The sequence below is a fragment of the Lytechinus pictus genome, chromosome 2 (genome assembly GCF_037042905.1).
Source record: "Lytechinus pictus isolate F3 Inbred chromosome 2, Lp3.0, whole genome shotgun sequence".
In the NCBI taxonomy this organism is placed as follows: Eukaryota; Metazoa; Echinodermata; class Echinoidea; order Temnopleuroida; family Toxopneustidae; genus Lytechinus; species Lytechinus pictus.
The window spans coordinates 48,122,551-48,266,729 of record NC_087246.1 but is presented as its reverse complement, the minus strand read 5'-3'; the positions used below and the strand labels follow the sequence as shown (position 1 = coordinate 48,266,729).

Sequence of the window (144,179 nt, the reverse complement as noted above, 5' to 3'; positions counted from 1 at the left end):
AAAATCGCTCGCGCTTCGCGCTTGCAAATTTTATATACGGCTTATGAGATTAGTTCATTTTTATGTTGTTTTATAAGAATAAAGCTAAGAAGTGACTGATCGGGGGAAAATATAGATGAAGATAATTTCGGGCCCCACCCCAGTCTGCCCTTGTGACATAGTATATACACACACACACAGAAAAAAAAAATTGCCCCCCCCCCCTGAAAAAGCAAGGACCCCCCCAGTGCCCCCCAAGAAAAAAATCCTAGCTACGCCACTGCTATTATGCCTTACCAAGGGGCACTAATGCACCAATTAGGAATCAAATCCGGGTCACCGGAATCAGAAACCCCCGCTTTACCGACTGAGCTATCGCGCCACTTTTGAGACATTTTTTTTCCAAGTCTTCACCTCACCCTATTTTATTCACTCTTCTGTCTCCTCTTATTTTTCCTCATTAACCCTCCTTTCTTTCCTCTTCTTTTCCCTTTTCTTTCGTTCCCCTTCCTTTTTTATGCGGGGGGGGGGGGGAGCCGGGCCTTTCCCTGGATCCGCCTATGCCCTGTCGGCGGATGGTAAAGGGTTATTTTTTGCGCTCGCGAGCTGATCTGAACCACAAATCAGGAGTAGTACTGCAACAAGTCGGCAATGAGACATAGAGTCACCGTAGACATGGTAGAGGTCTATTGTGCCAGTAGACCTTATGGTTATAAGATGAAATGAATATGCCTTTTGGACGAAATGATGATTGGAGGAGATGGTGATTGGACCCATGGCAACGAGACCAAATGATTGTTAGCCGAAATGGGTTTAGACAAAGTGATAGTGAATCAACTGAAGTTAGACCAAATGGAACATGGACGAAATGAGAGTAGACCAAGTGGTTATTAGACCAATTTGCTATTAGACCAAAAGAGTTAATAGAAGTAATGATATTGGACAAAGTGGATATTGGACCAATTGAAAAAAATACAATTAGACTAAATGATAATAAACAAAACGGCTATTAGACCAACTGGCTATTAGACGAGATGGTAATAAGACGAAATGGTTATTGGACTATGTTGATAGTTCAATAATTAATGGTAGACGAAATGATATCAGACCATGCGATAGTGGGGGAAAAGGTTATCTGTAACTCGAGTCCTGAAGGAAATACCGCTGTGACATTATGCGTTGCGACATGTGACGTTATGCGTTAGAAATTTGCTGCGACATTATACGTTGCGACACGTTATGCGTTAGAAAAACTACGACATTATGCGTTGACTGCGACATTATGCGTTGGTGCTACATTATCGGTTGTAACATGGCAGAGTTCACGTAACGTAATTGAGTTTTACAATGTGGCAAGGTTCCAGCATTGTCCAATGCTTGAACAAAATTATAACTATATAAACAACGTCTTAACGAAATATTATTTCGTACCCGATTACTGGAGTGGGTTATTAGGAATTAGGGATTATACCAGAATTCTGGATCTCACAGGCACAGTGGAAATGGTATTGTGTCCCTCTCACCTGAGGAGGACCCGTTTTAGGTGTTGCCAAGTGCACTTTCTCGTATAAGTGCCAATTAAATTTTACAAAAAAATACCCCCTCTCGAACGTGTTCTGTGCCCCTTTCATCTGATAAGGACCCGTTTTATGTGTTAGCAAGTGCCATTTCTCGTATCAGTGCCCCTATTTACCCAAGAAAAGTGTCCCCACATGGGCGGAAATCCGGGGGGGGGGGGGGACACAATATCATAAGTACCCCCTACTATTTGTGGTCTTTTATGATAAAAGAATACATCATTCGAAATCGAAACAACACTTTTATGATCTTATCCTTGAAATTCGAAATATATCGATTTATTTACATTTTGGGTGATAAAATCCTGGATCCCCCTGGTCCCCCTACCTTTGAGGAGAGATTTCCGCCCATGCCCCACGAACGTGTTCTGTGCCCCCTTTCACCTGATAAGGGCCTGTTTTATGTGTTAACGAGTGCCCCTTTGAAACAAGAAAACAATATTCTTATTTTATACTTAATATGAAGGAGGAAAAATGACAGAATAATCCTACGTGCTTTAAATTTCATGAGTCATGTGGGTGGGATAGATAAGCAGTGGCATACAGAAGGGGAAACTCTCCCCCCCCCCCAAAAAAAAGGTCACAACCAAGGGGAAAAAAGAAAAGGAAAGAGAGAAGGGTGAAATATATTACTTTCTGAATATTATGTCAAAATCTATCACAAAATTTGATTTTCGTTATAAAAATGTCCAAATTTTTGCTCACTCGCTTGCAGCTATTACGTGATAAGACATATTTAGCCCCTCAAAAATTTTGGCTTATTACACCACTGTAGATAAATCATTTTTTTCTTTTTTTTTAAGATAGTGCCCTTTTCGAAAGAAAAGGTGCCCAATTTTTCCTTTGCCCCACTTTCAACTTCGCTCCGCCGCCCCTGCTTGCAGACTAGGGGAGGGTTAGGGGGGTTGGCCTCCTCAATATTTTTCGCGATAAAGCCACAACGTGAAGGTTGACCTGAGTAGTATTATGATTTTTCTTCTTTCAAGTCTCGCACAAATTTTGAGGTGCGAGGTCCTGAAATTACGTAACAACTAATCGCACGCCAGTCCCCTAATTGCTGTGAAAAACAAAACAGTACACAAAAAAAGTGATTTCCAGATGTTGCAGGTTCGAGACTTGGTCACGTTAAAGGTCGGTCCATATACGTAAATAGTTATCATTATCTGATTCATAAACTTCTGCAAAAACTCAAATACACCTCTACACATACACACACACACATCCTCTCACTCACACACACAACCTCATACACTCACCGACACACGTCGATTGTCGTTGCAATCGAGTCGTCAACGGCCCTGATCGGGGGGGGGGGGGGCTTTAGCACCCACCGTTTTTTCAGCTTCCAAAATACCTGTCTACTGAACAGTCTATATATACCAGCACCATGAATTAAACTAAAAATGTATTGTGTATTATAGACAGCCATTTTACTTCTACGAGAAGAATTTAAATTGCCCAAATTAAAACATAATTTTAGTGAATATAGAAAAATAAAAGAAGCATGATGCTGAAAATTTCATCGAAATCAGATTTTAAATAAGAGTGACATTTTTAAAAATTTCGCTTATTGTTTTTATTTATTTTTATTGTTTACAAAACAGTTACGTGCACAACACATGTGAGAGTCGATGGTGCCACATATAATTATTTTCTTTTGTATTTTATGTATGTTATTACATAACACTTCAATTTCTGCAGATTTGGCGATGAGGAAGCTCTACAGTGCGTCCCAGAAAAAACGAAACCGAGATTTAGCGATGATCATCATCATCATATGGAAAAGTAGTCGCATTTGCTCCCGAGCAGCGACCGAACGCGCGTACGTGTACAGAAGCTATGGCACTCTAGATACGAAATTATGTTGTAATGGGGCCGAAATGTGAATTGACTCAAAAGTAAAATTCCTACGAAGCTCGGTTGAGTGGAAATCTATTTTCTACACCTTTTTTTATGATAATACCAAATTTTAAAGAAATTAGAGATTCAGGCTCCACGGAATTGCTGTTTATAAAACACATGTTTGAGCTTCTCCCACACCAGATTTGCGTATTATTACACGTAAATTTCCCTGTTTGCACACGCTGTGTCGAGGTGGGACGGTCTGTCAAAGACTGTATCTCATGAACCAAACATCGTACGAAAGCCGGTTTCCCGCCAATCTGTGCAGAATATATTTCTCTACAATACATGTAAGAATGATGCTGATTGGTTAAAAATTGTCTACGGAAATAAAGAAAAACTAAGACCCCTTCATTTGTTCACCCAATCAGCCGTCAGTGCGATCTCTGCCCTCATTAGCATACCGGGTCATGCCGACGTATCAAGACGTCTGAGTTTCATCATGGTGGATTTTACATGTAGCGCGGCCTGACATTCTCGGAAAATCAGACAACATTTGAGGTTTAATTCGGGTATTTAGCTAAATTGGATTTTGATCTAGTGACATAAGACTGCAAAGAGTCTGAAACTTTCATTTATATGTACATGTATTGTTAAGAACAGAACGAGGAGAATTGTGCTTTTTTCTACAATGTCGGCTCAGGATCGCCCATTCTCATAACTGTACAAAGAGAGGTTGGATAGCACCATTTGTGTCTACGGGGGGATTCCAGCTTGACAGGACGTTCACATAACAATATGCAGAAACAACATAAACAACTTTTGTATTTACATGTAGATCTGCCCACTATAAAAAAAAACGAAAGAAAATGCCATAAACATCAAGCCTACAGTGTTCTGTATGCATGTAGATTTTACGATAATTTACCCATTTTCCATAATGGACGCGTCCGTATCGTAGTTTCGTAAGCTGGCGTGCGCATTGGACCGGAGAGCTCATGAATAATTCATGAAGCGGGCGGCGTACGTCGGTGACCCGCGGAACCCGGTCATTTTGAGCAAATGCGAATTTCCACCCCAAACTTTTCCATATATCATAAATAAAATAGACAAATGGCCTACCAATGTAAAGCTTGGAATCTCCTCTTTCATCTGGTATTACTTAGATTATTCCTCATTCACGCATGATTGAGCAAAAACAATTCGAAGAAAGGATGCCAAAAACTCATTTGGCGGGGGGTATCTGAATTTCAAAAAGAAAATCACATGACTAAAAAGTTCGATATCTTTTCTTTTCTTTGATACCTAAATCACAGAAAATGGTCAAGTAGTAAAAAGTTATGATCCCTCGAAACAATGCTTGTATTTCCATAATTTCATTAAATAAACGTGTTTTCACCGGTTTCCCACTGAAGCTATCGCACGGTAACAAAAGACTTAATGCATGGCTGATCGTCAACAAAACGGAGTGTCGAGTGAGTTTGAACGCTAGCCTGTAAAACCTCTTCATTTTATGAAATTATTGAAATTCAAGCCTTATTTCAAATAACGAGAACTTTGTTATTTCTTGACCATTTTCTGTAATTGAGGTATCAAATTAAAGAGTAGATATTGAACTTTTTAAAAATGTGGTTTTCTTTTTAAAACCCAGATACGGCCCGCCAAGTGACTTTTTGGTATCCCCTTTTCAAATTGTTTTTGCTCACTCATGCGTGAATGAGAAATAATCTAAGTAATATCAGATGAATGAAGAGATTCTAAGCTTTAAAATGGTAGGTCATTTGTCTATTGTATTTGCGATTAAGTTATGATAAATCATCGATAAATCTCGGTTTCGTTTTTTGTGGGACGCACTGTATATTGATTGCAGTAGGTTACAAAAATGGCCATTTAAAATTTTCAGGGATAAACCAATTACATTATAATGAAAATAACATTTTTTTATATTTAAAATAACAAAAACTGAGTGGGTATTTTTACCGGTCAACTTGCCTATCGACAAGGATGTACAAATAGGCCTATGTTGATTTTGTCAAATTTAGGTAAATTGTAAAATGTCATAGCTGCTGTCTTAATTCAAATTCCATTTTGATTATATACTTTTTCATACGCCCGTCCTATTTCTATCCACATTTTCCCCGATCCCCGAGGTCATGTGAAACAAAGTTGATTCCTCCCTGAACATGTGATATTACGATCGTTTTAACATTTATGGTCCTGTAAAATTGGTCCTTAGGCCTATCTGTCAAATCTGTAAAAAAAGAAATATTGTATAATTTAAAAAAAAGGTGAAATAGCTGTTGGCATAATGGTTGAAAAAATATTTCTATCCACATTTTCCCCGACCCCAATGTCATGTGAAACAAAGTTGATTCTTCCCTGAACATGTGATATTACGATCGTTTTAACATTTATCGTCCTGTAAAATTGGTCTTTATCTGTCAAATATGTTTTAAAAAAAATTTGTGATATTCCCACCTGAAAACTGGACATTCTAAGCAGTTTTTGTAACCAGGAACAAAATGAGTACCTTATAATAAACAATAATTAGTGTGAGCGCGAAACGTGAGCCCCTAATTTTCTAACCTAAAATGTAGGCCTATGTTTTACTTAAAATATTTCATTTTGAAAAGGGGCACATTTAATTTTCAAAAAAAATCCCAACGCCCTGCCCCCTTTTTCGTCGCGACCGCTAAGCTTAAGCCCCATGGATCCGCCTTTGCACGACAAAACATGGGAGGGCAGTCCTACCGTACAATGTAATATCCATAGAGATGTATACTAATTACGTTATTGGTATATATCTCTATGGTAATATCTCACCAAATTGCCCTTTCGAGATTTCTTGTTCTACAATATATTTCTTTTAAACTTACGGTGTTCTGTAACTTCTGTTCCTACTGATTTTTCATTCACAGTACGTCAGATTAACATTTACTAAATGATAAATCGAAACAAATTCGGAAATCCATACCTATTTTTTACTCTGAAACTGTTTAAGATTTATCCCGATGTAAACTTCTGGAGATGAAGAAAAAAGCAAGCAACAACTTCTTGTCTACTTGAGATAAAAACTCATGAAACATCGCTTTTGTGGTACAGGAAATGTGATACTCTACGGCGCATGCGCATTTCAATTCATTCCGCTGTATCGGTTGTAAAGGCGGTGAAAATGGCTGAGGATTATATCTACGAAGTAAGTCGAAAAACTTATTGATTATCCTCATTTTGATCTTGACTGTACTTGAAACAGTAATTATTTCGTAGATTTATATATTGATGACATTGTACATAGGTTCGATTGGCATGAATCTGTCAGGATAATGAGCAATCACGATGTTATTTGAGGTCATATTTATCGGTTTCTATTCAGAGTGTGCGGCGAGTGTGTGTTATATGAACGGAGCGGTGTGTGTAAAGCACCGGACAATGTCCCCATTGGAGTGTGTTGTCAATGGACGTATTCGGTCACAACGCTCCAGAAGGAGAATAGCAGAGGCTTATGAGCGTAGTCTGCCGAATAATGCAACGTGATAGAGTTGTAAAAATATAAAACCACATGTATGATCGCAAAGTAAATAAATCGTATTTATATCTGTTTCACTGGTAGAACATGTTCAAATTATAAAAAAATCTTGGCATTAGAAAATGAGGTGATGTTTGATTCCCAGGCCAGTGGCAGTGAAACTTGAAACTTGAAATTTGTTTAATTATTTTATAGACACCCTATTGTCATGAAAATAAAATCTGTCAGGTGTGTCAAGTCAGTTTTAAGTTGCGTTCACAAATCAATACACTTCATTCATTCGTTCATTTAATTGATCGTGTTCATTACAGTTTTGCCGGACTAGTTTGATTTGAAGCATTGGAGAAAAGACTAAACCTTTTCAATATTTTATTTGTCTTGTCAATTGGCACAAACTTTAGTGAGAAGAGGAAAGTAATTGTATTTGTAAACTTTTGCTTAGCCCTACATCTACCTGTATTTCTTTGAGTTTGAGAAATATTGAACAAGTACTTCCAGATAAGTTTCAAATACATACAATTTGGCTATTTTCATGTGAATTTTGAAAAAAAATCCATGAAAAAGTGTTAACAAAGGAAAGAAGTGTCAAGCTAATAAGTTCACATTTTTATAGGTCTAAAATGATTTATCATCGGATTCTTGCTCTTCACTTCCAAAACATTAATCTCTCTGGCTTGGTTATAGATGATTGTATTTGTTTTGTACCATTTATAGGCCTACAGTATCTGCTTTGGTGTTTTTTTATTCTGTATAAAAAAATTACTTCGGAGTAAGAATAATTTAAAGGAGAATGAAACCTTTGGAACAAGATAACTTGTGTGAAAACAAAAAAATCTAAGAAACAGATAAACGAAAGTTTGAGAAAAATCGGACAAATAATGAGAAAGTTACATGAGCATTTGAATATTGTGATCACTAATGCTATGGAGATCCTCAAATTGGCAATGCGACAAAGATGTGTGATGTCACTTGTGAACAACTCTCCCCATTACTTTAGTATATATTTCACTTAAATTACCTCTTACATGTATATCACATCTATCAGTAGATCATGTGTTCTTTCTATAGGAGGGCATGTAATACAGATTTTTTAAGAATACATCATGGATAAAGAGTTTGTATCACCATAAGAAAAAGCAGAAAGAGACATTTAAAGGGTATTTTATAGTCCATCAAAGCGAAAGTTGTTCACATGTGACATCACACATCCTTGTCGCATTGCCAATGGGAGGATCTCCATAGCATTAGTGATTGCAATATTCAAATGCTCATAACTTTCTCATTATTTGTCCGATTTTTGATCATTTTTCTCAAACTTTCTTTGTTCTTATTCTTTGATTTTTCTGTTACGACACAAGCCTACTTATTCCAAAGGTTTCATTCCCCTTTAAGAGCACTATAATAGAAGATCATAGTATGTGTAGCAAAGAAACATTTCTTTATAATCATTTCCCTTCTGCCATGGTACAAAGTAGTAGTGCACTATCATCATCATGACAGAGATATTAGGACAATGAGGGCCATAGATCAACTTTGGACTTGTTGAAGAAAGTTTATTTTGATAGAGAGTGAATCAATAATCAATATGCAAGTCTTGAAACTTTCATCCTTGATGTCAGAGTTTAAAATTATAAAATGACCAGTAAGAACATACACCATGTCATAATCCTGTATTTCTGTGTGCGTACATGTAGGAGTGATATTTGGTTTACAAACTATTTAAACTAATTAACCATGCATTTTAAAAGTGTTTTTGTGTGACTCTGCAAATAAATGTGTCTTTTCTAACACAATGTATGAATTGTTTGCACAGTTGAGGTTTATTTGCATCTTAACAGGGAATGCATGTTCTTGCATACATGTACATGTAGGCCTACAGGTAATGCATATTATTAAAGTTGTCAATGCTGGCCTTTAATTATAGTACCTGTTGAAAATCATGCTATTCGTATTGCAATATACACGTACATGTACAAATCAGTTAAAGTTTTAAGTTTTTATTATGTAAATTTCAGTTCAGGTAACAACTGCAGTAGACTGCGTTCATGTAAAGAGAAAAACTGTCATATGATTCTGGAATATAGTTAGTAATTGCCAAGTAATACACATTATTATAGTGTTTTAGCAATGCAGCAAAAACGCATATTTTTTGCAGGGGTGGATCTAGCCTTCGCCAATAGGGGGGTCCCATATTTTTTTAAGCTCCACATGTACATTTTCCCTGATCAGCTGCTCGAAGTTGATTTATGTTTGTTTCTTTGAAGGGGTCCTAATAGTCACTTCTTAGCTTTATTCTTATAAATCAACAAAAATATATAATAATCTCATAAGTCATAGGCCTACAGTGCGAGCCCGAAGTGCATTTTTTTTTTCATGTATTTTGTCCTAAAATTTGAACATTCTGGGCAATGTTTGTGATTCCGAACAAGATGGGTATACAATAAAATAATAACTGCGAGCGCGAAGTGCGAACAGAAATTTTTATTCGAGATTTTGATCTGATCAAAAAAGGATTTGTTAACGACTGCTTGCAGTTAGCCATAATGCGAGCGCGAGCTGAAAATTCTGACATATCTACCTGAAGAATGGATTGGAAATTCTAAGCATTTTTTTAATTGTGAAATGGATAAGTATATATAACTAAACAATTGATGCGAGCGCAAAGCACGATCGGAAAAATTTGAGATTTAGACCTAAAATGGGACACTCTATTCATGTTTTATAAATCAGGAAAATGATGAGTAATTGGAAAGCTTCCTACATTAATAATGCGAGTGCAAAGCGCAAGGAGAAAATTTTTGATGTTGAGATCTGAAACTGGATCATGATTTAAATAGAGAACAAGCTTCGTATAATCTGAATAAACATGTGCGCACGTGTTTCAGGTTTCAAATTAGAATCTGGGCATTTTTAATACCTTTTTTATCATGAAAATCAACAATGCAAGCGCTCAGCGCGATATTTGATATTCCGATCTAGAAAAGGGTCAATTTAAGCTCTGTATATGTAGAAAAATTGTGAGGTGGATATGGATCGCAGTTAATAAAGAGATGATATGTTTTATTATTAGGGTGCATTTATGTGCCACTTTTTTACCCTAGAATCATGATCTGAATCATTCTATTCAAATCATGATTCTGTAGAATCGCGATTGCGTTGAAGCCCTTTAGTCAAAAGTGAAAATAAACGTCTTTCAAATCACAAACATGGAAAAAGGGGCGTTTGGAAAGACGTTTCTGTAGAATCACGAACAAAGAAGGTCGTATAAACGCAATCGTGATTTGAATCATGATTCTATGATGTCACTGTCGGGCTACTTTCGGCTTGACTTCAAATTTTTCTGTTTGCTGAAAATTCACATTTTACATCTTAACATGTCCATGAATGAAATGCCCATCTACATGTACATGTATTTTACTGTCCATATTTAAAAACAAAAACTATTTTGATATAGTAGGAAACTATCAAGAAAATTTATTTATTCCTTTGTTGATGATTTCTGGAAATTTCAGTTTATGTTACTGCAAGCATCAATTATTTTTCTACGGAAGTGATTTTTGTCAAAGGCCCCCAAGTCATCTCTGGGGCGGTATTCTGAAAACCGTGTTAGCACAAAAACGGTGTTAGCTAACACGATTGGTATTCTGAAAATCATGTTCGCATGAAGAACACGTGGTCCAAGTGGTAACACTGCGCATGATCATGAAATACGCAGTGCGCAACGCGCAACCCCCATACGCGGTGTTAGGAGGGAAGATACACGAAATTTGGTATTCTGAAAACGGTGTTATCTAAAACTTTGTTCAAAGATAACACAAACATTTAACACTGCATTAAGGAGAGGTTAAGTTGGGGATGACGATGGCTGCACCTTTTCTAGCAGACGCAAAATTAAAAAAGAACATATACAGGCATATAACTATCATCTGGCAGAACCTACTGTCATTTTCTTTAATTTTTCCAGCTTTATTTTCCATCTATATTTCCCTGTACTAACAATGATTAAACAACAATTTCTTTCAAACGTCCTGTGAAAATACACTTCAAATGCATCTTTCATTTGGATTAATTAAAATGCTATGAGTTATTTATTTGGTTACTTTGTGCCGTGATATAAAAAAAGACAAAAGGAGAGGAAGAAAATAAAAAATGTATAAAAAAAAAAGCACAAACAGAAATTAAAAAGAATGGAATTATAGCGACTGGGTAACTCTTCTATAATATTCACAATTTTTTACCCCTTTTCAATGGTTATAGTTTCAATTGCTCTACGCATCAAATAAAATAAAACTACAATTTTGCAGGGTGCTACATATAAACGCTTGCTCGGTCGGGCAAGTAAATTTTTTAATAGTTGGAATATACTTGCCCAAAAAAAATCCTTGAAAAAAGTTTTACCTCTTCAAAAGAAAGTTTTGCGATTTTATAAACCATTCACCTTTTTCTCCCTTTTGACATGAACTGATCTACCTTGTTTTTGCATTTCTTTTTCCAAAGTGATTTTATCTTGCCTGCCATGACCAAAATTAGGGTCAATATCATATATCGACCCTAATTTTGGTCATTCTACTGTGAGAATTTTGCTTTTTGTTTATTTTTTCTTCAAGTGATGTTCGTGCTTTTCAAAATTTGCACTGTATATTTATCTTTTCAAGTTATAAATTATAAATTATGCTTGCCCCCATATTTTAGGGTCGTTCGTCCCCTGCCTGCTCCACAATGAATCGAGGCCTCTATCTCTCTTATAATTTCGTACCCATGCTGTCTGAAATAATACATTCTTAATTGCCACAATCACCCTCCCCACGTTTCTTTCTAGCTCTTACTTTTATTTAGCTGTATGCGCTTTCAATATGATATCACAATGCAGGCTTCGTGTCACCGTGCGCGCACTCCCCTTTTCCCTGAACATTTTACGCAATTTTTTTTCTTTAACAAAGCATTTGATTGGATTAAATAGATGCAGAGTGGGAGGAGCTGAAGATAACACGAAATGAGATAACACGGTTTTCAGAACACCGATTTGGGGGTATGTTAGCCTAGGGTCGTGTTGAATCATAGAGATAACACGATATTTAACACCCAAGTTAACACGATTTTCAGAATACCGCCCCTGAAGTTTAACAGCTTAGGGCGACATGCATGTCTCAAATAGTCTTTGTTCTTATTTCTGTTCATGTACATGTAGATCAGTGATCCTTTAATAGCTTAATGCATGGGATCGACATAACTAAACCTGATAAAGGTCATTACTCCGTTACTCAATTTCAACAATTTTAACATTGACTCACTCAGTTTTCATACTTCTTGACAAGTACAGTACGTACTACTTAGTACGTACATGTACATGTACTTTTCCGCATGCGCACATCAGGCGAAAAACATTAACCGCATTTACCCAAGGGATAGAACAACTTTACTGTATAAAGTTTACTCTTGATATTAATTACCTATAAACTCTTTGACTCAAGTTCTGAAGAATCAAGTTATTTTGGGTGACAGATGATTCAAGAACCAAACTGTGTTCAAAATCAAGTTTCAAAATCTAAGTGTCAAATGTTTTATACATTTTAATTTTTTTAATTTCTTGTGATTCATCTGATTCATGTTCATTTCAGTCTGTACTGCGAGACAGTAAATATTATGAAATTAATCTATCTATCTATCGATCTATAAACTGCATCATGAATCATGATTGAAAACTCAATTACAAAACACATAACACGATCAGCGGTGCACTGTTTAGTGTTGAAAATATAAAGCTGTTTATCATCTGTCAATTTCCCGCTTTCATTAGCGCAACTTACTGCGCAGGTTGACCCATAACAAGAAAGGTAAATGGTCTGCTTGTGCAGGCTTCCACTGTGAGAACAAATTTAAAGATGTTTCAAAATTCAATCATGTTGAATGTCGCATTCTCGGTGCTAAAGGGCTTAATATCTGAGGTGATCGCATTTACAGACTCATCGCTTTCAACGTTTAAATTTTCCTCTGAATCGTAATTCAGTGAAAGATATTTTCTTTTATGACTGGGAATGGAGGACATTGAACACACCCTTTGTTTCTCATTATATTTTTGTTTTGTAATCACGTTTTCAATCACGATTCATTTAAATTTTGAAACCGACATTGAATACACCCCATGTCTGCACTGATGTCAAGAACACTGTCCATGCCACCATCATAAGCTTTTCAGCATGCTCAAAGCCAATATGAGGAGCACCAACTGCCTCAGGTGTGATCAAAGTAATAAATGGACTTATAAACATTTAGACATTCTGCAAACCCTTCTGCCTGGTTTTTACCGGGCTCACAGATGTTTTGTGAAGGTTCTGTAGCCTAGGACGCGTTAAAAGTATGCCAAACATAAAAAAATGAAATGGAAAAGTTAGAAATAGAAGTCAGAAATAGATATCCCCCCCCCCCAAAAAAAAAAAAAAAAATTCCCAATTGATTGTGGGCCTGGCAAACACTGAGCAGCTCCAGGTTGACGTTGCTCTATCCCTTAAATGTTGAACGCCAAACAGGGTAGCAGCAACTCCCATCTTTTAATGTCTTTTGGTCTGACGCAGCTGGGATTTGAACTCCTGACCTCCCAGTTGTGAGATGTATGCTCTACCAATTGAGCCAACACACCGGTCTTGGCTCAGTTGAAACTTGTGTGAAGCTTTTCAAATTATTTTGCTGTCCTTCGCAAGTAGTTTGGAAAAAAAAACACCTGTGAATGTAATGCGAATCGAATTGACAAAAATATTTGATGGATTTGAAGAAATATATGTAGGACCATGAATGTTTTGCCCCACCCACAATTATAAAAGTAGTCAATTAATGATCATGTCATCATGCATCACTTTGCCTATTAAAGCGGTGGGTATTTGGCATATTCCAAGTTTACGCTTGAGCATACATGATACACACTAGTTGCACAGATCTGACTTGCAAGGTCTATCCACATACATATGTAGTTGAGATTTCACAAGAGATTCCTAAAGCTCCTTGAACACCTTCAAGGATGCAACACGGATCATCACAATTCTCAGTCCTGGGTGATCTGGGGTGCTAAATTTATATTTTTTCACATTGCCGGAGTGAATACGGATTTAACTGGGTATTTACATGGAAATGTACGGAAAAGGGCGGTATCTACAAGAATAGACAAGGTAGCACTAGGGATCTACATGTACATGTACTTGATAAGCTACCGGGATTCAACATGGATGTTACTGGGTCCTTACACTGACCTTCATGGTGGCTTACGTTCTCCACAGGGATATCTCTAGAGCATTGGCCAAGATTGTAGTTTCTTTCGTTTTTGCAACGAACCTCTAATGCGTACGCATACATGGCCATGAACCCGGACTGTTTTTTTTCATGTACTCAAACAATAGACAAATTTAAACCCCAGATATAGCCAGGACCTCCCGGCTCTTACATGGAGCCTCCCGGATGCATTCGGTACTCGGTAGCTATAAGGATACAAAGTGGCTACAAAGATAAACATGGATGATTATCTGTCCGTGTACTCCGAGATGAAAAATTGAACATGTTCAATTTTTCGCCTGGACATGCTGGTACATCAAGGAAGGCTCCAGATGAGTAGCCGATATTAACCCGGATGACCCAAATTGATAATCGGGGATGATCTGTGTTGCATCCGTTAATGTGTAAAAGGGGCTTTTATTCATCAGTAAATCCAGGCATTCAAAATTTCTCCTAGGAAATGATAATTTTTTTGGGGGGTGGGGGGGGGGGTACATAGAATTATCGGCACTCGCTGTAAAAAAGCAATTTTTAGCTCATCTGGCCCTTCGGGCCAGATGAGCTTATGCCGTGTGGCGTCCGTCGTCCGTCCACAATTTCAAAATGCTTCTTCGTCATTTCTGTTTGCTTTATATGATAGCACCAGGTGGGGGATTCATAACTTCTACAGAGAATTTTGAAACTCATTAGATATGCTAATTTACGTGCATATTTCAAAATTCACAAAAACGCTTCCATCTGGTAGAGCTTCATGAGGTTCACCAAAAATTTGTATGCTATTTTATGCAAAATTAATTTATGCATATTTGTCAAAATTCACATAAAATGCTGCTTTTCAATTCGATTTTTTATTCCATTTCCATTCAAAACATAATAAAAAGTAATATAAAGTAATACAAATCAAATACAATTTTACAGACAGGCATTCTTACTTCGTAAAACAAAAAACAGTATAATATTGAGCATAAATGGAAATGAGGGGGTCCACTTAAAAGCAAAGCTTGTAAAGTGTGTATCCCCCTTGGAAGTGAAGAAAATATAATCGACTTATTCATATATATGCGTTTATAAACAGGAAATAAAAAGAAGTAACAAAAAGGTCAAAATCATATTGATGTAAACATTATTACAGAACAAGTGCAAAGCTATTCACACAAAAGAGGTCTTCGCTGTGAAGGATATGTTGCGCAATAGACAGAAGAAAAAGCAGAAAGAGAGAGGCAATGACAAGACATAGAAGACAAGACAAAACAAGAGACAGGACAGTACAAGACAAGATAACATAATAAGTAAAAAAAAAATTTAAAGGAGGAAAAGTCAGAATGGGGAAGGGCTGACCACAAACCAGCTTGATCTAGTGAAATAAAAGATAATATAACTGGACAATATAAGATGAAAAGATAAAACAATAAAAATGAAAAATGTAAGGATGATAATCAAGATAATGAAGTGTTAGTTCCGTTTCAAAGAATTATAGGAATGAAGCAGGATAACTTTGAGTTTACGTTTGAATGAATTCAAAGTGACACTGTCTTTAACATTATTAGATAGGGAGTTCCAGAATATAGGACCGTTGAATAGGAATGTATTTTTTGCCAGTAAAGTTCTGTAAAGTGGTGTATGAAGTTCGTCAGAGTGTCTCGTGGGGTAGTTATGATAAAATTGATTTATAGGGAACATGGCATCAAAAATATGGGGAAGTGCATTATTAATAATTATTTATTAATAACTATACATGAAGTGCCCTAACTAGTAAATACAGGTCTTTGACTTTCAACAGTTTACTTTCTAGAAAAAGTGGGTCCGTATGAGAACGGAAAGCTGTACTATAAATAATACAAAGTGCTTTCTTTTGCAAAAGGAACAATTTATCTAATAAATATTGATGGGTATTACCCCAAATAAGAATCCCGTAGTTTGAATAAGGCAAAATTAAGGATGAGTAAAGCATGATTAATGATGTGGAGGGAATGCAAAATTTTAGCCTATTGATAATACCTATATTTCGTGAAATTATTTTGGATATATTTTCAATATGATTTTTCCAAGAAAGTTTACTGCCAACTGTTATTCCAAGAAATTTGGTGTACATTACCATTTCTAATGGGGTATTATCAAACATAATGTTCATCAGTAACTTGTCTATGGAATTACTAAATAACATGTATTTTGTTTTGTTAAAGGACAAGTCCACCCCAACAAAAAGCTGATTTGAATAGAAAGAGAAAAATCAAACATGAATAACGCTGAAAACTTCATCAAAATCGGATGTAAAATAATAAAGTTATGACATTTTAAAGTTTCGCTTATTTTTAACAAAATAGTTATATGAACGAGCCAGTTACATCCAAATGAGAGAGTTTATGATGTCACTCACTCACTATTTCTTTTGTTTTTTATTGTTTGAATTATACAATATAACAATTTTCATGAATTTGACAATTAGGACCCCCTTGCTTGAACCACAAAATGTTAAAATAATGGAATTCCATGTGTTCAGGGAGGAATTAAACTTTGTTTCATATGACAGTGACGAGAAAATCAAAATATTTCATATTTCATATAATAAAATACAAAAGAAATAGTGAGTGGGTGATGTCATCGGTTCCCTCATTTGCATACCAAACAGGGTGTGCATATAACTGTTTTGTGAAATTAAGCGAAAATTTAAAATGTCATAACTTTCTTATTTTACATCCGATTTTGATGAAATTTTCAGTGTTATGCTTGTTTGATTTTTCTCTTTCTATTCAAATAAGCTTTTGTTGGGGTGGACTTGTCCTTTAAGGTTCAAAGATAATCGATTGGCTCTTATCCATTCAGTAACATTAATAAGTTCAGAATTGATAACATCAACTAACGTTTGTGGATTCCGATGAGAAAAAAATAAGGTAGAGTCATCTGCAAACAAGATAAGGGACAAGATTTTGGAAGATCTACAGAAATCATTTACCGGTATATAAATTGTGAAAAGAAGCAGGCCCAATAAGCTGCCCTGAGGGACACCACAGTTAACATACAGTGTATTTCAAATTGGAGTTGTGATCTTTAACAAACATGTATTGTTGTCTGTTGAATAAGTAGCTCCTGAACCACTCCAAGGCTTCTTTAATTGTTGACCGATTTTGATTTCAATTTTTTTCTCCATCTGGCAGTGCTTCATGAGTTTCACCAAACTTCTACACAGAATTTTGAAATTTTGACTAGAAATTTTTTTTATGCTAATGCATTCAAATTTAATTTGTGTATTTTTCGAAATTCACATAAAATGCTTCTTTATTTGTTGACCGATATTTATTTTTTTCTTCCATCTGGTAGAGCTTCATGAGGTTCACCAAACTTCTACACAGAATTTTGAAATTTTGAGTAGAAAGTTATTGATGCTAATTTATTCAAAATTTATTCATAAATCACAAAAATGCATTTTCTCCTTCATTTGTTGATCAATTTCAATTTTTTTTGCTTTATATGATAGCTCTAGGTGGGGATACAAAATTTCTACACAAAATTGAAACTCATTAAATATGCTAATTTATGCATATTTTTCAAAACTCACAAAAAATGCTACTCATTTTAATATTTGTTGACCGATTTTGATTTTTTTTTATCCATCTGAGAACTACATGAGGTTCACCAAGGTTCTACACAGAATTTTTTTACTCGAAAATTATTCATGTTTATTTGTACAAAATTTATTCATAAATCACAAAAAAATGCTTCTCTGACATTTCTTCATCAATGTCAATTCTTTTTACTCAATTTGTGTCACCAATATAATTCACTACAGTGTCAACTTGACTGAAATTAAAAATTGTGTTAAATTTCTTTGCAAGATGCTGAATGAGCTCCATATCATTGATGTGCTAGTTTATTCTTGTCCTCTAACTTGCTTGTAATAACAGTAGGCAGTTTTTATTTCAAATTCTTACATTGTATTCTAAAATCTTAATAATGGTAAACAAAGTTAAAGCCAATTGATCACAACAATGAAAATGAATCAAGAAAACCCCAGTACATCTTTGTGGTGCACATTTTTATGATCTCCTCTTCGATCCATAACCATAGGCACAGGAAAATAATTTATTGTAGACTGCATACATTACCCAGCCCAGCCTGTGTCTATTTATATTTACTTTGCTATGATCTACTGCATATGTGATATTGATGATATTAAAACTATTTTGGTTAAAAACAGGAAATTGATTGAAATCGGTGAACTTCATTTGACCCCTGAACTTTTATGTTGGGAATATGACAAATTGTTTAATCCTACCACACCTACAATGTAGCCTGATGAAAGGTTTTAACAAATCATGGAAATGCTTGAGTGTACATGTATAAAGATATGTAACACTGACTGATGTGGGATTATCTTCATTTTTGTTTATGGTACATTGGCAATTTTATCGATAGTTCCTTGTTATCCACCATAAACTATTACCATAATATTCTCATTTTTTTAAATTGTAATTTTTTTTTTACGAATTCTGTGAATTGACAGGATAATCATACAGTATGATACATATGTACATGTATGTAAAGGTAATCCTAGCTATGATTTTATTAATCACCTTATGAAAGCTAGTTCAAAATTCACTGTAATGTGATGGTTGTGTTTCATAGTTATTGAGATTGGAAAGGAAAGGGTTTGTTATATTGCCCAGTTGGCTCCAAGATTGCACACAGTAACAAATATTGTCATTGTAATACTAATATGCAAACAAGGGTGCTTTACTTGCCTTGCAGCTTAAAGCCTTAATAAATGATTATGCTCTTGCTACAAAAGCCCCTTTGTTTTTCCCTTAATTCAATCAATGTCATGTCACACAAAGTCACAAGTTGAAAGGGTAAAACATTACAAAACATAAAATAATGGTTTTTAGATTTTTGATGTTGTATATAAGGAAAAAATTAGGAGAAACAGAAGGGTGAATTTTGAAAGAAATCAGACAAGGAATGAAACAGTTAAAGACTACATTGTAAGTGTATTTCAAATTAAGAGTAGAGTGAGACAAGTGGCAAGGACAACACTCCCCTTCAAATAAAAAAAAACATGTTTAGCTAAATGAAAAAATTGATGTTTTGGCACAAAACATGAAAATAGTACATTTAAGCAAATATTAGCTTCATAAACTGTCTTGTTGGGATCTTTTGTAAATTACATGTAGCGTATTTTATGTACTGTACAGTACATGTAGTTTTTACGGATCTTTACACGCTTCATTTTTATATTTGGTGTAGAGAATTCCTTCTTGGGAGAAGATTCTTGATAAATGAAATTGATTTTCAATGCAAATTACTGTGCCCAAGCTTCTAAATTTTAAATCAATAGGTCTATGGTGACATCATGACATGTTGCTAAGCATTTCTTTTTACATAGATCTTGATAAGAATACAATCCACTTCGATATTGATAATGCAAAGCATTGAAATAGGCCTCCATATCACTGAGCTCTCTTTCATATCTTGATTAACTGTGGTTTGTCGGTATCATGTTTACTGATGCTTGTTTATCTACTGCAGAATAGTAATTAGTATAGTGAATGAGACAATGAGTTCTTCAGTCACATTGTAGTTTATCATCGGTAGAATAATCATATTATATTGGATGGCTCAGAAGGGAACACCAGAAATATTCCAAGAGTTCGGGAAAATAATGAGAGGAATATTTCTGGTATTTCATGAAATAAAGCCATCCAATATAATTATTATCATCTATCCCACCCCCCCCCCCAAAAAAAAGAGGGATGACGACATCAAGCGTAATTGTGCTCTTTGCTGCGCATCGCATTGCCTTCATTGTTGTACGCGTTGTATATTTCACACATTCGCGCATGCGCACTAAACTATTGAATATGCTCTCATATTTAATAGCAAATTTTGTACAGGAGCCTATGGGATATTCGTCGAATTTCAGTCCTTTTCAGGGATACGCTCTATACTGCACGGGCAATTGATGCAGACCAAAATGCGTGTTTTTAATGTATCGCTAGAACACTATATAGATGATAATACAGGATATTCATACATGTACGCACAATATTTCCTCATGTATAAGTTCTATATAAATACAGGCAATAATTTTACTTCTTAAATTTGATTATTAGCATTTTTGTCTCACCTGCATAGCAGAGTGAGACTATAGGCGCCGCTTTTCCGACGGCGACGGCGGCGGCGGCGGCGTCAACACCAAATCTTAACCTGAGGTTAAGTTTTTGAAATGACAGCATAACTTAGAAAGTATATGGACCTAGTTCATGAAACTTGGCCATAAGGTTAATCAAGTATTACTGAACATCCTGCCTGAGTTTCATGTCACATGACCAAGGTCAAAGGTCATTTAGGGTCAATGAACTTAGACCATGTTGGGGGAATCAACATCAAAATCTTAACCTAAGGTTAAGTTTTTGAAATGTCATCATAACTTAGAAAATATATGGACCTAGTTCATGAAACTTATACATAAGGTTAATCAAGTATCACTGAACATCCTGCATGAGTTTCACATCACATGACCAAGGTCAAAGGTCATTTAGGGTCAATGAACTTGAAAATGAAAGTTTATGGATCTGATTCATGAAACTTGGACATAATAGTAATCAAGTATTACTGAACATCCTGTGCAAGTTTCAGGTCACATGATCAAGGTCAAAGGTCATTTAGGGTCAATGAACTTTGGCCAAATTGGGGTATTTGTTGAATTGCAGCCATAAATTTGAAAGTGTGTTGGTCTAGTTCATAAAACTTGGACATAATAGTAATCAAGTATCACTGAACATCCTGTGCGAGTTTCAGGTCACATGATCAAGGTCAAAGGTCATGTAAGGTCAAAGAATTTTGGCCACGTTGGGGGTATTTGTTGAATTGCCATCATATCTCTATAAGTGTATTGGTCTAGTTCATAAAACGTGGAAATAAGAGTAACCAAGTATCACTGAACATCTTGTGCGAGTTATAGTAGTTTTCAAAATCAGCACTGCTGCTATATTGAATCGCGTGATGCAGGTGAGACGGCCAGAGGCATTCCACTTGTTAGTTGTATTAAAGATAAAAGCTTTCAACAAATATATATTCTGTACAGACCTATAATTATATAAACAAAATTTCCTATGTGTAGCAGTCATTATAAAAAAAAATGGAGGAACTTGCGATGGATACCAGGGAAATTATTCCCTGAATGGAAAAGCTTGGCTCTATAACACAAATTGGTTGGTGATGGTGCCAGACTGCCGGTGCACTGTGTTGCTCAATGACTTGCATCTCGCAAAGAATATTCATATACATTAGTAGCAGCTATTGCTAGCACAATGGTACTAGTACATCAGTTTGTGCAATTGCAGCAAAGCATGCTGTCACTCGACCAATCTGTGTCAATCGGCAAGTTTACATCCCTACCTGGGAAACCTCAAACCTGTCTGGCTGTCTTTTATTTCATGTATCATTTTGTTACTGTATATAATAATTTCATTTAATAGTGCATTTTTCAAACAGCACTAAGCAAAAAAAAAAAAAAAGTTTGTTATGCAATACTAAGAATCCTCAGTATTTTGTTACATTATCGTTGTAATTTATCTGGAAAAAGTCCACATGAAGACCTTTATTCTGTTAATGTTAAACCTTGGCCCTGTGGGGCACAGTCAAAATGTATAATTAATTGTGATTTCATTACTTGCAATCTTTCATGACTGTTTATAATAGACTAATTATGAATTATAGGCCTACATTTGATTGTATTTTTGTGTATCAGTGCCTAGAATATTCTAAAAACATGAAAGCACCCTCAAGTGGTAAAAACGTACTTGAAATATTCTAGGGATTGACCACTGAATGTCCTCTTGGCCTATTGTCATTGTCTTATATTTTTGCAACATTGCCTTATGGTTCAGTTACCATTGTTTCAGTATCCTTTATTTTTCCAGTAACAATTTATGTCATTTCTGTGTTAAAGGTGGAACGAATACTGGCACGGCGCCGGACACGCAAGGGTAAGTTGGAATACATGGTACGATGGAAGAACTTTGGAAGCGAAGAGGACACCTGGGAGCCCCTGGAGAACCTCGGAGACTGCATGGAACTGGTGGAGGAGTTCAACCAGAAGACAATGAAAGATGGAAAGTTTGAGAGACTCGCGTCTCTGGATCACCTACATGTACACAAGAAACAGCCTCAAGCAGGCAAAAAGAGACCCAGTGATAATGGAGGGAAAGACAAGGGTGGACAAGGGAAGGAGCATGTTAGCAATGGAAGTGACAATAATAAAGAGCATGCGAAGGCTCAAGCAGATCAGAAACCTGTGAGTGGCATTAGCAGGACTAACAGCAGCACCACCGTAGGAAAAACAGCGGATGGGTCGGCCAAAGCCCAGAAAAGAAAAAGAGAGTCGGACGTCGGTAGTAAGCAAACTAACGGACCTGTAGCACTTCCGTCCACTCACGTTATTAAGTCTGAAGGACAGTCTCCAGAGAAGCGTGTGAAGAGGGCGCACTCAGTAACAGGTGTCGGACCTCAGAGTACTTATTCGCCTAGTGCGAGTAGCAACGGAATTGGTTCACCACTACAACGGAGAAGAATAAATAGCACAATTCCTGATGAGGGTATGACTTTACTAATTAGTATAATTTGTTGTTTTAGTTAATAACTCCAATCCTTATTCCCTATTCTGTTGAATCCATGTACCCTGGCTCTGTGAAGATAATTTTTTTTATAAATTATGTTGTGTTTATCTGAAATGAAAATATTGCATAGCCACGGGTATAATCTTGAATTCAGAATTCTGGAAGTTACAAAAAAGAAAAAAGACTAAATTCTGTTGAACTGTGAATCAGAGATGTATAGTTATTTTATGAATAATATAAGCATTATCTGATAGTATGAAAAACAGGTTTGTATCTCACTCTATTTGAAGTGAAGTTTATTCAATTTGCCACAAACTACAAATTGGTCTGCTTTATCAGGATTACATCACAACACAAGGGGTTCACCAAACCTTCATCGCACAATGTCAGCAAGTGCAAGTGCCTACCCCAAGCTGATAATCTCTCCGACCAAACTGACCATGGTAACGCGGAGAGGCGGTAGTCCTGCTACTCTAGCCAACTCCTTAACGGCCTCCAGTGGGGGCACGGAAGAGGATGGGGAAGTCCAAGGGAGGCGAACGGCCAGCATTGTGGCTAGGCGGAGACTTTCACATTCGACCCCTGAAGATCCCATTGATAGGTAGGTCTTTCATGCCGGAAGTGCTGAGAAATTCTCGATCTGCAGGATGGGAGTTGGGTGTTGGAAACTTTAACATATTACAACCACCTCATTCCCCCTAGGGTTTAGCAAGGTATAGCAGAACTACTTTTTTTTCATGCTTCAAACTATTGTCTTACCTAATAAATTTAAACAAGTTATGAAATCTGCTTGTAGAGTTCTTAAAATTGCTGTTTTGTCCAGATTTAAAACCTATCTAGACACACATTAGTTATTGTGTAAGTCTCCAGTTGTCTATTCTCTCTAAGCAACTATAACAAATTCATAACAAAATACAGCTTAGATGTCACCGCATCTTTGCAGTTTGCAGTGTAGATCACAAGAAGAAATATTGAAGTGGGCATGATTCATCTAAACCTTCATTGATACTCACTTTTAATGTCAGTGTTCCTCATAATATTTAGTGGGTCTTTAGACAGAATGAACCACTCCAAACACGTGAATGCTCAGCCCAACAAAGCCAATGCCTTCACTGACACCAAACCTAAAAGCCAACTATCATGTCATAATAGTTATGAAATCTACCTAAGATATGAACTTGTTTTGTGCTTTAATTGTCTGATTTCATTGCAGATCCTTTATTTAAGGCAAGAATATTTTTTTTGCACTAGTTGAATAGTTTTAACTGTTAACAATTTCCTACATATTTAATAAACACTGTTTGTACATTCTTGTGGAAGCCTTCTTGAGCAATACCTAGAATAATTCTCTGCTAACATGTGCCATCAGAAATAATCTGAATTTCTTCCTTTATTTATTTTTTTGACAGTCGGAGAATTAGTGCAAGACAGAGTGAGAGCCTATACAGGTACAAGGAGATAGTTGTGAAGAAGTGCCAAGGGTACACACAAGTAAGGCTCTTCACCACGACACCAACAAGAAATGCTCTTAATCTAAAGGTGAGCTTTGACGTGGAGGGCATTTTAACTGTTTACAGAATTTACAAAGGAACGATTTGTTGATCAGATTTAAAAGAATTTTTGCGTATGTGATACTCCTTGATATTTAATACTCTGCATTTATACCCGTTCTTTCATGTAGTGTTGTAACCCGAACCCATTGAGGTGCGAGTTAACCTGTCGGTTATTCCCCGATCGTGGTTTGCCGGCCGGGCTGAGTTCATTCACCAACCCGCAGACTGTAGTATGAAAAAAAAAGAAGTTACGACACATACAAAATCATTCGAAACACAAACAAAAAATTTCGTGGTACAATGTCACCCCCAGAACTCCGGAAAAAAAGTGGATTAAATTGGCGATTTTAGAAGTGAATTCGCTCCATCTTAGTTGGAATATATTTTCCTGATGTGAGCCTGTATAGTGTGGGGATATCACTCACGTTATGGTGACCACATTTGATTGAGTGAGTGCACATGGTAGACCAAGATTATGTGAGTCAAACCCGCCGGGTTAGCAGGTCCCGCCGGCAAATCATAGGATTATACGGGTCAGGGTTTTCACTTTTGGGCTACAGCACTACTTTCATGGCTACTTTACTTTTGTTTGGTAAAGCATTGTTTGTTGTATGAATAAAGATTTGGATTGTAATTGTTAGGAGTCGGGTATCTACATTCAATTACCCTTAGGAGGTGCAATGACTCGTCAGTTGAGCAGTGGTCATGTCATCCAGTGACCCTGGTTTGAAATCACATTGATGTGCTTGTGCCGTTTGGGAAGGTATTTATCCTCATTCCCTAAGGGGGTTTCACCAAGAGATAAGTGGGTTGCGCTTAAATGGCAATACGCACTCGGTATAAACACGTAACCTTATTGATGACTACACAGAAGTCTGTGTCCTCTGAGTCTGAGCGGGATTTGACCAATGCGATGATGTGTTTAATGCCGCATTCTACTTATTTATTTATTTATTTAAGTCATACTTACATCCTTGTGAACCCCCCCCCCCTATCCTGTCCCTCAAAGATGACCATGAATTGCTGGTCCATGGGTTGCTTACTAACAACAGGAAATACTCTTATAGAACATTATTCAGAATTACACGTAAAAGATTAAAGTCAAATACATGTAAATAATAACGAACCCTTAAAAAGAGGAATGTTGGCAAGTTCAAAATAAAATTAATCTACTACAAGTGCTATTTACTTTGTGCTCTAAGGATAGCTCTATACTTGTAGCTCTTATCCAAACCTATACAATTGGCAATTTGATATCATTCTATTTCATAATTCCTACAGGCTTTACAGGAATTGACAGCTGTCTTTGAGTTGAGCAAGAAAGACGATTCCAAGGTGATCTTCTTGAGTGGGTCTGGTAGTGTATTCTGCAGTGGGTTAGATCTCAGGTGTATTCAGACTTCCTTTGTGGAGGAGAGGAAAAGAGCGTCCAAAAATCTTGCAGATGCAGTCAGGTAACAATCAAGTTCTATCTCTTACCAAAATACACTAATATACACCCTTGGGGAAAGTGGAAGGAAAAACTAAGGAAAAACTGAGGAAAGATAGCATGTGCATCCAGCTCACCCCAAAAAAGTACAAGTTTGTCCTATCACCTGAAATCATGACATTATTTGTTTTATATTTCACATCTGAAACCATTTAACTATATAGGAAGAAATCAATTTTAAGATTAAAATCAAAGTTTTTCTATTTGAAAAATACACTTGCATTAAAGCTTGTTACTGCTCGTGTGTATAAACTATATAGACTGCATATGCTTATCTAGGCCTTCTCCACCAAGGTAATTATAATGTCACAAAGGAATTTTTTCCTTGCTGCATATGAATCAGTTCACATTTCACCTCCAAGGCACAGGTGATGCCAAACAAAATCAATTTGCACCACATTAAATTTCAGATGAATTCTTTCATAGACGAAGATCCGTCTTTCATTTATGATTTTATCCTTCCCAAATGTGCAACATATTAGATTTTGGTAATGTTTTTTGACAAGTCTTTAATATAAAATTATCAAACCTAGATTAGTTCTTCATACCAGCAGGAATAAATACATGGAGGCTGGGGGCAAATTCGCCCCCCAAATGCCCTACAGAACCTGGATGGATTTTTCATAAAGCTGTTCGTAGGTTAAGAGCGACTTTAAGAATGACTGGTGATCTTTCCTTGTGAAAAATGATATTTACCATTAAATGTTCATTGGTAATTATTCAGCGCGTAAGGAAGGATCACCAGTCATTCGTAAGATCACTCTTAACTTACGAACAGCCCCCTGGAAAACTGATAAAGAGCAAAATTGGGCTGGTGAGCATAAAAAGTAGCCCCGGAAAAAATAGTGGAGACACAATGTTTGATGATATCCTTACTTGAATCCTACAGGTCATTTGTAGATAGCCTTATCAACTGTCCAAAGCTAGTAGTCGTAGCCATCAATGGTCCTGCCATTGGCCTAGGAGCAGCCATTCTACCTCTATGTGACATCGCGTACGCCAGCGACAAAGCCTACTTCCACTTGCCATACAGTATTCTAAGCCAGACCCCAGAGGGATGTGCGTCTCACACCTACCCTCAAGTCTTGGGGTTAGCGCTGGTGAGTACAAGATTCTTAAGTCTTCCCTGTGATCTGCTTCTGAAATTACACATTTATGGGAACGAGTGTTGTAACAAGTATTGATTTTGGCTTGGGTTAAGTATTTGGGGTTTAAGGACGTTCCACAGTTAAAACGAAGTCCATGTCATTTTCACAAAATTTTGCAGAGAGTTACTTTGGTATCTATGCATTATGAAAATGCAAAAAATAATATAGGTTCATGTGCTTATTTTTTTTCTACGGGTCTTCAAAGTCGCCGCATTTGAATGACATGCAATCTTGCGCAATCAAGAGAATCATGCCTCTCTTAGACCTCACGAATTCACCAAATGAGTTTAAATCATCTTTACTAAGTGGATACCGCATCAAACTTCATCAATTTTTCAAGAAATATAACAAAGTGTATACTAAAGTAAGAGAAAGTCTTTTAATTGGTAAAACTATATCAATTTGGAGTCAGCAGCGCCCTCATTTGGCAAGAATGGTGCAAAAACTCGAAAAAAAAACAATCTTCAAAGACGTGAATCTACTCAAAAATTAAAAAGTATTTTGTAAGCTGCACTTTTTTCAAAATCCATGTCATTTTCATCAAATTCAGCAAAATTGTAGAGGAATGCATATCGAAGGTTTAGGGACGTTTATAATATGGGGTCCATGTGCTCATTTTTTAACTATGAGTGTCCAAAGTGATGCAAGTTGGCTTGAAACAGCCCAAAATGCGCCGAAAACAAGCAAAAGTCTGTTAATACCATCTAAAATGGGAATGGTTCCGTAGTTTTGCCCCCAAACATTCAAAATCCATGTCTTTTTCATCATACTCTCTAGATTTGTAGAGGAATATATTCTAAAGGCATTAAAATATTAAAAGTATGGGGTCCATGTGCTCGTTTTTAAAGTATCAGTGTCCAAATTGTTGCGAGTTGGCTTGAAAATATTGAAATCCACCTAAAATGCGCCGAAAAGGTGCAAAAGTCTAATATACCGTCTAAAATGCGAATGGTTCCGTAGTTTTGCGCCCTAACATTCAAAATGCATGTCATTTTCATCATACTCTCTAGAATTGTAGAGGAATATATTCTGAAGGCAACAAAATATTGAAAATGTGGGGTCCATGTGCTCGTTTTTGAACTATCAGTGTCCAAAGTGATGCGAGTCAGCAGCGCCCTCATTTGGCAAGAATGGTGCAAAAACTCGAAAAAAACCAATCTTCAAAGACGTGAATCTACTCAAAAATTAAAAAGTATTTTGTAAGCTGCACTTTTTTCAAAATCCATGTCATTTTCATCAAATTCAGCAAAATTGTAGAGGAATGCATATCGAAGGTTTAGGGACGTTTATAATATGGGGTCCATGTGCTCGTTTTTTAACTATGAGTGTCCAAAGTGATGCAAGTTGGCTTGAAACAGCCCAAAATGCGCCGAAAACAAGCAAAAGTCTGTTAATACCGTCTAAAATGCGAATGGTTCCGTAGTTTTGCGCCCTAACATTCAAAATCCATGTCATTTTCATCATACTCTCTACAATTGTAGAGGAATATATTCTGAAGGCAACAAAATATTGAAAATGTGGGGTCCATGTGCTTGTTTTTGAACTATCAGTGTCCAAAGTGATGCGAGCTGGCATGAAAATCGTCAAAAAATGCGCCCAAAACGTGCAAAAGTCTAATAGTACCGTCTAAAATGTTGAAAATACGAATGGTTAGTTCTGCTCCCAAACATTCAAACTCCATGTCATTTTCATCTTACTCTCTCGATTTGTAGAGTATTTTATTTTGAAGACGTTAACATATTAAAAACATGGGGGGTCCATGTGCTCGTTTTTAAATTATCAGTGTCTAAATGGTTGAGAGTTGGCTTGAAACAGCCCAAAATGCGCCGAAAACAAGCAAAGGTCTTATAATACTGCCCGAAATGTCTAAAAATACGAATGATTCCTTAGTTCTGCTCCCAAACACTCAAAATCCATGTCATTTTCATCATACTCTCTAGATTTGTAAAAGAATATATTCTGGAGAAGTCAAGATATTTAAACTATGGGGTCCATGTGCTCGTTATCAAATTATCAGTGTCTAAAGTGTTGCGAGTTGGCTTGAAACAGCCCAAAATGCGCCGAAAACACGTTTGATAATACCGTCCAAAATGTCTAAAATGCGAATGGTTCCGTAGTTCGATCTGCTCCCAAACATTCAAAATCCATGTCATTTTCAACATACTCTCTAGATTTGTAGAGGAATATATTTTGAAGTAGTCAAGACATTCAAACTATGGGGTCCATGTGCTCGTTTTCAAATTATCAGTGTCCAAAATGTTGCAAGTTGACTTGAAACAGCCCAAAATGCGCCGAAAACAAGCAAAAGTCTGTTAATACTGTCTAAAATGCGAATGGTTCTGCGAATGGTCTTGCTCCTTAACATTGAAAATCCATGTCATTTTCATCATACTTTGCACATAGATACTTTAGCACCTGAATATTCCAAATATGCAAAATTTAACATGGGTCTATGTGCTTGATTTTTTGCTATAGAGCTTCAAAGTTCACCCAGATGGATGTTCTTAAGAATTGCGCATCCAAAAGAATTTGGCATTTTTAGAACTCACGAGATCACAACAATGAGTTTAAAGCTCTATTACTTAGTCAAAATCCATGAGCAATATGATTAATAATTGTATCCGTAAGATGGATAATTTATTTATATTGCTGTCAATTGCTTGCTCATTTAAGTCTAACAACACTCTCAGTTCTTAGAATTTGCAGGAAAGATACTCATACTCAAAAATGTGAAATTTTAATAACAAACTTGAGAAGTAAAATAAATTCTGCACTTTATTCAAAACCCATGTCATTTTCACCAAACTTTGCAAAGTTGTAGAGGAAGGTATACCTAAGAGGTGCAAACATTAAAAAATATGGGTTCATGTGCTTGTTTTCAAACTATCAGCACTCTTATTAGAGCAAATTTGCTTCTTAAAACACCGAAAACGCGCCAAAAGCTTTGTATCTATGTGAGGAAAAATTCCAAACCACTTTTCCATTATTTTATTCAAACTCGGGGTCATATTCATCATACTTTGCAGCATTACAGAGAAACTATTTTGAGGTATAAAAAAATGGTCCATGGAATAAATCCACTTTATTTGCTTCATAAAAAAACACATCGGATCTGCAGTTTGTGCAGATAAGGAGAAAAATCGGCTCACACTACCTACAGCTGATTAATCACCAATTCATCCATCGTGACGTCAGCGCGCAGAGTGTAACATATGCGCAGATCATGATGCGCACAAACATAACTGTGGAACGTCCTTAAGTAGAGCATAGTCTCTTGAGTCTGGGCAGGAATTTCACTTGGAAATAGTTTTTGTCTCACCTGCATAGCAGAGTGAGTCTATAGGCGCCACTTTTCCGACGGCGGCGTCAACATCAAATCTTAACCAAAGGTTAAGTTTTTGAAATGACAGCATAACTTAAAAAGTATATGGACCTAGTTCATGAAACTTGGCCATAAGGGTAATCAAGAATCACTGAACGTCCTGTGCAAGTTTCGGGTCACATGACCAAGGTCAAAGGTCATTTAAGGTCAATGAACTTTGGCCAAGTTGGGGTTATTTGTTGAATTACCATGATAACTTTGAAAGTTTATGGATCTGATTCATAACACTTGAACTTTAGAGTAATAAAGTATCACTGAACATCCTGTGTGGGTTTCAGGTCACATGGCCAAGGTCAAAGGTCATTTAAGGTCAATGAACTTTGGCCAAGTTGGGGATATTTGTTGAATTACCATCATAACTTTAAAAGTTTATAGATCTGATTCATAAAAATTGGACATAAGAGTAATCAAGAATCACTGAACGTCCTGTGCAAGTTTCAGGTCACATGACCAAGGTCAAAGGTCATTAAGGTCAATGAACTTTGGCCATGTTGTAGGTAATTATTAAATTGCTGTCATAACTTTCAAAGTTTATGGATATAGTTTATGAATTGTGGACATAGTGGTAACCAAGTATCACTGACAAGTCTTATGTCACATGATCAAGGTCAAATTTTATTTAGGGTCAATGAATGTAGTATTGTATCATTATATGAATGGTGTTTTTTTGTGAATAACTATGTTAGAGTAGATTTCAAAGTAAGCACTGCTGCTATATTGAATCGCGTAATGACTGCCAGAGGCGCTCCACTTGTTTATTCTTAGCATGAGTCTCTGGATGAGACTCTGGTTGTTGACTTGTGATGTTACAACCATTTATGGACCTGCTAGGTCGTATCGTCAGATCTTTGCAAGCATTGGTATTGATTGGCTGTCACGTTGACCAACAATTTTAAAATTGCAATAATTTTAAGTCCTTTCTTAAAAGGGCCTGAGATATTGGATTTTTTAGCCAATCCATGTAGGTTAGTGAGTCAATAAGCAAATCAATTTTTTATGATTTTTTGTGAAAGCATGATCAATACAAGGGCTATTGAAAGTAGGAATATGTCTTAATGCTTCATCTGTATATTTAACCCTAAAAAGACTGGGGGGGGGCTGATTCAGCCCCCCCCTCGACATTTTTCGCGATAAATCTGTAATGCGAAAAGCTGGCGCCGCGCTGTTCCATGACTTTTTTCTTTCAAGTCTTGCGCAACTTTTGAGACCAAATTTGCGACCCCCGGGTACGTGGTTCCGAAATTACGCAACATTTCGTAAGTACATGTCGACCCAAAATTGCTAAAAAACGTGAATTTGTGTACAAATCCAATGCAAATTGTGTTTTCAGCCAAAATTCATAAATGTATCATTATTTTCAATTTTACTAATCAAACTAAATTATGGTCAGAATAAAGTCACGGATGATTTTCATTGAAAAAACAATAAAAAACAAAAAGTAAAAAAACAAAGAAATACATAAAAAAAATTTAAAACAATAAAATACATAAGAAAAGAATTGTGATGTTGAATTTTTTTCATGTACATTTGATTAGAATCCTACAAAGAGTCTATGAATAAAAAAAATAGCAGTTTAGAGGCCTTATTTAGTTAATTAGAGCAAATCTTTGATTTTACGCATAAATTAGCATAATTAATGAATTTTGAAATTTTTCGGAAAATTTGATCCTACAGTCTTGGAGATTATGCCGTGGGTAATGCACGTGCCAATTTTCGTCGCGATCGCGCGGTCGACGGCCGAGATCATAGGGGGGGCTGAATCAGCCCCCCCCCCCCCAGTCTTCTTAGGCATCAAAATAGCCCAGTCTATTTAGGGTTAATGGAAGAGAAGATATGTATATTCATGACCAACTTCCAATTTTATTTCTCTATTTCCTTGTGTCTAGGCTGGTGAGATGTTGTACGCTGGTCGCAAGCTAACAGCTCTGGAGGCCTGTGCCTGTGGCCTTGTATCGCATACCTTCTGGCCTACAAGTTTCATGCAGGAAGTAGTACCAAGGGTACAGAGGATAGCTTCACAATCGGGCAAGGTACTAAGCCTTTTTGTCTCTGTCTCTATCTGTATGGTTAAGTAAGAAAAAAAAAATCCTCTTCTGACCCATCCATGAGGCATGCAGTCGAGGCAAGCCTCGAGGCTGAATTTGCTGGCCTTGGCCTCGACCTCGGAGGTGAATCACGTGTACAAAGTCTGTGGGAGACAGTTTAATCCATCAGCCTCTTGACTTGGAAATCCTGACCTGAACTACCACCCTGTCATCCATGCTAACATTTTGAAGCGAGAAACATTGCTTGTTGAATAATTGTTTATTGTGCTTCAGATTGTATTGATATTTCTACCGGATGGGTTTTAATGTTCGAGGGTGGCAGGTTGTTTCAATCCCCTTGTCACAGTAGATTGCAAAGAAAGATTATCCTTTACCCTATTTCAGATCTAAAGATATAACTAGTAAAATCCGCTATAAAGTCATGAAATAGGATGTCTACTAGTCTATTATCTTGTACAGCGTAGAGATCTTTTGATCCCTTTCTTAAGATGAAGGAATTTCTGACCTGAGCCAGAGACAGACACACTTCCCCTTATGTCACATATAGTCCTCCAAATTTTTGAGGTGATTTGAAGCGAAATGGAACAGCAATTGCTGCTAAGCAAACAAATGGAAGCATCCTGATATAGTGGTTCAGACCCATGCCATTAAATCAAGGGATCATGGTTGCAAACCTTAGCTTTGATTTTAATTTGCTGTAGCAAGAAATTAATCCACTTTGTGCTGCACTCAACTCGGACGTAGGTTCATGAGTACCTCATAGGAAGCAATTTCTTTGAAATGTTTGTTTGTCGTTGTAGTAATGACAGTAAGTGCTTTGATCGCCTGCTATCAGCTGAAGATATGAATTCACTTTAAAGATGGTTTTTGGAAAGGGAATATTTTGTCACCTAGCTGGCAGTAAGGCATTACAGTTTACACGTACATCAATTCACATTCATGTTGGTCAGGCAGAAGGGCATTAAAGGTCAAGTCCACCTCATAAAAATGTTGATTTGAATCAAAAGAGAAAAATCAGACAAGCATAGTGCTGAAAATTTCATCAAAATCAGATGTAAAATAAGAAAGTTATGACATTTTGAAGTTTTGCTTATTTTTCACAAAATGTGCACAATTTAGTCACATGCAAATGAGAGAATCGATGATGTCCCTCACTCACTATTTCTTTTGTTTTTTATTGTTTGAATTATACAATATGTCAATTTTTACAGATTTGACAATAAGGACCAACTTGACTGAACCATATAGTGTTAAACAATGGTAATTCCACATGTTCAGTGAGAAATAAAACTTTGTTTCACAGGACAATTAGGAAAAAATAAGAATATTTCATATTTCTTATAATAAAATACAAAAGAAATAGTGAGTGAGTGATGTCATCAGTTCCCTCATTTGTATCCCAACTGGGATGTGCATATATCTATTATGTGAAATTAAGCAAAACTTTAAAATGTCATAACTTTCTTATTTTACATCCGATTTTGATGAGATTTTCAGTGTTGTGCTCGTTGGATTTTTCTCTTTTTATTGAAATAAGCTTTTTGTTGTGGTGGACTTGTCCTTTAAGTTTTAGCTAATGACCTTATGTCAGCGAAAAAGGAATTGAAAATCACTACACATGCATAACCTTCCACCCTTCTACCAGTCAGGTGATAATTGATTTCTAAAAGTCAGTAATACAACAAAATGATCAAGTTATCTCCTGTATTTTACCACTTTAAAGCTTGGATTTGATTTCCTGATTCATTTTATGATAAGTCTATAAAAATATGCAATGTTTCCTTCTTTATTTTTTCTCATTTTCATTACACTAAATTGAGGAGTCAAATGTTTTCACCTTTTCTGCTTTTTACAGGCTTTACTTCAATCCAAACTGCTAATGCGGGGCCAAATGCGGGCAAAGCTTGAGTATGTCAATGAGAGCGAATGTGCGGCACTGGAAGAGAGGTGGCGCTCTCCAGAATGCCACAGACAAATCAAACTCTTTGCAGAGAATTACTCGGACATGTGACTGTGAGAAATTACTGTGCCACCTCTCAAGAGGAAGAATAAACAATGGGCTGATGGTGACAACCAAGGATCATCCTAGCCAATGCGTGGAGTGTAAGGTGATTTCAACAAGAGGCAAATCTGTGTGTTGCTTGACTTGGAGGCTTCAGTTGATCCACTGTGATGTCAAAGGATTAGATGCTTAGAGGATGTCGGTAGCAGTGATGGGTGCTTAACAATGACACAAAATCATGGATGCTGTCACGTTTAGCTGCGATCCAGCTGAAAATGCAAATTTGAAAGTGATTCAGACGCTGACCTAGGTGGAAAGCCGTGTCAGACCTTCAGATGGTGACGATGGTCGATCCCAATTGTAACCATGGTTTGATTGACCTGTGTCTGTAAAAACCAAACCCACATACGCATTGATAACGATACAGTTTTCCATCATTTTATTGTATCGCCAGAGAGCTTCAAATGCGAAGACACATTCCTGTATGTTATGTACAGTAGCCAATGGATCGTATCAGGCCTTTTCACCTGTCTGTTCTGTTCAAATCCTCCCAATCCTGGAAGCGTGGACTGGCGTTTCAGCCAGGACTCGTGCACTCTTGTTTAGCTTGAATGTCTACATGTGGTAGCTCAATGAATGGACATGTCATGAAAATGTAATAATATTTATTTGAAGAGGTCTTGTGAATTGATGCTAAATGTATTTATTCACCTGACATAAGAATGAGAAACTGATTGCACCAAATACTTAGTTCTAAAAAATGCAGGGATGAGGTTGAGGCCTCGTCGACCTTAGCTTTGGCCTCGGGCCAAGTCACCTCACGACTTTGGCCTGGACTCCATCCCTGATGAAATTATTAGAAGCAGAAAAACTGTTGATGAAATGATGAAATGAATTGCCATTTATAGGGGATTGTTTTAATTTTGTTTTTTATTGCTGTGGAAAATCCAGAAAGGGTATTATGAGCGAAAGAAAAAAACCTTGAGAGAGAGAGAGAGCGAGGGGGGGGGGGGGTTAGAGAGAGAAAGAAGGGGGAGGGAGAAAGTTGACAAGTTTTTACTAACTGATATACTATTGTAAAGGTCTACAAAGCCCCACCGATGGTATTAGTGAAGGAAAAAAAACATGACAAATTTGCCACTGACCTACATGCAGCTTAGACGATGTGTATATTCACTTAAGGGCTTAATCAATACAATGTTCCTTCTCTGTCAATTTCACACTATCTGCACAGCATGCAAAAGTTTTTAAAAGTCCTTTATGTTGCTATTGGGTGTAACTCTTTCCTTAAGTACTCAGATCATCAAAAACAATTTGCTGGTCAAGGTATGTTAATGTTATCTAAGCTTTGAACTGTTATAAGAGATAATTCTGCACTTTATATAAGCCATACTCAGGGTATTTTCATTTCTTAAAGGTCTTTATTTTTGTGAAATTGCCATTCGCTATACATTTTTCTGTGAATCACTCTCAAAATGGGAAACAATATTCAGTGTTTCTCGTAGGATTGTGCAGTTAATTTTTTTTTTGAAAAATCATAATAAAACTCAGGGGTGTGAGAGTTCAGATTTTTATCTGATTTCAGATTTTTTTTTCAGCTTATTTTTGGCCTTCCTCTGTATAAAAAGTATGGGAGCTCTTTCTATTTCAGATTTTTTCAACACTCTTCAGCTTTTTTCAGATTTTTTTTTGTGACCACTCACACCCCTGAAAACTAGAACTCAGAATGGTAAAAATATCATATTCTTTCCATCCAATGCAGAATGGATGGGATTTCTGAAGCATGATTTGGGGGCTTGAATAGACCAAAAATATCATGATAGAAGTTTTGTGCCCAATATCTACAATAACAGATTAAAAAAAAAACAAGTGTAGATAATAGATACCCGTCAATGTATTTTAAGTAAATAGATTCAAGGGAGATTAAGTGAGACTAATATACATGGAGTTATGTTTATAAGTGATGGTGTTGTTTTGGTTATTTGCAAATCTGTTACAGTAATTCCCACATTGTCCTTGTCTGTGCCATGGAAATGTTTGAACAATGTAGTATTACCTACATGCACGAGACCAGGGGCACATTCCACATAGAGTTGCAATCAAAGGCAACTCCCAAAATCAAACGCAACCCAGGGGGGGGGGGGCACTTACATTACCATGCGCGACCAAAAAAACACGTAAAAAGGATGTCCTTTTACATACATAACGTAATAAGGGTGTCAAAAACACTAAAAGAATGAAAAAAGGGTATCTATTTCACTAGGAAAGCTACGTGCTTAGGGTCAAATTTGCAAGGGTATAAAAAAGACTGAAATGTTTAATAAAGGATGTACTTTTTGCCCTTCTACGTGTTTATATCGTCTATTATTATTTTATCGTTTTGTTTCCAATACTTGTTAAGGGTAGGGTTTCACACACCAAAACTTGTTAGGGGTGCATTTTCAGAATTTGGAAAATACTTGTTTAGGGTGCTTTTCGAGACCCATGGTCACGCATGGTATCCACTCTTCAATGGAAGTGCCCCCCCCCCCCCCCCCCCCGGGAACGCAACTTGATTCTCAGTCAATTAGAAATGCACATTTTTTTACTTGCGTTTGATTCTCCGAGTTGCAGTCAAACGCAACTCTTTCTGCAACAGCCCCCTGGTGTTTTAAAATGTATTTAATAAATCATTCCCAACCGATGAAAGTTTTCTGTATTGCCCCTGGTGGGTGTTCATAAAGTTGTTCATAAATTTACACCATGACTTACGCATGATTCGGACATTTTCCTTGTTGGTAAGTCAGCTATGTAGGGATGTATCATTTCACACAAGAAAGGGACCCCAGTCATGCTTAAAAGTCATACCAAACTTAAAAACAGCCTTATGAAACACCTACTGTTCAATTAGATTAATTAAATACATAGGGGTCTTTATTTTCTTAATTCTTTTTCATTTCTTAGATGGTGAAAGTGAGAGATAGCTAGATTGAAAAGAAAAATTCAAATTTGTTCATGAGCAGTACAGCATCACCATCATGAATTCATGTTAATCAGAATTGATAATCTAGTGTTGATCTTTCGGCTTTCAATGTCTATGGATTGAGATTCTGTTTCAGCATTTGAAAAATTTGAATTCACTTGGTTTTCGTCTTAATTCTGGTGTGATGTTAATTTTGATTATCCAATCATTTTTAAAGTTAGAACTTTGATTTTGCAATTTGATTTTTTTAATGAATGGAATAACTAATAACAAGAAGAAGAATATTTTTAAATGGTTTGATATAAACTTCATAAAGTGTACTTCCCTTTGCCTAGACTCTTTCATATTTGCTTCAGTTTGCTATTTTCATTTTTTTAAACATTTTTTTTGGGGGGAAGGAGAATTTATGTAAAGAACAAAAAATTGATATGAATTTGGTCAATGAAAGACATATTTTTACAGAATTAATTTCAATAAATGTTCATGATTATATTACTACCCTTCCAAATGGAACGCAGTGAAATCATGGGGATAAATTCAGGAAGTGTTCAGCCAGATAGGCAAAAATGAAATTTAACAAGAATTGCCATCGATGAAAAGTAGTTTGGATGTTCCGTTGTAGGAATCTCGATATTGATAATAGTTATAAAACAATTTCTAAGAGCTTGATAGGTATACTTCTCTTTCAGTACATTGAAATATGTTTTTAAATCAGACACATTGATGATGTAGAACTACTTCTCAAAATGCATTTAATAGGATACAATTATAGCAATTATACAATTATGGAGCGTTGTGGCCCAGTGGATTAGTCTTCTGACTTTGAAACAGAGGGTCGTGGGTTCGAATCCCAGCCATGACATAATTTCCTTCTGCAAGAAATTTATCTACATTGTGCTGCACTCAACCCAGGTGAGGTGAATGGGTACCCTGCAGGAAGAAATTCCTTGAATGCTTGAGCGCCTAGGCAGCCCAGCTAAAGCTGGGGTAATAATAATAGCAGGGCCCGCATATACAATTATAGCCCTAATAAGTGATATTAACACTAAACTGCATAATAATTACAGTGCTTTAAGTATTGTGGATCTTTTTTAAAAAGAGGAATTTGGATTGAATATTGCATGTACAAAGATAAAGTTATTTTATTTATTACTGGGTATGAATGCTTTGTCAGAAATTTTGTTTGTGTTATTATAGGGCATTTGTTTTTTGTTTTTTTATTTTAGAGTGGTTGTTCGCACACAATTTATCAACCACACAGGATAAGTGTTGAGCTTCAGTGAATGAGGGAAAATACAGAGAGAGAGAGAAAGATAGAAAGGAGAGAGGGGGAGAGAGAGACGGAAAGAATAGGTGAGAGAGAGAGAAAGAAAGAGAGAAGTGTTGGGGGTGATTGAGAATAAATGTGAGCAAATGGAAGTGAAGTTTTACATTTCGTTTAAATTTCTTTTCTTTTTTTGTATTTTAAGATTGGAACTCTGATTTTTCCATCCAGAGTCCAGTCATTCCTTTTGAATTTACATGTAATATTGTAAATGTACATAGCAGGAAAATATCTTTTCTGCACCTTATGCATTTAAATTGAAGCACATACATTAAATTGCAAAGAAAAAAAATAATGAAAATAAAATGTGAAAACTACTACAGTTTGTAAAATATATTATTATTTCGCTGATGTGTGTACACTGTTTAAGTCAATATTGGTTGTGGATATTTGGGTTGTAATTGAAAATTCAGTGAGCTTGTGACACTAAAGAGGCCAGGAGGTATGAATAAGTACGAGATAAAAGGAAAATATATGCCACAAACTAGCACAATTGAACTTGTGTGAGGGAAGGGGATAAATGTACCGAGTGTAAGAGAGGAAGAAGGGGATGTATTAAAGAGAGCTACATTAACAAAAAAGCCTCCTTAAAGGGGTACTCCAGGCTGAAAATATTTGCATCTAAATAAATACAGTAAATTTCACCGAGCAAAATGCTGAAAATTTAATCAAAATCTGATGACAAATAACCAAGGTATTGAATTTTATCAATATTTTGTGAAAAAGGTTTTTTGCATGTCGTGAATATTCATTAGGTAGGTTGGTGAAGTCACCCCCACTTTCCTTTTTATTATGTTATTACATGAAATCAGAATTATTTCACTTTTCATTAAAATTGGGAATGATTATTATCCCTTATGATAAAATATGTTGCAGCAATGAATATCTAATGCATTAAATCATAGGTCAATCCAACTTTTTTAGTTCGGGGGGGGGGGGGGGATACAAAACTGTTTGACCAAAATAATGCAAATCTTTAAAATGTCATAACTTTGTTATTCCTCACAGTGTCCGATTTTGATCAAATTTTCAGTATTTTGTTTGTCTGATATTTCTTTATCTGTTCAAATCATATTATTTTCAGCCTGGAGCACCCCTTAAGGCCACCGCACACCTTACGACTGTTCGCGATCCAATTTTGGAACAAATCGCATTTTGCTCATTTTCTGCAAATGTGAATGGAACATATCATTTTATTTGAGGTTAAAATTAATTGAAAGAATACTAATATAACCATTTTGAAAGATTGCAAGCTTTTATTTTGGAGTAAAGGCCAAATTAGTTTCAAATTGTAGCCAATCGTACGACTGCTATGACGTCATTACGACTAGATATTAAATTCACTTTTATTCTAAGAAGGATGATAGCATAGTCACAGATTTGAACATAGGTATTCGTACAATGATTTAGAACATTACACAGTAAGATATTCCAAGTTTCAACATTAGCAATAAATTCTACTGAAATTGGGTCGCAGACCAATCGTAAGGTGTGCAGTTGCCATTAAATGTGCAGGATTTGTTTTACATATATGATAGAGATGATAGTAAAAAAAAAGATGAGGGAGAGAGAAGGGAGGGGGTGATAGAGAAAGAGAGGGTTATCAAATGAAAGAAATAAATTTACAATTTATTTTGTAAGAGATACATTAGAGAATTCATAATAAAAGTATGATATAAAAATGAAGAAAATAAAAAACATGCTTGTCTAACATCTAGATCCTGTTGCATAAACATTTGTACTGGAGAAAAAGGAAAAAAAATTGTTATTTTTTCCCCCATATTTTGTCCTGTTATGAAGGTCAATGGCGATTGCACCATTTGGTTTTCATTTAACTGAGGTCTTTTATGGAATTTTTTTTCAGTACCAAAATTGGAATAGATTTCAGATAATCTGTGTTCTTGTTTGGTTAACCTGCTTTCCAGTTAAAGACTAAAATCAGTACCACCATATGACTGAAATCATAGAATTATTTTGTTTTTGTGAGATGCCAAATTTTATCTTTTTACAAGGGCATGTTTAGTTTTTACCACAGAACAGTTACTTCAAATAATTATTGTATTTGTTACTTTTTGGCAAACTGGTATTTTCATGCTTCTTCTTGGCAAGTGGGATTCGATCGTGAGTTTTTGCAGCCACTTCGCAGACGTTTTCTGGAAGATTGAGAATCTATTGAAAATGCTCGTCAAATCACAATGATCAGATTAGAGGTCATTGTCGAAAGTTGGGCCTGGACAGCGCATCGTCGTAAGACCGGACGAAATATTGCAAATGTGTCATTTGTCCAGCCGGGAAGACACTGTCGATTTGATTCACTGATTTTTGACAAAGGCTGCTTTGTCACGGAGGGCATTTGACAATAGATTCTCAATGTTCCAGAAAGCATCTGCAAAGTGGCTGCGAACACCCCTATTGATACTATTAAAGGGCTATAGGCTGCCTAACTAAAAAAAGTTTTGTATTGAGATAAATCATAATTAAGTGAAATAGATCCATTATTTATATGAAATTTCAATAAATTTTAATCTCAAATTTAGTTTGAAAGATTTGACGAAGAAGCTCTCCAATGAGAGAAATACATGTAAGTCACAATACTAACATATTCCATTTCATACAATGAATTACAGAAGAAATACTAAAATACTATACCATCCGCTCCTTTATTTTTCGTATCTCCAGTTGGGCATCTTCCTAATTTGGTGAAACTAAGCAAAGATTTCTCATTTTATATCTGATTTGGATATAGTTCTCATTGTGCTATGCTTGGATGTCTCATTTTTTTACAAATATTCCTATTTGATATCAAAATGCTGTTTCTCATTTTAGATCTGATTTTGATGAAACTCTCAGTGTTATGTTTATTCAATTTTTCTGCTATTGATTTCAAATAACTCCAGGCTGAAAATAATATATTGGACAGATAAAGAAAAATCAGACAAACAAAACAGTGAGAATTTGATCAAAATCCGACAAAGAATAACAAACAAAGTGAAGGCGTTTTTAATATTTGCATTATTCCAGCTAACCAGCTCTATGTCTGTCTTCATGAATATTCAATGACCAAACTGACGTTACATTCCCACTTGTTCTTCTGTATTTATTACATTAAATCATGTTTATTCAAATTTTGTCATCCAAGAACTTGAAGAAAAAATTATTGACAACTGATTTAATACATGAGATATTCATTGCTGCAACTTATTTTATTATAAAGAAAAGGTAACATTGACACATGTATGAAAAAATTAAATAATTAAGATTTTATGTAATAACATTAGACAAGGGAAAGTGGGGATGTGACATCATCAGCGCCCCTAATGAATATTCATGATGTGTATATAACTGTTTTCACAAAATATTGCTAAACTTTAAAATTCAATGACTTTATTTGCTATCAGATTTTGTTGAAATTTTAAGCATTTTGCTCAGTGAATTTTACTATGTTTTGATATAATTATTTTCAGCCCGAAGAACCCCTTTAAGTTGCAATGGAGATGTGGGGGGGGGGGGGGGGGGGTAAACTTGACATTTACTAGTAAGTACTCAATTGCATAAAGTATTTAATGTATTCCTCTTCAAATCAAACCAAAATATGACTTGGCAATTCTGAAAAAAATATCAATCTAACATGAAACCATGTGCAATAATCGATAAGTATCTTTTATTGCACTGTTTGTCTGGTTTTCCTCCTCTTTCCTTTAGAGGCCTCCATCAACTTCAAGCTCTAAGCTTAAGATGGAGGTCTCCCACATTTCAAAACGTATTTAGTGATGTATGTATATAAATATTTTTTTTGTGCTATGTTTTAATTTAAAAAAAAAAGAGAAATTTATCAGGTATAATTATATTTCAGTTAGAATGTTAGGATGTATGTTTGCATACGCTATTCATTATGTCATTTGCTTATTGTTATGTTATGCTGAGAGAAAAAATGATTACACTTGTATATACTTTTGTTATTGGAATGTGGAAATAAATAAATAAAAAAAGGAAATAAATAAATTTAAAAAAAATCAAATGAAGTAACTTAAAATCAAATAACGAATTGCACCATCAGTAACGAAAGAAAAGTACACAGGCAGACGACCGTTTGCTATTCAATAAGTTTATTTTGAAGAATACTCCAAATAATTCTGCAAGATATTATTCATCTTTCCCCTACATATCTAGCAACAACAGACTCAATCAACAGTCCAGCAAACAGTTACATTTTTTAGAAAAAATAAATATCCAATATTACAGATATTTGGAAACAAAATCAACTTTGTTTTCATTTACATCACACATGCATTTCAATTCATGCAGTTCATATATTGCATAATATTCTATGTATTTGATAGAATTAAATGCAAATAACATCACTTTATATACAATATTTTATTTATGTCTCTGGTCTTGTGTCCATTTTGATTCATGCATATTCATCAAACTGAAATGGTCCATCACTAAACTTATAAGTTAAAGGTCAAGTCCACCCCGGAAAAGTGTTTATTTGAATAAATAGGGAAAAATCAATCTAGCAGAACACTAAAAATTTCATCAAAATCGGATGTAAAATAAGAAAGTTATGGCATTTTAAAGTTTGGCTTATTTTTTCACAAAACAGTGATATGCACAACTCAGTGACATGCATAATGAGAGAGTCGATGATGTCCCTCACTCACTATTTCTTTTTTTTTTAATTGTTTGAATTATACAATATTTCATTTTTTTACAGATTTGACAATGAGGACCAACTTGACTGAACCAAATAGGATTAAACAATCCTAATTCCACATGTTCAGGAGGAATTAATTGTTGTTTCACTTGACAATGAGGAGAAAATTAGAATATTTCATATTTCATATAATAGAATACAAAAAAAATAGTGAGTGGATGACGTCATCAGTCTCCTCATTTGCATACTGACCAGGATGTGCATATAACTGTTTTGTGAAATTAAGCGAAACTTTAAAATGTCATAACTTTCTTATTTTACATCCGATTTTGATGAAATTTTCAGTGTTATGCTTGTTGGATTTTTCTCTTTTATTCAAATCAACTTTTTGTTGGGGTGGACTTGTCCTTTAAGATGAATACAATGTCTTAAATAAAACACAATTACTATTCACACTTCCCAGGCCTTTGCAAACCAATACATGGACTTGAATAACTGATTGAAAAATAGATCGCTTAAAGAAAAATGTGTTCCAGAAAACAGGAACTAAGTTCCTGTTTTGATGAGTATTGAAATACAATAAATAAAATTGGTCATGCATACACCCAAATAAAAGTATACCAGCAATCTGATTATTATCAACTACTAGCCATATGCTCAACTATGTAATTCTTGGAAACCTATGGCATCTACGTGCCCTATATCATGCAGGCAAATGAGGGATATGGACAAATAACAAATTTTGTCCAAGCTTTGACCTTCCATAAAGGAGAGAAGGAAATGCTTCTGAATGCCCACCTCAAATTCCACGATGAGTCAGCCGAACTGAGATGTCCGAAAATGTAGATCATTCATACGCTTACAAATATATATATCATATACATTGTATTTCTTGATTAAAATCCTGATAAACTTGATTTTTATACAGAATTTCAAGGAGATTAAAAACAAAGATAAAATGAAGTTATAAGTTTGAGGTTCATTCAAGCACGAGGCATGCACGCAAGATCTGACTGAACTCGACCCCATCTGAAAAATGTCTTCAAGGAATTCTTGGATCTTGTACCTGGTTGGATACAACAACTTCGAAAGGTGGAGGAACCTTTTGCTCTTTAAAATCACAAATTTCTGAATTTCTTTAAATCAAAGCCCCAATTGGCTTATCGGTTATTTACAGAGTACTCAGTCTAGTTTCTTATTGTAGGTTTTGAGATTCGTGCATGGTCATATACACTTTATGCAGGTTTATTAATACTGTATTGAAAAACATAACTTTCTTTGTTTCAGATTTGTCACAAGACAACTAGTATATATGTAAACTACAATGAAACCTGTCTGACCTACAAAGGGGAACAAATGAAAATGCAGGACTTATTACTCTTTGCAGCACTTATTACAGACACTTTCATGTACTTTGTGCTCATTAAGGTTGATTTTAGAGGTAACTATAGGATAGGCAGGTGCATCAACAACAAAAAATGCATGGGGCTAGGGGCAAATTTGCCCCCCAAACACCCCCAAGAGCCCAAGACACTAAAAGAGAGCCCCTGGAAATCCAATGTAAACTGAAATACAAACTGCAAGTTTGGACGTCAAGCTCTAAAAGTAGCGCCAGAAACAACACATATTTTCCCCCCTGGGTAGATGGCTGCTTAAACAGGTTTGACTGTATTTCTATTTTCACTTGATCTCGAAGAACCCACGCTTTGGTTTAAAATCACTTGCTCATATGCTTTAAACTCACGACCGAATAATTCATGAAACAGTGAATTTCTATGTGATCAGGTTTCTTAATCTAAAGTCATCTGTTATCCATGTTGGTACATGGCTTGCGTACAGTGGATAATCTAGCCATTAAATGAAAGCATAACATACATATATCACACTGGATTTTTATTTCTTATTTAGATAACCATGCATATGGGGGTTGGGAAACACAATTAGCTAATGGCTAATAATCATAATGGCTAATAAAATATGAATCAGAAAATCACTTTAAGTGACTCATAATGTTTATAGAGCGAGATGTCTTAAAACATATTGCACAGGGATGAAGAAAAAAGGAAATAATATACACATGTGTAGTACGACAAAATAAAATAACATAATACATGTACCTGAATAATCATGAATAACATGCTATGATACTATTTAATAGTATTGTATCAAAACCAAGAATCCAACTTCTATGAACAAATTAAAAGTAAAATACTATTTCTTTGAACATATGGATAAATTGAATGACTATTTTCATGAACAAATCAATAACAAATATGGTAACCGCCCGCATGGAATCAGTGACATTGCAATTATGATTACCGGTAAGACAAAAATTTGGGTTTTTTTCTAAATTAAAGGATCTATCTGATATATAATGAAAAATCGAGTTGTGCCAGATTAAGGTAAAAATCAACATAAGTTTACAATTGAGAGGGGGAATTGGGAAATTATCAACATTTTCAATATCTGCATATTAACAAAGAATAGAGACAGGAGTATATCATAATATAAATATATAAATTATATACTGTACATTCTCCATTTTCCATTCATATTTCTGATTTTCACACGACATAATGCTCTGAAAGTTCTTGACCTTTAAAATAACAGGCTTCTTCTCAAAACCTAGTAGTTTGCCCATATACGACAATGTAGACATTGGTTATATATGAATTTGCTTTAGTTTACACAGCTGTGCTGAGTGTTGAATTATTGATCACACTTTTTAATATTATTTTACCACAAATGTTCTCACCTGTCAATTTGCTTTTCATTGGCTGCAAGACCTATACTGGTAAATTTGTGCTAAGCCAAGGCAAATGGATGCGAGACCTATATTGGTAAATTTGTACTAAGCCAAGTCTAGTTCAAAATACAGTTCAAAACTCATGCATCATTACACCACTTATTACCAACGTCTCGGGCACCTTTAATACCAAGAATAAGAGCGGCATCATTCATGCGTGGGCCTTTCCAATGCCAAGTCTGACAGTCATGCATCATGTAGACTAAACAATGGAAAATGCAGAAAATTCAGTGTGTAAGACAGAGATCCAGAGCCTTTATAGCAGAATTTGTGCTAAATGATGTGCAACTCTTGACTTTTGGATAAGGTGCCCTTTTCTACGCATTTAGAGTTAGACATACCATTAACTTTATAGCTCATTTGGTACAACTGTGCAAAAAATACATGTTATATCTAAATGTAGTAACGAGAGGGGGGGGGGGATATTTTGTGCTAAGGGGCCACTAGTTTTCATACGTTGCCTGAATATTTTTATTTATCATTAGAAGTTTTTGGACACACATTATTATTATGTAGTAATAAACTGGAATTTGGGTGGTGGTGATGGTGAATTTCTTCTAAATTATTTTTTAACCGATCGCTAAGAAAACATGAATGTTTCTAAACAAGCAACCAGAAGACCAAAGGCTTGAGGTCATCTCCAAAGGACTTGGTAATGAGGATAAATGTCTTCCAAAGGGCATGAGTGCATCAAATGAAAAGATTAAACCCGGGTAATTGGAATCTAAAACCCACCGCTCTAACTTGGCTATCACGCCACCTCCTTTGGGGATTTATGAAAAGTTAAGACAGACTTTAACACCCCCTGAACTGATGATATAACCGAAAATGATAATAAAACTAAATATATTTGAATAGCACTCAAGATCTCAAACTCCATCATCAGCATTCCAAAAAGCCATAAATCTGTCGTTTCAGATATAATTTAGCTATTCTACTTCCCATCCATAAATCTGTAAACAAACAAATTATTGATAATACAGTGTACATACTCTTTGATCTAATTAGTAATCTGTTATCTTATCAATTAAATTATGTGACTATTTTGTCAGCGATGCAATAATGTGTAACCGTACAACAGTAGGCCAGCCATAAATTGTTCTCTCCACCAAGTATTTATTCCACACATTCTGTAAAATATATATTTTTTAATTTATTTGTGCAAAGTAAAAAGAATTTAGAAACAAAATGAACTAGCTTGCAAATTTTAAATTTCACAGGGGTAGTTCATCCCTATGTAAAGTTTGTTTTTAATTAAGTGGGAAAATCTATCTCATGAAAATAAGTTTTATTTTAGCCACAAGCCCTGAAGGCGCCTTTTCCCCCTTATACTCAAGCCATCTCTTGAGCAAAATAATTTTGCAGGACACACCTGCCAAATTGTTTTTCTCAACTCAATTCGGAAACGGGAAATCATTTTTTTTGTTTGTGTGTGTATGTTTCATATGAAGCTTACTTCAGATGAATGCAATGTATTGTACTAATAACTGATAGTATTATGCAACATTTGTTGACTGCATACTGATAGGTCTACACATAACCCGTGTGTACATGTACACTGAAATTACAGTGAGCATTGACATAGCTGATAACACACATACATGTACAGCACATTGGAATCTGGAAATGTACAAGAGCAAACAGTGGATCCTTTTTCATAATGAAATTTGATTTGCAGCAATTCTACAGCCTATACAAGACAGTAATCGGTGTAAATGCACCTTTTTGCATGAAGCCGGGGGGGGGGGGGGGAGGGTACAACCTCTTCAGCGCTGTTTTCACAGGGTTCACAAAATTTTGTGGAGGTGTTGCAAGGAAACGATTAATTGTAAAGAAAATTGCAAAGTCAAACATTTGTAAATGTAATTCATGCAACAAAGTGCCCAAAGTATGCTTACGGTAAATCTTCGGAAGTGTCAACAATTCGCTTTTTATTCGGAAGATATTTTTTTAAGAAGTTGAAATTACTCCTGAAAAAAAAAGTGCCATCAAGTTACCCCTGCGAACAATTGGAAAAACTTCTGAACATTTAAGCGCACATTTTGCACACTTTTGTGGCATAAAATATTAATGTACTACAGGATTTTGCCATTTTTATACATTCGCGTTCTTGCAAATGAAAAGCCCAATGAAGATAGCGCTTTGGGCTTTGGAACAACTCTGCATCAAAAACAATCTTACCCTGTCTTTGAATAAAGAAATGGAGATTAAATCCTTTGTGGTTATTTTTCACCATACTAACAAATTTCCAAGATATCAGGGGACCCCTTACTCCAGTTTGGACACACAGATTGAATTTAAGACTACATGTAAGTTACGATAACAACAATTACGAGCAAAATATGAATGCATTTGAACATCATGCATCTTAATACTGATTGCAATAACCAAGCTTAAAAAAAGAAATTACATTGTATTGAACAGTGAGTTGGTGATCTTGATTTATTAAGCACAAGATCTACTTTAAAAGAAGATGAATATTGGACATTATCTAGACTCAGAGTCTAAAATAGCTTCTTAAACAGCATAGAAATATGCCTGGCTGAACAAGTAATCACTGCACACCACAGGTCAATAAACCATCTGTGATGCTTGATAATGACAGCATTCCCTAACATTATACATTGCTAATGATTTCATTATCACACATGTCTATTTACATAAATCATCTCTCTTCGGGAAGATAAAAATATATCTTATACAAGTTTCTGGCAAATAAATAGATCACAATATAAGCAGCTTCAAAACTATTAGCTTCCTCAAATAATCATCCTTTCTCTATCAAAAGGAAAACACATCTCAGGCCAGGGAAAGGATTCCCTGCACATTATATGGAAATGTAAGGAATTTTATATTAAAAGCAGGTACAAAACAATTGATTTTTTTTTAAATAATTTAATACAAAGTACATGTACATCTACAGGTACATGTATGGTCAAAAAATAGAATTCTAAACCAAAAACATTATAAGTTTGATTGATTCCAATCAAAATAATGCAGCTTTACAAATGTTTGACTGGGGGGGAGGGGGGGATTCAAAAAGATTTAAGTGTGACAGAAAGTCAAGCTTAGTGCGGATGCCCACATGATGTGTAACACCGTAATATCTTATTAATACACAGCAGCACGTCCTATCATAATTTGACCAATGCGATGCCTTTTAAACCGCATGCAAATAGGAGGTTAAGCACAACTCTAAGTCACTCTTAAATCTCTGTGAAACACCCCTGAGGTCATGATTGAATGAAAGATCAAATCATAAAGTAAGATGAAAATATGACACAAACTGAATGTGGTTACCAAGCCATGAGCACTGCAATCGATTTGACAGTTGAGTTTACAAGAATGCAACATACTGTACCTAGCGTGCATAATTGCTATTACATTGCGCAACAAAGTCACCACAAATGGCTAGGATCGACCACGGCTGAAACTGGGCCATCACAGAAGTGCCAAAAGAAGGCTGAAAACTTACCATATTTGGGGGTTATTGCTTGGGAAACATGACTACAGTTACTATGATAACGAACATAGTTTTAGCATCCCATACATTTTGAAGGTTAAACAACGTACAGGACCCTTACTCAGAGTTACATAAGAGGGCTACAGACCCAGTCAACATCTTTTGAAAATAGTTGACACATGAAAATTTACAGCTAGAACATAAGAAAAGGTCAAGTGAACCCATGGTCATTGTTTTGGTTTGGTCACTCTATTGTTCTGGCTCTGAAAGTAAACTCAAGTGTAAACTATTATCAAATGTTACATGTAGCCAGACAGCTACTGTAAATGTATGTTTTCCATCCTGCTTAGTACCCAGTTGATTGCACAATGTTTCAAAATCACCCATACATGAGGAAAATAGAATGTAACTATGCCATGTCATAACCATGGACCTACAACTAACCAAATTATTAGACAAACGCCTAAAAACATGAATATCTTTGGGGATGAGCACTATCGGGCCCTGTTGCAATATACTTACAAACGCGGCTTAGCCATCTACATGTACAGTTATTTGCATGGAAATAATGATTTTGATTGGCTATTGAGTATTATTAATAAACCATGAAAGTTATAGCATACTGAAGAAAGATACAATTTATGGTAAAACTAGTGTACAGTAACAGGGTCCTGAAGCAAGCAAGTCCATGCTACCCAAGCCTGAAGTGTGTTTGACCTTTGACCTCTTAGCAATGAGTTCACATTACATTGGTTCAAATCTTAGGAAGCGTTGGAGCTTTGCAGGAAGGGGTAGTCTAGCCACCTGGTTCTCCTTGATGCACGTTCGTATTCTCATCCGACAGCACTCCTGGAGAGTGGGAACTGGTGGAGAAAAACAAAATAATGACAACAGCAAATACATTAATTTATACTTTACCAATTATCAATCAATACTTCACCAACTGCATATGTTTACAAATGCAGGGAGTAATTTTGCTTAACAAATTAGAGTTGCATTTTGGTAATAACTCATAGAAGAAAAGCTCTCAACTGAGTTATTTACAGTCCTACGAAAATATCTGCCAAGCCAAAGACATCTTGGAGCACATTACAATGCGATATCAGGAAAATTGTTCCCTGAAATATAATAAACATCAAGTAAAAGGTTTATTCCAGGTCATTATGTCATATCAAAATAATGTTCCTTGATTGAATATTAATAATATAACTTACATGTAGCAACAGTGATTTTCAGATTAAAAAGAGATTTTTTTTTTTTTTTTGGTGAAAACCTGTAATTCTGTTTCAAACTTGATCAAAAATCAAAAACCATTTTTGTTATAGCAGATGTACACTCAGGTAATTTTTTTCTAAGGAAAAGTAAAGAAACAAATCAGATTTTCTTTTTTTTTTGCTTGTAAAATTTTATATGGACGAAAAGACCTTTAATTTTGGCTGAAAACCTATTTTATTATTTTTTTGCTTGTCAAATTTCCCTCAGGAAAATGTGCCCCCCTTTGGAAATCCTGGATCCGCCCCTGCAAATGACCTTTGAGTATAGATCCTGAAGTTCATTATTAAAAGGTTAAACACGACTAAAACCCGCTTTTTTTCAATTACCTGGCAGCTATCAGTTCAAGTGTTTTACAAGCTCTTGTGGCAAAGACAGAATTAAATGTTAGTTTTTTATACTTTGTGCTTTAATACAGGTATGTATCATCATCATCATTAACCTTTATTGAAGTCCTCTTTACCATTATTCATGTATCTCCCTTTAAAATACAAGGGGTTTCTGTATGATCATCATAAGTGTGATTTACCAAACACAGAAAGAATAATAGTAAATGGATCTAGATACATGCACAATGCTGGTCTGAGTTTTTCAGAATCAATGTGACCATAGATCATGAGCCAAAAATACAAAACAGATCTTGGCATGTACAGTATTAAGTAACATATGAAATTACATTTTAAGATGAAATTATATTATCTTAAAATCTCTTTGAAACTGGATGTAAATCTATCAGGACACTGACCAAACATGCAGAAATTATCAGGTCAAGAACAAAGTTATATGAACTTACAACTGTCTAGTTTCTACGTTAAAAAAAAATGTCATAAAAAATGGACAGTGCATGTATAGATGGGTGCATTTAGTGAGACCAACTGACTGCATCTTTCAAGACTTTAATCCACCACATTTATCTTTAAATTTCTGAGACAATGTGCTGTACCCTACACTATGTCTATAAATTGATAAAGAACTTGTCCAAAAATTGAAAATCCTGTCTGCAAACTAGAATTCTGTACACACATTTTCCTTCATTTTAGTACAAGTCAAGACCTTTGACAGGATTTGGCATTCATAAAATCACTTGTATAATTTTTAGAAAAAAAAGGAATTTCTGAATCAGACTATTTGTTATTCATAAATAAAAATTTCCAACTAAATTCCATCATATTTAGATTAGAATGAGAAATTATGGATAAAATAACAGTGAAACAGCAAAAAAAGTCATCATATTGTATCATAAAATGTAGAATTTGAAGCCATAGAGGGGAGAATGTACATAGGCCTATGTATTAAAAATAATATTCAAATAAGACAGAAAAAAGGGAATACACCTGTAACATAACAAATGATGAACATGTATGTAGAAATGATTGCATTGTAAGAACAGCAAATGCAATTAGGCCTAAATGTAATTAATGATTTTGGTGTAAAAATTTCAAAAGACAACAGTACATACATGTAGATGCACGATTGCACTTATTTTCAATTCAATATCTACATGTACTACAATGCCTTGTACACATCGCAGATGGAGATTATAATTGAAAGTCAAGGTGAATAAACTTACCATAATTCAGCTGAACTATTCTGACTTGTTTAGTAGTTCCATAGACATCCACTATGGCATAAAATGGGTTTTCCAAATCTGCATTGTCCATTGGAGATGAGCCCTGATCTTCCCCATTAATGATAAGATGCATGTTTGCCCTTTGCTCACTGGGTGAAATTGTCTGTATCTCATACGTAATGCCGATTCTACTACCTATCGATGTAGCCAAGAACTGCTTGCCATTCTTGTACAGAGACTGACCAGGGGTTTCCAGGTCTATGTGACAGAAGTCTTTGACCAGGAGAGATTGGGGCAGGATCTTGTTACCGACTTGAAGGGCATTCCCGAAGTTCTGGATGAAAGAGCTCGCTTCCATCTGCTCTTCGTCATCATCCTGTATTGTGCGCGGCACTTTATTGTGATGCTTCGTGATTGCAAAGATCCATGATTTGCCCATGCTGGTCAGATCCGGCATGGAGTACTGAGGAATACGAATTACATCTCCTATCGCTTCAGCCGGCCCGATGGCATCTCCAGGAGCGAGTGCTGCCATTCTGGAAGGGCTATGCTGGGTCAGTCCACACCTGAGATGTCCACTCCATCCAGATTCTTGTTCATCAACCTCTACCATGAATATCTCTCCAGGTTGGATGGAGTCCTCGCTGAAAGTGATTGCGTTAGCAAAGCTGGAGGTACGCTTGGCAACCTCACCATCCTCGCTGCGCCGCACATTGACCCCATGGTTTTCATGAAATCTGTAAAGTGGCATTGCATCTGTTGACTTCGAACAATGATCAGCAGCTCACCTAAAATGAGATTGAGAAAAGGTATTTCACATTAAAGTGCAATCCAATATTTCATAAATTTGATCCAATCAAACCAGGGACATGAGACCTACAAGTATGGTTGAAATAGCATTTTGTAGGGCAGGTTCAAACCACATCAAAGCTATTTTTGTTTGTCTAGATCATATTATATTTGAATGTACATGTAACAAATTGTCAATCAGCACCTAACTTGCTTTCCTTTTATAATATTAAAATAAATTCCTATTTCTCCTTATGCAGTATATCTGGGAATGTCAGTGGTGATAAGGCAAGACTACTTGTAGTTATTTAAGATTTCTTTGTTCGCTTTATTGATATCTATATTTTGTACGGTAGTTGTTTATATGCATAAAATATTTATATCCAAAGGAACTGTTGCTGCGGTAGCGCCACAAGCGTCTGTGGATGGTGTGTGCACTCAGTAAGATATCTATCCTCCTGATGCAGTCTTTCAGTCTCAGATGTTCCAACCCCCATTTCGCTGCTCCTACCGTATACATGGCATCCCCTCCCCCAACAAACCCCTTTTCCTGCCTTTGGGATATTAGAGTTTTGATTGATCTTTTTAGGCCTGTGTGACAGCACCTTTTTGCAAATAAATTCAAGACTTTATTCTACACACATGCAGAGCTCCACATCTACAGTCAACAAACAACATTGAACGTTGTGGCCAAGTGGATCGAACTTTAAAACAGAGGGTGGCGAGTTTAAATCCCAGCCATGAGCCATGCCATAATTATCCAGCAAGAAACCGATCCACAATGTGCTGCATTCAACCCAGGTGAGGTAAATGGGTACCGACAGGAAGTAATTCCTCAATGTCAATGAGCACCGGAATCAGTAGCCAAGTTTAGCCCGGGTAATTCAGTGGACTTTGTGAAGATGCGATTCAAATTGGTATTTAAAAATTAAATTTTAAAATGTTTGTTTCAACTTTTGTTTGTAAAAATGTGAATGTCATTTTTTTCGTAATGAAATAAAACTGAACATTTGGTCTTTCTGATCCTACCAAAGATTACTGGGTGCTAATGCAGTTTCGCATCGGCTGACTTCGAGAAAATTTCCCCACCAGTTAATTGCAAATGTCATAGCAAGTCTCTCAATCACATTTCAAGGTCAATATGCCTACCGCTTTCCTGAATATCGTGATCAAGAACGGCTGTTTTCCTGCTTCGATCTTGACTTCATCGTTCAAATTCTCAGTCAGACATCACTTTGTTTGGATTCGCGGTAATTTTGATATGGACTGAAGTTAGCGACCAAAAGAATGCAAACATTTTTTTTGGTGAACAAATGGGTGAGCTACTGCAGGCAGATCTTTTGGTCACTAACGCAGAGCCAAGCATTGCCAAGCGAAGCGATGTCTAAATGAGAAGTCGACAATGACCTCGAAATCTAACTGAAATACAGCCATTCCCGATCGCAATATTCGGAACAGTTGTGGGCTTATTGACCTTGAAATGTGATTGAGAGACTTGCTATGACATTTGTGAACAATTAAGCCTACTGGTGGGGAAATTCTCTTGAAGTCTTCTGGTACGAAACTGCATTAGCGCCGCTTTCTGACTAAAATAAATATGACATTTTTTCTCCAACTAGAGGGACCTTTTCTTAGACTTGCCCCAACATTTATTTTAGGAATCAGTTTCAGGATATTTGTTTTTGAACTGTGCTGTGCTAGCACAACTTCACAAGACCTCGCCTAAATTTTGTCTCAGTCAGATGGTATGACTCTAATTTAGGAGCTGGATGTGCCATGTCTGCATCTGGACCAAAAAACAGTCTACATGTATTTCGGTCAGGGATATGCTCCGCCGAGACTTCGTCTGGCTCTGTGGCATCCCCTCCATCAAAAGACCAAAGTCTCCCATAGGACTCGTAGTGCCGGTGCTTTGCACGACCAATGGAGAAAAGGATGAGCTACTGCACCCTCCATGATTACTGCTTAATTCCCCCTTTTGGGGAAACAGAGTGCAATAATGTAAAGTTGTTAATGAAGAATGTAATCAGCTTACAGTACCAGCTGCGTGAAATATGTGATTTAATATCCAAAATTTTTATTCCAAAGAGCCGGTGTTGCTTCCAATGATTGTTTGCAGTCATATTTCTATTGCAGCTTAAGCATACGAATGCGCCAGCCAATAACGTTTATGTGCCTTTAGTCTAGGTAGTTGAGCGTTTATTTGCGAAGCACCGGCACTACAAGTCCTATGGGCAATGATGGGAGACTTCCATTGTCTGAAAATGTCAAAAAATGTCAGAAAATTGTCAGAAATGTTTAAAAAACTCTTGGGAAACAGCAGATTTTTCAGTCTAGACTGGATCAACATTTATAGTTTTTATACCCAGTTTTTGTGTCCAGACAGCTAGGTTGTGTGTCCGGACAATTGGTTTTAAAGGACAAGTCCACCCCAACAAAAAGTTGATTTTAACAAAAAGAGAAAAATCCATCAAGTCTAACACTAAAAGTTTCATCAAAATCGGATGTAAAATGAGAAATAATGACATTTAAAAGTTTCGCTTAATTTCACAGAATAGTAATATGCACATCCTGGTTGGTATGCAAATGAGGGGACTGATGACATCACTCACTATTTCTTTTGTATTTTATTATATGAAATATTCTGATTTTCTCCTCATTGTCCTGTGAAACAAAGTTTTATTCCTCCCTGAACATGTGGTATTACCATTGTCATAACATTTTATATTATAGACGGTTCAGTTAAGTTGGTCCTAAATGTCAAATTGGTAAACAATTGAAATATTGTAAAATCCAAACATTAAAAAACAAAAGAAATAGTGAGTGATGGACGTCATCGACTCCCCATTTACATGTCACTTAGTTGTGCACTTAACTGTTTGTGAAAAATAAGTGAAATTTTAAAATGTCATTTTATAACTTACTTATTTTACATCAGATTTTGATCAAATTTTCAGCATTATGCTTGTTTCATTTTTCTCTAATTATACATATCAACATTTTTCTGGGGTGGACTAGGTCTAGACCTTTAAACAGCCATTTGGAAAAATTAACAAGCAAAGTCTCATCAATTTTTATTACAACTAGCACATCAATGATGTGGAGCTCATCCGGCATCTCGCAACGAAATTTAACACAAGTTTAATTTCAGCCCAGTTGACACTGTAGTGAATTATATTGGTGACATAAATTGAGGATATAGAATTGAAATTGATGAAGAAATGACATAGAAGCATTTTTTGTGATCTACAAATAAATTTCATATAAATTAAGTATAAATAATTTTCTAGTCAAAATTTCTAAACTCTGTGTAGAACCTTGGTGAACCTCATGTAGCTCTCAGCTGGAACCAAAATAATCAAAATCAATCAACAAATAAATAAGTATATTTTGTAAGTTTTGAAAATATATTAATACATTTGCATACATGTATGTATTTAATGAGTTTCAAAATTCTGTGTTGAAATTTTGTATCACCACCTCCAGCTATCATATAAGCAAACAAAATTGAAATTGATTGACAAATGAACAAGAATTTTTTTGTGTGTGATTTATGAATAAACTTTGCTTAAATTAGCATAAATAATTTTCTAGACAAAATTTCAAAATTTTGTGTATAAGTTTGGTGAACCTCATGCAGCTCTACCAGATGGAAGAAACAAAAAAATCGGTTAACAAATAAAGAAGAACAGGCATTTTCTGTGATTTATGAATAAATTTTGTATAAATTAGCATAAATAATTTTCTACTGAAAATTTCAAAATTCTGTGTAGAAGTTTGGTGAACCTCATGAAATTCTACCAGAAGGAAGAAAAAAAATCAAAATCGGTCAACAATTAAAGAAGAAGCATTTTATGTGAATTTTTAAAAATACGCATAAATTAGCATTTTTAATGAGTTTCAAAATTCTGTGTAGAAGTTTAGAATCCCCCACCTAATGCTATCATATAAAGCAAACAGAATTGAAATCAGACTTGAAATGACGAAGAAGCATTTTGAAATTCAGGCAACAAATAAAGAGGCATTTTCTGTGATTTATGAATTTCGCATAAATTAGAATAAATTATTTTCTACTCCAAATTTCAAAATTCTGTGAGGAAATTTGGTGAACTCATGAAGCTCTACCAGATGGAAGAAAAAAAATCAAAATCGGTCAACAAATAAAGAAAAAGAAGCATTTTATGTGAATTTTTAAAATTATACATAAATTCATTTCGCATAAATTAGCATAAAAATTGTTCTACAGTGCGTCCCAAAAAAAACTATACTCTTTTGAAATGGCTGCCAAATAAAAAATATAGCATTTTGGGGAAAAATACTTACATATATGGAAAGCCAAGGAAGTCAACTTTCAAATGACACCAAAAAGTTGGAAAACTGTTCATGCTTGAGCGAGCACTGCCCAATGAAACAAAGGGTATGAAAATTAGGGTGGGCTGGAATTAGCCTTCCAATTTATGTCAGTTTTTAAGAGGCAAATCCTTTCGAACTTGCAAAGTTAAGGGCGTTGTGATAAATTAATGATCAACCGTGACCAGTTTTGGTTGCTTATGCAAATTTTATAAATTATTAAATTGAACTTTAATGCATGAGTGAACACAAATTACACCTTTGGGGCAGCATTTCAACTTTATCATTTGGATCTCTTTTTGGGCAGCATTTAAACTTTATCATGTGGATTTCAGCAGTGTGTTCATGGGAGTCGGGAGAATAGGGGGTGAGATAGGACTTAAGTGGGAGAAGTAGGTTGATGGAATAAGGGTCAACAGAACATTCAGCCCCCTCCCTATTTCCCGCCCTCCCCTCCTGTTGAGAAACTGATGGCTATTGTCATGTACGCGTGAAGTCCAGATCGGAATGTTGATTTAATGATTAATTCTGAATTGGGGCATCAACTTTTTCCTATCAATCATTTCATCAACAATTTATCAGTAAATCAACTCATTCAATGTGCAATGTGATCAATCAAACATTCAGTGTTTTTTTCAATAAATTATTTCATTAATCATCATAATCATTAAATTTCTTGGTAATAATTCAATAAAAAAGTGACCATCAGCCACCGGTCGCTTGGCAGCTAAGTTTTGAATAGGCTACACATCCAGGAAGTGAGACAGAGAGGGGGGCTGAGAAATGGAGGTGCAGAGGGGAAGGTACATAATTATGACTTTTAATTTGTAATAGGACAAAAAGAAGAGGAATGCCCTTTTAACAAAGTCTTAGCATATATCGCCCTCTTGCTTGTAACAGGTACCATCACATTACTCTGACTTTCACGAACACACTTCTGAGGTCCTCAAGATGAATATGCTACACTAAAATTTCAATTCCTGTTCACTCATGCATTAAATTTCAATTTAGTAACTCATGAAATTTGCCTAAGAAACCAAAACTTATCTCACTCATTAATTTAGCTTAGCAAGTTCCAAAGGACTAACCACTCAAAAAAACTGTAAGGCTAATTCCTGCCCAGCCTAGCCGAGCTTAGTGTCTGAGGAGAGAAGCGGGGGGGGGGGGGGGGTTGAGATGGAGGGAGGGGTTGCTAAATGTTCTGTTGACCTTTATCCCATCAACGTACTTCACCTACCTAAGTCATATTACCCCCTCTTCTCCTGACTTTCATAAACACATTGTTGAGATCCACATGATAAAGACAAAATGCTGCACTAAAATTGCAATTCACGATCACTCATGCATTAAAGTTCAATGTAATAAATTCAATTTAATAACGCATTAAATTTTCACAAACAACAAACTGATCACAACTGATCTTTAATTCACTAAATAACCCTCAACTTTGCAAGTACCAAACAAAAAACCTGAAAGAAATTGGAAGGCTAATTCCGGCCCACCCTAATTTTCATACCCTTTGTTTCAGTGGGCAGTGCTCGCTCAAGCATGAATAGTTTTCCAACATTTTGGTGTCACTTGAAAGTTGACTTTATTGGCTTTCCATATCTATCAGTTATTCCCCCCAAAGTGCTATTTTTTTTATTTGGCAGCCATTTAAAAAGTGTATAGTTTTTTTTAGGACGCACTGTAGTCTAAATTTCAAAATTCTGTGTAGAAGTCTGGTGAACCTCATGAAGCTCTACCAGATGGAAGCAAAAAATTCAAAATTGGTCAACAAAAAAAGAAGCATTTTTTGTGAATTTTGAAAAATGCGCATAAATTAGCATATTTAATGAGTTTCCAAATTCTGTGTAAAATTTTTGAATCCCCCACCTAGTGCTATCATATAAAGCAAACAGAATTGAAATCGGACTTGAAATGGCGAAGAAGCATTTTGAAATTGTGGACGAACGACAGACGACGGATGCCACGCCACGGCATAAGCTCATCTGGCCCTTCGGGCCGGATGAGCTAAAAAGTTAGGCAATATTATAGGGAACAAAACTGAAGAATTATATTGTAAATAAAATTTATGACTTTCAACCAGTAAATGAATTGCATAAATTTACAATGTAATACTTTATCATTCATTTTGTCTCCAACAATACCACAAGGGTATAAACACACACTAAGCATACTGCTGTATGAAAAAAATCACAGGCAGACCAAGCGGGATTTGAACCCACAACCTACTTTTACACAGCAGTAGCGTGTGTTCATACCCTTGTGATGGGGTGTTCAAACTTCGCGGACAATTAATAATATTCATTATGCTAAAATTCGTTAAAAAATTATTCAGATTTTAATCAAAATCAAATTCAAATAATGGTTATCATCAAACTGATGGCAAGATTGTAAACTATAAAATCATTGATGAAAATGTGAAGTAGCGTCCGTAACGTTGGCGAAGAACAATAAGAAACAAGATGGTGGCGTAAACATCGAGCAAGTTTACCCCGTCTTTTCATAATATTTTTCTCATTTTTTTTCATGAATTCTTGTTTAAAGATGATATCGATAGCGTAGAAATGTCAGAAATGAAGTTGTATCCCAGGCATTTACACGATTTAGGGCTAGATCTTTTAATAAGGAAAGTAGAAATCTCGGAGCGAAAGTTTCAGGTTTTTTGGCGGTACACGCACATGAATGGGACGGAATCCCTGGCTCCGTGGAGAGTAAGCATACGTAAGTAAATGATTTTTACTCTCTAGGTCTAGGAGCCTCCTGGCTAACCATATGACCCCCTCCCATCGCAATGAATGAACCAAAGCGAAACTTACATTATATTTATATTAATTCTACTCAGAGATTATTTTAGTCCAACTGACTCAGAGAAAGATGAAATATCAATCTACGCACACTGGCCTCATAAGTCATATTTTGGCTTACCAAACATCAAAGCCCAGGATAAAAAAACCGCCACACAGGTTAGCAGATGCAGATGATTTATCTGGGCACTTTTCTGAGTCGAGATAACACTGCACTTGTTGTAGTTGTAATTGTGAGTTGTGTCGTGAGTTGTTCACACTCACAGCTGTCTGACTCTGCTCTGCCTCTGGCCTCTGGCTCTGCCTCTGATTTTTAGTGAACTTGAATTTGAACAAAGTTTGAATTGAAGTCTGTTTTGGCAGTCCAGTGAAGATTAACACAATTCCAATCAAACCCACAGGCCAACAACCTATCCAGACATATGAAAAATTAACTTAAAATCTTGCAGTAAACAATTCCAGCCCAGCAGCATTTGTTTTCACGCACCGCTTGCGCTGTACCTACGTAGGCTCGATCTCTATATCTGTGGATCCGCGCCGGGGTACCGGGTACGGTCGGTCCGGTAGTCGGTCGTGGCACTTCAGGGGGGTTTGCCCGTGAGACGATCTGTGTCGTATGCGGTGGTGCGAGCGCTCAGCTACGTATACGGTACCGGTCATGAGAGAGAGCTCAAGCCATAGAAATGTGTGGATAAAATAACTCGTCCCTTCCAAATTCGACACTCATTCAGGCTTCTCGGCTGATGATCTGAGCGGGCGGTCGAAGTACAGAGAACTTTCCTGCTGTTTTATATGGCATTGGTACAATAAAAATGCTGTTCACTTATTCTCTGCGTGGAAACATTCTCGTCAGATCTGAGTCGATACAAAGTTAGGCATCGATATTAAAAATTCAGACGGAATTACAAATAAATGAAAAGATCATTTGATTATGACAATAATATACATATACCAATTTATGTAATTAGGAATTAAATCTATTTGATCATTAGTTTTGAGCCAGTGGGCAACAGATATGGATGTAACATTCATGATTTAAGATTGACCAGAAAATGTAAAAAAAAAAAAAAGCGTACTACTGATACAACGCATGATAGATTAATTTGAAAGACAGATAGACCTACATACTCAATTTTCCAAAGTTTTTGTAAAATAGATGAAGTGAAATGAGTCACATAAGAATCTAATTTTTAACCAGGCGTGGCTCTAGACTAAAAGTGAGTTTTTTTTTTTTTTTTTTTTTTTGGGGGGGTGGCTTGATAAATTTTCGACCGTTGGTTTATTCAATACCGTATGGCATATCGTGTACTCTATGGGGAGACTACTGACAAGCAGCTAACCGCCGCTGCCCCTAAGAAAAAATGTTTATAATTTAATGCGAGGAGCGTAGCGACTGAGCGAAAAAAAAATGCTTGAGAATGTTTTCCATAACTAATTTATTCACATGTATTAAAGTTATCCCCCACTAATCGGGGCCTATGTATTGAATATTGTATCATAATTAATTTGTATTGTTAAGTGGAAATTAAAAAAAATGAATTGAATTGTCATAAAGAATATCTTATAGAAAAAAAAATCAGAGAGTTTTTGACAAAAATATAGAGTTAAAACATTAAGGCATTACTAGTCCTTATCTTTGTGGAGGGTGAAGAAGGGAAGCTAATTTGAAAAAAAAAAGCAAAGGCACTGTATTGCAGGGGACCATTGACTTGATATACTCACACTAGAAGAGCATTAATGTATTTTGCCTTTAGATGTTTTTCGAGAAATATTTCAAATTTGAATAGTAAAAGCTTTAGTTTTAGAGCTCTCGACGACATTGATGCATTAATAGAATACTGCATTAATCAATACATATATTATAAGCATATAGGGCTTATATACATTATTTTCCCCTTTTTTAAACAGACCTGTTCTGTTAAGTTGTAGAAAAATTCCTGTTTTATGAATTTACAGAAATATTCTGTTATTGCTTTCTGCAAAATCTCGTTTTTTCTGTAAAATCAGGTTTTTTAACAGTGTAGGCAGCACCCCTGGAATTCTGGTAGGTGTGGCAAAATTAATGTAACCAAAATGACCAACATTTTTTAATGAAACTTTTTGTTTGCTTTTCTAATTTCTCGGGACTAAAATATATCGAAAACTTGCATACAGTGTACCGGACATGTAAAAACATAGCAGACGACGTTTGCAGACCTCGCGATCATCGTGACTAGTGGTACAGAATGTTCCATTTGCGGCTTTATGGGGGAAATAGCATTACAGAGGGATAAATAAAATGTATACACAAATAATGTTTTAGCGTTGATTCGCAATATTTTGTGTCAATTTCATGAATTATCGTTGTTTGAACATTTAAAACATCATTATAAAGTGAAAGGAATAAGCAAAACTTAATTTTCAGACTTACATATGCAGTGGTAAGCTAGGATGCGCGATGCATGCACCCCTCGTATACATAATGGACCCGTCACAATATTCAGAGACATATCCAACTTTCAGAGAATAAAATTGATTTTTGTTGGCAAAAATAAAGGTATCTGATATATTTATATTTATAGTTCGGACTGACAATGTATATATATTTATATATTCCTAATAAAATGTTCAGCACTGCAATGGAAAGAGCTGGAAAACCGCTGTGACTCGAACAACACACCGACGTACACAAAAGCTCTGTCCAGCCCTGAATGCACGTCGAGTGTAGGTTTGCTCTTCGGACATCACTATCACAAAGAAAATCTCCTCTGATTTGATGATGAAAGTGTCCTATTTCCTTATTAATTAATCCCCATGATTCTTTCATGAGTATTTGCCTTACAATGTGCCCTTTATTATAATCTAAACGAAAATTCTTGATACTATCACCCACCGATGTGACAACGGATGTAATCCACCCGGGTACTATAAAAATGTCCCCCAAACCCATTATCCCAATACATATTCCTGACTTTGGATGGTTTTGAGTGATTTTAATGTAATAAAGTGCCATAATTCCCACCAATCGAATGTAAATAGAAGTTGTTAATATTCATTTCAGGGGGACAGAAATTCTATCTGAATCAATGCTTGTCCTTGATACACATTTGTTTGTGAAAAAAGGGTAGGCCTATGATGCAAGGGAATTCTGCGTGTTATAAGGGTGCGCGCGTGCAGCGAGGACCTTCTGTCCGCTAGTTTTCCATATGCGGCGACGTCGGACATCTATATTTTGTAGTTAAACAGTTTTTTTTTGCTTTTCAAATTTACATCAGCCCCCCAGTAAAAAAAAAATCGTTTATTCGACCCTGAAAAGAAATGGTGAGTAGGTGACGTCATCGGTTCCCTTATTGGCATATAGGGTCTACTATGTTGTGAAATCAATAATCAAAAGTTTAGAATGTCATTAGGCTCACTATTTTATTTTAAATCCGATTTCGATGAAATTTTCAATGATGTTTCTATTAAGTTTTATTTTTCTCTCTATCAATTAATAGATAAATCAACCTGTTTAAAAGTACCGGATAAAAAACCATATAATATTATACCTATATTGGCTACATTATATGCCTACTAATTATAGCTAATTTATTTTTTTACTTAAAGTTACAAACAAGCACATTCGAAAACAAGATACAGCCCATGCAAAGTGTATGTTACAGCCCCCCTTATAGGAGCTTGATCAAATTGATTCATGACATGCAAGGAATAATCCTCGACATAATTGGTGCATTATCAACATGACACAACAATATAATGGAGCAATGGTAGCTGAGCTGAGTTTGTGCTAGGCGAGCCTCCTGAATGAGCCACCGTGATAAAATAGAAAATTGGCAATAGCCACTGATTAATAGAAATGGATCATTAAAATCACTGATATTCAGATAAAAAAATGAAATAGATACATATAAAAAACTTATTTTGTACTTCTCATAAATATTTAATTTGAAATCATCGAATTAAATACAAATTTGAATAATGTGTTGTTCGATTATCATTGTTTATGCTGAATCGTATTATTGCCAATTTTGTCAAGTCGTCGATCGTCGATGGTATCTGCTTTGGAGCAGAAACTGCTGTAAAGAAATATTGCGGGAAATCAACAAAATGTTTAAGGCGAAGAGTATTTCTGCAGAACACAAGGATTTGATACATGATGTTGCATTTGACTTTTATGGTCAACGAATGGCCACATGTTCCAGTGATCAGAGTGTACAGGTAAAGTCTCTTAACAAAATGCTAATTTAAAATTTAGGATCGGTCCCACATATTGGAATCCGCGTGAGAAGATAATCATTGTCATTGTTGAGCAGCGGAGCTGAGCCTGAGTTGAGCCACTTGCCCACTTGTTGACTGTAACCACCCACCCACTGGTGCATTTTGCATTCTCAGTTGTACGTAAAGTTACGTACACAACGCACTCACATTGATGGTGGTCAAGTTTGATTTATTTTAGACTTATCCTAAGCCTAACGTCCGTCCATGCGCAGTGAGTCGCCATCGGCAGTCTTCAAAGTTCAACCTTCAATTTTGCAACAACAAAAAAAAATTCTTACCCAAATCTTTGTATGAGATGAAAGTATCCACAAATCCTCTCAAATATATGATAAACTTTTCTCCTGAAATTGCTACAGTTTTTAGTAAGAACATCATGAATTACACACTTCCGGAACGGCGACACAATGACGGGTATAGTTTGAGTCGCCGATTCGAAAAATCCAATACATTTACTACACAGATATATCGCGCATGCGCACACACACGCACCGATCGTACACAAAAGTGCATTGACTCAGCTGCGTTGTTGAAACCTCTCCGTGGGTTGAGATATATGTTGAGATGCCACCCCCTCTTATTTTGATAACAATTGTCACCCCCACCTTCAAAATGAAATGATCGTGAGCATTTTTTTATAATCTATATTTTGATACCAAATATTGGTAACTTGAGCGGGCAGTTTTGGAAACATCGATTGCTTAGTGTGGGCGTCTCAAATCGTCGCCTGAGAAAAATGGCAGCTTAAATTCCACCGTACGGATCCAAATTTGCAAGTCTGACTTTGACTGCGCTAAACTCCTTTGTCTTTTGCTGGATCTTTTAACCAAACGTTGCAGCATTTCAGGGAATTACTGAGGATTAATATCAGATGCCACAAGACACTTTTCAACATTGCAAAAGATTTCTAGAACCATTGTAGTCAGGCAGTGACAGGTGAGTGGCGCAACAGTAAAAAAATTGCACATGGCGACTCACTGCGCATGGACGTTAAAAGGCTAAAGCCAAGCCAAGGCCAGGCCAGGCCCAGGGGTAAAAATAAAACAAAAAAACCTAGACCCCTATGAATTTGATTGACACGGAATAGACTATAGAGTAAAAAAAAAAGTGCTCAAGTATCGGACACTTGACCATAATTGGACCAAAACAAAAATACAAACATTGAATCAAATAAAAATCATATTTCCCGAGTACAAATTTTGAATATTAGATCTAATTTAAAAAAAAACTGAAAAAATATGGTGAATGGAAGTTATTTACTGACTCATGACTACCAGAAGCTTGTTATTTTTGCCAAATATCGGACGCAGTTTCCAAATAGTGGGCACGTAAAGTTGTGTGCTGCGATCAATTTCGGCAATTTAAATCGCGCTTGATTGTTGATAAAATACCGTAACTTATTTCAGCTGCGCAAATGCAGATTTCAATTATTAGTATGAAAAATTTTGATATAGAAATCAGTAAATAACAATTATTTACTTACCAAACAGGCCTCTTTTGGCTCTAAAGACTTAACATCGGACATCTTCACGTCTTCGCTCAGCTGCGTGTGACTTCGTTCTGAAAATGAGCTCGCGCGCATCAACAGCACGCATTTCCAATTCAAGCGGCCGGTATGTCCGATGTTCTGGAGAGTGCCTCTGCCTCATAAGTCATTTGGAAGGGTGTCAAATTTCCCCCTGTGGGGAAACCCTGGGGCGGCCATTGCAGATTTTTTTTGCAATAGATCGAACATGTGTCATCTCGGCGGCGATATACAGTGCGTACCACAAAAAATGTAACCAAGATTTATCGATGATTTATCATAACTTAATCAAAAATGCAATAGACAAATGACCTACCATTGTAAAGCTTAGAATCTCCTCTTTCATCTGAATTTACTTGTCATTCACGCATGAGTGAGCAAAAACAATTTGAAGAGGGGATACCAAAAGGTCATTTGGCAGGCTGTATCTGGGTTTCAAAAAGAAAACCACATTTTTTAAAAGTTCAATATCTGCTCTTTAATTTGATACCTCAATTACAGAAAATGGTCACGAAATAACAAAGTTCTGGTTATTTGAAATAAGGCTTGAATTTCAATAATTTCATTAAATGAAGAGGTTTTACAGGCTAGCGTCCAAACTCACTGGACACTCCGTTTTGTTGACGATCAGCCATGCATTAAGCCTTTTGTTAACCATGCGATAGCTTCTGTGGGAAACCGGTGAAAACACGTTTATTTAATGAAATTATGGAAATACAAGCATTGTTTCGAGTAGACCAAAAGCTTCAGTCTCTGTATTTTGGTTGTTCCGCTGAACTGCGTTGGCTCCACTCACCCATACATAGACTGAAGAGTTGTTGGCCCGTACGTACAGCCAACGTATTAGCAGTAATGTTAGATCTAACATTCGGCGGAAACCGATTTTCGGATCATTTTTTTGTACATAAAATGTCACATTATAAAAAAGAAAGTACATTCAAACTTAAGAAAAAATATATAAAATTCAGAAATATCGTACCTCAGACCGCAGTTACCGCTAATTCCTTTCAAATGATGATCGAAACATAGTCATCTTCAATCCTTTTGTTGGTCAACGTAAGTTGCCATCTTGGATGACGTCATCATCCTTACAGACGTATGTACCAGTCACTATATATCGCCATTTGTGCCGCTGCTTTGCGCTTGTAGATGTGCGTGCGTTCGGAACTTATCGCTCGCATTGATTGGCCAGGATATCGAAAATTTAATCGGAAAGCCTTGATAAAAGCACAACTCGGGTTTTCTTTCCCATACAAGTCGTTACTTTCATGGAAATCAACTTCTCAAAATCTCAGACTTATATATATAATTTAGGAATTTTTATGTTCCAGCTATCCACAAATGAATTACCAGCCATTGTCACCTTATTATTTGTTAAATGAAATGTAATTCATTCATACGCAACTCGACAAAGTACATTTTATCATTTACCACTGACTCGAACAACCTTTGCTCAGAAAACAATTACTTTCTCAGGACCGAAGTACTGGAACGGACTATCCAAAGACATTTCAGACTCCAATTCATTGTTTATATTCAAACGTAAACTTAAACATATTTTTTTGAATGATTATGCAGTTCAGGCAGCAGTAGATATCTAAACCTTTCAGCAGCTCCATTTTACCGTCATACCTCCCTTTAAAACATTACTTTCCTTCCAGGGCGTGCCACAGATGTGATTAAACCAATTGGTTCATAAACTTTTGCTTTTCTTTTACCTTGTTATTTTTAATAGCTATATAGCCTTATATCTTATCACCTCCTTCCATTGGGGCCTATAACTCACAAGCTCTGCTTTCAACTTAGGCCCCTCCATTTTTCACTGATTTAAATTATTATTGCGTATAATTTCTGTCTCAATAACGATTTATTTCAACTCAAGATAATTATGTTATACTCATGTCAAGCATGTAAATGTCTGTATATGAATAATGGAAATAAACTAAACTGAAACTAAACTGAAACTGAAACAACACACGGTTGCCATTTTTTCCTCTCCGGCAGAAAATAAAAAAAATAAGGAATAAATTATTTTCTTAGAACTTATAAAGTACCAAAAGAAAGATGAGAGTCTAACAAAAATAGTGGGCCTTCGTTTAAGATAATATAATGTAATTTAGAATTCAATAAAGTAAAAATCTGGACAAAACCCGTCCTCCGAATTGCTGGCCAGATTACACATGCAGGCTCGCACTAACACACTACCGTCGGTGAATGGGGATTATAGTAAAATGTCAGAAATTGTTAAATAAATCCCCAGAAACGACGGTTATTCCTGTCTATGTTTCGAGGGAATATAACTTTTTTACTTGACCATTTTTGTGATTAAGGTATCAAATAAAAGAGCAGATATTGAACTTTTTAGGCATGTGATTTTCTATTTGAAATTCAGATACCCCCGCCAAATGAGTTTTTGGTATCCTTTCTTCAAATTGTTTTTGCTCACTCATGCGTGAATAAGGAATAATCTAAGTAATATCAGATGAAAGAGGAGATTCTAAGCTTTACATTGGTAGGTCATTTGTCTATTGTATTTTTGATTAAGTTATGATAAATTATCGCTTAATCTCGGTTTTGTTTTTTCTGGGACGCACTGTATATATGGCGACAGTCACTTCCCCCTTTGAGATTTTTTTTTGTTTATTGATCTTTTGGAGTCCAAATTGACGCCTGTTGACGCCATGGTTAAGTACGCTATTTTATTCATGAGTCCACTGTTTGAAGAGTGGACTCATTAATTAAAAACAGTGGACTAATGAATAAAATAGTGTGGTTAACCACAGCAACAGGCGTCAACTTGGCGCACTGTGACAAAAGCGCGCATCAGCATCGGACATTTTTGTCTCGCAATAGCAGAGCGAGACTATAGGCTCCGCTTTTCCAACTGCAGCGATGGCGGCATTGTCAACATCAAATCTTAAATTAAGGTCAAGTTTTTGAAATGACATTATAACTTAATACATCATAAGTATTACTGAACATCCTACCCGAGTTTCAGGTCACATGACCGAGTTCAAAGGTCATATAGGGTCAATGAACTTTGGGCATGTTGGGGGTATTTGTTGAATTTCCATCATAACTTTTAATTTTATGGAGCTAGTTCATAAAACTTGGACATAAGAGTAATTAACTATCACTATCATTTCAGGTCTCATGGCCAAGGTCAAAGGTCATTTAGACAAGGCTCCACATTAACTTTTTTTGGTGGTGGCCCGAATGGGCCACCAAAACCTTCATATAATAATTGTTGGTGGCCCGATTTAAAAGTTTGGTGGCCCGAAAAATATAAAGATAAACATTAAAAATAAATAAAACAAACTTCTAAATGTTAATTCTGCAGCCACGACCACAAAGTTACATGTACTTTCACTTTGTGTATCTTGTTACTCTTGTATGTACACCTTGTTTACTGTTATATTTTGCAAATTGATTAGTGGTAAAATATAATTCATTTTATTAATGTAAATATGAAAGGATTGAAACAGAATAAATCACTTGTATTGTTCCCAGGTCGTGTGGACTTTTTTCTTTGATCTACGCATACATGTAATATACACATACTCATAATGGTAAAGTAAATCAATTATGCATAACAAACTCAGATACAAAACAAATTTCCCTTTGTTCCTCATTGAATCCCGAAACCTAGAGTATGCAGACCCCAAATCCAGTTTATTTTTGTTTTCTCTGCCTTGCAGCATATTATAGCAATAGAAAATCATAGAAAAAATATGCTGCAAAATTAGAACAATGCATAAAAGTGGGAGACATACAAAAATAATTTTCAAAAAATATAATACAAAAAGAAAACAAAAATAGTGAAAGAAGTGAAATAAAAGAAAAAAAAGAAGAAAAGGAACAAAAGAACATGAAAGAAAAATGAATATAATGAAATGGAAACAAAAATTGGGAAAAGGGGTAGAGAAAGGGGAAAAATTAAGAAGCCATTACAAATAATATCTAACAGCTGTGGCAAAAGTCTATTCTTACTGGAATACAATTAAAAGCCAAGCCCGGGGGGCCACTTCCATTCACGAGTGGATACCATGCGCGACCATGAGGTCTCAAAAAGCACCCTAAACACGTATTTTCCATATTCTGAAAATGCACCCCTTAACAAGTATTGGCGTGTGAAACCCTACCCTTAACAAGTATTGGAAACAAAACGATACTATTGGCAAGTATTCCCTGAATTGAGCCCCTAAACAAGTACAGCGATATTTCAATGTTATGTCACGGACGTCGGCCGTCGTTTTTTTTTACCTACATCATTGGGTTTAGTACAGCCCAACTCGCGCAAATCATACTCTAAACACGTAGTGTTGACTTCTGGAGCAAAAATACATCCTTTATAAAACATTTTACTCTTGATTTTTTTATACCCTCGCAAATTTTACCCTAAACACGTAACTTTCCTAGCGAAATAGATACCCTTTTTTCATTATTTCAGTGTTTTTGACACCCTTATTACGTTACTTACGTAACGTGCCCTATCTTGAAAAAGACATCCTTTTTTTTTTGGTCGCGCATGGTATCCACTCGTCAATGTAAGTGGCCCCCCCCCCCCCCTCCCGGGAAGCCAAGCAAATAATTTTCACTTGCCTTTTGGCAATGTGCATTTCTATTTTTAAATCCTTCAGTTTGTATCACGCTGGTATATGCTGTGGCCTGGTACGGGTACGTCGACTTAAATCGAAACTGTTTTCATCAATGTACGAACGTGATACTGAACAAGCGGTGTCACCACTTCCGGTGAACTAGGACTACGTTGCAGTCGCAGACAATCGAAAGCTTGGTATAAATAGTGTGTGTGCATAGGAGATACACACAGCAGAAGGGAGTCAACACAGCTAACAGACTTTTTGAATTTGGGAAAACTGGGCATAAGCTGAATGCGTCTTACAGACGTTCTCAAAATCAGGCTAATAAATTGCTACTTGTGTCTAAATTAGAGTTTTTCACCCTATATTGTGGTCTGTTTCAGGGTTTTTGAGGACAAATACAGGCACTCATACACATGTTTCATGATTCATCTTAGTTTGAGAATTTTTCAAATCAGCTGCTCACAAAGTGAAATGATCCCTTTAAAAAAAAAAAATTCAATTCAACAAATCAAACATTATTGAATGTTACTAGACTTTGCAGCCCTATTACCAGTGAGGTCAAAACATAACAGTATTGACCTCATAGGTGAAAATAATGTGGTGCATTAGGAGAAAGTCGGCACCTGCCATAACACACAAATGCACACGATGACAAGACTTGTTGACGGCGTGAATTGTTTAATGATTTTATTATTTCTTTATGTACTTTTTTAGTGTAATTAGTTATTATTGCAGTTTAGATATTACAAATTATATCCAAGGCAAAAATGTTGAATATATCTGTGGATTTTGTACAATGGTGCTTGAAAGTCTGACTACTCTAGCAGCTTTTTTGAGGCTTTAGTGCCACCTAGAGTGCACTCACTACATGTATTTTTTTTATTATACGCCCGTCTCGACGGGACGTATTATGGTATCACACTCCGTGTCCGTCTGTCCGTTAACTTTTCCTTGTAACGCGATAACTTCAGTTTAACTTAACCTAGACTCATATAATTTGGTGTGTATGATACTAGCATGGATCTCAGGAAGCCTATTGATTTTGAGGTCATAAGGTCTAAGGTCAAGGTCACACTGACATGTTTTCATCTTACCCTTCTGAAGTCCTTGGAAACACGATAACTTTAGTTTAACTTAACCTAGGCTCATATAATTTGGTGTGTATGATGCTAGCATACATGTAGATCTTAGAAAGGTCAGAAGGTAAAAGGTGAAGTCGCCACCTTCCACTTTTCTTGCTTGACCAATAACTTTATTTTCCACGTTACAGATGGGCGTATTATGTGCTCGCCTTGACGACACTCTTGTTGTATTTTATTATATGAACTTTAGATATTTCCTCATGATAATATACAAAGTTTGATTCTTCCCTGAAGATGTGGATTTGGCATTGTTGTAACCTATTTTGATTCAATGAAGAGTTTCCTTATTTTCAAATCTGCAAAAATTAAAGTAATTTGTAATCCTGACAATAAAATACAAAATAATTAGTGGGTGTGTAACATCATTGACTCTCATGTGTATCAATACTTTGTGTGTATTTAACTGTTTTGTGAAAAATAAGTGAAAGTTTAGAATGTCATAACTTTTTAATTTTACAACTGATATTGATGAAGTTTTCAGCATTATGCTTGTTTGATTTTCCTTTTTTTGTAATTTGAATTCACTATTTGTTGCAGGTGGACTTGTCCTTTAATTTCATAATTAGAAACCATATTTCTATTATTTTTTTAAATATTTTGAATACAGGTATGGGATCTAGGAGAAGATGGAGAATGGCACTGCACAGCTAGTTGGAAGGTAAGAAAATAAATAAGAAGGTGAAAGAAGAGAAGAAGATGGAAAACAAATAAGGAAGAGAAAGGGAAAAGAATAATAATAAAAAGAAAAGGAACAGGGAGAGTGAGATGAGGAGGGAGGGTTTGGAAGAGGGGGGTGGGAGGAGAAGGGGGGGGGGGAGGAGGAGGAGGGGGGGGAGAGAAGAAAAAGAGGGAGTGAAATGTTGAGACCTGCTCACAGTTAGAAAATTGATTAAATGATTTTATATTTTCAGACACACAGTGGGTCTGTTTGGAGAGTAACATGGGCGCATCCAGAGTTTGGACAGGTCTTAGCATCATGCTCTTTTGATAGAACTGCAGTTGTATGGGAGGAGATGGGTATGTACAATCAAACATTTTTCTTATTATTTACTGATGTATTGTTTATTTTGATACACTGTATGTATGCAGAGGTAAAATGATCATTCAATTATTTATTCATTTCACAAACAATTTATTTGGTTTATCTGCTATTCTATTTTATATTCCTGAAATATAAACAGTTGCACTTTGGAAAATATCAATGACTCAGTTCCTAGTTTGGTATATACTGCTAAAAAAAAAAAAATTTGAATTTATACTTCTACATTCCTATATTATTGTGATTTAGAAATGATGTTCCACTGATTTATCATGGTTTTAATGTGTAAATTACAATATCAAGGTCTAAAAGTGGTATTATTATGATAATGATAATAAAGCAAGTTAGTTTATTTTACTTTAATATGTATTTTTTGATATTGACATTGACTTCTCATACATGTCTTGGTCACATGTTCTTTTATTCATGTATCAATATTGAATGGATTATTAGCAGTCTGTTTTTTAATTGATTTCTGTGGGGTCTATCAATGATCCATTTATTTTCAATTTTTCAGTGTAAATTTTCCACTCTTGATTTTTTTTAATGGTAGTTTGATTGAAAAGTCTTTGTTAAATCTTCATTTCATAAAATGCAGTTGGAGATTCAAAGCCAAATGAGAGAGGGAAACATCACTGGGTATGTACTATTTTGTTCTATACATGTATGTAGGAATTAACAATCTGTATATTGATCAAGATAATTATCTTTCGCGTGAAATTTATCTGTTTTGGTAAGCTTTCATCCGCAGTGCTGCAAACTTCATCTTGCCTACATTAAGTTTTATAATGGGATCATACCTTGAAGAAAGATATTGATATCTAAATCTCCAGGGAGGGGTGGGTGATCCCTATTAACCCTTTTTTGCCCTGATGTTGCAATCTTGCACATTCATACCATTAAATTCAACAATCCCCTATTTTTTCCCCTACCTTCTAATTAGATAAGCTAATAAAAGGCAATAGTTCTTGGATAACATCTATTCAATATTAAAAGTATCAAATGTGCAATATGGAAATCTTGAAGTAAAGAAAATATCATGGAAACAATTGTCATTATTATCCCCTCAAAATCAATTCAGCGTGCAAAGAGTTAATTGGCTCAAGTGTTGATAGCTTCCATTGCATGTAGTAGACTTCAATGTTTCCAGCAAAATTTTGTAGCACTTCAGCAGCAACTGCATCATCACGGAGGAAGGGTCTGAGGAAGCTGTCAGCATCATGGCTGAAAGCTTACAAAAAACAGGTAGATTTACCTGGTCGTAATCAAAGATCTTTTTACTTCTACCATCACACCGACCATAGCCGTGTAACATAAAGCTTAGCGATTGATAACGGGGCTTCATGTTATGTGCCCCTGATAAAACTCTTCAGTGCTGTATGGATGGATGTATGATTTCACTCTGTTTAAATTAGAATAAAGTTCATTCCAAGTTTCTAGTGTACCATTTCGGATGTAATATGCAAAGTACTTCAACAAGTATTTTTAGAAAGATAGTGAGAAATAAGAAAAGAAAGTGTGAATTACAGGTAGGACTTTTAAAGGTCATTGTATTTTAAAAATGAGAGATAACACTGTCTCCTCTAAAGCTCTGAAGATACTTGAAAATTGATTGCTATAAACTGAAGGAGGCGCTTTAAATTGAAATTAAGTAGCAGCAGGATTTTATCCTACTTTGTAGGATTTATCTCAATATCTTTTTTCTTCTGAATTTTGACTACGTGTGCTGTATTATACATGTGTAAAACACTGTGTTTTGATTGCATGTACGCATACTTTTTAGAAGAATACAGTCTGTTGTTTTCATCAGCAGACCATCTAACTGAATTTTTAATGGGGCGTTGCAAGAATCTTGCGATCAATCGCAAGTTTATTTTCGTTCCCGAAATCAAGCATATGCCGTGCAATTAATTGCAAATTTGCGATTGATTGCTAATCTGCTCCATGAAACAAGGAGTGTAATCTGATTTGCTATTAAAAGTTAAAAGTGATCAATCAACTGTAAAATTGCAACAGAATATTTGCAGTTGATTGCAAATATTTTCTTGCAACACCCCCATAGAGTCATTTTTCCCAATAGCCAAGGAATTTGAGTCAAAACAGACCATTTGATATCAATGGTAATAGCAAGGACACTTGGGCAAGAAGCTAATGTACAGGAAATGCATGTGTATGTAAACTTTAAAGTTATTGGCTATTTGTAATACTGGTGTGCAAAATTCCTTGCTGAAATCTTGCCGGGATTTTCAGAGGAAAAACTAGGATTTTGCATCCAATTAGGTTGACTTCTCTGCAGGAGTATGAATAAAAAGAAAAAAATCTGAACTCGTGTAATCTTAGATAATTTGAAATTGGACCGGATGAATGATAATCTTCATGAGCTGTAAATAAGTTTATGAAAGATGAGAAATTAGCAGTAAACCTAACTTTGATATTTCCCATCATACCCTTGCAGGCTCAGCGAGCAATGCTTGTAGACAGCAGAACGTCTGTCTCAGATGTCAAATTTGCACCTCATCATCTTGGCCTTCAATTAGTAAGTACTTATATAAAATAATTCAAATGTTATTAATTGATGAATCAAATCAATCAATCGATACAATATGTACCATATCATTTGATTTATATTGATAACAAGCTGATAACTGATATGCAACATTTATTTCATTTCCATTTGATTTTATTTTATTCCACATAAAAACACAACAATCACAAAATTACAAAATTGTTATATATTGCTTATTTTTATGATTGCTGTTTTTAACCACTGCATATTGTTATAATAACAGTAACAGCAATAATGATGAATAAGTTTTGTGTAGTACATGTCACACAAAGGAATCCAGTCCCTATGTGCATAGAAAAAAAGAGAAGAAAAAAAGGATCACAACTAACTTGAAACTTGTAGATTTTTTCTTTTGTCATGAACTGTTTAAAAAACACACAGACATTTGTTTTTTCAGAGATTCATTTAATAATCTTGGGAGCGTTTCATGAAAGGACTTGATAGACGTTTTATCCGCTAAAGTATGTTGTATCCAACATTTACCTAACAGTTGTGCTTTTCGGCCAATAGAAATCAAGCAAAATTGTCAGATCTTAAGAACGTTTAATGAAAAGACTTGTCAGACGTTTTATCCGACAAGTCCTGTTTCATCCAATGGTTACCATAGTAGCAGTGCTTCTCAGCCAATCAAAATCAAGGAAAGTTGTCAGATCTTACAACATGTCTTGATAAAAATGTTGATGAGAAACACTTTGTTGTAGTATGAGAAATTTCCACATATTTTGTTCTTCAAATTTGAATAATTTTTTTTTTTACAGGCAACGTGCTCAGCAGATGGGATTGTTAGGATATACGAAGCACCTGAAGTTACAAATTTAGCCACAATGAATTTACAGGTAACATAGAATCTGAAAGTTATGTCTTCAAGTCCACCCTAACAATATATTGATTTGAATAGAAAGAGAAAAGTTAAACCAGCATTTCACTGAAAGAATTGGAATTAAAATGAGAATTTTATGAGAGTTTAAACTTTTGCTTAGTTTTATATTAAAAAGCCAAGTCCATCATAGTAACATTGATTTGAATAGAAAGAGAAATTTATACAAGCATTGTATTGGAAATTGAGATTGGAATGAGAATGTTATGACATTTTAAACTTTTGCATTGTGTCATATGATAGTGATATCCAGAACATTGGCAAGTATGTCAGTGAGAGAACCCCATGATATCACTCACTGTTACTTTTGTACTTTATTCTGTGAAATCTCAATCATTAACTTTTTTTCTTCCAATATAAATTCCTTAATCAATGCTACACTCTGTTTTTTTGCTTTCATTCACTCTCACAGACAGAACTACAGACCAAACTTAGTTGTAGCTGTTTATCATGGAATCCTTCAAGGTAAGAAAAAAAGAAGAATTACTATCATTATTATTATTATTATAATGGCAAAGATGAAAGAAAAGTCGATGAATACAAAACAAGTTGATTTTGAATTTTAACAGAGTCAGAAGGTAACTGGGAAAAGAACTTCAGATCAACTCAAATATTTTCTTTTCCAATATGTGTGACTCTAATGGATCTAATGTAAAAATGAATGTTTCCAATTAGAACTGTTCTTTGTCAGGTTACTGTGGACTGTTACAATTTAATTACGGACTTTAATGCAAACTTTTTCTGTAATATATATGTAAGTCATATCTGTGTTGATTTTAAGGCTGACAGTCAAAAAGTGAGATTCGATTATTCTGTACTTTGATTTAACATAAAATTGGCATTTCAATTTCTTGGTATTGACGTTTTCATCGACATGGTTATTATATTTCTTATTATGAAAGATGAAATGATTTCACAAACATTTTTTTTCATCATCATATACTAATTATGTTTGCATTCGGATTGACAGATGAATAAATAAAATATTGAATGGGTTAGATGAATGAAAAAACATATGATTAAATAAATTTTTGAATGAAAGAAAAAAATGAATGAATGAATGGATGAGTGAATGGTCAAATAAATTAATGAATGAATGAATGGATGGATGGATGGATGGATGGATGGATGGATGGATGGATGGATGGATGGATGATTGAATAAATGTATGAATAAATGGATGGATGAATGAATGGTCAAAAAGATGGATGAATGCATGAATGAATATTGAATAAATAAACAAATTATAGTTAGAGTTTTTAAATAAATTAATGTATAATGAAGAAATTAAATAGATGAATAGAATATGAATGATAAAGACTAATTTTATTCCCAACATAATGATCTGCTGATAGTTTTTGCATTTGGATTGATAGATGAATAAATAAAAGATGAAATGGATTAGACGAATGAATAAACAAATGAATTAGTAAATAAATTAATGAAAGAATAAACAAATGAAGGAATGAGTGGATGAGTCGAGATTGATGAATGAATGAATGGATGGATGGATGGATTGATGGATGGATGGATGGATGGATGGTTGATGGATAGATGAATAAATGATTCACTAAATATATTAATGAATGAATGAATAAATGAACGAATGGTCAAAAAGATGGATGATGCATGAATGAATATTGAACAAATAAACAAGTTATAGTTAGATATTTTAAAATAAATTAATGTATAAGGAAAAAAGTATAATGAAGAAATGAATAAATAGATTAATAGAGTATGAATGATAAAGATGAATTTATGCTTAATATCTCCCTAGAGTGCATCCACCCATGATAGCTGTTGGTAGTGACAGCTCTGACCCCTCAGGAGGAGGTAAAGTTCAAATCTATGAATACAAGGAAAATGAAAGGTTAGTAATTGCCAGAACAACCTCGTATAAATAATTCCCACTATACTTTCTCAAAGGAAATTACGCCATGGCTGGGATTCGAAACCACGACCCTCTGTTTCAAAGTCCACTGGGCCATAACACTCCACTTGATATACTTGTATATTGTAGTGACATATTTTCTATGAACATGATTTGACATAAATGTTTGATTAAATTGATTGACTGTGATTGACAACAAAAGAGGGATAAACACAAGTAGTAAATAAAGTTTTTTGTGAGATGAAGTTTAGATTTTATTTATTGTAAATAAATAACCTCTTGGCAAGAATAAGTTTACTGATATATTCAAACTTTCATTTTGTTTACTTTTTTTTAAAAAGAAAATGGCAGAAGATTGACACACTGAATGTGATCACAGAAGCAGTCCATGATCTAGCCTTCTCTCCAAACCTAGGTAGATCATATCACATGTTAGCTGTAGCAACCAAAGATGTTCGCATCATGACTCTTAAACCAATGAGGTATGTGTTATTATCACTGGTGTTAGTCCTTGCGTCACACCTATTGTTCAGGGGAGATGATCTATTGGCCCCCCCCCCTTGAATAGCATGACGCCCGTGTTTATTATTGTATAGTTGTTGGTTGAAATTTTTATCCTTCTTCATTTCTAAATATGTAATGTTCTCTATTTATTCTGGGTGCCTGATTCATCTTGGCTCACTGCCCTGAAACCCCTTTAATGTGTTAAGAACATGACTGTGAATCAGAAAATGGGTGTCAGCCCCTAGGTTGCCTAAAAAAAAATCTTTAAAAAAATCTTGTAAAAAATCTTCTAGCAGTATAATTTGGCCCATCAAGTCCATGGACCAAATTATGTTCAAATGAATGTAGTCTTAGGCCTGTAGTCTGAACTCGGATTTAAATTAAACCATGGTTTAAAGTTGTGGTTTGACTATGGGGGGCACAAATCCCTAACAGTACACATCCTATTTATTAACTCATTTGACACACAAATTGTTCATAATTGTCTATTGAAGTATTCTGAAGTATTTTTCTTCATTATGAACGCAACAGGAAACAAAATAGTAAACATAAGAGATATACACTATAAACCAATTTTTTTTAATTTTTGGCTCCCAATAATTTTAGCACAGAGTTAGACCGTGGTCTGAGTTAAACCTGACTTCAGGATACGGGCTTTAGTGTCTTACAGTAGTATGTATAACTAAAATATTAAAGCTGATTGGCTAGATGGTCTACACTGCTGCCTCCTGTGCCCCATCAAGCCAGCGCAAGGACCAAAACAATAATGATAATAGCTGGATTTATATAGCTTTCTTTGCCTTATTACGGTGGCTTTAGCTCAAGCTACCATCACCTGCACTCAGTGCATGCAAGGAATTAATCCTGCCGGGTACCCATTCACCTCACCTGGGTCGAGTGCAGCCCAGTGTGGATAAATTTCTTGCTGAAGGAAAACATGCCATGGCTAGGATCCCAACCCACGACCCTCTGTTTGAAAGGCGAGAGTCAGTAACCACTAGACCACGACGCGCCCACATGAATATGATACAAGTGATAAGCGCAAGACATCAATAGCCTAGTAGTTCAGATGTCCAATGTTTCAAAGACAAATCAACAAGCATACTATGTACAAGGATTTACTTATTATTTCTGAGCAGCAGCAAACCTTTAGTTTTATTCGCTTTCCTTGTTTGACCAGCGTGGAATGATCACTCTTTGCTTTTATAGTGTTGAAAGAATGATTTGCTCATTTTATGACAAATGGAGCTATTGATAATTTCGAATTTTTGGCACATGATATTTATTCACTCTTCCTCAGACATTGTGGTTCTTTTGTTGGATATGATCAGGGATCAGTGTTAACACAAAGGTTAGCGATTGATCGTACGCTTGATTTTCACGATTGATTGTACATTGTAGTCAATGCAATCAATTGTAGAAAAATGTTCTAGGATCATTTCTAAGCTTTGTCTTACTGGCCCCGGAAGTCATTTTTGGTATCCACAATTTGAATTCTTGTTAAATTTTCAGGAGAGATCAGTTTGTGGGTTCAACAAGAATTGAGATCAGACAAGCAGCTCAACTGGTAGACTTCAAACAGAGTCAGGTAAGTATATTCTCTGACTTTTGACAACAAAGAGGGAGAAATAGTTTAAAACTTTATGATTTAAAGCCTTTATGGCATTTTAACTGTTGTATAATTCAAGTGACAATTTGATGATAATGTCACAATTGAGGAGCGGGGGGGGGGGGGGGGGGGCGGGGGGGGGGCGAGAGTAGACAATTTGAAGATTAACAAATTTTTTTTTAATGGATATGTACTTACGTAGAGGTGTTGTGGCTCATTGGATAAGTCTCCGGACTTTAAACCACAAGGTCAGGGGTTCAAATCCCATCACAGCGCTCGCATCCTTTGGCAAGGCGTTTATCTACATTTGCCACTCTGCACCCAGGTGTAGTAAATGGGTACCCGGTAGGAAGGAATTCCTTGAATGCTCGTGTGCCCGATCAGGGTAGCCGTGCTAAAACCGGGGTAACAGTATGCGCTTAGAAACATTTGTATAAAGCGCTATATAAATGTTGCATATTATTATTATTATTATTATCATTATGCTTAATGTCTTCTATTTAGGTATGGAGAGTAAGTTGGAATGTGACAGGTACTATCTTAGCTGCCTCCAGTGATGATGGATATGTCAGATTATTTAAAGGTATGTAAAAAATTCATTATCTTATTGATTGACTGGTTTGTAAAGTATCAGAGGGGCAAATAATATTTGTATGGGATATTCAGTTTATTCTTTTTAGTGAGCAACGTCGTCGTCATCAAAGCATAGGGACATTGTCCACAACATAAAAGTGGTTATTAGTGACAAGTTTGACTGCATGACAGTTAAAGAAATAATGATCCTCGTCCAATCAAATTCAAGGATGTCACTGTAGTGCTCAATTCAGTTAATGACTTGTTGATGATAACAACCCCTTTGAAACAGAACCATATAAAATTATGATAGCTGATAATAGCTGCTGAAATTGTGGCACTTGATTTGCATGTACAGTCCGACCTCTCTTATCCGGCCTCCCCTTATCCGGATCTCTCTATTATCCGGACGCACACTTGCCGAGATTTTTTTTTTTTTTTTTCAATTCAATCCAATCTAGTACGTGAGGAAATGAGATTGCAATCTAAACTCAATCCTATACGCAAACTCACTTTGGTTACATATATTTTCTAATATAGTCTACCTAAAACAACATTATTTTTCATGAAAATATCTCACCCAAATCACCGAAAGAACTTAGGCAGGATAATTTTCCAGTAGATCGGGGCGCAGTGCAAACATTTCATCACGTTCTCTTTTTGTTTCCCGGGAAAAACAACACATGTCTCACTAGCTAATGCTAGGCCTCAATACGGACAGCGCCATCTATCATGTGTGTGCCAACCGGTGTGTTGGCTAAGTTGGTAGTGCGTCCGTCTCACAACCGGAAGGTCGGGGGTTCAAACCCCGGCCGTGTCAGACCAAAAGACGTTAAAAGATGGGAGTTGCTGCTACCCTGTTTGGCGTCCAACGATTAAAGGGATAGAGCCTCGTCGATCTGGCGCTGCACAGCGGCTGCCGGGCCCACGATCAATTGGGCAAAGCAAATTTTCGGAGTATTTAATTTCATGTCTATTTCGAACAATAAAATATGGATTTTTTCATGTTTGAGCCTACAGTTGGTATAACAATGGTTGACATTGCGAAGCTGCGATATCCGCCGCGATGATCTAATTGTAAAACTTAGTTTCATTGAGTAATTCATTCTCTTTCTTTCGAGGTATGCTCAATATATACCTCAATCATTTTAGCAGGTAAATTATCCAACAGTTTTGGCCATCGTTTGATTTCATATCCGTAAAAATACCGCCTATAATTTGCACTGACACTGCAGTGAATACTGTCTGTACGTCCACGTATAACGTGTAGCTACCGCCGTTGCGGGGATCGAGGCAGCAGCTGCGCGTATTTAATATTTGGTCTCCCAGATCCAGATAAATCCCTTATCCGGATTGGTGCTGGTCCCAACGTGTCCGGATAAGAGAGGTCGGACTGTAGTAGATTTATTAAATAGATTTTGCCCTTTTCTCGGTAACAACCTTTATGAGGACCAGGACCCTGGGCAGGAGTTTTTTTTACAGGGGGTGCTGATGTAAATTTGACAAGCAAAAAAAAAAGGTTTCACTACAAAATGTTTGTCACTTAGGTTGCATTTATCAATTTTGCCACACCTACCAGAATTCCAGGGGGTGCTGCCCTAAGGAGAATAACACACACAGCACCCCCCCCCCCCTCAAAAAGAAAAAATCTTTGGGATGCTGAAGCACCCCTGCTTCCCAGGGCCATGATTAAAAAAAAAACTTAATGGGATCTTTTGCTCTCATGCATGCCCCATACTGTGGAATAGAGTTCATGAAGACTTAAAAAAGTGAATTTCTGTAAAGTCCTTGAATTTTTTTTAAAACCTTTCTATTCACGTCCAGGTTTCTTTATGCACCTTGAGCACTCTACAGTGTGGATTAGGCTCTTTATAAGTCACATGTATTCTTCTTATCATTATTATTTACATTGTATTTCAGCCAACTACCTTGACAACTGGAAGTGTATCCAAGAGCTGAAGGGTAGCGACGGAGGCCCCTCACCTGCCCTGATGACCGGGGTTCATTCCAGGCAAGACTACCCCTCCCACAGGGGGCGCAACACCAGCAGTGGTACCAACCAGCAGCAGAACGGTGCCGGTGCCACCCGGGAACCGAACGCACCACTGGGAGGTCGTAGCAGGTACCCTTTCATGACCTTGTGATTGTGACCTTTGCCACATCCCATCCCACAGAGTACCTCATAGCTTTAATATCAAAACTCATCGTCATGGAAACAATGTGAAATTGTTGGTTGCTTGCCAGAACTCCATGGGATTGATACTTGGTCTAGGACAGGTTGGTCTAATACCAGATGGTCTAAGCCTCAAATCATGTAACACTACTATGGCTAGTTCAACCAGGTTAAGTCCAAACTAGAACAAGCATTTTACCCTACACTTCCATGAAATGCTGCATATCATCCTCATTCAATTTTCCTGACAAAGATACCGTACCAAACTTAGATTAATCGAAATTCATTTGACAGTTACATTATCATTTTCATTTCAAAATTAATTTTGGGGTCTTTTCTCATGAATGGATTAATAAAATGTGTACATGATGAATAGGTTTGAAACTGGTACTCCATGAAAATAGCAAAGTTAACCTACAGATGATTAATCAAGTTGTTAAGAATGGCAACCACTTTGTCAATATGATATTAGTTTAAAGGTAAAAGAAAGTAGTTGCATCAAATAATTATTTCATGAGAAAATCTTTTAAATCAAGGTTAATTGTCAAGATATTATCATATATCTAGATCTGGTACATCAATGTAAACTTATCTTTGTGAAATCATGAAATCTTAGCTCAAAATCGATAATTCTGATGATCACTAACGCAGAAAGGCATATGTGGGACAGTGTATTAATATTACTTGGGGAAAAAATACCAGACATTTGATGGAATTCCATGCTTATTTTTGCTTTTTTTTCTCGGCAATTACACATTTTCTTCCAGAGCCATTTGGCACATATTTTTTTATATATACATACAAACACTTGGGTGATCTTTTTACTAGATTCTTTTTTTTTTTACTAATTTTTTTGATCATTACCAAAACTGGTATTTATCTTTAATTTAGTCATCACTTGGCTAAATACTCATGTTGGCTTATTGTGAGTATGATAGATGGGACTTGTTTTAGACCATGTGGGTTGATGAAATGGGATTAGGCCAAACGGGAATTAGACTAGGTTTGATTAGACCAAGTGGAAATGCCTAAAAACTATTACAGTTCTGTCAACTCTTTATGATTTCCAACTGCATTCCTGAGTGTACAAAAACATGAACAACAATTTTTAACCCCTCTGTTCCTGATCTTTTGTTCTCCTGCAATGAATGTGGGAATATTCTTATTTTGACGACCCTTCAATTATTTTTGTGTCCATTTCACGGTCATAGAATCGACAGGTATATCATTTCCGTCAATAAGAATAGCTTTTCTTGTCTGCAGCCAATGATATATTCTGTTATGTGTGTTGACATTGTTTATATGTCTCATTTACATTTAAACATGCAGCAGCTTTAGTATTACGTGCTATGCAATATGCTGGATATATGTATGCTACAAAAATACAAGTACACATTTGACACTTTCATGAAGTGTGCCATGATTCATGCAATATAACAATTTGATTCAATTGCATCATTTGAATTCTGTTGCTAAGTAAATATTGCCATTTTGTCAACCAGGATAGAAATGATTTTCTCAATTTTTGCTCTCTTATCTCAGTAGTTATCACTGTACGCTTGGTAAAGATCTCTTGTTCATAACATTTTTTGTCAACATGGGGGGGGGGGGGTAAATTGCGTTTGAGGTTAAGGTTTAGAATGATATTAGTCATGGCCAGAGTATGATTCATGAAAACTTTCTTTACCTGTGATTATGAATGAGCCCCCCCCCCCCCCGCCATCCTTTGTACGATACCAGTAGTCTTCAAGCACAGACTCATATTTGTCACTTTAACTAAAACAATGTCTAGAATGAAGACTAGACTCCAAAGTCTCTCTCTGTGTCAAATAAGAGCCAGCCACAGTGCATAGTGAATCTAGTCTCACTACTTCAGACTCTGCTTTATGCACTTTGCAAAATTGCGAAAACCAAGGGTCTGTGCGTACAGACTACGATACCAGTACCAACATGCAAATCTTCAAAGATATTTTAATATTATGGTTTGTCTTGAAGTTATGACCCATGACCATAGATTATTAAAATTATTTTTTCTGGTATACTCCTGTCTTGCTTTATGCTGTGTTTATCATCTCACATGGAAAGAAAATGTGTTTCTCCTTTATAGAGGGAGGGCAAATAACCCAGTCAGTGAAAATATGCCATGTGGGCACAATCACTGAATGCTTTTAGAGCTTTCAATTCACAGTAGTTCAGTAAGACACTGCACTTCTCAGCATGGTTGATTAAGGAATTCAGCTTAAATATATTCAAGCCAATGCTTACTGCGCAGGAGAATATTGTTACCTGAAATGGGAAAAAAAGGCCATATATTTCTCTCTATCTCTCTCTCTCTATATATACATTTATATATGATAATGAAATACTTCTGCACAATCCTCGCAAATGAGAGAAAATAATAATAATAAATATTATTATTGAGATGTAGGGTTTTAGAGGCGCAAATATATTTTGACGCCTGACGAGGTTGTTTCAAAGAGACAAAATATTAAAACTGATTTTTAACGTGCATGCCTATGAAAACCATCCAATATTGAAAATATTGGACGAAATGAATATTTTGCCCCTCCCACAAGATTATCATTGGTTAATAAATGATTGTGCGCATGAAGCTATTGTTACATCACAATGAAATTGCATTGCGTATTAGTTGCCAGGTGTGGTAAAGGAGCGTCAATTTATTGAATTCAAATGCGCTTGCACTATACGCTAGCGCATCTTGATTTCTTCTTTAAAAATGACAATGGTGCCATGCTCATGATTTACAGGATTGCCATAAACATGATGGTTACTACAAACAATTGTTGTTTTTCTTTATTACTTTATGTTTAGCTTTGTGGGGGAATCTAAATAATAATAATAATATTGGATGACCAATTTTCGTGGGATGTGTAGAAATATTGTTACTCGCTGAAGAACAATATTGGATTCGTCTCCGACTCATCCAATATTGTTCTTCAGCTCGTACAATATTTCTTCGCATCCCACTCTATTTTTTGTATTCATTCTTTGCTTCTTCGCTTTATGTATACAAACTTACTTTTTCTCAATCTGTATCTGTATCTGCTTTTTCATATCCGCAATCAAATTTAGGAAGTTGTTTCTTACCATGTATAGTGCGTAGATTGCCTTAAAGAATTCAATTTCATTTTTATTCTTTGTAACTGTTGTCTGATAGTAAATAACTATATCGTTGGCTTTCTGCAAGAAGGGACTTAGCGTGCACATGCGCAAAACGTACATTTTCAAGAAAACGCAAATTATGTTTTGACCTTATTTTCGTGCTTTTAGCAGCTAGTGTATTATTTTCTGTCCTAATTCTTAAACTTTCTGACAAAGCAAGATTTTTTCTTAATTGATATTTTGTGATTTTATTTAGAACACTCCAAATGCATTCTGATCTCAAGAATGAATACCGTACTCCCTTTTTCCAGGAAGAAAAATACGCAATCCACTGATCAAGTACCCAGAAAAAAGTCGCTAAAGCGAATGTGCAATCCAGTTCTCAGAAAAAAGGAGGCATGTATGTGCATAAAGCATGTTGGAATGTTTTTGCTTATTACGTCATAATGACGTCACATTTAGGTTCGAGAATGGTACCAGAAAAAAGTTCATGACATGCTTTTCCAATTCAGCAATAAAAAAAACTGATTTTTAAAACAGAAAATGTTGATAAGTCCCTTCTTGCGGGAAGCCGGCGATATACTTGGATGTCTTTATCTTTTTGCAGTGTTTTTTGTAAGGTAGTAATCTATCATTTTAAATGATACCCTTTGTATTTTGTTTCTCTGCATGTCTGAGAACCACCAATGGTCAGTGCTAAAGACTAAGCTTAATAACTCTTAGTGTGCTGGGTTATTTGAGAATCTCTCTAATTAGAGGGTGGGGGGGGGGGGGGTAGCTGAGGGGGTCACTCTAATGATCTCAGATGTCTAACACACATTATCAATTAAAATCAGCACAAAGTTTACCATTAATTAAAGCTACAAGATAGTTGCCAATTGCTCCTCGAAATTTCCTTATTGATTATGCTAATTTATGCATAGAATCATAATTATGCTCCAATTTAAGAAATATTGCACCAAACGGCTAATACTTGGTCTAGGTGCTCTTTGTAGAATTCTGATTAACAAGGTAAATAGTCAAATGAAATGGAGTTTTGAAATTTTGCCCATTTTTTCATGAAAATTTATAATGGGTATTTTTTTTTTTCCTACTGTTCCTTTTTTTTAGGAAATTGATTTGATAATAAGAAGCATGCAACTAATTTGTTTTGATCATTACTGCAGTAAAAATAATCCTTAATTACAAATACAAAATTTGGCTAGAAACACAATTTGTATTTGTTTGTAGATGAAATCACGTTTTTGTACTAGTTTTCAGCCTATGTGCAAATAAAAGATATTGTGTCTCTATGGGACTGGTATCTTCGCAATAGTTACAAAAGACACCCAATACCCAAAGGGATTTTGTCACGAAGCACCGAATTGATTGTTTTCACATAGTGCATATACATGGATGTAGATTGCATGAAATGTTAGAGAGGCCTGAGGACCCCACCCTGCACAGTAAGGGTTTGTGGTTGTAGTGTCAAATAGCTGATGGCAAGCTTTCGCCAGGCTTCAAAATCTATTCAAATAGCTTCTTAAATACATGTACAGTAGGTAGTCAAGTCACAATTGCTATTTGAACCAATGCTTGAAGTGAAACCTGACTATTTTCGTTTAAATTGGTTTGTGTGCTGCTTTTTGCCTGTTTACTTTGCCAAGAGTAATCTCAATATATTTCAAAAAAAGATCATGCATTCTGTGCAAATTTTTTATTACCAAACTATGCACAGTGATTTCAATTATATACCATCATATCTGCTTTAGTGACACCTGCTCATGTTGTAATGAAACACCGGGGGCCAGTTTTCACAGTATTTGCACCGATGGTAAACCTGCCAAAGACTGCCAATATGGTAACTTCCATGGAAACCTCGATTGTGATTAACTGCTGAGCCATGTTACCCTGGTAGTTGCCATAATGACAATTGTCATAGTTGTAACTCTGTATGAACCGACCCCCAGCTGTGACACTAACTCTGCGTATGAAGTGAAGGGAATTCCCCTTTCACTCACTACCAGAATAAATAGGGGTACCCTTTAATATCATTTTTCTACTCCTTTGACTAAGGTTAACATGCAGGTGATTGAAGTTTGATGTTATTTCATCTCTGTATTGTATTACATAATCTTGTAGTATGACAGAGGAAATGTTTAACAAAGAATCAAGTGAAACTGCATACTTTTTTTGTTGCCGTTAGAAAGATATATATACTTTTTTTTCCTTTTTGGGGTGTATCACCTGGCTTACCTTGGCTGTATGTATTGTTTTCTCTCTACCATCGATTTACTATTCACTTTGATTTCTGCATACGAAATCAGCAGGTCCCTTTACAAAGGTTCCTGTAAATACCTGGATACTACTACAGACCTGCCAACCAGTACGTTTTTGCAACCAAAATACGGCAGTACGTTTTTTCTTTGAAAAATACGTTTTTTTTGTTGTTTTTTTAAAACTAAATCGTAATTTATTGAGAAAAATAATCTATATGTCTCTATTTCATAAAACGTGCACAAATATGGTTATTAGATCAATGTAATTTCAGGTAACTTTTTTTTTTCAATCATTTTGTTCAAACCAGGGTGAAGACATACACATGTTTTAATGTTTTTTTTTTCATCTTCAAGAGCAGTGCGCATTTTAGCTTGCATGCAGCTTGAGCGCCGCGATGAGCGAGTGCGCCAAGCATTTTATTATGAAATACACTTTTTGGGGAAAAATACATTTTTTTTTATCACAGAATACAGTTTTTCATTCCCAGAGGTTGGCAGGTCTGCTACTAAGGGTAAACTACTGTATAAAAATGAATAGTCATTAGTGATTTACAAGCATGAATAATGCATCATTCCATTGCAGCCAAGCACTTTATGATATATATTGGTTATGAATTTGTGATAATGTTTAGAGCTATGTCTGATGACGATGTTGGGTACGTGTATATATGACATTATATCAGAAGCATTTCGTGCTTCCTGTATGTAACAATTTGACTGACAGGAAGAATAGAAGAGACTGTTATTATTTTGTCTGAATGTCCAAAGGATTTGTAAAAAGATTTTTTAAATAATAAAAAGAAAATACATCATGAAGATCATTTGCTGTCTTGTATAAGCTTTATTTAATTGTATGATATTACTTCACCTTGTTTGGGGATAAGATTTAGATGTATTGACATGGAACTGATCAAGGTTTATTAGGCATCAAGAATTATAATTAATATCGTTTCTTTTGAGTTAAATGTTATATATCTCAACAAACTATTTGGGGAAAGCTGTAACTGTACACGGAATGATACCAGCACAGATACGCACACGTAGACATCATGACATAAAGGTATGAATTGTTATCGCTTGGAAAAAAAAGACCTCTCTACAAGCAGAATGCCATGCTTGTTTTGTAACTGAACAATTTACTCATCTTCTCTTAGAATCATTGGCATATAATTTCTATTTTTACATATCAAAAGTTTGGGGTTTATTTTATTGAAATCTGTTCAAGCTCATTTTCGATTGTTGCCACAGCCGGAATTCATGTTTAATTGGGAGAAGATACCTTCTAGAAATACACAGAATTGAATAGGTCAGTGTATGTTTTATCTTTAGTAGGGATTTATTGATCAAAAAAAGAAAGATATTTAGTGAAATCATGTTCTGGAATGTGATGGAATATACTTCACAACGGAGGATCTTATCATTGTCGATTGGAAGGCATCCAGAAGGGAAAAGATCGTCTTAATATGAAGAAAATCGATCAAGTGAAACACCGAAAAAGAATTCAAGGTCTCTACGACTGCAACTCTGAATCACAATGAATGATTGGGTAAGATACGTATCATGGAGTTTAAAACACAATGATTTAATTGTACAATTAAAGCTCATGAACAGTTTTGATAGGAAAATTCATACCAAGGCTCTGCTGCGTAAAAGATATATTATGGTATCTTTGCCATTCATTGCCAACTTCCATGGAATCCTCAATTTCGATTGGCTGTTGATCATCGTTGATCATTGTTACCATGGTAGTTACCATTGGATTGCAAAATTACGATATTCAGTAACTTTATGCAATGGGGCCCTGATATGAAACTTGTTAAATATAAGTTTTGAATAGACACATGTACGAGTTCACGTAATATTTCTTTCTTCTAAAATTATCAGTAAATTTTTGTATGAATATTTGAAATGCCCACAATTTGGTGGTTGCATTTTGCCTCGCTACACAATACTTGCACGCAGCCCTCTCTCCACCCAGCAAAAAATTATGTACATGGTCTTCCCTTTGTGAACAGAAAAAGGGCCCCATTTGATCATAATGGAGTTGCTAATTTTAGTACATGCTATTAAAGCTTAAGTGGGGTTTCCCCTCATGTTGCATTTCAAGCATTCATTCATCCATTGAATTCCCCTGTAAATAAAACATCCACTAATAAAAGCAACCATAATTACAGCAATGTTGCTTTTATTGCATTGACAAAGTGCATGTTCCTTTCCAACTCATACAATGGAATTTTTTTGGTGTGCATTTTCAATCGTTCTGCATACAGCATACATTATCTGTGCCTACCTTCTTGTATCATTCATATTAATTTCCATTCTTCATCGCTTGAATTTCCACAGTATGCTTGCATGCATGATAAAAAAATGTCAAATTGTTTGAAAGGACCAAAAATAATTTGATACTTCAAACTGCATAAAGGATCACAATATGCTCGCATGTATTATGAAATATTTTTAAAATTGTATTAACAATGAATGGGCATGCATGGAGGAATGGAGGATAAAAGTCTGTTTCTTGAAAATCAGAATTGCATCGCATTGCTACCTTTCACTGCATGCTTATGCATTGGGATTATATGACGTGGGATAATGTTTCAAAATCTTTTTTTTTTAATGTCAAATATATTGACCTGCCTGTTGCTACAAATTGCATGATTACATGCCTCGGTCGGGAGGTAGCAATGGTAAATTCCTATGAATTTGAGGTTTTTTATGCAACAATCTAATTCTAAGATTATAAGACGATTTTCAAACTCTTTCCAAGTGGAATCATCATCTGTGTTGTAAACATGATTTTAGAAATATGTGCACATTGTTACCACTTATAACAAGTATACCTAAAGAGAGAGGGCTTGAAACATCAGGTCCAGTTTACCCGACCATTTAATAGTTTTGCTGTAATTTCACAAAACATCGGGGTAAACTGGACCCGACCTTAATTCAGGATTTTGGGGTGCCCTTTTCTCCAATGGAACATTCAGGAGACAATTTTACTGTTGATAATTTTTTAATCCAATTTCAATGTCAGTATTACCCCCTTTCCTTTTCTTGCATGATAGAGAGCCCAGTTTACACTGCCTCATATACATCAAGTGGCCCTCCTAATACATAAACCTAAAATTCATCCAATTTGCATAATACACTGTCTGACTTTATATTATTTCTCTCTTGTTTTGAAATATAGAGCAGCATGAATGGCTTTTATTTCTTAAAAATATAATTTGATTGCATCTCACTATTTTCTAGGTTAGGCATTAATTGCATGAGTTTTTACACTTGCTTATCCTCTTATCCGAGAATAAAGGGGAAAAAACGATCCGCCCCCCCAAAAAAAAATGGCCAGTCATCTACTTTCTGTGTTTACTTCAGGGACCTGTCTCACTAAGAATAACGATAGATTATAATCAAACTCACACTGAGATTGATCTCAAATTGTGTAATTAAGAGATAAGAATTTAGATCAATAGTGGTTTGAGTTTGATTGAATCAGTCACAACTCTGTATACGAAGGGACCCTGGTTTTAGCGATTCTTTTTTCAGCGGTAAATCAGCGTTGTATAATTTTACAGGAAGCGTTTCAGATTTTAGATCATAACACGACAAGAAAAAAAAAAAGAAAAGTGAAAACCCATCTTTCATCATCCTGCCATCATAATCATCTTCTCTCATTTTGGTTTCAAGTGAGGACTATGGATTGAATGCAAGCAGAGGTCAAGACCCGACGCCCATCAACAATCCCGCTACCAACCAGCCCTCTACATCACCCCTCTCTAGGAGCTTGCAAGAATCTTTCTTAGCCTTGCCCTTCAGGCGATTCAAGGAACAGTCTTCGGCCTTGTTCTCGGCCGATCGCCACCTGGACCGACAGACTTCCAACGTTCTGTTCTAGGTCCGTCTGATAAGCCTGGACTAGATTCTACCAGTTATGCCAGTGATAGGCTTTTATCATGTGTGTATATGTGTATAGGTAACAATTAATAAAGTGGCTACTTCATTCCATTTTCTTACTACAGTGAAGAACAATAGAGAGAGGGGGTAGGGGGGAGATGGAGGGGAGGAGAATATTGGTGAAAGGGTGAATGAGAGGAGGAGAGAGAAGATTTCAATCATGATGACGATATCGGTCTAATCTTCCATGAGAATAATGCAGAAGCCTTCTGCACTGCACACAATAAAAGGGAAAATACTGATTATGATTCTTAGTGAATTGGTCAATGTTTCCTTTTCGATCGTCAATTAAGATGACTTAAAATATTAATGTTATTAATTTTTTAATTATTTTTATTTAATTATTCATTCAATCATTCATTCATTTTATTTATTATTTATTCATTTATTTATTTATTATTATTATTTTTTTTTTTGGGGGGGCTCCATTGTTGTGTGCCATTCCATGCATTGTATGTCCATTGAAATATGTTGGCACTGAAAAGGAGTCATTCTCTTGAAGGTTACCAGTGTTTCCCAACCAACCAAGGATTTCACTGAGAATTTAGTCCCCTGGTTGTTTAGTCATCATAACTAGTGTATGATGTTCCTGTTTCTGTTGAAGTGACTCCCGTAGGAACTCGGCAGTGCAGCTTTTGCCTCGTTGACGCCAATATAACCAATTACATGGGAAACATTTTACACCTAAGTTAATCAGTCATAGTGGCTAACCTTATAGATGACAGGAATTATTATTGGGGCCTTTTGGGTTAAAGTGGAGGCAATGGCTGAGCAGGGATTTGAACTCTAGACCTCACAATCATGAGTCCAGTGATCTAACCACTAGACCACACGAAATGCGGGAAATGGAAGATCAACATTAGTGTGTAAATTATAAATCAAAGTTTTTAAATCAACAAGGAGTTATCACTCCCAAATGATGAAATTAAGGTTAACTGGTTGAAGATAAAATGTATACAGAATGTGCCAAAGTGAAGAGAAAAATGATAATTTGGAAGTTAACAATGGGTGATTTCAAGTTCGGTGTTCGGGGTTGGTGTTGGTGTTGAGAGCGTAAACAGGCCGCTGAACCGAGCTCCAACACCGAGCTGGGTTCAGAGGAATGATACCGATTGCTATATCGATAACACATGACGTCACGCCTCTGCGCTGCGCTGCTAAATCATCTCAACTTCACGCGAGAAGTCTCGACGACGAAAATGAAATCGGAGAGAAATGCATTAAATTCTCATCGTACAGAATACCAATGTTTTAATTAATTCAAGAATTCGAAAGAGTGAACATTATTCTTCATCAAAATATATACAGCTCAAATGATTTGTGCTCATCTTAACTGTAAAAGCTAATTTTACGAGGTGTTTCATCGTGTTCGCCGCCCGTTCACGAGCTTGAGATTGCCAACACCAACACCAACACCGAACTTGAAATCATGATTTTCCCAATCCCTGGGGGTTGGTGTTGGTGAATGGGGAAATTGCACGTAGATCGTCAACACCAGCCGCAGTGCTGGGTTCAGCAGACGACATTCAACACCAGCATTCAACACGAACTGCCGGAAATACGTCATATTTTCCGAGGTCAATCCCAACACCAGCCTGATTTCAAGTACGGTGTTGTGGCTGGTGTTGGTGTTGTCACAACACCAACACAAGATTTCAACACTGTACTTGAAATCACCCAATGGGATTGTGTTAATATTTTACATTTTGTATATTATGCCTTGTGGAATCGAGAATGGAGTACAGTGCTGTATAATAAAACAAATAACAACTCCACACTGAAAGAAAACTCTCCTGGGCCCCGTCTTACACAGAGATATGATTGATCCAATCAATCGTAACTATGGAAATCCATCAATTTCATAATTTTATCAATGGGAAATTTGCAAAATGTTATTTGTAAACAAAGGAGAACACACCAAATTGTCACAAAATCGATGAATTTTTGGATATACATCCATATCTAGATTTTTTTTGGAACAAACATGCATTTTATATGTTGACTTTGCTTGCTTTTCAGAGTTGCGATTGATCGGACCAATCGCAACTCTTTATAAGATGGGGCCCCAGGTTGTTTTATAATCAGTGAGACACCTTGCTCCTTTGAACAGGTACACTTATTATTTTCTCCAAATGATCAAACTGTCATATACCTTGAACCTTGAAGAAGTAATCCCTTTTGCAGCTCCATTCTGGAAGCTTAACTGGGGTGATTCAGCTTTACTTGTTGGCTAGCCGTCCAATACTATTTTACAATGTGAGCAAATGAGATGTTTTAAAATGCCCCTCCTGTTGCCAACTTCCATAAATTAACATAGTTCACATATCAGTGCCTGTCTTATATATATCTCTGATGATAAATCTAAATTCGTTAAAACGATCCCAGAGTTGAGAGACTCATCAGGTGTACTTTGAAGGAATTTTCAACTCGATATATAAATCCTTTACAGAGTCATGAGGACAAATAGTGACAGAATGTGTATGCTGGGGGGGGGGGGGAGGATGGTATACCTTGAAAAGGAATGTAACAATAAAAGGATGGAAGTCATTGTGCCCTGTGAATTGTTCTATTTTGTTAAAGCTATTGTTCTTGGAGCTTACTTATAGCAGATGGCATACATTTTCAAGCTCATAAAATCGTTCTCAATTTTTGGAGTGGTAAATCTCCGGCGTAATTGTCATTTCGTTTTCAGTTCAATTTTTCAGAAATAATTGAGAACTTCTTTCTTTCTCATGACGACATTGCCACAGTAAACTCTTGTTGACCACCAATTTCTACAATTATTCTTTGTGTACATTATTTTGCCATTTTGTGATTGATTTATTGTCATTTGCAGAATGTTGTCGATTATTAAAATCAGGTGTGATTTTTTATTTATAAACACTGTGATGCATTCATGTAAACACTGGTTTCATTGTTGGAATGAATTATAATAGGCCCGTATTCTGAAGTCGGGTTCAACCATAGAGACCTTATTAGTGTATATCTCTATGGGTTCAACCTAGACCATGGTCTAACTCTGTGCTAAAATTATGGGAAGCCAAACATGTCAAAATTTTGTTTACATTGTTTTCTTCTCACGTTTACTGCGCTCTTTCCTAATCCTTTAATGGTGGAGACAGCAATCTTATTCATCCTTCCCAGATACGGTAGGTTAGAATAATTTGAGAGACAAATGAGCCGTTACATTCAATCTCTACTGTTAGAGATTCATGTCACAACTGGCTTTCCATAGTTAAACCCCAATTTTAGATGAGAGTTAAACCCGACTTCAGAATATGGGCCAGTGTGAGGAGGGTTGTGAGAATGTTATGAAAAGAAATATGACGGTGATGGGGGTTGTTTCAAAGAGCCACAAGTAAAGTTATGTCTAACTTGACATCTGACTGAATATTGCATACCAAATAGAGGTTCTCGTTCATTTGAACATTGTAATGGCCAATACAAATCTAATACCGGTACTAGTATGCAACATTTTTTTTTTTTTTCAATTTTACGGCAAAGTTCATTTGTGTACAAAACATTCTTAATTTACTTTTAAGAATGATAGGAAAATATGTAGGCTTATGTTACTTTCTGATTACTTTATATTCTAATCATTGATAAAGTCAAGCATAACTTAATCCACCACTCTCTGACTCCCCCCCCCCCCCATTTTTGAAAGTATAAAGAGATGTATTTAAAGTGTACTGGATCATGCAGTGAAATTTTATGGAGTCCAATTTTGTAAGCCCCCTTTTGTCCCCATCTCATATCTTCATTTTATTTACCATTTTCTAGTTATTTACTATCTTTGTTCTTATAATTGTCATCACCACCACCATTGTCATTGTCATCACCAACACCACCACCACCATCGTCAATCATTATTATCATCAATCCATCATCGTCGTCATCATCGTCACGTCATAATAATCATCATCATGTCATAATTATCAACATCTACGTCATCATCTGGAATAATTTTTTTCATGATCGGAAATCAGATTTACGATCATCACTGTCATCATTTTGACCATGGACATATATTTTGTGTTTTCCTCCGACGTCCGCATTCTCGCCATGTATACACCGCGCTCGTTTAGCATCCTTCACTCCTAAAGACGGACATTCAACCTGCCCGAAACGTCAAGTAACCTCTCTTCACTTCATCCTGCTACTACTCAAACCATCGCTACTCAAGCCATATTCAGCTCATCTCATCTGGTTTACAGTCCTTTACAGGACTCACTTTCAAGAAAGAATACTTCTAATTTCCTCTTTTAATCCTTTCTCGTCTTTCAATTTCAATCTTTCTGCCTGTATTTCCTTCCCTTCTTCATATTACACATATGGTGAACCGTAAACCTTCTCCATGTTAAAAAAAATATATCCTGAATTAACCATATTGCCTGCACCGAGACTATCATCATCTTCTCCATCACCACTATTCATCTTCTTCAAATTTTACGACAAGTACAAGTTAAATCTTTTTACTAAATGAGACAGATATGGCATTTATTTAACTTTTTTTTTTCCTTGGTTCTTAACAGAATGAGCTAGTCTATAGCTTAGACTGAATAAAACATCTGTGTGGGGAGGGGGCAGCAGACCTCAATGAGCTATGCACATGTACAGTGCGAAACAAAATACCACCACCACCATCATCATCAACAACAACATCAACACAAGTAACTATCAAATTTGAGCTTCATTCTGCCCCGTTCCTTCACCCAAACATACTCGACCATTTCCTTTAAGAAAAAAAATCAACTGGACAGAAAATGAAAAATAAACTGTTGACATCAGGTTTGATTTTTCTTCTTTCTTTCTTTCTTTCTTACTTCCAAGACAAGATATAAACGTCCACATGTACAAGAATTGCAGGTTTATATTTATACACTCATATGACAATTTCTTTCCATCTTCGTACGAACAAAAAAAAAATATTAGAACCACTGCATGCCAAAGTAAGACCAGTCATTCTACGTTTTCTTAATCCATATCAGATTCTTTCTAATATCCAACTTCCTTTTAAGCTTTTTGACCCCTTTTCACTTATATTTCAATTGAAGGCATAAACCAATTTTCTTGATCACATTGCAAAACCCTACATGCATGATTTTTGGCAAATATGTAATATAATCAAGCCCATTGATTAAAAGTCATTATTAATTAATTAGCAATAATTGTTTGCATGATTGCCATCTGTAGTTTACCATTGCATTACTATTAAATAATTCAAAATATATCACTGTGTCAAATTGATTATTATTATTATAATAAATACTTTAATTATAAGGTCAGCTCCATTTAGTGAAGATGCTGAAACACACTATTATATGAATATTATTATTACAAATCTTAAACCTTTTATAGATGCATCATTTAATCACATCCTTGCTTAGAAATAACTTTCTTATATCCTATACTGATTTTCAATGCTTTTAATAATGGAATAATCCTATTGTAATGGGCGGCAATAATAATTTACTTTGTGAATTTAAAATGCCCACTCTGATGCTGAACTTTCTACAAGTATTAAGTTCAATGTTCTTGACCTCAAGATCAAGAAGTGAGCCCCGTTTACACAGCAGCATATATTCATGTCCATGCTGTCAAGCAATATTGTGCTCTGTTTCACAGATAAGTGAGAATGGGTCGGCCCCATCACCTGTAAGCCTGGCATGATAACCTTTAATATCATTCTTATAATAATCCAGCAGTTTTCCCCCATTCCTTGACCGAGGTTTATAAGTGACACATGCTTCTCTTCCATATTATAAACATCTTGACTTATCTACATAAAAAAAGAAAGATATTTAGCGAAATTTCACACATTTACTTGTATTTTAATAAATTCTACTCAAAACAGAAGAAAAAAAAGTCTATTGTTTGGGAATGATAATAAACTCATTTCTAATATACCTGTACAGAATTATATACAAATTACAAATGTCGGACGAGAAGAAACATCGGATTCCAAAATTTCCTCGGGAAATATAAGAGAGACATCTTATATATTGCCAAAAGCTTCTTTTTACATCCACAGTGTACATAATTAGACATACACCACCTAAATTATCTGTCAAGCTGCTTATAAAAGAAAAGAAATGAGAAAAAATAGACACAGAAACAAAACACACAAATTAATTTGATTTTCTACTCATTTCTCCTGGTTTCTTTTTATAAACTCGAGTTCATTCATTATCATTTTAGACCAATAATATTCAGTGTCATTTAACAGGAAGATATTGCCTATTTGCAGCTAATTTCCTTGAAAGTAATCATGAGATATATGTGAATGACAGCTTCTGTGCCATTGATTTTTTACAACAGATGCCAACTCCTCAAAAAAGGTTTGAAATGAGTCTGATCAATCAAACCGCCTTCTCTTATTTAATGCCCTTTGAAAGAGAGTCCAATCCTCTTGAAGTGATTAATATGGCTTATATGGAGGTGCATAATTTCATTCTTTCATAATTTGGATAAGGTCAAGATTTAAAAAGTTGACAAATTACCAAAGTTGGTAGAACCGACTGAGAACAACATATCCTACTCCATAAAAAAACCTTTATTTACCCTCTATGGCAAATAGTGATAACTTTGTATTTAATTTAGATCATATCCAATGCTTGTTTCCTATGCCCGAAGGTGTAATCGTAAACATCTATGGCATCACTTTAAAGAGAATTAAGTTACCTTTCTCACGGTAACACATTTGACATCGATTATCATTTAGAGAAAAGGAAATAATCTATCAAATCCCATATTTCCCAAACTCTTTTTGAGGCATTTTCATTTGAAAGAGGGAAATACTTCTGACTTGACCTGTACCCATTTCTACTAATGACACATGTCATTTCATTATCAATGACAACTTCTAGATTCCCCAATTCAAAATTAAACATATCTGGTTTCAAATTGTGCAGTGACACTCCGGCTCTGTCCCAACGACAAAGCTAAGCTAGTGTTAATATACAAATGAGACAGTTTAACCTTTGACCTGCATTACGAGACAATGAAACCATCGTCGGACTGCATCAAGAGAGAAATGGATCAGTGTACCTTTAACCTGAAGATACACAACGATACGGCAACAGGTAAAACTGAACACAGAGAACTAGAGTAAAACATTCATACTTAATCCTGCGCATCCAATATGCTCAGGCACACACACACACACTCCCACACCCACACAGGCACACCCACATTCATTCATTCGGCAACACTCGCACTGATATACAAAAACAGTCGTCTTGTATCCCAACACATTTCTCTTAAATACACAGGTCTGCTGCTTAAATGCATGATTACCAATTCACATCATAAAAATCTTGTCTAAAATCACGATAAACCAAGAGATAGTAGTAGTAGTTGTTGTACAGTAGTAATAGCTGAAGAAGTAGTAGTATCTTGTAATAGTAGTAGTATGTTCGTAAACTTGAAAACAGTATCTTCTGTCCATGTTATTTACTTCATACTTTTTTTTAATCACATCTGATCATTCAATACTGACACCAACACACAATTTTTTGCTAGTTTGTAAATATCTACAGTTCAAATCGTCTCCTTTATCATTTCTCACATATAATTATAGGTACATCATTTTAATAGAAAAAGCTCGAGAGAACGGGGGAAAATGAAAACAAATGACATAACAAATAATCAGAGGTTATCAACTGGTTATTGGTAGTTAGCTTCCTCTTCCTACGTCTGAAATAAAACACTGTACAAGTGAAGCCATGTTGGTTTAATAACTCATTAATCAACCATTTGATCTGAATTCTGATGAAACGCACATAAGGCTACGGTGCAATGTTTGACGCATCAACCGCCAAGATGACGTGGGATATCATTCATATTGTATTTTGCAGCGAGCAATCTGAAAATGGTTGTGGGTGCCAATCGCATCGAGTGCAAACATGATCGGGGAAACATTTCCACCATGCTCATCTTTCGCTGCATAACCCCCGACTGCTGCACCATTTAAGAGTAATAGCACACATAACTTTCATTCATTTCACTATCAATATTTTATATTCCAAGGACCACTTACTCCCTTCACTCTAGGTCCATGTTTGTTATTTATAGTTTTGCAAATGGCACATGTTTTAGAAGGGGAACTAGGGCTGAGCATTTACTTGTGTTTATCCGACTATGGCCTACACAGAGTACCTAAGTACCTACATGTTATGAATAGTTTTGTATTCTAACATGAGGGATTTCCCAAATGTCCCGTAACTGCTTCTTGGACAGACAGCAAACATGAACTTGATTTTATTACAGAAAGCGGGAGAGTCTTCAAAATATACCAAACGATCACTTCAGATAGATAGATATTGTTGTGAAAAGTTGCTGTTCTTAAAAAGAAATGTAACCCGCTATAGCAAAGACAAATAAAAACATGGTCATCATAACGTTACCTATAATGTGCCATTGCTGATATTCGTAAAACTGAAACCACTACTCGCAGCATCAAACTAATCAATTTTAATACATGGGCTAGGAGCTTTACAGGAATAAGGCTGAAAGCAGATTCTACCATCTTATACTAGCAAATTTAACCACAAATAAACTTTGCTAAGTGACTTTCTGTTAATATTGTACCATTGCAGTTCTTAGATTTCATCTAAAAGAACTTCTAAATCTCACTTTCTTTTTTTAGCTGTGTTGATTCAATTCATAAAAGAACTGGGGGTCGGGGGGTGTACAAGCCGCCAGAACTTTTATCCCGTGCGCCGTTTTGGTTGATTTTTCGAAGTAAACATTGCATGTCAATGGGGGCTAAACCATTGATATAAATATAGATAGATGACACACAGAAAAGACATATGGACAGATAAAGACATAATATTTACAGAATTCTGTGCTTACATACGCATTCCCTACAAAAGAAAAAGAGGAAAACCAGGATCGATCTACCCCTTTTCTCCTCTTTTCAATTTCAATATGAAAGAAACGGTATTATGCTGAAAAAGCGCAATTATTAGTCATTTCTTTCACATTTCATGTTCGTTTTCTTCTTATTTGTTTTTCTTCCAATTTCTCCTGGTTTCCAATGCGACATTGTGTGAATTGCTTTATTTCTGAAATATGTACACATTCTGCATGCTTTTAGTATAGTAAAAAGGACACAAATAATTCATTACGACATGTTATGGTCCTGGTAACCTATCTGAAGGTAGTTGGATGTAAAAACACAGACTTAATAATCAGCTGTGATTGTACAAACAGACCTCAAATGCAAAAACAATCAATTTGATAAGTAATTCTATTTTTTAAATAAAAATCTAGAGGAAAGAGAGAGAGAAAGTGAGAGGGAGAGAGAGAGAGAGGGGACCAAAGATATCATATAAAAATTCTAGGAAAGTGAGTAAGATTTTGCTTCTATGGTATGTTAACAACAAACATGATATTTGTGAGTTTCTCTCTCTCTCTCTCTCTCTCTCTATCTTACTCTGTCTACAGCCTCCAATAAAATACAACTTAATTTATAGTTTATACTGCTCTTAAAGCCTGTTACAAACAATTATGAAGCCAGCTACGAGAAATTGCAACACAATGAATTTAACAGAAGAAGGAAAAACTTGTTAGGTCATCACATAATGTTCCTAATTTATAATAGTAATCTGTTTTTTTGTTTTTGTCTTTTAAAACACCACACACGCCGACTCCAAACAACAAACTTCCATCTAAAACACCCACAGTATCTGACTGAAAGAGATTGACTTCATGATGCTGTTAATGCTTCCTCATCTAGGATACAACAACAAAGAATATTCAAACAAAATAAAAATAAAAATTTTACAAAAAGAAATGAATTTCCACATACTCAATACAGAGCCTTTATACAGCCATTAGGTATGAAAATGTTTTCCACCAACTTTTTTTTCTCCCCCTTTCCCTTTTTCCTCACCTGAAATTAAGAGTCTGGTGGAAGGGAACAGAGGAGTAACGTTGATTGGTTTTTACCTTAAAGAGTTTAAAATCTTAAATATCTCCCCTAACCCTCATTAATTCTGATTATTCTTCTGGGTGCTGTCCCTTCTCCCAATTTCTTTGTTAGGATGACGGCGATGACAATAACGACTAGTGCTGCTGTGATTGCAAAAGAACAGTCTCCCACGACCTTGGCGGGTGACCCAAAGGTCAAAGGTCACAGCAACTCGTATTGCCGAAGATGCATCCTTTGGATGATGTCGCGACAATCGTCAAAGACTCGTCGAATGTTCTCTGTATCCACGGCACAGGTGAAGTGGGGGTAGCAGTAATGTCGGCCGTCGCCGCTTGCCGTGCTGATTCGCTGTAATGGAAAGAAAGGAGGATGACATTGGAGCATTTAAGAGATTTGTCTTCCGCAAGTTACCTTAAGGTTTTACAGACAATGGTGTTTGTAAGCTTAAGCTTACATGTGCCATTCATTCAGTAAATAAACTGGTAGCAAACAGTTTTCAGCTTTATGAAATTCACAGTCACGGCCTATATTGAATGTTGAGACATTGCTTGTGAATTCAACACAATATCCTCTTCCTTTTCTTGAATATAGATAAAACATACTGGCCCATATTCTGTAAGTTTAAATACTGGTCTAATGTTGTGGTTTAATTGCGATGAGCCAATCACGACACTCATCTCGATTAGCAATAGCTTCAATCTGTCAGCACATTTGCTGATCAATTCATTCAAAACTGTCTATGAAATACTTACCATAGTTTACTCCACCATGAAAACGCAGGGAAAGCACACAGTTAACATGACGAACATACAACGTAAACAAAAATGTTGACATTTTTGGCTTTCCATAAGCTTGGCACAGAGTTAAACAATGGTAAAAAACCACAGCCTCAGTTGACTACAGAATATGGACCATCTGAAGATTTTTTTTAATCCCCAACATCGTGAGAATTATCAATTAAAAATATTTCCCCAGCATTAAAGAAAGAATAAATGAGAAAGAACTACACTTAACAGAGTATGGAACTTAGAGTGGATGAAAGAACAGTACATGCATGTGCTTGATCTGAAGTTACCTATAAAAGTGTATTGATAATAGAAGGAGGGAGAGAGTGGCAGAAAGAGAGACAGACAGAAGGATGGGCAGAGAAAAAAAAACAAAGGGAGAAAGAAAAGAAAGGAGAAAGAGAGAGGGGGGAGAGTGTTTTAATAAATGACTCACCAGAAATTCATCTCTGATGAAGTACTTGGCTCGCAATACCTCTTCTGGTTCACCAGTGTCTGTAGCGGCTGTAGAGAGAGAAAGACAGAGCAGGTCGATCACTACGCTGAAGTATTTCTGAATAAAGCTACACTTTTCTTATGTTTTTGTTGAAATATTATGATCTCCAGTACAAGTATTCAAACACAAGCTAAAAACATATTTATTTTCTCAACAACATCCCCTTTACATATATTGCAAGAGCTTGGAGAATAGGATTTGCTATTTCATGTCATATTGTTAAGCATTTTGAGTAATTTCATTGAAAAAGCACTATATACAGTGGTGCTCAAAAATTTGTGAACCCCATCAGAAAATTCACATATTTAGAGTGTTAAGTACTGCCATCTTTTAGATATCTAATTGTGAAGTTAGGTGACAAAATATTACATTCAATCAAGTTTGCTTCACTAGGCTCGCCAAACAATGTAGTGTTGTTGTCTACATTCATTTCAACACTCAGCATAAAGGAGTGCAATTTGTGGTTGGGTTGAGGGGTTCACTAACATTTTAGCACTAAATGCTTTATGTACATGTGTACGTAATATGTGGAGGTGCCGTGGCCGAGTAGTCTAAGGCACCTGGCTGCATTGCATGGAAAGTCCGGGGTTCGATCCCCGGCCGCGGCACCTATGCCCGTGAGAAAGGCATTTAATCGACAATGCCCTTTTATCCTGCATTCAAATAAATGGAAATGCTATATGCATTATAGTAACTAAGTGTGCACTTTTTTTTTTTTTAATACGTGTAATATAATGTCAAAGCACTGATTTTGTACTCTTTCCTCTTTTATGTTTCTTCTTCTTTTAACTACAATGAAAAATGCATTTATGCTCAAATATAAGAAGTGATTCTTTATTCCATTTCCATTCAAAACATAATACATCATCCATCCAAGAGAAAATATATTTCTTCTGAATAAAAGAGACACCCACCGGAATTTCCATCAAAAATAGATTTTAGCTTTGAAAAAAAAAGAGGGTCCATGTCCTGTAGCATGGATCAAGGTATGATTAGTAATGAATGAGAATCGCATGATGCTGTCAGAGTGCCATTAATTACCAAAGGCAACAAACTCACTACATATGAGCTATTTCAAGAACCGACCTCATTAGGAAAATGCCAGCCCTGAATATTATATGCACTATTTTCTTTTTATATCGATGATGATGTATCGTTCTTCTTGAAATATTCTCAAGGATAACAAGAAACGAGAGAGGAAAGGGATGGGTAATGTGGGAATGATTAAAGACCGTGCTAAAACTAGAAATATCACTGAAGAAGAGTAGTACCCCTGCCCTATGGTTTTACTCATAGTTATGCAGTTTCAAACACATTTAGAAAATGAATCTTACATGTCTTTACCCCAAGATGTATATTTGTGCCAACTTTCATGAGCCCTGGCTGAAAACTGGGGAAGAAGTTTGATCCCTAATGAGTGTTCCTAGATTTGTTGTTATAATATGCGGTTACCATGGCAACACAATTGCTGACAAATGGAAAAAATATATCTTGCACATCTTTAGCTCAAGACTTATGTGTGCGCCAAATTTCATAAGTATATCTCACAAAATGAAGTAGTTCATTACGCATGAAGTTAATTGCTGTAATATGCCGTTACCATAGCAACACGATTTCTGACACATACAAAATATGTGTCCTGCACATCTTTACCTCAAGACCAATCTGTGTGCCAAATTTCATAAAAATTGGTTGACAACTGATGAAGTTGTGTGAATCGCAAGGTTCTTACCTAATTTTCACCATGTAATACATTGTTACCATGGCAATACAATTTCTGATACACATTAAAAATGCGTCTTGCAAATCTTTACCAGGAGACCAATGTGTGTGCCAAATTTCAAGAGAATTGGTTAAAAATAGAGGAATTAGTTCGAACTGCAAGATTTTCAACTAATTTTTGCCATAATATATACTCACCATGGCAACCCAATTTCTGACACACACACAAAAATCTGTCTGGCACATCTTTATCTCAAGACCAATATGTGCGCCAAATTTCATGAGGATTGGTTAAAAATTGAGCAGGTACATGTAAGTTTGACGCGCAAGATTTGCAACGGACCGACGGCCCGACCATACACTGATTCCTAAACACCCCCTTCAAACTTTGTTTGACGGGGGTATAAAAAAGAACTAAAGGGCGTATATCTATGATAGCGACGTAATACTCATCAGGACTTTTTAAAAGAAATTGCCTGCTTTCTTTAAATCCTTGCTTTCCTTTTTTAGCCTTTGGGTTATTTTGAGAAATAGCCAGTGGGCTCAGCCTGCTTGGCTCTAATGGCTTTTACAATCAAGTGTATAATGAGGTTATGTGCATGTGACTGACTTCTATCATATACAGTGTTAATGAACATATAGTTACATCCATTGCATGAATTGATTTCTTTGTTCAATCTACTTTTATTCACAAACGAACCAAATGGTACATGTTTACAAGCAGTTTTGAGAACCTCTAAACTTTATCCTGGACCCTTGTATGCACACAGTATCCAGTCATTGTCAGAAAATGAAATTCAGAAAATGAAATTCAGTAACTTAACTCACCGGTTTGCCAATTGCGATTTTCGGAAGAAAAGTAATTATGTCAAAGTCTGTTTAAGCTTCAAAGATGTAGATGAAATTGAGCATGCATGATCAACACATTTTGATTCATATAGTGAAAATAATGTGAACGCATAATCTCATTGATGAATATGCACTGGCAAACATTCCCTGGGCATGACCTACCCAAATGTGGCAATGCATTACATGCGACAACTAACCGTGAATTGAAGTGTGGTATTTCAGGCACACTTGACTCTGTGAAACACTTTACTTTGCGTATCTAACAAGAAATACTACTGAATGTGGTATACCCCAACCCTATCATGATGGACTTGTACAAGGAACATTCATGAATTCAAATAACAATTATCCCGGATTCACTGATTTAATATGCAGTTACCATGGCAATGCAGTACCAAACGCACATGACAAAATTTGTGTTGCACGTCTTCACTCCCAGACCAATGTTAGCGAATGTTGTGAGCACTGGTCCAAAACTGAGGAAGTAGTTCGATCCACAGAGGACCTACATGTACCACCAGCCAAACTGTATACAGATTCTCATATACCTCCTTCAAACCGAGTGTGGGGTCTGAAAATCGACAGCAAAGCTTTAGTTGTTACTTACCATCGGGTGGGATTGTATACATTGCATACTCGCTAAAGTAGTCCTCAATCTTTGACCTTCCTGCTAACACTTTCTCAGCCAGTAAGTCCTGCTTGTTGAGGAAGAGAATCACGGAAATCGTCCGCAACCACCTACAAGAACAGAACGAATGACCGCATTACTGCAACAGTTAAACTGAAATACATTTGATACAGTTAGGAGGGTTTTGACGGTGACTTTAAAGGAGTGTTGAATTAAAGTGCGGAAACTGATCTACATGTACCATAGGCACATATGCCACTTACCTCATTTGTAATTTTACAGTCTTGAGGGGTTGTACAAAGTGCTAAGGGGGTCCCATAACAATAATAATAATAATTTTTTAATGATAATAATAATCAACGCAGTGTTTCTTTAGAATCATTATCAAGCATATCGAGAACAATCCCAACCCAGATTACTGTTTCATTTGGAAATCCTTTGTATGGAATACATGTTTTCCTCCTTCAATGACCCTAATTAATAGCTTTCGTTTGTTTCTTTTCTAGAAAAAAGCAAGTATTATTTCATTCAATCCACTCTTTAATCTTTTGTTATTCATTCAACATTAGTTAAAGGAGAATGAAACCCTTGAAACCAGCTGAATCCATATCAAAGAGAAAAATCAAAGAAACATATTGTTGAAAGTTTGAGGAAGATTGAATGAATAATAAGAAAGTTATGAGCATTTGAATATTGAGATCACTAATGCCATGTAGATCTTCCCATTGGCAATGCGACCAAGATCTGTGATGTCACACACGTACAACTCCCTCATTACTTTAGTACTTATTTCCCTTATATTCTCACTTTTATAGAGTCTATCACAAGGTGAGGTGTTCTCTTTATATGAGAGGACAAGTACAGAGGTTTCACAACATTATATCATTGATGAATCGTTTGTCATATGATTAGAATGAGCAAAAAGATATGTTTTGGGGTATATTTTCAGTGTCCAAAAGGGGAGAGTTGTTCATCTGTGACATAATAGATCTTGGTCGCATTGCCAATAGGAGGATCTCCATAGCATTAGTGATCTCGACATTCAAATGCTCATAACTCTTCTATTGCTAGTCCTATTTTACTCAAACTTTTGTTGATCTTATTCTTTGATTTTTCTGCTTTCACAAAAGCTAACTTGCTCCAAGAGTTTCATTCTCCTTTAAATATATAATTATGTTAAAAATGTTCATTACGTTAAAGGTATATATATACCTTTAGACTTAGTCTACCCCTAACCTTTCCCCATTCCTACTTTTGACATTACTTCCCTCTGTATACATTTCTTTTTGTATCCCCTTTCCAATATTATACATTGGTATACTCTGTTGTGTTTTTTTTTTACTGTTTTGCTTGTTTGTTTACTGAAATTTTACTCTATACAAATTCATGTAATTCAGCCTTTGGCTACACGCCATGGCTGGGTTTCGAACCCATATCCCTCTGATTGAAAGACGAGAGTCGTAACCACTAGACCACGGCGTTATCATTATCATTACATATTGCTTACATTTCAGAAATACATACTGAAATTCACTACAGTTGAATGTCAAGTGATCTCGCACGACACAATGATAGATGATACACATTTTAAATTTAAGCAATTTCAGATCTTTATTCTTTGAATCGCTAAAGCTGGCTATGCATTCTCTGTGCCATTATATGCTAATTTTCATAGCTTTTGTATGATTGATAGGGGGGAGGAGCTGAACCAACCTCTATCTAAAAATCAGCCCCAATAGCCTGTTCTGGGCTCTATAACATAAAGCATCGTGATTGAGAGTGGGCCCAATATCCACCACTGATCATACACAATAGTCAATGCAATCAATCATATAAATTAGACCTGTGATCAATTGTTTAGCTTTATGTTACCGTGCCCATGTTAGGGTTAATAGCAAGTTTACACAGAGGCCATGAACCACACCCCATTACCCCCCCCCCCCCTCCCTACCCAAGTCACAGAACATTAAATTGAAGAGTAATTTCACACAATGGTCTATTAAACACCTAACCCTTACTCCCCCCCCCCCTTCACCCATACCTTCCTCCTACCAAGAATACCCAACTACTCCAAGCATGAGTCACATGATCTACGATGAGACAGTGCTATGAATCATGGGATAGCCATTTTTTCCCTAGCTTTTTCTCTCCATGTCTCCCCACTTCTCTTCCTGTCTCACCGCTTCTCTCCGATGCAAAGTCTTTCTTTTCCCTTGATAATCTTTGTCCTAGACCATCAGGTGGCAAGGCTCGTTCTTATCTTCATTGACGTGATAAGCAGTGACACGGCATCCGTTTTGGCAAGATTTGGTTCGGAACAATGATTCGATGTGCGGTCACATCTTCATGCACCTGCTCGGAATCGCTATCAAACATTTGCCCCCCTCCCCTTTAAAAAAAAAATCAAGAAGGGAGGTCAGTGAAATGGGATTTAAGAGTAACAATCCCTTTGATATACTTATAAGTGGTACAGGTTAGCAAGAAATCTTTAATTGAGTTTATCATTGACACAAAACCAGTGAGCATTTTCATGCTGGAGAGATGGAGGGTAGTCAGATCTCTGTACAGATTTTGAATTACAATTGCGGCTTAACCAACCCAAGCACATAGGACACGAGCACATTCTTCTTTCACTGATTAATAGACCAGGGGGCCGTTTCATAAAGCTGTTCGTAAGTTAAGAGCGATTTTAAGAACGACTGGTGATCCTTTCTTACGCGCAAAACCATCGCTAATGAATATACCATTTGCCATTAAAAAAAGATCACCAGTCGTTCTTAAAGTCACTCTTAACTTACGAACAGCTTTATGAAACACCCACCAGTTTGGTATTACCTCATGGGCAATTTTGGTCGAATGACCTTTCATTTTTTTACATTACGATAGGCAGATTTCAAAGCAAGATATTATGTAAGCATGCCTAACATAGCAGGATGCAGAAATTGTATTGACCAGGTGACTAGAATAGCACACCAATGAACACTATTAAAGTATTTGTTGCATGTTTACTTTGAATGCATTAACAAGTTGCTATATCAATGTACTTGGCCAACAGTGAAATATCAGTCGCTAGAGGATTTTTTTGTGTGGATCTTATGAAAAACAAAATTCAATCGAATATATGAATAATCAAGACATCAAAGTTGGTGCTTATTTCATAAGATATTAAACCACCATGTCACTTTTAGTCCAAATGACCTTCTTCTGATCATGCACAGAATGGAACTCCGAATTGGCTTATTCCATGGAGCTACTAACACATGCTTATATTAAGAGAGAAATACCCCACCATGGCAAGCTTTCAAAGTCAGTACTGGGTTTCACGACCTGATTTTACAGGTTTCAATATCAACAAACGATTTAAAATCATTCTTGAAAGTCATTCTTAATCAAATTGATTTGAAGAATATAAGTTGCTGCTTAATCTATATGAAATGTTGCTGATAGTAATTAGTCACATGACATGACATGCATATATCAATGTAAAGCTACCAATACTAGGAAGTGTTCGCATCACTTTTTTTCGTAACTGACAGTATCATCCAACACCAGAAGATTGCCACACTATTAGTGTCTGTGCCTTAAACCCAGTTTATATTAGATCGACATCACTCCGTGTCACACAAAATGACTTTTCTGGGGATCAATTTCTCTGTACTTCCTTGTTTTTGCCCCTTTCACCTTTTCTTTTATCAATTTTCATGAATTGCTTTGTACAATCCTTCCTTCGTCTTCTCTTCTATAATTTCTTTCATCATTTTCTCATTCTTACTTCTTTCTCTCAATTCTTATGAAGGCCTACTGTTACAACCCTTCTCTTTCATCACTTCATAAGGATTCTCTGTTTTGGTCCTTTTTTCATTTAAAGGTAAATTCCAGTTTTGGGAACGATCTCAAAATGACTTTTTACAGAATTTAATATAATGATCACCAAAGTGTCTGTTTGTATGAATAAAAAATATGTGCCAAAGGATTCTGGAAGAAATTGTGTAATTGCTGAGAAATAAGCAAAATAAGCGCGGATTCGGTCACTTCCGTCGGGTCTTTATTCCAGCAATAATAATACACTGTCCCACATGTGCCTATCTGTTTTGGCGATCTTCAGTGTGTTCGTTTTTTAGCTAGATATTATGATTTCACAAAGTTCAGTTTATGTAACTGTACCAGATCTAGATCCACGATGATATATCAATACTTTACCTTGGTTTTACAGACTTTCTCACGAAATCAGTGTTTTACTGCAACTACGTTCATTTAGCTTTAATCCTATCAATCTTTATTTCTTTGCTTAGATTCTCCTTTCATGTTATCTATCAATTCTTATGCATTTCTTTGTTTCCTCCTTCTTCCAACTTCTCTTCGGTCAGTTCTAATGTATTTCCTCGTTTTCTTTTTTTTTTCCTTTATCACTACATTTTTTAATTTATTTCAGCAAGGACGTGCTTCAGCGAGAAGATTTGTTGAGCTGTGTGGTGCTATGAGGTCTAGCATATCTTTATCTTGCGTTAACCTTGCTTTCATGCTTTGTCCTCTGACCCAAGAGCACTTACAACTGCAATTGACAAAGGACAATATGCGGTAACTCAGAGGGAACCTCATGTTTTTGGTAGATCTGAATGGGGTGTCAGGGTGTGTTCAATGTCGGTTTCCAAATTAAAACGGCAACATGAATTGTGATTGAAAACGTGATAACAAAACCCGGATATGAGAAACATAGGGTGTGTTCAATGTCCTTCATTCCCAGTCGTAAAAGTAAACGTCTTTCGAATCATGATTCTGAGGAAAATTCAAATGTTGAAAAAGATGCGTTTATAAATCCAATCAGCTCAGATTTTACGGCATCCAGCATCGGGAATGCGACATTGAATACGATTGAGTTTTGAGGCGTATTCAAATTTGCTCTTGCAGTGGAAGGCTGCACAAGCAAGTTCCAGAACTGACCTTTCTTGTGATGGGTCAAACTGCGCACTAAAGCTGCGCTGACGAAAGTGGGAAATTTAAAGACGATAGACAGATAATCAGCTATATATTTTCGACACTGAGCAGTGCACCGCTGATCACTGTCTGTGTTCTGTGTTCTGTAAGTGAGTTTTCAATCATAATTCATGTTGCTGTTTAAATGAAAATGGATATTGAAGACACCCTATTAAAGAGAGATATGCTCACCTGTTATTCCAAATGCTTCTGAAGAGTTCTAGTGATTCCCTCAGTCTGTTCTGGTTAGGGTCTTCCCTCAACACAAGGTTGTAACTACTGCAGGCTACTACGAAGATGATGGCCGTCACATCTAGTGGGAGCAAGAAAGAACAGATTTCTTAATAAATACTTTGAACCACTAGTAAATTCCTGACTCCATCGAGTCCTAAAAATCTCTGTGTGTTGAAAGTGACGTCTATCAATGGTTGATCACATATTAAATATGTTTTAACCAAAGAAATGGAAATAAAATGTATATCACCAATTCTGCGATAACTTTGTGACTTGAATATTTGTAAACAAATCGTGAGTACATAGAAGGACAAGTCATAAGCCATACATACTTCAGGCCTGGAATAACACAGGTAAAACAAGGAATGGGAAAAAAATGATCGTTATACAAACAAACTATATTTTTAGGAACGAGTATTAGTATTATAATATGTCTTGTATTTTCTGTAGTGTTAGTCCTCTCCACAGGTTTCTCTCTCTCTATTCAGTTCTCTCCCTCCTCCTCTGTGTTCTACCATCCCTCACTCTTTTTCTCTACCGAATTTGCTGGCGTAAAGGCCGCACCCCCGATTTTGCGAATCATCTTTTAAAAAAAGAAAGGAGGAAATTCTAAGATAAAACAAAAGTTGAACAAAAAAATTGGCGGGAAAATTTTTCAACAGTCGGCGCGGAATGGGAAATGAGCGCGGGAATGAGTTTCAATGTTATATTTCTTCTAACTAATTATTTGATTTTTTGGGGGACGGCGACTTAAGAGAGAAATATAGATGAAAGTGAAAGAAATCCTTCTGATGCTTGCATCATTGATTGTTTTCTATTATGGTAGCCATTGAACAACTTCTGTATGTATTAATTTGGACATCGCTCCCAAGCTCATTGGCCTGAATTCACAAAGGTAGTTTTTAAAACCATTGATGAACCCATGGTTTATGCAGATTTCCTGTATAAATTACGCTTATTTACCACGTATATCAAAAAAATGTCCAATGCTGATGCGCGCGTTTGTCACAGTGCGCCAAATTGTTAAGTACGCTATTTTATTCATGAGTCCACTGTTTGAAGAGTAGACTTGTTTATTCAAAACAGTGGACTCATGAATAAAAAAGCGTGGATAACCATGGCAACAGGCGTCAATTTGGCGCACTGTGACAAAAGCGCGCATCAGTATTGGAAATTTATTTAATATATGTGGTAAATAAACATAATTTATACAGGAAATCTGCATAAACCATTGGTTCAACCGATGGTTTTAAAAATCACCTTTGTGAATTCGAGCCTTTGAGTTTATGATGATCCTCTTATGCACATATATTGTCTTTAATGATTATTAACAATGACAAATGTTATGTAATGTTGGCATTGATGAATATATAGAATAAAAATAAATCAAATCAAATAAAAATGAATACTTGAATGAACTACATCATGACAAATTGATGTGAAAGCCAAGATTGATTGAAAACACAATGGACTTAGACAATCATCTAGGATTTTTTTTAAAGCAATGTTGCATACTTTTGGGGGGGAAACCCCTTTACTGTTGACGAACCAGGACAAAGAAGTATTTTGACATTGAATTCTCAGACAAAACGAAACTGATGATTTTTTTACAAAGATATTCAAGGTGATTGCAGCAAAATAACAACCCTAAAACTTTGAGGAAGGAAAACATTTCTACTGCTCATGTTATGCAGCTCAAAGCGCTTTCAAAGTATGATGAACGCTGACTAATGTGTGAAAAGCATTATTAATTCAAATCAACCCTTCTATAATGGCCCCTCCCGGTTCTTCAGGGGCCTGTGCTCTCCTAAACCGGTACTTCCGAGATCCTCTACAAACATGAAAGTCATTAAAAATTGACGAAAAAGAAAATACACCGCACTTGGTGGAAGACGGTTGTCTGTGCTGCTATTCGGTTGCGACAGGTAACCTTATTCCCCCTGTGCCTTCTATTCATTACTGGGTTCTGATGCATGAAATATGGAATGACTCCTACCATTAAGATCACTTTCTACCTGGCGGTTACCAGTTGTAACAGGAAGTAAGTATGGAAACCTGTAACTAACCTTTCCACAATTGCTCATGTCTTCATTTCTCTGCACAGACATAAGTTTTAGGGTTCAAGTCTTCATATTTTTTTGTGGGGGGTTAATATCCTTCTTTTTTTTTTCATAGGAGAGGGTCAGAATGATATGAAGTAAAGGATAAGGTCAAGGATTAGCGTTAGGTTTAAGGTTAGGTCTTGAATTGGGATTATTTTGCAGATTTTTTGTATTGCAGCAATTGTCAGTAAATAAATGGAGAAATTGGAATCTTATATGCACATCGCATTTCATTGGGCAAGCACATTGCTCTTGTCAAACTGTCCAATCGGAGAATTTAAAGCCTGAAAGCCTAAACACTTTTTCGATCATACACACAATGATGCATATTTTGACGCAGCGTTGATTTGATCTCTGACATTAATTTGCAAAATATGAAGTGTCATTTTCATGTTGCCAAGTTTAAGTTTCCGTGTGAGATGGGGAAGTATTCCAGTGAAGTTTATCAGGGAAATTTTCATCTTTGCCTTTCGTAACTAACTTACTTCTACACAAGCATCACAAAAGTTCCCCAGTTCAATTGGCCAAGTTAATAGTTTTTGTTGCGCATGGACAACATTGTTTAACTGCTGTAGAAACTTATCAAATATTTTAATCTACAGAATCTACTTTTAGATTGCACAGGGCAAAACCAGCTGGGGGATCTTTCACTCTATTATTCCCTATTTCTATCCCCCAATCTGTTTTCTTTTGAAAAAAGAGAGGCTGTTCTCATTACGCTTTCTAAAACTAGTTTACTGGAAACCGATTCAGGAAACCAGTTTGGAAGATCGCTTTGCTAGCGTTCCCATTTGATCTCACGGAAGTGGTTTCAAACTCACTTCACGTAAAGCGATCTTGTTGCGATGGAAACTCTCTCAGTGGGGTGACACGTTTCGCGCAAAATTAGAAACCACAGTGTAGGAATTCTACACCTGTCTTGTGGAGTAGCGCGCTCAAAATGTGCGAAGATCGCTTCCCGAAGAACGGTTGTGTCCTCACCTACGCTAAAACCAGTTTAACGAGGCAAAGCGATCTTGAAAACTACATTGCGAGGTGGTTTTCCGAACTGGTTTGGAAGATCGCTTCCAAGACCGCTTCAACCGTTCTCACTACGCGTTAAACTAGTTTCCACTAAACTAGTTTTAGGAATGTAGTGAGAACGGAGTCTTAGTGTATAAGAAATCACCACCAAATCATTTTATGAAGTGATGAAGCAAATTGTGAGGGGAGAATACCAATCAATAAATTGCAGTGAGTCTCTGTGCTAACAACATGGTGGAACTTTCTAGGGATATAACAGTACCATGGCATAACCACACCTTGCTTTAAATATCAATAGACTTTCGAATGTCGGCTCTTTGCTAGAATCTGTACTCCAGCGCAACAGTGCCATAAGATTATCATGCCTTGTGGAATGTGTTACATTATAACATACACAGAATCATTAAATCATAAAATGGTTTTGAGATATATCATGTGAGGAAGTGAAAACAAATGTAATGTCTTGAGTCAATTTCAATAGTGAGAACCACACATACATAGCACTATTTTTTCACTCATTGAAAAAAAAAATCCATCCTAATCACATGATCAGCCGAGAGCTGATCACATGACATGCATCATTTCTACCATTACGCTGACCGTGCAGATTTTTTTCAGGACAAGCGTGCATTTTTTTCTCCAAACAAGCGTACATTAGGAAAGTTGATTTGCATATGTGTAGGGACATATACGCACTGCAGTGGACTGGCTAGACTGCACTTGCTAGCTCAACTCATTTTCATATTATGATGTTTCATTTGTTGACCCTATAGATCAAAGAGTGTAACAAGATATAACTCTTCAAGTGTGCGATTTCCAATCACATTTCTTTGATGTCGTTGGACTAATAAACCTCATTTATGGTATTTTACATTATTTTCAAAAGAATTGCGACTGTTTCAAATTTTCTGGGATGCAATGTGAACATCTAGAACATCTAATCTGCCCAAGACAAATTTGCCCTTTGGATATGTATTCATCAAGTTTGAATGTTCTGTCGTTTTTATCAGTAATAGTGAACTACCAAATCTAGATAAGGTAATGACAAGGATCCCTACATCTCATTTTAGAAAACAAATAACGTGCTGCTCTCATTCATGCAACGGATAAAATCAGCTCATTCGATAACTTAAGAATCGTCAAAAGCTGCTTCGCTGCGCGTTGTGACTTCGGGTAGCCTCAGAGAGTTACTAAATTTGTTGCAAGCGCTAATTTGAACCAATGCATACTTGTATAATATCTGTATATAACACACTGGCTGCCAGGTCTGACCGAGTTTGAAACTTCTTTCAAGTTGTTCATATGACAATGATGAAAAGGATCCTAAGTTGTAGATGTTAAAAATATCATTTTCTTTCTCTATTTAATTATTCCAAAATTTCCAATTATGTCAATTTGCATCAAATAAATAATTTTCAAGGAAATTAAAAGTCGGGTCTCGCATAAAATCTTCTACACATGACACAATAACCGTAAATTCTAACTGTGACAATAATTTTTTAAAGAATTTTAAGTATAAAATAGAGTAAAGAAGAACCAAAGAAAATGACCTACCAAGTGTTAATATGAACAAATAAACAGTATGTGCCAAATAATTATGATAATGATACGTAATAGTAAGTGTAAAAAGTATGGTATTCTGAATCCAAGCAATAATAATCTAAGTTCCAAACTTGATGATCTGTAAATTGGTGATTTTCAGCACCGTCAGTTTTCCTCCGATATTTCACCAGTTCGTAGCATTACTATATCAGAAATTTCTAGATCAAATCTATAATCATAACAAAGACTTTCTCTCAAAACCATTGCTTAATGCAACTACGGAAGCTTGGCTTTAACAGAATGGCAAACGCATTCTCAATAATTAATGTGTTTATCAAATTCACCAGGAGATAAAAGAAAAATTTCGAAAAGAAGATGGTACATTATTATTTAATGAGGGTCGGAAGAATCAAAACAGCTTTGATAATATTGACTCACATAGCCGGATGTTTATTTTCATTCTCCCCCCTTCTTAATCATCACTTTAATAAAGGGTCAATGTACACTTAAACCTCTGTTCTTACTATCAGTATTGTATTTGGTAAATATTGATGGCACTCATACCATCTGAAATAAATGAAAATGGCAACAACAACAACAACAACAAAAAAAGAGAAAAAAAAGAACAGCCAAACATTTTAAAACTCTATTTATTGTATTGTGTGTATGTACCACTATTGTTAGGCAGGAAATTATCAGGGTGATAAATGTACTTCACTCAATTTTATAGAAATCAGAACCAAAAAGGCCATAAGGTCAAAATGCTACAGAGATTTGCCATCAGAAGTGATGCCTGTATAATGAATGAAAAAACGGGTGGGTGGACTTAATGCAATGTTTACCAAGAAAATCACGGATATTAGGAAATAGAAATACATAACACAATGAAATAAAAGATGAGTTCAAGGATGTAGACAATTTTGACCCCCCCCAAAAAAAAAAAAAAAAAAAATTGACACATCAATCAAATTTAAGATACAGATATTTTGTATTATACATTTGTTCCATAGGTCACATAGGTGTGCCAAATTCATGCATGAACAATCATCCGTCCAAGCAAATTGCTATGCTTGGCAAGGCATCCTTGTGGAGCATTCATTTCTATGTAAACAAGTGATGCATTTTGCTCGTTTTTGCTGAATATCAACTTTGTCACTTGTTTCCTTTTGCCATGAAAGCATCAACGCTAATAGGTATGTATTCAACTATTTTGAGAATGCAACCAATGGCAACCCACACCTAGTCTGCTGTGCAAACCCTTCACTCGAGTTTAGGGTCTGAATGTGCAGCCTACTCCCGAGGGGGGTGGGGGGGGCAATCAAATATATTGCTGTATACACATGTGACCCCAAAAAACATGTTTAAAGGGGTGTTTTTTCAGTTTTGGACGTGGGTCGAGCGTGCACACGTGGGCCGAGCGTGCACTCGTTAAGGGTATCAAAAACACAGATGTTCAAAAAAAGGGGTAGTTTTGAAAGACTGATCAATGGTCAATCACAGGGTCTAACGTATTTAGAGTATGTTTTTTTCCCCAAGCTTTTTCCCCGAGGGTCATATTCTGGCGACAACTTGTTTAGGGGCCAAAATGTGTAAATAAAGCCCGCGAAGAACTTGTTTAGGGGGTTATTTTGCACACAGAGAAAAACTCGTTTAGGGGGTGTTTGGAAATAATTTGGCCACGCGTGTGTACAGCAATACATTTGCCCCCCGGGGCCTACTCATGCCTTGTGTACTGAAGGCCCTCTTGCTCAGGAATTGAAACAGCAAGTTTTGTATTTGCTAGTCTTTGCGTGGAGACACATGTTGCTCAAAGTTTCAATCAGGGTCTGTGCCTGCAGACTAACCCACAACCTTTTGTCTTCCCACTGGCTTGTATCCCTTCTGGTCAGACATTTGCTTGAACTTTATATCTATATATTGCAAGGGTTCATTTCATTAAGTAGGCCGTGACAGAAGAATGATTGCTAATTGTGGCTTACAGGCCTCCTACACATAACAATGAATAAATGGTCTCTCAAAAGTGAATTTCTCTGTCATGCCTGAAAGAAATAATTTGCCATAAACATATGATACTCAGTTTTGACATCTTTACAAGCCAGGTGAGTAGTTGCTATGTCCACATGCCTACATCACAATAGTCTACAGTTGTTGTTTCAGCTACATAATGGCAAGACAAAACTGAACTAAATCCACTTAACAGACCCTTCTCAGGAAGAGTTACCTTTATGCTTTTCACACTGTACTTTTTTTCCTTAACCCCAGGAAATTGGTGGGGCTAAGGGGGGGCCTTAGCCCCACCAATTTCCCGGGGTTAAGCTTAGCCCACTTCGTTTTCACACTACGTTTTAGCAAAGTGGGCTAACACGGTAAATAGTACGGTACTATCTGGCCCTGCAAAAAAGCAGGGTTAGCCGGCTTATTGTGGTGCTAGCACCACAATTCTCGCTACCCCAAATAGGAACAAAAATCTCATAATGCGCAAGACGAGATAATTTTCACTCCGTCGGGTCGTCATCACCACTTCCGGTTAAGAGTCATGCTCGCGTGGGGTTCGCGATTCTGAGTTTTCCACCACGCTGAAATCGATGCCAATCAGCGTAATATGTACAGATTATAATACTTTTTATTTAATTTGGTCAGTTTTTATTCCATTTGAATTATAAATAAAAATAAAAAATATATTTCACGTGAAAATAATTTTTATTCATGTTTTTATTTGGTTATAAAAAATTAAAAAAAAAATGAATATCTTAAAACTTTGCATTTAGCGACCGGCCTGACACCACAATCGTATTCGACTAGACGCTAAATATATACAGCATTCATTCCGTTCAATTTTTAGTCGACCACAAAATGGATAAAAAATCAGTTTCGGAACTTTAAAAAATCTTAACTGACAGAGGAATACCTTGCAATGGAAAGCGTCGGGCAGAATTAGTGACTTTAGCAGAAAAGGCCGTTAAACTGTATCGTGAAAGAGAGGGTTGTGATCACGAACTTTCCGAGCGAAAGCGACGTTGTGTTGTAGTGCATGACGGCACTGTTGATCTGAATGGCAAAACAGTGCATTGGACTTCCGAACAGGAAGTTGTAATACCGAAAAAGCTATCCCATAATGCAATGCGCGTTACAGGGATTTTCCCGGATCTCGGCGAAATCGCTATTTGGGGTAGCATGAATTGCGGTGCTAAGAGATGCAGTGTGAAACGAAACTGGGCTTAGGAAAAGTGGGGCTAAGCAATAGCCAATCACAGAAGTCGAAATTGCACGTTAATCACACTCTGTTTGGTAAAATCATCAATATTCATGAGCTGTGGGATAGTCCGGGGTTAAGGCGTTAACCCCGGCTAAGCAGATAGTATGGGGTTAAGAAAGACAGTGTGAATCCCAAAAAAGATGGTATGGGGTTAAGGATAGTATGGGGTTAAGGAAATGCAATGTGAAAAGCAAACTAGAAGTCATCCTGGTAATTTTTTCTTAACATTATGACAAGTACCTTCATGTCTGTTGTCTAGACACTGTCAGGGCACTCATGCTAATATTTCACATTGTCTCACAAAAGCCCCGTTTTAATAGACAATAGGTGGCTTCAGATCGCCTCGAAGTTCGTCAGTTCCAGGTGTTCTCTGATCGGGAAATTTACCCGATCAGAAAATACCAGGTATTTTGGTAATGTGAAAGCAAACTACGCGTAATTTCCTTGAAAGAAAATACCCGCTAAATAGTAGGTACTTGGCGAAATTACAAGAACTTTCGCGGGGATTTTTCCAAGGTCGCAGGTATTTTGGCAATGTGAAAGCAATTTACGGGAACTTTTAGCCCAGCGTGTCGTTGGGCGCGGGCGCCGTGGGTGGCTGCTGGGCTAGTGGTTTTGAATCTTGCGCCTTGCCTGCTTATTAGAACATGCTGCGCATGCTCATAACTTCAGGAATTTATCCCGAAGAGTATGTTTCGGGGCGGTGTGAATGCAGGAATAATTAATGGGTATTTTTTAGCCTAGAAATGTTCTCGTAATTTAACGGGGATTCTTGTGATCGAGGCGGTTTGAAACCACCTAGTGCCCGGGCAGAGGGCGGGTAGAAAAAGCGAGGGGTAGAATTCCTCAACGAGGCGAATAAAACCACGGGTGGTATCCCCCGTGCACCGTCTTAACAGATGACACTCGCTGAAATCCTACCCGGAAAGGTTACATGCAAAGTTTAATTACAGACGAATATTGTGGATTTAAAATACAAACAATGGTACAAAAATTATCTACCTTTAGTTTGGTCTTGAGCTTGCAATAAAACCTGCAGCATGCAACGAGCTCGATCGATCAGGCATTTTTTAGGCTAGCTTACAACTTTTTTTTGGAGGGTGTAAAACTAGTATCACAGCACGTTATTGCCAAATATCAATAAAAACATATTTGAAATAAAAATTTTGAAAATGAAAATTAACGGTTATACTAACAAAACGGCAACATATTTGTGAACAATTCAATAACTTCGTTATTTGTTATCCGATTTTGATGAAATTTTCAGCATTTTGCTCTGTGAATTATACTCTATTTACTAAGATATACATATTTCCAGCCCGGAACATCCCTTTAACAGAACGTGCACCCAGGTATTAGCGGGGTGGAGTTGTTTTTCTACCCGGCTTCCATCCTCGTTGGAGCAGGCCGAAATTTGGAAAAATCCTTCCCGACACAGTCCTGCTCTTCTCCCAGTGGGAGCGTCTTAATAGGAAGGGGGATTTTTTCGCCCTGCTTTTATCGGGGTAGGGAAGTCAGAAAAGTGTCTGTTAAGATGGGGTATCAGTTAACTTCTCCACATTTGAGCTATAATGTTTGCAACCTCATCAGGCAATTCTTACCATTTACAGGATCCTTTATCCATTCCAATACATGGAGACCAGATGCATACAAGATTAAATACGCATATGAACACAGCCCCTGCCCACACCCACCCATCAACTGCGCAGGCTGGAAATTCTAATAATACCATCCGGTGTGTGTATGTGTTTCTAGCAAACCAAACCCACTGCCTCTATTCCCTGGGCTTATTTAAAAACCAATGTCAATATTTAAACAAGTAAAATGGGAACAGAAATAGAAATTAATGGAGTAATGGAGAGAATGGGGGGGGGCAAGTTTGTTCATCGCGGACAGAGAAGGAAGTACATGACTTATTTCAACATGGCAATGCTATAAATAGAAACTCTATTACAAGCACTGCCGAAAATGGGAGTAAAGTAGTCTATAACGACAGACCCGTTTTCCATCAAAATGTTGTTATCTCCATACATGAATGAATATTCAAGCTCTCATTTAAAACAAGAAGTGAGGAATGGTTATGCATCTTTTTGAATAAAATATCTGTCAAAAACCTTGTAAATGATAACATAAGATTTTACTGTATTATTCAAAGAATTCACTTAATTACCAAACAGGCCTAAGAGATAACATTAAGGAGATGAATTGATTTCTCAAGTCAGTTTTGGAATACCACAAACTATATTTAGCTGGCTAAATATGGCCTTTATGTACTAAAAATGTCTTGTTATATCAGAACGGTTTGAAAAGGTGTGATATTGAATAACTTGAAAGGATTTTAATGACATCTCTCTGTAGGCAAGAATGAAAAAATGAGCAAAATATCTGTCAAAATCTTGTAAATGAGATAAACATAAGATTTTAATGCATTATTCAAAGAATTCACTAAATTACCAAACAGGCCTTAGAGATAACATTAAGAGATGGGTTGATTTCTCAAGTCAGTTTTGGAATACCACAAACTATATTTAGCTGGCTAAATATGGCCATTATGTACTAAAAAATGTCTTTTAATATCTCAGAACGGTTTGGACAGGTGTGATAGCGAATAACTTGAAAGGATTGTAATGACATCTCTCTGTAGGCAAGAATGAAAAAAATTAGCAAAATATCTGTCAAAAACCTTGTAAATGAGATAAACATAAGATTTTAATGCATTATTCAAAGAATTCACTTAATTACCAAAAAGGCCTAATATAACATTAAGGAGATGAATTGATTTCGACTCAGTTTTGCAATACCACACACTATATTTAGCTGGCTAAATATGGCCATTATGTACTAAAAATGTCTTTTAATATTTCAGAACGGTTTGGACAGGTGTGATAACGAATAACTTGAAAGGATTTCAATGACATCTCTCTGGAGGCAAGAATGAAAAATTGAGCAAAATTTCTGTCAAAAACCTTGTAAATGAGATAAACATAAGATTTTAATGCATTATTCAAAGAATTCACTTAATTACCAAACAGGCCTAATATAACATTAAGGAGATGAATTGATTTCGACTCAGTTTTGAAATACCACACACTATATTTAGCTGGCTAAATATGGCCATTATATACTAAAAATGTCTTTTTATATCAGGACGGTTTGGACAGGTGTGATAACGAATAACTCGAAAGGATTTTAATAACATCTCTCTGTAGGCAAGAATGAAAAAAATCCACTAATCAATAGATAAACACATAAAAGTAATAATACAGAAAAATATTCCATCGCACTATATCCTCTCTTTCTACGACTATCCACCACACATCACAGATCGGTAACTATTTTCCCCCCATTTTCGGGGGATATTTTTTAAGCCACAACTTACTGCCTAAGTCTGCAACATTGGATAAGGTTTAACATTGCGATGAATGGGAAATTTCCATGGCTCTTCTTTGAGTTTCCAATGCTCTTTTGAAAATTTCAGGGGGCTAAACCGCCCCCAGCCCCCCCCCCCCCTGTAATTTTTTCCCTGGTGTGCAATACATGTCTGTGCCAGAAGAAGGCCAGTTGGAGAATCGTGATTGAACTCTTGCCTATATTGACTTTTATTGTCTTTGGATCTGCAGAATTGACTTTCAAAATGCACCCTTTTCAGTGTTTGAGTGTGTTTCAATAGCTGTTAATTTTCAAAAGTGATAAAAATTTAATTACAACCATTACCTGACTGTAACATCTTTGAAACCACGTTTTTTAGGGTGTAAAATTGTTAAATAAAGGCCTTGTGGTCATTATTTCTATGGAAGAAATCAAGTGTAGGCCCATATTTTACAGATATTATCAAATAGTTTCTATACTTCACTGGACACAAAAATTGTTAATCAGATCAATGTTCATTAATTTCTTGCTTTATCATCACAAGTCATGTCAACTGAATATGTTTTCATATCATAGGAGTCTCTCCCCGTATTCCCTTCAACGTGACCTTTCAACAAGCATCTTTGGTCCCACGTTTTTCAATTAACCCAAGCAGCTGGTCCAAGAAAAGGGTTCAATTTATCTACAATTTGGCTCACTTAAGGAGAGATTTGTTCAAATTTGCATGCATTGTATGCAGACATAAACAGACATCACCACAAGAGGGCCTACTTCACTCTTAGGATCAGCAATGATGATAAAAAACCATGGACACTTTAAAGAAGAAATCCTTCCTTACATCTAGTTAGTTTTAATAAAAGCAGAAAAAATGGGGGAGGGGGGAGAATGTTAATGAAATTTCAACAAAATCCATTGAAGAATAACAGTTACACTTTTCAAAGTCAGTCTTAAAGCATCAAGAACGAGAAGATCCCCTATACATCATGCATTATAAATTTGATAAATTGTAATTTTTATATTTGTCCACGATTAATTTTTTCACAGAAACGTACGTGAAAAAATGAGTGATTATAGATTGAACGGATGCAAAGGTACAATCATGTTCGCTTTTCATTGCATCTTACGAATCTATGTTACATGACATACATATTAAATGCTTGCATCTGACATCACAAAATCAAAACTTAATAAAAATCCACACAAAGCTGTTCTTTGATGAAACTTCCATTTCCCTGCTTTCGTAAAAATCAATTGATGTTAAAGTCAAAATCCTCTTTGAATATTATATCAAATTTGGCAACATGTTGGAAATCACCATATCTATCTTTCTCGTCTGATAAATGAGAAATCAACACAAAATGTATTTCCATGAATTTATATATTGTCAATATACCTGGAATACACCAAAAACGAGAATAAAAGCCCAAACCGAACAACAGAGAAGATCACCAACCCCCTACCCAACCAAAAAAAAACACAGCCACGATGGAGTCAAATAGAATGGGATAGTGGTACGTCCATCAAGCTGTATTTTATAAACCTACTATATATAACACAAAATGTGAATGCACATATGACCTTGTTTGCTCACATGCAATCCCTGTAAAGTGAGTCTATGATGAAAAATAGCTTGTACAAAGTCCAAATGACAGGAGTGCATACTGTGTATAATATACTCCCCATGTATGACTAATAAATGGTTTATACACACTTTGGCTTTATTTGACGTGAAGAAGGGTCAAATTGATCTTTTGCAACATGAAATCTTACCACCGTGAGATATCATGACCCCCCCCCCTTTTATTTTCAAGAGCATTGTACATGCTGAGGTCTTCCTAACAAAATTGTCCTTCTCTTGGCAATTCCGTCAGTGGAAAAAAAAAAAAAAAAGTAAAACTTTGTGACCGAAAAAAGGAGGAAAAGAAAAATAAGAAAAATCTCAAATCTTTGGCATTCGACCGATTCCATTGTAAAATGATTATTTTTTTAAATGTAATTATTTTACAAAGATGTATTGTTGCACATCTGTCATCTCCCATCTCCTTCCTCCAACAAAGGGCTTGAGATTAATTTTTTTTTTAGATCGACCCATATGAGCTGTTATAAGTGATTTCATTCTGGTTGTTTTTTCTCTCCCTTTGCAATAATAAAAGAAACCACTTGTTTCAGCCTACACCAAGGAAAACTATGAACAACAATCAATTGACAAATGTTCTTCAAATCCTTTTGAAATCTTTCTCTCAAAAGATAAATGAAAATTAATTTACCATTGAAACATTGGATCCATTTTCTCCTTTCATCTCTCTGTCCTCCTACATCGAACATGCTATTGAGAAAAGGATAGAAAAGAATATAAGCTAAAAGCTACTGGCCATGAAATATCACATACATAAAACTGATTTTCAATTAACTTCATTCATAAATCACCTACCCTCTGGCCTGTAACAATAGATATTGATATTAACAAATATTTCTAGCTTTTCATACATTTTCCTGATGTTATCATCTATCACAAATGATAATACATACACATATAATTTTTTATTAAGATGTTTTCATGCTTTTGTGGTGTTCATATAACGTGAATATTGCATGAAATTGTGTTTTGTTCCAGTCTTATTCATTTTCCACAGGGCACTCTATTTTCATTGTAAAAAAAAAGAAGAAGAGTGTTTTCACTTTGATACCTCTCCATGGCTCATTGCTTTCTTCATTCCAGCTTCTTTTTTTTAAAGCTGTTTTTGAGCTAAGAATTTCAACAAAATCTTTTTTTACTATAATCATATCCTTCCGTCCGGGCAAATTATCATTATCTTCAAGTTTTAGTCAATTGAAAAAAAATCACATCGATTCTTAAAAGAGAATAAATCACCATTAAACTCTTCCCCATTCTTTGCTAGCAGTATCTAATACAAGTTCCTTTACAGACTGATGTCCATGGAACCAGATAAATAATGTTCAGTTTACCGTTTTGAAGAAAGCTTTAAAAGAAACTTACTGAAAGTTGACTTTGTCCACTTGGAATTTTGTTTCAAAGATACCAGACGTCAAGACACGACACCGGAGAATGTCCTATATCAAAAAGGAAGAAAAGCAAAATATATCAAAAATATGATGCATTCAAATCTTCTATTAACACTGTAAGAAAAAGAGATTCAATATAAACAATTTTGTTTACAAGTAGACGTTTTAATGATACAATTTTTCACACATATTCATGGTTCAAATCAAATATCAGATACAAAAAAAAACTAGGTGACTTGCACAATATATTTCTTTTTTCAAATCTCTTCTGATTAAATTACATTTAAAGTTAATTTTCAATTGATGCAGTGCAACTTTAAGAAAATGGATACTGCCATTTTTGCTACGTAATAATCGATAGTCGATACACTTATTCCACAGATAGCTTTATCGGCCACCATTTAAGATACATATATTTTCATTATTTTGTGTGCAGGTGCAGGAGAGGTTGGTGACGCTGGTATTTTAGTGATGTTGAACTAAAACGAAAGTGATGAAAATAAAACAACCATTCAATTTTCAGCAATTATTTGATTATCAAATTTGACCATGCATACATCAAGTAATTAATGATAGTAATAATAATATGATGGTGCTTGTATAACACATATCACTGCCCATGGGCGTCTCTATGTGTTTAATAGGAAAATATACAAAGAAAGAAGAGTTGATTAAAGCTATTATCTACACTGTCTCAATAAAAAAACTGCTTTAACAAATAACTTTTGAATGAAGAGCATGAGGGTGCCTCCTTAATGGAAGATGGGATTGTATTCAAAATTTGTAATGTCATGTGAAGTTGTACACAAAATTATGAAAGATCCCATTTCAGTTTAACATTGAATCAAGACCAGTGAGAAGCAGATACGATCAGAGAAACTACAGTTTAAAACTAGATGTAGGTCACTGAAAGAAAGATATGAAACTCAATTGATTAAAGGTTGAGCAGCTTGCTCACATTAATAGGAAGAAATTAATCTCTTGTTTGATCCAGGTATCTATTCACACAGCTATTAATACTACTCTTCCAAGAAAAACCACACTGCAGATATTCCCCTGACACATCAGAAACAACTCCTAAATTTCATTTTTCTCTTGATTAGTACTCCATCCATCAAAGAAATGAGAAGCCACAAAATTGGTAAATTACTTCTCGACAAAAGTGAACACAAATGCAGAACTCGTCTTCCATATGAATATTGAAAGCTTTTGCAAAACCTTTTTATCCTATTTGCAGAGGCTTAGCAACAAATCTAACAGTGGTGACAAAAATAGCAAGAATCACGCAAATATTACATTAACTCCCACCGTATTTTCTATCAACAAACAATCCCTCCATTTTGGATATTAAAGGAGAATGAAACTCTTGGAGCAAGTTAGCTTTTGTGAAAGCAGAAAAATCAAAGAATAAGATCAACAAAAGTTTGAGTAAAATAGGACTAGCAATAGAAGAGTTATGAGCATTTGAATGTCGAGATCACTAATGCTATGGAGATCCTCCCATTGGCAATGCGACCAAGATCTATGATGTCCCAGATGAACAACTCTCCCCTTTTGGACACTGAAAATATACCCCAAAACATCTCTTTTTGCTCATTCTAATCATATGACAAACGATTTATCAATGATATAATGTTGTGAAACCTCTGTACTTGTCCTCTCATAAAGAGAACACCTCACCTTGTGATAGACTCTATAAAAGTGAGAATATAAGTGAAATAAGTACTAAAGTAATGAGGGAGTTGTACGTGTGTGACATCACAGATCTTGGTCGCATTGCCAATGGGAGGATCTACATGGCATTAGTGATCTCGACATTCAAATGCTCATAACTTTCTTATCATTCATTCAATCTTCCTCAAACTTTCAACAATATGTTTCTTTGATTTTTCTCTTTGATATGGATTCAGCTGGTTTCAAGGGTTTCATTCTCCTTTAAAGGCTCAAAAGCCTGTTGCATAAACTTTATAATCACCTGAACTTTAAAGTGTAAATATTTCATTTGTTTCAGGATGCGAGAGCTAATTTTCATGATTTCCTTTTTGCGTTTTTAATAGTCACTTTGTAAATACCAGAATATGACAATTTCTGTGTTTCTCAGTTCAAAATTTAAAGAAATATCACCAATGTGAAGTCATCATTGCCTATTCCTTTTGGCAGACTGATTTTCAGTACCTGTATTCGGTACCTGTACAGAGTTTGTGTGTTAAGAGTATCGGGAAAAATAATATACCGAATTGCATGCTTTGGGAAATCATGCCAAATTTATATTTGTTGTCATGAACCAGTCTTACCTGTAAGTCAGGAGCGTAGTCTGGTCTTCTTATTGTATCAACTCTATCTAAAAAACTGTGAAGAGAAAACAGAGGGAGAGGAAAAGAAAGGAGACTGTTAAAACCATTGAAAGATGAAAATTCTAAAAAAAAATTCATTGTCTCATATTTAGAAATGCAGAAGGGTTAATATTCATAAATCAAATGTCATATCTTTATTTTTTCAAGTTGGGAGGTAATTTGATGTTCAGTATTAATAATATCAAAACATAACTGAACAGAGAGTATGATTATTTGAAGACAGTCAACATACATTTGCTTCTCCCAATAATGATTTAATAACTCCTCCATTATCTACATAAATCTATAATTAAAATAAATGCAATACATGTAAGTACTGGTCAGAAAGAGACAGCTTACAATACATGGAACATCAATGCCTTGACCAGACACTTGAATATGCAAGGCTCTTCCAGATACATTGAATCTTTTATAATTCTGACATAATGCACTACAGAATAGTACCATATTCAAAATATGATTACAGCTCTTGCTTTAAAAAAATTATAACTAAATTGGAAGGTGGATGCTTTATAATTGCTGGTTTTTTGGTACTTCACAATATATGTTCCTATTCTCTTAAGTGTGATGGATGTTCAAGGCATCCCCCTTTCGTTCCCTTGCTTCGCCCCTTTCTCTGTCCATCTCTTCCCCCCCCCCCCTCTCCATTATTTTTTTCTCTCTCTATCCATCTCATTATTCATTCTTTTCTGTTTATTCTTAATCTAACATAAAGCACAGTATCTACTTCTTTTCTAGCATTATTATGAATCACTTTTATTTTCACATTCTATCTTTCACGATATCTTTGATCCTTCTCTCACTTACAATCTGCACAACAAAAGTGTTAGTGTTTATAGTGTTGCATTAAGGTAAATTGTACCTCTCCCCTTCATTCATAGTATAGGTGGTAGTGGGCAAAACAAGAATATATTATCAAATAGATATCCATATTTAACCAAAACACCGCCATTTTGTAATATATGATATTCATGAAAGCTCTTTTCAGTTCTGTTTTGTCATTTAAAGTCCCTTTAATTTCCCTTTGTAAGACATTTATCTAGAGCTTTTCTATTAAAGTGTACTGAACACTTTCAACTGCAAGAAACTATCCCCTCCTCACAAATCACAGCAACTCGGTTCTAGCACTACGGGACATAGCCTGATCAGCATAAAATGTATGTGATCGGGATGATGTCTTTAGCGAAAGCAAGCAAGCGGGCGGGCAGCAGGCCATGGAAAAAATGCACGCAAACTTTACTACATCCTTCATGTGTGCAGCACATGCCCTGTGGAATAGCCAACCTGTGCTAAAAATAGATGAGGAAGAATAGTTGCTCATGCTACAAAGCTAGTTTGTCCCCGACACCCCACAGTCCAGACAAAACTTGTGCCTAGTGAACTGTACTACCATGCAGACAGTGCAAGGTAGCTTTTCTTCTAACGAAGCACTTGAAAGTGTGCCTAATTGAACTGGGTCCACAGGAGATATATCCTCAGTCGGAATATGAGTACATTCCAGAGACGAATTTCAAGGGCACGGATTGGGAGGCTTTATTTTGTTGATTAAAGGTGTGAAATGGGAGACTAGCACGCAAGTCATCAGGAATGGAAGGAACACACTGGTTGCTATGCTAGGCGGAGTGTTATGTTGATCACCATTATCAACATTGAGAATGGGAGGTCGGGCCAGACTGAAGCAGGGAGAGAGATTGTGATGGAGAGGGATGCTGGGAGTGTGAGATGGGGAATGGTATGAGGGGAAAGATGAGGACCAAGAGGAGATGATGAGATAGAGGAGACAGACTGAAATGGAGTGGGATGGAATGGGATGGAGTGATAGGAGCATTTGGAGATTTGAAGGGTAAGGTGACTATTAGAGAGGGAAGAGAGGTAGGAGGTCTTGTATATAAATAAACACAACAAAAATAATACAAGAGATAGATAAAGATACTGATATAATTCTTTACTTTTACCAAAGTGAAAATGGTGCAATATAAATATGTATTTTCATATCAATAATAATGGGAATAATGGGAAGGGACCCCCCTCCCCCGAAAAAAAAATAATACTAAACATTTTTTGATGGCATAAGCAAATTAAATGGGAGAATAAAAACCACCAGCAGCCTTGGAATAGCTTAAGATGCCTCACACAAATCGAGAGCGCGATAGCCCTGAACCCCAAGTCTACACCAGTAACATGAAAGTACCATACTGGATATCAAATATGAAATATTCAAGTCTCAAGAAAATATTTATTCTTACAAATGGCCACAGGGGCCGTCGATATACAAGAGGGCAGACTTGCCTCAATCACATACATGTAAAAGCCTACACTCTTCATGACAGTCGAACAAAAAGCTTACATCCAGATGGGTGTTTCATAAAGCTGTTTGTAAAGTTACGAACGACTTTACGCACGACTGGAACATGTTTTTAGGTCATAACTCAATTACATAGGGATATCACATAGCACAAAAAAGGATCACCAGTCGTGTGTAAAGTCATTCGTATCTTACATGTAGGAACAGCTTTATGAAACACCAACCTGGTCCCATAACACCAGAGTTAGGGATTAATAGCATGCTTGATTTTCACCACTAATTGTACATTGAGGTCACTGAGATATATTGTAAATGAAAAAAAGTTCTACGGTCATTAGGGCCGTCTGCACCATCCCGAGTTTTCAAACTAGCGCGCTATTTCTGATCCGGCAAATTATCCCGATCTGAAAAATCTCGAGATAGTTGGCGGTGCAGACGCAATTATCGCGCTAGTTCGTAGGATTAATCTCGAGATTGCAATCCCAAGTCAACTCGGGTTTATTTGCAAAATAGCGCGCTATTTTACGAATTATCCCGCTAATTCGTCGGTGCAGACGCACTCGAGATTGGACTCGGGGTAATTTATTCATGACGTCAGTCCATAATGCAATTCGTGTTCCACTTCCGCGCACCTTGGTCAAAACATAAACACGTGCGGAAGTCAACTTTATACATGCGAATAGCGTTCATAAGCAACGATGGTGTCCCACCAGTGAATGGATTTTGGGAGAGACCAGACCGAAGGGGGAGGCGCTCATCGACGATGGTCATATTCAATAACAACACTGACAGCAGTGTTGTCTTCCTTCGCAAAATGTGAGCAAATAGCATTTCTTTCCTCCTTCTCTCCCCCTCTCTCTCTCTGTCGTTGCCTCCTACTCCGCCATCATATTTAACGAAGAATACATCACTTCTTCACTCGCTGAGCTGAGAGGATTGTTGCATAACACCGGTTGAATTCGGCGAAAGTGCTAGTGAAAGGAGTACATTGCTAGCATATCGCGGGAAGTTATTCAAAAGCGCGGGCCGTTGAAACTCCAAGATCCGAAAGTGCGCATGCTCGTAATATCGGGCTTGTTGCCTCGCTCGAGCAGGAATCGCTCTTCGTGGGATGGTGCAGACGGGGTTTCTTGAATCTCGAGATTAATCGCGAAGAGGGCTGATCGGGCTAAAATCTCGAGATTGAGCAAACTCGGGATGGTGCAGCACCGCCTTTAGATAAGATTTGAGTTACAGGCCTCTGGTGATTAATAGGCACATGGGTGGAACATCGGGAAAAAAATTACACGGGGTTCGGGGCGATTTCAACCTGAAATGCTCAAAAGAACCCTTGAAGATAAAAAAAAAGACCCTAGAAACTCCCCATTCACTGCAATGTTTACCTTTTCCAATGTTTCAGATTTAGGCAGTTCAATGTAATCATTTTTTTTTGCCTGGTGGAACGAAAGGACTCATGACCAATGCAAAAGAATATGATTTTAAAAAAGGACATAGACCTTCACAGACAAGCAGGTAAAGCAGATAATGGTTTTTACAAAGGACTGGCTGGCATTGGGAAAAGTAGGTTAGGCAACAGCACATGTGTGTTCTCTCACTGTGTGCTCATTATTGAATCAGTCACTATAGTGAATATTATCCCAACATAGTGAAGCATGCATTTTGAGTAGTAGTACAGGGTGTTTTCATACTGAATGCGAAGTAGAGTTACTCCGGAGTAACTCCGGATTAAGTTGATACGCTTGTACTGCGGACCGACATTACACACCCTTTCAAACTGACACGCTCCGCAGCCATGTATCCGCAGTCTTTTCCTTGGTTTCCAAGTGAGTTCACGCCATATCTGTGGCACACGGAATCTTCCCCATGCGAAAAATAAATGAATTTACATGTATGCGCGAGATAGTCGATAACCGCACTTCCGGTGCGGACTAACTCCGTTTGTAACCCTCTTCTAGAAGTGGGTTGAGTATTCCGCTTTGAATCCGTATCGAAATAATCTTAGAATTTTCATACTGCCCTCCAAAGTGGAGTAACTCCTTCTGGACTCCTGGGGACCGTTTCGTAAAGCTGTTCGAAAGTTAAGAGCGACTTTAAGAACAACTGGTGAACCTTTCTTACGCGCTAAACCATCACAAATGAATAAACCATTTACCACAAGAAAGGATCACCAGTCATTCTTAAAGTCACTCTTAACTTACGAACAGCTTTATGAACCACCCACCGGAGTAACTCCACTTCGGCTGTCAGTATGAAAGTTGTATAAGAGCAGGGCGGGGATCAGGAGTTGGGGAGGAGTGAGGGAAAGATGGAGGGGATTGACGGGACAATTTCTTAATCATGTCTCATTTACATAACTTCTACACATCTCACATCTATAGTATAAATGGTTTAAAGACAAAAGAATCTATGGATCTGTAATTCTCTATAATTCCGAACTTGCTACACAAGTGCAAAACAGGTCATTTTTTTTTTTTTTTTTTAATTATAAAAGAACACTCTTTTATGAGGACCTACAGGTCTGCGCTTGGAGACTAGTCCCCTAAAAAGGGCAGGGCACTCCTCATCCACTTCCAGAAAAGGCTGGCAGACAAGGTCGCCTCATATGGCCTGTGTTATTTTTAGTAACAGGTAGACAGAGAGGAATGGTACAAATTAAGGATATGGCCTTAGGGGAAACTAGCTTCCATAGCATATTAATATCTGGCACCTGGGAATGGTAAGATTGTAGCACATCATTTGCATATCTATGACCTTGGAGAGAAAAAAAAATCTTGTTTGGTTTCAACAACAACAGAAACTTACTGAAAATAATTTTGATCTTTGCAAATTAAAACCTAGGATTTCAACAGCTTCTATTTTCGATACTCATTGTGACTTTCAAATTGATGTAGGCATCATGAAAAAAAAATGTCCATTGCTATGGCTTTGAATAAAACAGCAATATTAGATACAATAACTACAAACAATTGCTAGCTATTTATTTTTATGAAAAATTATCATCATCATATTCAGAATCACCATGAAAGATGAACATTATATATGTTAATTTCATTTAATTTTGCCCATTTTGATTGCAGGGGCCCTAAAGCCTTTATGGCAAAACTTTGGTTGCCCGACCGGGCCACCAAGTGTGGGCATTTACAGAATTTTGGTGGCCAGACTCTCAATTCAGGTTGCCCTGGGCCACTGCTAATGTCAAGCCCTGCACAAGGGCAAATGTATAATTGAACATTTCACAGATGGTAATTGGTAATTTCTGAGGGTTTTACTACAACAGGGAAGCAGAAAAAAAGCATTTACTGGTACTTTTGCTCCATACGGAACAAGAGATCTAAGCAGTAAGAGTATACTAGAGTCAAGACAAGATAATATAGTGTGAATAGAAAGAAGCTTAATATTGAAATGTCTTCAAGAACAAGGTTTTGCATTATTTTAGTGAAAATGGTTGCATGCATATTGTTATTCCTTATTAGACAGTGCTACTGTGATGAATCAATGCGAATAAGGGTGAGTTCAATGTCGGTGTCCAAATTTAAATAGCAAAACATGAATTATGATTGAAAACGTGATTACAAAACATGGATATGAGAAACAAAGGGTGCGTTCAATGTCCTCCATTCCTGGATGTAAAAGTAAATGTCTTTCAAATCATGATTTGGAGGAAAATTTAAACATAAAAAAGATCAGCTCAGATTTTACGACCTTCAGCATCGCGAATGTGACATTGAACACGATCAAGTTTTGAAACGTCTTTAAATTTTCTCTCCCAGTGGATGCCCTCCACAAGCAGGTGCCAGAATTAACCTTTCTTGTGATGGCTAAAGCTACGCTTACGAAAGCGGGATATTAAAGACGATCGACAAATAATCAGCTTTATATTTTTCGACACTTAACAGTGCACCACTAATCATGTTTGCGTTCTGTGTTTTGTAATCAAGTTTTCAATCATGATTCATGTTGCTGCTTGAATTTGAAAATCAACATTGAACTTCCCCTAAGATAAGTAACTATTGAGGGGCAACTTTATGCAACAAGGCCTCTAGCAAATTTATCTCACCAATTCCGAAATTCAACACTTGCAACAAATCCAAGCAAACACAATCAATTCACCTGATTCACACACAAAAAAGAGAGAATAAATTGCATAAGGCAAGAGAGGGGGACAGAACACTGGGTTCATATAAGCATCCTACTTCCTAAGGCTCATCATGAAAGAAATTATCACCTGGCAATAAGACACCGTTCTCATTACAAACCTAAAAACTAGTTTGCTGGAAACCAGTTTGTAAGATCGCTTTGTGAGCGTTCCCATTTGATCACCCGAAAGTGGTTTTCAAAACCACTTCACGTTAAGCGGTCTTGTTGCTATGGGAACACTCTCAGTGGGGCGACATGTTTCGCGCGAAATTCGAAACCGCATGCAGCGTAGGCATTCCATATACAGTGCGTGGAGTAGTGTGCTTGAAATGTGCGAAGATTGCTTCCCGAAGAACGGTTGTGTCCTCACTTATGCTAAAACCAGCTTAACGAGGCAAAGCGATCTTCAAAACTACATGGCGAGGTGGCTTTCTGAACCGGTTTGGAAGATCACTTCCAAGACCGCCTTGACTGTTCTCATTACGGGTTAAATTATTTTCCACTAATCTAGTTTCCAGTAAACTAGTTTTAGGAAGGCAGTGAGAACGATGTCTTTAATGAGAAAGAACAAAATTAGGACACACTTGGCACACTTTTTATCCAAACTACAATTTATGTGGTGAATTCTATTTCTAGTCTTCAATTTTTATTCCTCTTAAATAATAATTATTTTCAATAAATTTCACCCTTTCCTTTCAATCTTGTTTATTATTTTATAGTTCCTAGAACTATGAAGCATCTCACATATTGAATGGGTGATAAAAACAAGTTTTAAAGGCCAAGTCCACCCCAGCAAAATGTTGATCTAAATAAATAGAGAAAAATCAAACTAGCATAACACTGAAAATTTCATCAAAATCGGATGTAAAATAAGAAAGTTATGGCATTTTAAAGTCTCGCTTATTTTTCACAAAACAGTGATATGCACAACTCAGTGACATGCAAGTAAGTCAGTCGATGATATCCATCACTCACTATTTCTTTTGTTTTTATTGTTTTGAACTATACAATATTTCATTTTTTACTGATTTGACCATAGGGACTGACTTGACTGAATCATATAGTATTAAACAATGCTAATTCCACATGTTCAGGGAGGAATTAATCACTGATTCACTTGACAATGAGAATATTTCATATAACAAAATACAAAAGAAATAGTGAGTGGATGACGTCATCAGTCTCCTCATTTGCATACCAACCAGGATGTGCATATAATTTTTCCAAACAATATTAATACACTGTCCCACATATGTCTTTTTATGTAAGTGATCATCAGAATTATCGGTTTTCAGCTAAGATTTCACGACTTCGCAAAGATAAGTTTATTTCAATGTACCATACAGAACTAGATCTATGATATTATGGTGGCATTTAACCTTGATTTCAAAGACTTTCTCATGAAATAATTGTTTGCTGCAACTAGTTTCTTATACCTTTACGGGGGATCTGTTTCTTTTGAAATATACAGGTAGGTCAATATAGTGGATCCTGCTTTTGGAGACTTTTTGGTTTCATTTTCAATGTAGATGCTCATCGAGAAACCTGTCCATGGAGACCACAAGCCTACACGTTATAATCATAAGTATCAGTTTCTCCTTTGAAATAAGCTGAAAATCACAATCCATTAATAAAAGAACATAATGACTTTATATTGTGTCCAAAATATACTAAGAGTCACCTAAATTCCCAATCAAGCACCAAAATTACAAACCAGACTCGATCTCAGGTGCATTTTTCATATAATCAAGAATCAGGCCATCTCAAATTTAACATAAGGGGAACTCTTCATGAAGAAAACAGTCAGTGATATTCATCGACTAATTTGTTCTGAGCCAATCAGATGCAAGGATTTCAATAGCTTATAACACTTCTCACCATTCATTGATTTCATGAAATGCTCCCCAGATAATTATCAGTATACACAATCAGCACATGGTTTCTTTCCTGTTTTCTTGTCACCTTTGCCTCTTCTAAAATCATATGACCTAATTTAGTGTCAAAGCACATTTATTCGACCATGCTTGGTATTGTCTTGGGGTGAAGAAGGGCATCTGTCTTTGGGGCGGCATGAGGAGATGCCCCTGGTAGGGGAAACAGAGGTGTTCCTCGCTTGTCTATCATAGCACATCCTATTATTATCCAATATGCTTTTCACACTGCACATGTAATGCGAGAGTTTTTGATGTCCCTCACCGTTTCTTTTTTTTTTATTGTTTGAATTATACATTATTTCAATTTTTACAGATTCAACTATAATGACCAACTTGACTGAACCACAAAATGTTGAAACAATGGTAATTCCACATGTTCAGGGAGGAATCAAACTTTGTTTCACATGACAATAAAGAGAGGTTAAAATATTTCATATTTCATATAATGAAATACAAAATAGTGAGTGGGTGATGTCATCAGTTCCCTCATTTGCATACCAACCATGATGTGCAAATATCTGTTTTGTAAAAGTACATGTGTAAGAGAAGTATTAAATGTCATAACTTTCTTATTTTACATCCAATTTTCTCTTTTTATTCAAATCAACTTTTTGTTGGGGTGGACTTGTCCTTTAAGATAGACAGCGAAGGGTGTGGTGCATAATTTACTTGCGCTTTTGTGAAAATTTGCATTTAAAAAAGTTGGTATTGGAAATGACTGAAATAATGTATTCTGAAAATCGACAGAGAAAAGCACAAGTGGGTATGCCTAAAAATACAGGTCGAACAACATGTCTTTTAAGTTACATAACTCCTCATTCATTTGCTTAATCCCTAATATAATAACAGAAGTAGAAAAGTGCTCTCTTTATAATAGGGTATAAGTCTGCATCGAACTATAATAGGGCTATATATATTTTTTCAATTCTCCTTTGCACACATGCACTGTAAATCCATTTCCGGCAATTTTATATTGAACAGTTCCATTACCATGAGAACAATTAAATGGGAGAATTTCCTTATTGTTTCATTCCTCACATCATACCATCCAGGGGCCTCCACCCACCCTCTTACCATTAATCACTTAAAAATGTAGGCTTCCTACTTTGTGTTGCTAATAATAGCAACAGCAGTGCTATTTATAGCACGGTCCATTGATACCACACACTCTGCAGAGCTGTAGCTAAAACCTGCAATGCATACATCAAATTATGGTGGCTGGCATGTGTAGAGAATGGAATAGGGACATGGTGTGTGTGTGTATATCATGTATGTAGTGTATTATGTGTGTGGTAAGGGCTCTTCCTCTTTTACTGCCATCCCAATCTAATGCATACATGTGTGTAGACATGTGGTGGGTTGGTGATTGTGTGTATGGTCTGGTGCATAGCTTGTGTAGCCATACACTGTTGAGTGGATGCTCCCCTCCCTTCATCGTTTTTTTTTTATCTTCTCTCTTTCTTTCTTTTTTTTTCTTTCAGGGCAATGTAGACTTCGTGGATGTGAATCTCCACAGCACTTCATGATTCAAGTGCATGATAAAGTCCAGGACTTTGCTGTCTTCTTTCCGCCCGTCTCTCTTTTTCATAAGATATGAAAATTTTGAAATATGCTTACGAAGTTTGATCTACTTATTCTGCTGTTTATAACACAAACTGATTAAAAATGGACCAACAGATAGGATTAAGCACTGGCTGCTTATATTAGATTAATTTTTTTCACCAAAAAAATCTTAAAAGTATTGAAGAAATGTTAATTACATTCAAAGATTTTAAAAATCTTCAATGATTAACATATCATTTTTCTGTCAGTCGCATGAACTGAAAAAATACAAGCACGGAACCACAAATGAAATTTTAACCTTTAAAATTTCTGCGGTGGGGGGGGGGGTCAGACCTATATATTTCATGTTAGGACAGCAAGAGAGAGTAATCATTTGATGTACTTTGTGTGTGTGTGTGTGTGTTCTTTTTCTCTTTTTTGCTGTTAGGGTCTATTTATCCTTTCTGAATGACATGAAAAGAACCTGAAACCCATGATTATTCTCACCTTTCCTACGACTTTTTCCCCTTCAGTCTATACAAATTCACATCCTTAAACTGCCTTAAATATACATGAAAACATGAACCAAATGATCAATAATATTATACATAATAACCATATCACAAAGTGAAATAAACAAAAAATTAATTACAAAAAATACAGTTTTATAAGTAGTGTAATGGAAAAAAGAAAATTAAAAATCATTATTTTCTTCTATTTTTAATGCTGCCATATAAAGAAAACATTTCAAAACAAGTACATGCGTATCATTTAATTCATACATCATTGTACAGTTAAACATGTTGAGAATTTACAATATGAGACCACAAAGGCCCTTGCCAATACAATATTATGTAGAGTGGTAGCGGAAGGAAACGTAGCTAGGCAACCTGTTATGAAAGAGTTTGTTTTCATCAAGCATAAACTGGAGGAGCCTTGGTTGATAGAAAATTAAAGAGAATAGGATGCAGGAGGGGAGGGAGAATGTGATAGGAGGAATGTACTAAAAATGAAATGAAACGAAGATTAAATATGGAAAAGGCCTCTTTTTTCCTTTCTTTATTTAAAACTCCACAAAAATCTGAGTAACATAAAAAACGACTGCTGTTGTTGGTTATTCAGAAAAAAAAAGAGAGTTCTTCTTGAAATAATGTGGTGCTTGCATTATATACTTCCAAAGCTGATACTACATTGGACGAGGATTTTCCATGGTCATATTTATACAATTATTTGAGTTTTTGATCTAAAATAAAGTTAATGAAATAATATCAGGGCATATCTCATACCTTTTAATAACTAAAAAAAAACAATAAACAATCATTGTGAGCATGCTTAGATGCAATACAGCTATTACGCATCGCTGATAAAGGACAAAATAGATAAAATTGGAAATGGACATTTTTAACATCAGGTGCTACCTAAATATGCTATATGCACTATATATCATCCCGTTTTCCACCCATCTGTCTGAATGTTTCTCTGTCTCTAGTCTCTCTTACAACAAAAATATGTATCTAACTGAAATGCAAGAATACAAACCCTTTTTTATGATTTGGAAGTCAATATAATTGATTTTCGTTTAACGTTTCAAGTACAGAATTAGCTAAAAGATTTCTCCAGTCACCATCTAACTTAACGGTTTACACTAGAAGTTGGGTGGGTTTGCTTCAGCATAACAAGAAGCATTTCATTATAACTCATGGGATAAACTTTGAAATATAAAAAGCAATGATTAATGTGGGTTCCTGCATTACTAGTGTATATACATTCATCATTGGCTGTCAAACAACCCATAGGCCATTTACAAGGATAAACAACTTTGCCAAAATAAAGATACACATATCACATGGAAAAGGAGAGAGTATGGGACTATGCAGTGAGGGTAGGGGGGGATTTGTCTCGTCCCAAGCATCTACGTAATTTTCCAATTGCGTGCAGCAAATTCAGGGAAACGTGCTATTTACTCTTATCATAAAGACCAATAAGTAAAACATAACTTCCTAGACACACTTATAAGTTGGCCAACCAGTCAAGAACTATCAAACAGGTATTCAATGAACGAATTCCCAAAGTACATATAGGCAATAATATATTCTTATGTTGCATTTAAAAACCTTTGTAACCCCCCCAAAAAAAAAAAAAAAAAAAAACCTTTATCAATGAATGATATCCTGATTGGGGATATCAAAATCTCAAGTCTTGGAATAAATTGTTTCTCGTATGAATACCTACTGAATGCTGCTAGGTACAATTAATATTGTTGATAACTTTTCCTGTTGCTAATGCTATCAATAGTTATAGAGAATTCATGGCATGTAATATGCATGTTACAGAGCTCTATAATCTACATGTATATCAAAGAAAACAAATCAATGCAGGAATGAACAACATTATTAAGATACATAAAGAATCTTTTGACCAATTCATCCACATTTCATTATAAACTGAATTTTGTACTTGAAATGAAAAAAAGAAAAACATGACAAAAAGTTACAAATTCCAAGTTTTACTTTCTATTGGAGGTAAGCTGCCAGTTTAAAATAGGAACCTCACGACTTCAAAAACTGAATCCTTAATAAACTGTAAATGGTCGTATCAAAATGATATTATCTACCTGTTCCCCCAAAAATCATAATTCAAGAATAATTATTGAATAATAGAACTGTAATAGAGATGTATGAAATCATCTAAATAAAATTACAACTGCAGAGAATTTCAGTATTTTTTTTGAATGGCACTGCACTCTATTGCTTTGAGTTTGACTTACACTTGGGCTAATTGATATTTGCCTTATCTGCAAATATGCATTGTCATTCCCTCAATATTTGTAGAAAATGTATATCTTTTGTTTGTTTACACGTTAATGTGAATTACATCCTGGTCACTTAGCAATGACAATTACAATAGGCCTGGCATATGTATGTTTATCATTTATCTTGATGGGTAAGCATTCTTGTATGTTTTTGCCTTTATCATATACCTGTAGTAACTAAAAAAAAACAGAAATCAGATAAGTTTTAGGGTCTGTATTAAAAAAATGTTTAAAAACAGAGAAACTTTTGTTCTTTCTACAGGACTAGGTTTCAATGAGTATTTATTCATACAAAATCGTGAGATATTTTTATTTGGGTTATGAACTCGGGCTACCCAGAAACGGGATCACATCTCTACCACTGAAATTCATTGCATCTTCTAATAAACTTTACAGCTGGCCCTGGATAGACTCGCTTTCCCCAAAAGAGAGTTCTTCTTGAAATAATGTGGTGCTTGCATTATATACTTCCAAAGCTAATACTACATTGGACGAGGATTTTCCATGGTCATATTTATACAATTATTTGAGTTTTTGATCTAAAATAAAGTTAATGAAATAATATCAGGGCATATCTCATACCTTTTAATAACTAAAAAACAAAAACATTGTGAGCATGCTTAGATGCAATACAGCTATTATGCATCGCTGATAAAGGACAAAATAGGAAATTTTTAACATCAGGTGCTACCTAAATATGCTATATGCACTATATATCATAAATATGCTAATATATATTAAAATAGTTAAAAAAGGTCGTCCAAATTGAGAAGAGAAGAATGTATGATTGCGTGACAGCCTGTAGTGATTATGTCTCGTTGCCTGGTTATATTACAAACCTTTCCATCTGCATCTCTTTTAATTGATCATGAACTTTCTGCCTAGCCTCGTCCCAAATATATCAGACACCGTGACGTAAATCCATAAATAATGCTACTTATACCAGAAAAGTAATCAAATCTCAATTAAGCATGTCTAATTTCAAAATGATTTTAAATATGAGAAGAGGAAGTGGGAAAAAAAAGTCAAAGCCCTTTTCAGTGTAGGTAAACAAAACAAAACAATGTTTATTGACATGGCAACAGCATGCCAAGTTTCCAAAAATAGTCCACTGACTCATTCCACATAAAATAATTCCTGTTGCCTTGAGAATTGCAAAGCTCAAATAACGCGATCCCCCATCATCTCTCCTTTCTGTTACATTTAATGGCTATGATTTTTTTTTAACTAGTAGAAATAAGTGGATATCACAAAATGAAAATAAAAATATAAAACTTCAACAAAAAATTTCAAATTTTACATGGGCCTCAGAGAGGGCCATCTTTTTAACCGTGCCAATCTCCTTGTCAATCCCCATCTAAAAGACAGTAAGATGTGACCTTCAAGGTCCATGTATGATACTATGATCTTGCGTCCTAATTTATTTGTTCAGTATAAAGTCTGCCACCCTAATAAATAACAGGCATGATGATCCCAAAGATTTTTATTTCATTCTTTGGAATATGTTCAGCAAGAAGAAAATATGAAAAGAACTACAATTATAATGATAACTGTTTATGTATTGTTAGGTATAGTATGTCAAATTAGGACTCAATCATGGAAAACCTGTCTGAAATGACATAATAAGTTGATAAAAGGTGATAGGAGAAGGAGAGGCACCATCCCGTAGACACAAGTGTGCAACACATGTCCCCTCCAAGTATTAATATTCATACTTTTGAACGTCGGCATTGATTGCGAAGCCTTGCCTATTGATCGGTCGCCAGGAGAAGGGCACCATGGTAACATTGCCAAATAGAAACCAATGGTATTAATACCATCAACACACATACTCTCATCACCATCATCATCCCACACTCGGGCTTCACCATCAACTCTCTCTCTTTCTCTCTCATCTAATTCTCCCATTTCGATATTTTATTATTTTCCATCCCCCTGGTCTCTCCTCTCTTATTCTCCCCCTCCCCAATAGATCTCCTCTTCCCTTTAATACTCATCAATTCTTTTCCACTTCTCATCTTTTCTTCCACTGCTTCCTCTTCCTCTCAGATCTCTCTTTCCTCATCCAATTCAATCTCTCGCTCTTCATTTCATCTTTCATTCCCGTTTTCCTTCCCTTTCGTGGTGATGGTATTTTCATAAATTTCAAATGAAACCGCAAAAGATTGATGATTTTCTTAATGTTCATAATTTTGTATCATATTCACAGTAACATTAATCCTACCAAAAAATGAACGATTGTGTTACCTTCTACATACGCATGTATGCCACTTTCCAGTGATAGGCTTTATGCATCAATCATCAGTACAAATTATATGTAGATATTTGAAATTGATCAGGACATCTATAATATACAGATTACAGATGCAGCTTTAACCCATTTCAAATGCAACAGAAATGAAGCAACATTCAACACAATTTTCTAATAAATGTAAGGCTCTGACACTAAAAAAAGTTGTGTCTGGCCCTGTTGGCTATCTTGGTGTACAAGTATTTTCAATTTCACAGCTACTGATTACATGTATAATTCACAATGTTTCTCAAATTCTCAATCAATTGAGAATCTATGGTTGGTAACTGCCTATAGAGTGTGATTAAATTCTTCAGGATTAAACAGAAGTGTATCGCTATTCAAGGTTTATCT

At 35.9% G+C, this 144,179-nt stretch overlaps 4 protein-coding genes and 1 long non-coding RNA gene across 7 annotated transcripts; 2 read left to right on the top strand and 3 right to left on the bottom strand.

The window, feature by feature from the left end:
* Window positions 1-22,135: 22,135 nt before the first annotated feature.
* LOC129278553 (chromodomain Y-like protein 2) lies at window positions 22,136-39,021 on the top strand. Its single transcript, XM_064094997.1, has 7 exons — window positions 22,136-22,778; window positions 23,139-23,400; window positions 24,209-24,338; window positions 25,634-25,806; window positions 26,731-26,941; window positions 32,258-32,401; window positions 34,272-39,021. Exons 1-7 carry the CDS (start codon window positions 22,184-22,186, stop codon window positions 34,425-34,427), a joined length of 1,671 nt encoding a protein of 556 aa, XP_063951067.1. The 5' UTR covers window positions 22,136-22,183; the 3' UTR covers window positions 34,428-39,021.
* An 8,574-nt stretch (window positions 39,022-47,595) lies between these two features.
* Window positions 47,596-61,086, bottom strand: LOC129254117 (neuralized-like protein 2). Of its 2 annotated transcripts, none has more exons than XM_064094996.1 (3): window positions 60,927-61,086; window positions 52,473-53,260; window positions 47,596-50,493 (listed from the first exon to the last, which is right to left on the bottom strand). In XM_064094996.1, exons 2-3 carry the CDS (start codon window positions 53,221-53,223, stop codon window positions 50,375-50,377), a joined length of 870 nt encoding a protein of 289 aa, XP_063951066.1. In that variant the 5' UTR covers window positions 53,224-53,260; window positions 60,927-61,086; the 3' UTR covers window positions 47,596-50,374. The 2 variants fall into 2 exon arrangements, with proteins under 2 accessions (XP_063951066.1, XP_054748546.2); XM_054892571.2 differs by having other exon boundaries at window positions 60,543-61,072.
* A 3,338-nt stretch (window positions 61,087-64,424) lies between these two features.
* LOC129278586 (nucleoporin SEH1-like) lies at window positions 64,425-92,550 on the top strand. Of its 2 annotated transcripts, XM_064094994.1 has the most exons (13): window positions 64,425-64,618; window positions 72,554-72,604; window positions 72,858-72,963; window positions 73,584-73,624; window positions 75,441-75,521; window positions 76,310-76,387; window positions 76,841-76,893; window positions 78,206-78,298; window positions 78,661-78,801; window positions 80,336-80,411; window positions 80,937-81,015; window positions 82,926-83,127; window positions 92,244-92,550. In XM_064094994.1, the coding sequence occupies exons 1-13, from the start codon at window positions 64,508-64,510 to the stop codon at window positions 92,449-92,451; spliced, it is 1,320 nt and encodes a 439-aa protein (XP_063951064.1). In that variant the 5' UTR covers window positions 64,425-64,507; the 3' UTR covers window positions 92,452-92,550. The 2 variants fall into 2 exon arrangements, with proteins under 2 accessions (XP_063951064.1, XP_063951065.1); XM_064094995.1 differs by lacking the exon at window positions 92,244-92,550 and having other exon boundaries at window positions 82,926-86,814.
* A 4,749-nt stretch (window positions 92,551-97,299) lies between these two features.
* On the bottom strand, window positions 97,300-114,219 carry LOC129278597 (guanine nucleotide-binding protein G(s) subunit alpha-like). The gene is made up of 5 exons (XM_064095671.1): window positions 114,132-114,219; window positions 112,094-112,214; window positions 106,907-107,037; window positions 103,669-103,736; window positions 97,300-102,795 (listed from the first exon to the last, which is right to left on the bottom strand). Exons 1-5 carry the CDS (start codon window positions 114,217-114,219, stop codon window positions 102,649-102,651), a joined length of 555 nt encoding a protein of 184 aa, XP_063951741.1. The 3' UTR covers window positions 97,300-102,648.
* Window positions 114,220-124,448: 10,229 nt separating this feature from the next.
* On the bottom strand, window positions 124,449-128,800 carry LOC135153310 (uncharacterized). The gene is made up of 3 exons (XR_010292763.1): window positions 128,746-128,800; window positions 126,426-126,499; window positions 124,449-125,753 (listed from the first exon to the last, which is right to left on the bottom strand). It is a non-coding gene; the product is annotated as an uncharacterized LOC135153310 (long non-coding RNA).
* Window positions 128,801-144,179: the final 15,379 nt, after the last annotated feature.

Bases quoted from the DNA above. Each gene is read 5' to 3' on its own strand.
- LOC129278553 (XM_064094997.1), top strand. From the start codon at position 22,184: ATGGTACGATGGAAGAACTTTGGAAGCGAAGAGGACACCTGGGAGCCC. The intron at 24,339-25,633 runs GTGAGCTTTGAC...TAATTCCTACAG, and splicing joins GAAATGCTCTTAATCTAAAG to GCTTTACAGGAATTGACAGC. The intron at 32,402-34,271 runs GTACTAAGCCTT...TGCTTTTTACAG, and splicing joins TAGCTTCACAATCGGGCAAG to GCTTTACTTCAATCCAAACT.
- LOC129254117 (XM_064094996.1), bottom strand. From the start codon at position 53,223: ATGCCACTTTACAGATTTCATGAAAACCATGGGGTCAATGTGCGGCGC. The intron at 50,494-52,472 runs GTAAGTTTATTC...TTTCTCCACCAG, and splicing joins AATAGTTCAGCTGAATTATG to TTCCCACTCTCCAGGAGTGC.
- LOC129278586 (XM_064094994.1), top strand. From the start codon at position 64,508: ATGTTTAAGGCGAAGAGTATTTCTGCAGAACACAAGGATTTGATACAT. The intron at 76,894-78,205 runs GTAAGAAAAAAA...ATATCTCCCTAG, and splicing joins TTATCATGGAATCCTTCAAG to AGTGCATCCACCCATGATAG. The intron at 83,128-92,243 runs GTACCCTTTCAT...TTTGGTTTCAAG, and splicing joins CCACTGGGAGGTCGTAGCAG to TGAGGACTATGGATTGAATG.
- LOC129278597 (XM_064095671.1), bottom strand. From the start codon at position 114,219: ATGAGCAATTGTGGAAAGGTTAGTTACAGGTTTCCATACTTACTTCCT. The intron at 112,215-114,131 runs GTAGGAGTCATT...TGCTCCCACTAG, and splicing joins GGTAGAAAGTGATCTTAATG to ATGTGACGGCCATCATCTTC. The intron at 107,038-112,093 runs GTGAGCATATCT...CTGTTCTTGTAG, and splicing joins AGAAGCATTTGGAATAACAG to GTGGTTGCGGACGATTTCCG.